Source organism: Henckelia pumila, chromosome 4 (genome assembly GCF_033568475.1).
Source record: "Henckelia pumila isolate YLH828 chromosome 4, ASM3356847v2, whole genome shotgun sequence".
Taxonomy (NCBI): Eukaryota; Viridiplantae; Streptophyta; class Magnoliopsida; order Lamiales; family Gesneriaceae; genus Henckelia; species Henckelia pumila.
The window spans coordinates 143230162-143374340 of record NC_133123.1 but is presented as its reverse complement, the minus strand read 5'-3'; the positions used below and the strand labels follow the sequence as shown (position 1 = coordinate 143374340).

At 34.1% G+C, this 144179-nt stretch overlaps 12 protein-coding genes, 2 long non-coding RNA genes and 2 pseudogenes across 14 annotated transcripts; 7 read left to right on the top strand and 9 right to left on the bottom strand.

The window, feature by feature from the left end:
• Positions 1–18966: 18966 nt before the first annotated feature.
• LOC140867793 (uncharacterized) lies at positions 18967–20775 on the bottom strand. The gene is made up of 3 exons (XR_012145267.1): positions 20370–20775; positions 19718–19784; positions 18967–19111 (listed from the first exon to the last, which is right to left on the bottom strand). It is a non-coding gene; the product is annotated as an uncharacterized lncRNA (long non-coding RNA).
• Positions 20776–21163: 388 nt separating this feature from the next.
• Positions 21164–22430, top strand: LOC140860311 (uncharacterized). The gene is made up of 3 exons (XR_012143675.1): positions 21164–21256; positions 21536–21684; positions 22346–22430. It is a non-coding gene; the product is annotated as an uncharacterized lncRNA (long non-coding RNA).
• A 1136-nt stretch (positions 22431–23566) lies between these two features.
• LOC140866137 (uncharacterized) lies at positions 23567–26137 on the bottom strand. Its single transcript, XM_073271043.1, has 3 exons — positions 25571–26137; positions 24585–24932; positions 23567–24372 (listed from the first exon to the last, which is right to left on the bottom strand). The coding sequence occupies exons 1-3, from the start codon at positions 25997–25999 to the stop codon at positions 23749–23751; spliced, it is 1401 nt and encodes a 466-aa protein (XP_073127144.1). The 5' UTR covers positions 26000–26137; the 3' UTR covers positions 23567–23748.
• Positions 26138–31112: 4975 nt separating this feature from the next.
• On the bottom strand, positions 31113–31830 carry LOC140894401 (uncharacterized). The gene is made up of 3 exons (XM_073302911.1): positions 31632–31830; positions 31430–31563; positions 31113–31364 (listed from the first exon to the last, which is right to left on the bottom strand). Exons 1-3 carry the CDS (start codon positions 31782–31784, stop codon positions 31247–31249), a joined length of 405 nt encoding a protein of 134 aa, XP_073159012.1. The 5' UTR covers positions 31785–31830; the 3' UTR covers positions 31113–31246.
• Positions 31831–32411: 581 nt separating this feature from the next.
• On the bottom strand, positions 32412–36815 carry LOC140866833 (pumilio homolog 15-like). The gene is made up of 5 exons (XM_073271887.1): positions 35828–36815; positions 35567–35729; positions 33893–34056; positions 33541–33799; positions 32412–32795 (listed from the first exon to the last, which is right to left on the bottom strand). Exons 1-5 carry the CDS (start codon positions 36790–36792, stop codon positions 32676–32678), a joined length of 1671 nt encoding a protein of 556 aa, XP_073127988.1. The 5' UTR covers positions 36793–36815; the 3' UTR covers positions 32412–32675.
• Positions 36816–39242: 2427 nt separating this feature from the next.
• On the bottom strand, positions 39243–41425 carry LOC140865972 (metal transporter Nramp2-like). Its single transcript, XM_073270823.1, has 4 exons — positions 40962–41425; positions 40577–40713; positions 39827–40482; positions 39243–39561 (listed from the first exon to the last, which is right to left on the bottom strand). Exons 1-4 carry the CDS (start codon positions 41300–41302, stop codon positions 39346–39348), a joined length of 1350 nt encoding a protein of 449 aa, XP_073126924.1. The 5' UTR covers positions 41303–41425; the 3' UTR covers positions 39243–39345.
• Positions 41426–43197: 1772 nt separating this feature from the next.
• Positions 43198–54438, bottom strand: LOC140861945 (uncharacterized; annotated as a pseudogene).
• Positions 54439–55059: 621 nt separating this feature from the next.
• Positions 55060–56280, bottom strand: LOC140861944 (glutathione S-transferase T2-like). Its single transcript, XM_073264943.1, has one exon. It carries the CDS (start codon positions 56278–56280, stop codon positions 55060–55062), a length of 1221 nt encoding a protein of 406 aa, XP_073121044.1.
• Positions 56281–60945: 4665 nt separating this feature from the next.
• Positions 60946–63291, top strand: LOC140865298 (putative cyclin-A3-1). Its single transcript, XM_073269894.1, has 7 exons — positions 60946–61542; positions 61985–62217; positions 62312–62464; positions 62560–62593; positions 62704–62853; positions 62946–63080; positions 63190–63291. The coding sequence occupies exons 1-7, from the start codon at positions 61189–61191 to the stop codon at positions 63262–63264; spliced, it is 1134 nt and encodes a 377-aa protein (XP_073125995.1). The 5' UTR covers positions 60946–61188; the 3' UTR covers positions 63265–63291.
• A 10340-nt stretch (positions 63292–73631) lies between these two features.
• On the top strand, positions 73632–74696 carry LOC140863132 (B3 domain-containing protein At3g06220-like). The gene is made up of 2 exons (XM_073266316.1): positions 73632–73728; positions 73867–74696. Exon 2 carries the CDS (start codon positions 73936–73938, stop codon positions 74638–74640), a length of 705 nt encoding a protein of 234 aa, XP_073122417.1. The 5' UTR covers positions 73632–73728; positions 73867–73935; the 3' UTR covers positions 74641–74696.
• Positions 74697–74868: 172 nt separating this feature from the next.
• LOC140863131 (WD40 repeat-containing protein HOS15) lies at positions 74869–81627 on the bottom strand. The gene is made up of 14 exons (XM_073266315.1): positions 81463–81627; positions 79650–79795; positions 79191–79560; positions 78916–79010; positions 78731–78777; positions 78467–78611; positions 78237–78300; positions 76727–76885; positions 76491–76612; positions 76265–76339; positions 76044–76097; positions 75886–75959; positions 75545–75619; positions 74869–75230 (listed from the first exon to the last, which is right to left on the bottom strand). The coding sequence occupies exons 1-14, from the start codon at positions 81521–81523 to the stop codon at positions 75011–75013; spliced, it is 1707 nt and encodes a 568-aa protein (XP_073122416.1). The 5' UTR covers positions 81524–81627; the 3' UTR covers positions 74869–75010.
• A 27884-nt stretch (positions 81628–109511) lies between these two features.
• Positions 109512–110195, top strand: LOC140866430 (MFP1 attachment factor 1-like). Its single transcript, XM_073271414.1, has one exon. It carries the CDS (start codon positions 109521–109523, stop codon positions 110052–110054), a length of 534 nt encoding a protein of 177 aa, XP_073127515.1. The 5' UTR covers positions 109512–109520; the 3' UTR covers positions 110055–110195.
• A 2912-nt stretch (positions 110196–113107) lies between these two features.
• On the top strand, positions 113108–117077 carry LOC140865396 (protein MRG1-like). Its single transcript, XM_073270029.1, has 10 exons — positions 113108–113322; positions 113539–113592; positions 113736–113749; positions 114172–114320; positions 114870–114910; positions 115191–115295; positions 115405–115484; positions 115746–115915; positions 116129–116213; positions 116828–117077. The coding sequence occupies exons 1-10, from the start codon at positions 113155–113157 to the stop codon at positions 116916–116918; spliced, it is 957 nt and encodes a 318-aa protein (XP_073126130.1). The 5' UTR covers positions 113108–113154; the 3' UTR covers positions 116919–117077.
• Positions 117078–117668: 591 nt separating this feature from the next.
• Positions 117669–118695, top strand: LOC140867442 (probable carbohydrate esterase At4g34215; annotated as a pseudogene).
• Positions 118696–120094: 1399 nt separating this feature from the next.
• On the top strand, positions 120095–120913 carry LOC140861943 (probable carbohydrate esterase At4g34215). The gene is made up of 2 exons (XM_073264942.1): positions 120095–120574; positions 120662–120913. Exons 1-2 carry the CDS (start codon positions 120095–120097, stop codon positions 120911–120913), a joined length of 732 nt encoding a protein of 243 aa, XP_073121043.1.
• Positions 120914–121350: 437 nt separating this feature from the next.
• On the bottom strand, positions 121351–123352 carry LOC140865420 (probable isoaspartyl peptidase/L-asparaginase 2). The gene is made up of 4 exons (XM_073270063.1): positions 123097–123352; positions 122772–123005; positions 122277–122363; positions 121351–121983 (listed from the first exon to the last, which is right to left on the bottom strand). Exons 1-4 carry the CDS (start codon positions 123256–123258, stop codon positions 121486–121488), a joined length of 981 nt encoding a protein of 326 aa, XP_073126164.1. The 5' UTR covers positions 123259–123352; the 3' UTR covers positions 121351–121485.
• Between the last annotated feature and the right edge of the window lie 20827 nt (positions 123353–144179).

Sequence of the window (144179 nt, the reverse complement as noted above, 5' to 3'; positions counted from 1 at the left end):
CATTTTTTGCCAAGTTGCAAATACATCTGCATTAGACTCATATCCTCCTCTATTGTAAAGATAAACAAATTCTTACTGTAAGAACAACTTCCTAGCACCATCATACCACCTTCACTATTGACTCCACTATCTTCAGACAAAAAAAAAAAAAAAAGTGTTATGTAAGCTCAACATTTGTCTAGTTTCAAACAAAATATTTACTTTGGGGATTTTCTCAAACCTACTGGAAAATGAAATTTACTTTGGGATTTTCTCAAACTTACTTGAAAATTAACAATGACAATCATCCATTTAATATAGTTTAAAATCGATAACATTACCAAATTCAAAACAGTAACGAACACAAGAATGAAAAATATACAAATAAAATCAAGATCAAAATAATGTAACACAAATTGCATTAAAAAATAGGACAAAGGCGACAAACAGAACAGAAAAGCCCACTTCCTCGTTTTCTTAAGTTCGGATCTCTTCTTCCTGTCGTCGCCCCTTGCAAAACTTTTCAATAGCTGTCGCAGGCCAGTGGTTCTTACGCCCCATGGGTTTTGCTATGGTTTCCTACATTGAGGAGAATAAATGGAAATATGTTGATAGAATCTGAGGAGAGAAAGAGAGAAAGATAGATGAGTTATTTGGTTATGGCTTCTCTTCCGTTGGTAGGCTTCAGCGATGAGATGGATGGATGAGTTTTCTGGTTAGGGCCCGATGTATTAGAGATTGGGGGAGGAAGATGACGAAGTGAGAGAGAGAGAATATAATATTTACATATAATAATGAATAAATAAAAAAAAGGGAACAAAAAGCTAAAAAAAGTCAATAGGGAGTTAGAAATAAATTTTGTAATGCATTAGGAAGTCAAAACTACATTTGTCTGACATTGGTACTGAATCAAAAATTAAGTTTTCGATTGGGGATTTAACTCCAAGTCCCCCAATAATAAATGTATAATAAAAATACACTTTAAAAATTAATACAAATAATTTTTAATATTAATATGATAATAATGATAATAATAATAATAAATTATTATTATTATTTTTTTATTATTATATTATTCATAGATATATTTATTTTTATTCCTATTCTTTATTATTTCATAGATATATTTATTTCTATATATTCCTATTCTTTATTATTATCAATTTATTTTCGAAATTCTTTTTAGCATTTATTAATATTATCAAAATATTTAATTTAATTATATTAGACTTATTTCTTCATTTTCTATTGTACTTACTATCGATAATATTAATATATTTAAAAAAAAATATCCAGTTATTTATTTCTTATTACTACTATTATTTTATTTCATATTATTTATTGTTTTGTTCATTATATTTAGACTAAGACCTAGGTAATTATTTACAATTCATGGGGATATTTTAGTCCTTTCATGGTAATACACAAAATTAATCCTTAATATTGTCATCATATCAAAAATCATGTATTTTATCCCATCATATTATTTATCCATATTTTTCATTTTTTAATCATTCTTATTATCAATCCTTTGTTTATCCCATCACACGTAACAAGCGGAGCCTTAATGGACAAAATTGGAAGTCATAGATTATGTTATGCAAATAACAATATTATATATCAATTTAAATAATTTGAAAACTCAAATATAATTTAGAAACCATATTATAATCCCGTACAATTTTTAGAGGACAAAATTGGAAGAGATAGATTGTAAATTATATATTATGAAAAATACACAATTATTCAACAAAATTTAAGCATATTTCAACACTTAATTCCTAAAAAATATATATATGTCGGTTTATATTTAATCAAATATATAATCAACAATCAATAAAAATAATTGAAATAGCTATACACACACACACACACACATATATATATATATATGAGTTTCTTTCAAGTGTCCACCTACCATGCCCATCAATGATGTGACACTATTCTATTGGACCTACAATTTATCGCATCTTTATCACATCTAATAGAATAGTGTCACATCATTGGAGAGCATGATAGGTGGGCACTTGAAAGAAACTATATATATATATATATATATATATATATATATATATATATATATATATATTTACTATATTATAAAGCTTTCATCCCTTTTAAAAACTTTCTTGGTCCAACATTGATGACATCATTATAAAATTACATTTATACCATAAAAAATATCTTTATCTTTTTATTTTTTTAACATCACCAATTTAAAAACTAAATCACACCACGTTGGCCTCTACCCTCCCTTAATCTTTTCTCCACCTCCTTACACACACATTTGCATTTTAAAATTTGAAATTTCAGTTTCCATTTCACTTGCAGAAAGCACGGCCTCCCATTTTTATTTCGGAAAATGAAAAAAAAATTCCTTAATAGTTCACATTTGAAATCGAATTTCCTTATTTGTGCTTTGATAATTTTTTAATGTTTATTTTTGCAGGTATTGAACTTCTTTTTTGTGTTCTTTTCGCAGGTTGACTCGATTTTTAAATTTGGGCCTTTCAAGTTTTTAATTCTTTGAGTTTTGTCCAAACTTTGTCTTCGACTAACTTTTGTTCTTTTATGAACGTCATGTTTTTTAAATGGATCCTCCGCAACAAAATTGTTTGTGCAGAACATGCATATGGGTTGGTCATGGTTAATGAAAAGGAGAGGATACTAAAGTGGAATAAACAGGAGAAAACCAAGGGTGGAGTCAGGTAGGTTACATCATTCATACGATTCATTTATAAATAAATATTGCATGCATATATTTTCATATATTAGATACATCATTTATTTCATAATTATAAAGTACTATACTACTAAATCTTATGTGATTTTATATAATTCGTAACTCAAAAACATACTTGAAAAAATAAAGTATATTACGTTACATACATTCATTTATAGTGCACACGTACGCAACGTGTGTGCCCAGTTGCTAGTATATATATATTGATCCGCTCGGATGTGTTATTTAAATGTAATACAATAATCCGAGTGATAAATGTTCGAATTCAACTATGCTCATATATATATATATATATATATAGTTTTGTTATGCTGCTCACCTCCATGTTCACCTATGAGGTGGCAATCATCCCATGAATGAGATGAATCATATACAAATGGTTCATCCAATGGATGAGTGTCACCTCATAGGTGGACACGAAGGTGGGCATCATAGCAAAACTCTCTCTATATATATATATATATATATATAGAGTTTTGCTATCCTGCCCACCCACCGTGCCCACCTAATGTGCCCACCATGAGGTGACACTCAACTATTGGACGCACAATTCATCACATCCAATAGTTGAGTGTCACATCATGGTGGGCACATTAGGTGGGCACGGTGGGTGGGCACGATAGCAAAATTGTATATATATATATTGATTAATGACATAAAGATAAGATTTTATCACAAAATTGACACGAGATAATTATGGACAAAATCACAGTTACTACAAGGAGATAGAGATAGAGGCATTAGAATGAAAGATCTTTTGTTTTGTTTTGTTTTCAACATTTATATTTTTATCCAGTGGAATATATATATATATATATATATATATATATATATATATATAGAATGAAAGATCTTTTGTTTTGTTTTGTTTTCAACATTTATATTTTTATCCAGTGGAATATATATATATATATATATATATATATAATATTTTAGGTATTATTTGTAAATACTTGACAAAATCAAAGAATCTTTTTTCTTTCCATCCATAAATTAATGAATGCGCAATAGTTGTAGTGTGTACTGCTCCTGCCTCCTGGTAATAATTATAATTGAGTTCTCAAAAACGGAAGTCATACATTGTACAAACATATATATATATATATATATATATATATATATATATATATATATATATATATATATATATATATATATATATATATATATATACATTTGGTAAGCCACAAACGCTAAGGGACTCACAGTTATTTATTAATTATTGCTTGCCTTCTCGTAAAATTAATAACAACGAACAAAACTAAATTCCCGTAATCATTTCATTTGTACAATTGATCAAATATAGTAATAATTGTTATTATTTTTATTTTTAAAAAAAAATCTACCAAGTAACTTTAGTTTAAAAATAATTGTTATCCAATCTATATATATATATATATAATAACTGAGTTTTTGCCAAATATAGTAAAATTCCACCAAAAACTTTAAACTAAAATAAGAAACAAACTTTATTTAATTCTATTTATATGTTTTATGCACCGAAATTTATTTTAAATATTACTTAAAAATAGTTGTCATTTTCATATATATCTATATATATAATGCACAAATATAATTAATTCAAATTAACTTACTTTATAATAATTTTATTTGCAAAAAACTTACGCTTAAATTGGTAGATATTAATTAATACTATAAATATAATAATAAATCAATTTTCAATTTAAAATTTGCTTAATCACTTTATAAAATATAATTAATTATTTAAGTCCATATATATTTCAAAATATCTTACAATACTATAAATAATAATGTACAAATGTATTATATAACAATTTATTTCATTTAGTATTTCAAATTTGCTTCATAAACAATTTTATACGAAACTAAATTCATCTGAAAACATGCTTCCAATGCCAACGAACAAACTTTTCAAACAATTATCATATATATGTGAAATCTTCAATAAATGCTATATATATATTATACAACAACAACAACAACAACAACAACAATAACAATAATAATAATAATAATAATAATAATAATAATAATACAACAAAATTTTGCAGACTTCCCAATTATATATAAAATTTTCAATAAATGATAAAATTTTTGTAATTTAGAATTAAAATTTATATGGGTCAAAATTCGTCTGAAAATTTGCTTCAAATCAAATTTTGAAACAAATTACCAAATCAAATTTTGAAACAAATTATCGCATATATGTGAAATTTTAATAAATTCTAAATTTCTATAATAATACAACAAATTTAGAATATTTCTCAATTACATATAAAATGTTCCATAAATAATACAATTTACCTAATTTAGAATTAAAATTTAGAAATTTTACAGAATTAAGGAGGTTCATATTTCTTTAAAAAAAAGTTTATGTTAGAATACAGAAGATAATATTATTCGCAGAAAAATTTGATTCGTTTTAAAATATTTACCATATTTATGAGAAATACTTATATCATTTGAGATAATCTTTAAATGGACATACCAATTTTGTGTGATTACATTAAATTCTTTATCTTGGTTAATATAACTCTTATTAATAAAAAGAATGTAAAAAGATATTATAAAAAATTATATATTATTTTTCTATCAGAATTTTTAAAAATAAATATTTTTCAAAAAATTCAAATTTTTTGTCGATTAATAAATTTGATTAAAAATGATAATTATTTTTTAGAATATGTTAAGTAAATTTATATCAAGGTTCTAATTAAGATACGTAATATAGATTTATGGAAAGTCAATATACCAAATATTCTAGATGACGCTCTTTTAAAAATTCTGAAAATGTAATATTTTATAAAACAAATGTTTTCGAAATAAAAAAAATCATAATTTTTCGTCAAATATATTTGAATTCAAGAAATTTAAATATTTGACGAACGCAGAAGTCATCGACGAATCAAAATTTTTTGTCATGTTTAATCTTGAAGTGTCGTGTAATTAAATGATCTTAGCATGCATTTATTATTATATTTTAATTTGTGTTAATTTATCACTTTATTTTTCTAGATGTGATTGGGGTAAATATTGTTATTTTAATATCTTATTTTTATGGTGATTATGAATTTGAATTCTTATATATTCCATATATATTCCATATATATTTATAATTTTTTAGGCACCACAAGTTAGCATGCACTTTGTGGGGAAATATCATGGATAAAATGATGATATTTTTTATTACAATTGGTGATGATCTTGTATTGAAAATAATTGGTGATCAATCACATAAATTTAAAAATATTTATATACACATAAAAAATATACGATGTAGATCATATATTGTAATTTAGCTTTTTTCAAAAAGAGAAGTCGCATGTTGTAATTTAGCTTTTAAAAAATATTTCATCAAATAATTTATTAAATTAAAAATATTTATATAACACACATAAATACATTTGTTTTCTTATTAGTTTTTTTATGGTAAAAGAAAATATTTTTAATTTTGTCTGCATTGAAAATAAAAATAATAGAAGAAAAAAACTTAAAAATAAATTTACATTATTTTTTATTATAATAGAAATAATATTTATCTGATTTTATGAGAGTATATACTTTTGAAAGATAACTACACAAAACACTAAAAAAAACAATAATAAAATATAGTCCATAATTTTTTACCATATATTTTTTTAACAAGATAATTATTTTTTTTAATTTTAATATTTATTATAAAAGTTTTCCCTATCAATTATCTAATTTCGCTCTTTAAGAAAACTAAAAACAAATATAATAAAAAATATTTGCAATTAAAAAAAATATAAAAGAAAAATATGATAGATTAAACAAAGATAATTTATTAATGAACATATTTTTGGTCTTTAAATTTGAAGAAAAGTATAATATTCTATCTTATTAGTTAAAATTTATAATTTTAAACCATTTATAAGTTTTAAACTCCGAACAAATTGTAAATTTTTTTTTTTTTTTTTGCAAAAAGGTTATTGTTAAAAAACTTTTATATTTGGTTTTTGTGTATATACACTTAACAATTTTTATAATCTTACCAAATTAAATAAATTTATCTATATGAAAATTTTACCCACTATATTAAATTAAAATAATAAAAAAATTTAAATATGATTTGTATATTGTTATTTTGGTCTATTAAAAAATAAATTTAAATAGTTTCCTTTTATACATTGTTAAAAATGGGTTAATTAAAGTATGAAACAATATTTTTTAGAATTATAAGATTTTGTGGGACATTACGTTTTAAAATCCTAAAGAGTTGTAGTATATAATAATACTAGAGAGAAATAGAAAATCCGAAATTATATTGAAGATACCATAATTTGGTCGCCAAAATGATCTATATATACTTAAGGACAACAAACCGTATCGTACCAAAAATATATGTCATATCGAAAAATATTGAATAAAAATTTTTTATACCGATACCGCACCAAAAATTTTGATATATACCGAAATCGGTGTACCGAAAATTTTGATACATATAATTATCATAACGATTATACCAAAATTTTACGATATACAGAGATTTCGATACGTATTGATCGGTATATATATTCAACTTTATACAAAAAAAAACTTTATATTTTTTAAAAGTTATAAATATATGATATTATTAAATTTTAAATATACTAGTATATATATAATATGAATGTTTACTCCATTCAATAATGGTGAAGTTTTTAACAAGTGACCAGACACTATTTGATTGAAGGAATTTAATATGCGATCGAGCTAAGAAAAAGTGAAAGAGAAGTTTATCGATAACCCAAAAAAGTATATACTAACACGAAATGAAAAAAACGAAAAGCCAGAGAAGTGAAGTTGATCAGGTTAATACGAAAACTTAAAAAAAATAAACAAAAATCCATATATATATATATATATATATATAGAGTTATTTGCACCAAACACCCATGTGAAATATTGAAAATGTACACTTCTCTCCTGTGAAATTTTAATATGCATCTTTTTAACCTTGACCTTTTAAAAAATTAGCACGCTCGCCCCTTCAAATAAGTGATTGTTGCGCACGCGCCCCTCATGCGACTGGGCAAAGATTTTGATATTGTTTTTGCACCAAATACCCCTGTGAAATATTAAAAATGCATATTTGACCCCTGCGAAAATAATTTTTAAATATATTCAACCCATAATACACAATTTTTATTAAAATCTAATTATAAAATATTTAGCAAACATTTTTTGTTTTATTAAATTTATTTTTAATTTTAATTTATTATGATTATATAATTGTTTTCTAAAAAATATTATTATTTTATCTTGTTATAATTATTTTATTAAACTTTCTTCTTGTTTCCAACTTCTCCATTAAAAATGCATTCATAAGCGAGATTTAAATACCTAAAAGTACCAAAATATTAAATCAAAATGATAAGTGCATGATAATTACCAAACGGTTTTAATTTTATTTGTTTTTATTTTTTATTTTAAATTTATAAATTTTAATTAATTTATTTCTAAAAAAAATTATTAATTTATTTCGTTATCATTATTTTATCAAATCACTTCGTGTTTTTAACTTCTTCATTAAACATGATTCATAAATAAGGATTTAAATATCTAAAAATACCAAAATATTGAACCAAATGATATGCTCATGAATGTTAATTTTTCACTTTAAAATTATATAAGCATGCTATTTTTTATTATTTATTACAAATTGTGCGATTTATATTCTCGAAAAATTTAAATTTTGGTTCATTAATATATAATTTTAAATCGAAAAAGCAATATGTTTGAAATTATCAGTTTAGTTCAATATTTTGGTACTTGAAATTATTAAAATACTTGTTTATGAATGCATGTTTAATGAAAAAAGTTGGAAATACGAAATGAGTTTAATAAAATAATGACAACGAGATAAAGTAATAATATTTTTTTGAAAATAAATAATTAATGATAATACATTTAAAATAAAAAAATAAAAATTAATAAAACAAAAAAATGTTTGCTAAATATTTATAATTGGATTTTATTAAAAATTATGTATTATGAATTGAATAGATTTTAAAAAAAATTTCACAGGGGTCAAATATGCATTTTTAATATTTCACAGGGATATTTGATGCAAAAAAAATATAAAAATCTTTGCCCAATCGCATGAGGGGCGCGTGCGCAACAATCACTCATCTGAAGGAACACATCGGGTTTGAGTTTCATCTCCATGTTAGGATGGCGACGCACTATGGACGCCGGCGGAACATTGATGGGAAAACTCTGTCCAAGACGGAAGCTACACAGAGGGGTGATGGACACGGCGGCGAGAGAGAGCATTTTTTTTTTACTGTGGTAGGTAGACGAGTTCTTCAGTTTTTGGTTTGTGATTTTCGAACACATATGTTCGGTCTTTTATTGTAATGTTAACATTTTTTTTTAAAAAAAAAAATTAAATGCATATACTTTTTTTTATCACATACATTAATACATACTATGCATGTCTACATTTAAATGTACAATATTATACTATATACATATAAAAAAATGCTAGATGTACATCTTGTAGTGTACACCTTGGTTTACACCCTTACTTAAAATTTTTTTAATTTCCCTTCTTAATTGATATATATATATATATATATATATATATAGTATAATCCCGTCGGGTCTGGAGAAGTGTCGGGACCCGAATATTCGGGATCCCGTCAGGTCGAAAGAGGATAATCCCGAACAATATTTTAAAAAAAAATTATGAAGAAAATCAAACAATTTCTTAGTACATTACAAATAAATTAAAATTTTTTTGTATATAACCATTAAAAAACTAAAACATCTTCTTAGTACATTACAAATAAATTAAAACAACTACTAGATTAATACCAAAAAACATATAATTATTCATAATAAAAAAAACAAAATAAAAATTTATAACTCAATGTTAATATTAAAAAAGATAAATATAAAAAAAATTATATGATAAATAATTATAAAACATTAATATTAAAACATAAAATTATAAAATATTATTTTTATATTCAGGTCGGGTCGGGAATCCCGTCGAGAAGTGTTCCCTATCCCGATCCCGATCCCGATCCCGAAATTGATCGGGTCGAGAAAAGTTCGGGACGGAAAAAATTCGGGATGAGAATGGGTTAGAAATCAGGAAGGGTCGGGATTTATGTAAAATTTTCCAGCCCTAGTAGTTACACAGTCTAATTTGTGAATTCGTAATATATTTCACTAACTGAAATAAATTTGGGACAATTTAATTTTTTTACAAAAATCCAAATGATACATGATTTCTCTAAAGGACAAGGATTAGGATACCCAATGCTACATAATTATGGTAACCTCAGAGTCACCTCTCTCCATCCCCATCACAGCAACTCTGCTAGATATAAATAAATCTCCAAAAAAACATAATTTAATCTATACGGAATTATTTTTTTGGCAAAGTCACAAATAAATAATTATGCAACATTGCATTGCATATCCTCTAAAGTCGTGTATATATGTTGTAAAATATTTGAACCTATTTCCAAACACATCAATTTCCCTTTTCTTTATAGTATATTTTAAATTTAGGCCGAATAACTTGAAATGAGCACTTTGGGAATTATACAAGTAATAAGCATTGACATGTATACATATGAAGATTGTCTTTATTTAGTTTCCAAATGCTTAAATTAAAATAGGAAACGGTCAAAATCTGGGCTTGCATGTAATCATTTTTTGTCACCATAAAGGTCACACAACATTTTAATCTAAACTGTTTGTGACATTTGATAGCAGTGGCCGGGTTGTATCTCATTAAATTAACTTTAACCAATCCTCCATTTTGTCGATGTATATGAACCTCTTATTTGAGTTTATAATTGTTTATTTTTTTCAGGCCACATTTTTTCATGGACAATTTAATTTAATGTAATTAACATCAAATAAGTTAGATTATGTCTATGTTTGCACAGGAGTTAATTATATATATTTGTTTGTGTGTTTTTGTTTTTGTTTTTGAAATTATTGCTAACACCTAACAATATAAGCCAGAACAATTCAAAATAGCGATCCCTTGGATTTTTTTTAAAAAATTATTTAACATAAATTTTTTTTGCATGTGGACGGTTGATGACATTCAATAATTTTTTATTGATTTAAAAAATATTTTTTTAAAATCAATAATAATTTTTTATTGATTTAAATCAATAATAATTTAAAAAATAACACCTAAAAATAATTTTTTATTGATTTAAAAAAAATTATTTAACATACATTTTTTTTGCATGTGAACGGTTGATGACATTCAATAATTTTTTATTGATTTAAAAAATAAAAAAAATTATTTTTTTAGTCATGTATATTTGTAATTTTGAGATTATGATTTTCTATATTATCAGATTTAGGTTTCAGTTCAATATCATTATTTTTTGGCAATTTAAGTCTTTTTGTATGATGTGACGCTGATGTAGTGTTTACGTGGAGCTGATGTATATAATATCACATAAGCAGTTTCGAATAAAAAGATTGAAATTGTCAAAAATCGAAATATATAGGACTAAAAATAAAATATAAAAATATAGATCATCCAAATAGCAAAGCATGACAAATACAAAAGATTAAAAATAAAATCTTTTCTTAAAAAAAATGTGACGGACGGACAATTTCTTTATGAGATTTTGATACCACACCGGCCTTCTCTCAAAGTTTTAGTTTGTCAATTCAAATTTAGTTAATAAGCTTATATATTGATAAAAATAATAGTTTCATTTGCATATAATATAATTCATAATCTGTGCGCTCCAATACAATTTGTACAATATAATATACACACATATTTTGACTACGTATAAACTATATATGGTAATGAACAAAAGTGGTCAACCTTCGAATTTATATATCTCAATCACAGTAGCTGGGGCTCTTTAGCATCTTTTATGCAAATAACATTCATATCTAAACATTCCCATTCTCTATATGCTATGTGGAAACGTGTAAGAGTATCAATGGAATGGTTGCGTGAGTTGCATATTATAAATCATATAACTATTGTACGTACGCAAAAGTGGCACTCATCATCTTTCATATTCATACACATCAATTACGTACAGTGAGATATTATTTTCTACAGTAATACATATTTCAAATAAAAAGTTTAAATGCTTATTAAATAATATCAAATAAGGAAATCAATTGAAGAATAATAATAATAGTGCAACTCATTGATTGATTTGCATATTTGACACTGGACTGTCACATAATATATAGGATGATGATATATGTAATGATAATAAATACGATTCACATGATCGATCTTCATTCTTAACAAAAATTTACATATGTATACCCCCATGTGTAATATAATTAATAAAAAATTTTATTTTTACGTTTCATAAAATATTATTATTTATATATATAAAAAAAGAAACATTTAGCTAGGCAGAATATCCAAACACACCATTGTACGCAAAGATCCTTTTTAGCCAAAAGGGTGCAAACTATTAATGAATGGATTATTATTTTGAGTGTATTTGTTGCTGCAGGCAGACCCCCTTTTTGGAGACCGTGTCGCGCTCTGCCAATATGATTTACCCTCGAGACAACGACATAATCGAGCAGTTTCGATGCAAGTGGATTAGGTCCAATCGATCCCAAGTGTGACGACAAATCATCTTGTTTGGCTCCTCGTATTTGAGTTCCAGAAAAATTAAAGTTTGCACAAACAATAACTAGTTAGGAAATGCGCTCTACTCTTTAATTATTTATTGGTGTTTACGATTTGGGTAACCGTACCAACTGAACAGAAATAAAAAATTCGATTTGAACCTAAAATTATCCGTTTCAGATTATCGATTTGATTCGGTTCGATTTTCTCCATGGTTAATCGAACGGAATAAAAAAACTATTTTTTAAACTTAAATTTTTTTATCAATCAATTAATTTTTGAAATGGATAAATGTTGCATTATATAGATATTCGTATTATATATTATATCATTTTATAAATTCAAAAATTCTTATTATTTAAATTTAAAATGTTAGCAGTTTTTTTAAAATTTATCTGAAAAAGGGACTTATTGGAAACTTGTATTTGGCTTTAGGTAGTTTAGAGTAATTTACCGAAACAATAAATCACAATATTTGATTGAGTCAATTGTTAATTTTTCCCCAAAAAAATTATTCACTAACAGAATAACAAAAGATATTTAGTTCTTAAACATACGAACTAATAAAATTTGAAAATAAGTTGATCAATAAACCTAAAATCATATATATTTCTGACATTTAAGTGCTTTTTTTAAAAATAAATTGTTTTGGGTAATTAAATAAAATATATATCCAATAATCCATTTTCATTCTTCTGACAAAGCACTTATTTCAAAATTAAAAAAAGCTTTTATCCAATAATATTAGCTTTTGTCTATATCCAAACAACTACATGGAAAAATTATGTGATTATGGGTACGCACTACCAAAAAAACTTTGAGTTTAACCACGGCCAAAACCGTGGTTAAAATCGTGGTTAAATTGATTTAACCACGGTTTTAGCCACGGTTTTTGAAACCGTGGTTAAATCCACCGTTGTTAAATTTAGTCACGGTAAAAAAAACCGTGGCTATTTTAACCATGGAGTAAAAAAACTGTGGCTAATTTAGCCACGGTTTTAATCAAACCGTGATTAATATTACCACGGTTTTATAGCCATGGAATTAAAAAAACCGTGGTTAATTTAACCACGGTTTTATGCAAAAACCGTGGTTAATTTAACCACGGTATTAAAAAAACTGTGGCTAAATTAGCCACGGTTTTAGGAAAAACCATGACTAATTTAGCCACGAAAGATTAAAAAATATAGAAACCAATAAAATTAATACCACAACAAACACTAAAACATATATAAGTTATATCATTTAACAATTAAAAATCCAAATACTAGCTAAAACAACATGAACATATTATACACTAACTCTTTCCAAAATTAAATAAAGAAACCCGTAAAAAGAATCTAAAGCTAGCTTCGTGAAATAACACCACAAATGCTCAGAAAATACTTACAACTCAAGTATGAGAATAGTTGTTGATCGTAAACTTGTTGTCGCTGCTCAATATAAAAAAAACATCAAACAATGAATCTCAAAATCAACAATTTACTCAACCAATAAGGCATATACCTCACCGCAGCTCACTTCAATCTCATAACACAAAAACAGAATACCCAAATTATTAAGCATATAATAAATACATGAACGTGCGAAGGAAGGCGGCATGGAGATCACAAATTCTTAAGGCCTAACCCAACATCGTCACAATAGAGATGATTGACAAGGACATTGCCATGAAAATTGAGGAAGTAAATAGATGAAGCTACTACAGGCATGACTACAGATCCGAAGAGCTTCGAATCCAACTCAGATATACAACGAACATATATGCTAGGTCACTGAGAACACAAAAAAAAATAAATAGAATTATCTTCAAATTGGCAAATGAATGACAATATAAATGAATTAAACTCAAGATTCAATAAAGAAAATAGAATACATAAAATCAAGAGAAACTCTGACAGATATCCTGGAACCAAAAGAAAAGAATACAACTTAAGCTCGAACTTGAAGTTCAAACCGAAAAACCATAAACAATAAACTCATAGGTGCATAGGGCCCATACCATCAAAACCATACATACCTTAAATAATCCAAAATACTCTGAAAATCCTAAGAGAATAACAGGCTGAAATCGAACGATGACGACCAAAAATTACAATTGCATTTGTAGCCAAATAAATATAATGAAATGAAACTCATGGACTCATGGTTAACTTCTCTTATTCCGAAATCGCTGAAAATACCTATCATTCAAAAAATAATTCATAAACATATTCAAAGCGTATTCATGAATCCAAAATGTTCAAACCACGGTTTTTAAAAAAAATCGGTCTTTGAACTCATATGAGTAAAGTCCATTGCCTACAGCCTTCTTCTTCAACAAGAACTCATCTACTATCCTCGCAGCCAAAGAAAAACTACATACTTACGAAATAAAGAAGCAAACTTAAGGGAAATATGCACAGAGCACAAAGGAAGACAATGTTCATGAATGCAAGAACAAAAGGAATATCGAGCATGGGAACCAAACATTCGAGGCATGGAAACTTTGGCTAGTTTACAAAAGAATTTCATTTGTCACATACTCTATTAATTAAAACCAATATTCCTAGGCGGCATACGCATACTCATAACCAGTCAAAATTTAATTCTAACTCATAAACAAAGAATTCAAACCAATAGACATAGTTTTAATGAGCAAAATATATAGAAATTAGTACTACTTTACAATAAATCTAAAATCTCCAATATTTCCATAAAACAACACAGGTAGTAACTTTTAAACCACTGGCATTAAGAATATAACCACAAATCCTACGTGAATTATTCTCCTCTGCAGCATCCAAAAAAAATGAATATAATCAGCAACTAAAATTCAAAAATCTCAATTCAAATATTCTGGAAATTCGAAATTACGCTCCGAAAAATTCTGAAAATATGAAATACCTTCAATCGAATACCCATTGAATGTCCCAGTCAATCTATATTAGAAAGTCAGTCAATGAGTTATTCAACCACGGTTAAAAACTCTGTGGCTACTTATAGCAACGGTTTTTAAAACCGTGTTAAATTAGCAACGATTTTTTAAAATCATGGTTAAGTAGCCACGGTTAAATAAAACCGTGGTTATATTAACAACGATTTTTTAAAACCGTGGTTAGCCACAGTTTTTTCAAACCGTGGTTATTTAGCTACGGTTTTTAAAAACCGTTGTTAATTTAACCACGGTTTTAAAAAATCGTTGCTAAATAACCACGGTTTTATTTAACCGTGGCTATTTACCCACGGTTTTAATAAAACCGTGGTTAAATAGGCAATTTTTTTGTAGTGACGTAATCGAGGATTATTGTTTTTTCCCTTAAAACTTAAAATTACCCAAGGGAACGGCGGCAGTCGAGGAATTCTTAATTTGCAACACAATTTTTTTTATCAACTTTGAAAATTCTCAGACTCAAAAGCTATTGATTGGTTGCTTAACATTATCATTTTGTGTCCTCTCCAAATAATTACCCATATTAATAACTACAAAGGGACATGATTCTCGTGTGTGATGTTATTATTGATCACTACAAGGACTTTCTTTGTATCATAAACAGTAATTCAAGTATGATCAAAATCATCACACAACAAAAAAAATTTGGATTTGCGATGGTTTTTCTGTCGCAAAAAGCATCACAAAGCTATATTTTTTTAAATTGATGGAACGTTTTATTAAAAAACGTCAACAAATTTTTTGTATATATATGATGTAAAATATTTGCAGCTATTTCCAAACTCCCTATTCTTTATAGTATATATTTTATTTAGGTCAAATAACCTAAAGGGGGCACTTTGAGAATTATACAGGTAATTAATAGGCGTTTTACAGGTATACATATCAAGTTAAAATTGTCTTTATTCAGTTTCCAAATGCTAATTAAACTGAAATAGGAAACAACCAAAACCTGGGCTTGCGTGCAGTCATTTTTGTCATCATAAAGGTTAGGTCGCACAACATTTTAATCTAATTACGGGAAACTGCTAGTGACATTTGATAGCAGCGACCGGGTCGTATTTCATTAAATTAACTTTGACAAATCCTCTATTTTGTATGTATAACAGTATAAGATCCTCTTATTTGAGTTCATTATTGTTATTTTTTTCAGGCCATATTATTATATGGACAATTTACTTCAATATAATATCAAATAAATTATGTCTATGTTGGCACAAGAATTAATTATATTATGTTTGTTTGTGTTTTTAAATTATTGCAAACAATATAAACAAAGCCACAACAATTTCAAAATAGTGATTTTTCGAATTTTTTAAAAACAATTATTTAACATAAAAATTTTAATTAATATTTATGTATGCAAATGTTTGGACGTATATATATATATGCATGCTTGCATACCAATAGTGTCATGTACACTCATGTTTGCATTTTTGCGTGTGAAAGTGAGTAAATAGATTAATTTATGGGGATTAATTTATGGGGATTAGTTCTTTTATGTTTAAATTATTATTTTGTATGATATAGATGCAAGGGGAACCAAAGGCAAATGTCAAAGTTCACAACCCTCTCAAAGTACAAAGTGCCAACGACGTCAAAATGCTACTGTCCCACCTTCACAAATCAATATTAATCATCCCTTTGATTTTGCATCAACTGGATCTCAATTTCATGTCAACCAAATATATCATTGGGTTGTTACTAACTTTTGCCTTGGGTTAATTGAACACCTAACTTTTTTTAAAGGATGGGGAAGCGCTTCTGCTGCGCATATGGAGTGCTGATGCGCTCTATCTAAAGCGCAACAGTGCTTCTGGTTCATTATGATGGGTGCTGCTGTGCTCTAATTCTCTCATCATCTTACATTTATTTGTGTATTTCAAATGCAGAAAAGTGATACAAACTTAAATTCACATGGCCAAATGAATTCATTCTCATATCAATTTGAGAATCTTCATTCATTCCAAGTAAGAAAAATTGCTAAAGAATATTTAAATTGTTTATAAATTTATCTCATTTTTTTAAAAAAATATTTTTAGGGACACAATGATAGTAATCATAATAGCTCGATATAAGAGCTGCGATGTCTCGACTTCTCAAGGTAATTTTTTTGCTTCTTTATTTTGTATTTAAGCTAAAATAATAAAGATGAGGTTGGTGTAAAAGATTTGTTTTTGCTGTGTTGGTATTTTCATAATTGTTTTCGTGAATTATGGTATTTTGCGCTAGAATGTATGCCGGTTTCGTGAACTCTGGTTTGATCTTGGTTTTGAACAAAGAATCAGTGGGCACATGATGATCCTGCATTTGTTGTCATATGTAATCTCCTTTTCTCAGTTGCTACTGCTGGTTATTGTGTTGCGTAAGTGCACTGTTTTCATGATCTTGGTTTTGAACAAATTTGTGCACCCGAGTTGAAATGTTCAACATAATATTCTTTTAAATGATTGCAATACATGTTTTTGTGGTTATTTCAGTATTGATTTTTCCATTTCCTTGTGACTTTGTTTCCTCGCTGGAATTAGTCGGTTTCATGAATTCTTGTTTTTTTGGGAGAAGAGATTTGAAACCAATTGTGTGACTTTGTTTCCTCTCATTTGAATTGATATCTCATTTGATGTGTTGGTCTTTTCAGAATTGTTATAGTCGCGAGAGTTTTTTGGGAACTAGTTGCTTTTGTGAATTCTGGTTTTTGGGAGAGAATGGAGATGTTGGCAGCTGGCAGGAGAGCTGGTAATAGATCAAGAAAGGAGAAAGAACAGCAGCTTACCCACTGTGGTGCTAAGCAGTCGTCTCGTCGCCAAGAACATCCTCTTGTTTAGCAAGAGCATTTTTGGATTCTTAATGGAGAAGTTGTCAAAAGTTGGTTAAGAAATAGTTGGAATTGTATTGGATTTATGTTCTGGAATCCAAATGTCTGTTTTGGAATTTACTTTTATAAATTAGTTGGAAGTGTATGGAATTTTTTTCACTCCAATTTCTGTTCTGGAATTTGCAATGAAACAGAGGCGTGCATTTTCCAATTTTTTTCAGTCCAAATGTATGTTCTGATGCTGTGTTGTATATAGGTAAAGAAATAGCAAGAACCCAACCCAAAACTTCTCAGCTCTCGAGTGAGAAAAGAAACTTTATTTAGCTTGAACCTTGACTTTCTTTTGTTGATTTTGGGTGAGGGAAATGGTTGGACAGCTTACTTTTTTTTCTTTCTGGTAACCACTATTGAATTCGAGCTTAATCGAAATGTTTAGACCATTTTAATTTTAAATTTGTGCGGCTTTGTCTTGTAGTCACAATGCTTTTCTGGATCAATTTTTGGTAACATCTTAAATACAAAATCATCGAACACAAGGGGAGCATTAATGAAGACATACAGAACCGATAATTATTTTCATTTTCCATACGGGCATACAATCCCAAAACTAATAAGGCCGCAACATTCTGCATAAAGAAACCATACAATTGCAGATCTTCAGTTGTTAAAGTACAAAGCACAGCTACTTAAGCTTCTGTAAGCATGAGAGAAGCAGCATTTGGCTTGGCTTTTGCTTCAGTTTTGCTCATTTTACAGAGCACAACTACTTACAAATATTAATTAATGAGTAGGACCGAATTTATGCATTGCAAAATTGATAAATAATTTTGGGATTTGAAATGAACCAATATGATCCAAGAATTCATTCAACAAAAATCCAATACACGGACGTGAATAAACGGCTAGCTAAAGAAAATAATATCAAAAGGGATCATATTTCTTGACAAACAAATTATATTACAAATCTCTCAGCTCTTCTCATTTTGAACTCCATTGGATGTATCTCATCATTGTCCTTCATTACCAACCGCTCCGGAGTATCCAGTCCTTGGAGATGCTTACCTTCAAACAGGAACAAAAAATATACTAAAAAAAGTGTCGCAGCAGAGTGGATAGGAAATCTGTATAGTTCCAGAGCAGTTTGGACACAAATTTTAAGATTAAAAAATAAATACAAGCGAAAAAATGAATATGTATATATATATATATATATATATATATATATATATATATATATATATATATAGCTTTGTGATTGGTAACCATCAAGGACAGAAAAAAGAAACATGATACACAATCTACTATCTAGATCCACAAAAAAGGAAACAAGATATACAATCACAGTGAAAAATCAACTCATATAAATTGGTAACCGTCAAGGCCAGAAACAAGATACCCAATCTACTATCTAAAGCATGAGTTGATACTGATCCAATTCGAATAAATAGAGCTTATGATTCAATCAAGCTAAACTTAAGAGAATAAAAGAAAAAAAAAACATTCTAAATGCTCAAGTCTCCTAGTTGTATTGATAAGTATTGTTACTATCTATTTGTTGAAAGGATGTTTTAAAAACATTGTATCATATTTCTTCAAATCAATATCATTTGGTTATATACTCCAAGAAAACTATGACAACGAAAAAAACATAGAAGCCCAGAGAACTACCAGCACGATTCAGGACCATCCGGCGTGATTCAGGTCTCTTTTCGTTTGATGGAAGGAATTTCGAAAACTGTCATTCCGGCACCAAAAACAAAACTTCAACTAAATACAAAATGTTTGATAATATATTAATAGTTAATATATGATATCTCAAATTAAGTTAATATATATATTGTAGACATCAATATATAACTATTTACAGGTAAGAATATGGAAAGAAAAATTAATATTGAGAAAATAAACTCACATTCATTATAAAACACAACCATTCTGTTTGGAAATGGAAATGCATCGAGTGATCTTTGAAAGAATTCTAATCCATCACAAATTTAGTCACAAAATTGGTGAAACTAATATAGAAAATAAATTATTTTCATTTAACCTATTCAATATTGTTCAACGAGAACTAATAAAATTACGATTTTTGTATGGATGTGTTGGATAAGGTCTACTTATCAACATATTAATTAATTTATTTAATGAATTTTGAGAAACAATAAAGACAACCATGTGTGGTAAAAAAAACCGACATTATAATGTGAAGTAAAAAACCAGGTGTGGAGATATTTCTTAATTTTCAAGTAAAATTAATACAAAATTTCATACATAATGAATTCAACTGATTAAAATGAGAGATATCTTTCACATAAAGTACCGATGGTGACAGGCGACGGTCGGTGGCGGTGAGACGATGGTGGGACGGTCGGTGGTTGGCCGCTGCTGTGGTAAAAAAAAGAGACTTTAAAAATGTGAAGTAAACATGCCTAGATCTAAATCTGAATGGAGGGATGAGGATCCGAGATATGACGAATCACATAATCAATTACCTGAGCTCAGATTTCTTCAGGGTTTCTTCCCTTCCGGCGTGGAAAAAGGGAAACGAACCAGGCTTTGAAGCGGCAACCGAATTCTGACCCGATTTCTCGATCATGGGCAACAAATGGGATGAGAAATCTGATTCGAGTGAAATGCATCATTAAAAGTGAATAAAGCTGTAAATGAACTTTGTTGTAATTCCATCGAAGGCATTATTCCAGAGCAAGATCCTGAAATTATTTTTGGGGAGGTGAAGCGGGAGGAGGGGAGATGAGAGCTGTGAGCGCTATAAATGAGAAATCAAAAGTTAGGTCTAACCCAAGCTAACCATGGTTAAGGAAATCTATTTATTTATTTAAAAAATATACACGATTTGCATTATAATTCATTTAAAAGGAGGTTGACATGTGTCGCACAGTGAATGGAAGAGGGCACAACCCTTTGGCCAGCTTAGACTTTCCCCTGTTGGAGGCGTTGTGACTTGCGTTGTTCGGAATGTTCCATGGGTAACCCTTTCATCCCCACCATATATCAACCACGCCAAGTGAATGTGAATGTGAATGGGTTAACATAATTTAGCTAAATAATTTTAGAATTTACGGCATATATGCTTGTCATTTCAGAGGTACGGATCTCTGTCCTTTCACGAAATTGGAGCAAAATTGGCTAAAGCGGTTATATCTTTACCTTCAACAACAGGTTTCGAGTTTGGCAGTGGATTCGGAGGTGCTCTGACCTGATGATACTAATTGTTTTCAAGAATGTTGTAAAATTAATGTTCGAGTACTTAGCAAAGAGCATGCATGCATGCATTTAAATTCTAATGTTCTTTCATTGAAACTCTACCAGGTACATTCAAAACTGGGAGCGAGTATAATGATTTCCATGCATTTAAATTCTAATGTTCTTTCATTGAAACTCTACCAGGTACATTCAAAACTGGGAGCGAGTATAATGATTTCCATGCATTTAAATTCTAATGTTCTTTCATTGAAACTCTACCAGGTACATTCAAAACTGGGAGCGAGTATAATGATTTCTTGGACGTGGATGACTCTGGCCAAGTTAAGACAAGGACAAACCAATCCGGTGGAATATCAAATGAAGAAACCATTAAAATGAGAATAGCTTTCAAGCCTTTACCCACAATCTCTGTATGTCATCTCTCTTTCTCTCTTACACCAACACCGTTAGCTCTAGCCCGCAGAAAGTCGACACGAAAAGATTAAGAGCTCTCGAACAGTTCATATCACTAGACTCTAGATATGCATTGCTTGGGTGAGTGACCCAAGTTGAAGTGAGCTTTTGTCTGCTCGAGCTAGCCTAAAAAATTTATTAGCAATCGGCAATATTAACTAATTTACCTAATGAGTCGGTCTCTTCTTCATCAAAAATCAAAAGACGGATCTTGAATTGCATAAACAGATATGAGAAAAAGGCTTGGTCAAGCTCCTATATATCATGTAAAAATTTTGTCATAAATATTTGGCTTTGCCATAGATAGTCACCATTACCATTGAAGCCAGGTGAATTGCATCTAATGAATATGCAATGTTGACCATATCGACATAATCTTATTTTATAATGAAAATGCCTTTATATTATGTCCCAAAAAAAATAAAATAAAATAAAATTGTGTCAAACAATCGATGAGGTTTCTATATCACCTACCTTGTGCAATTCTCTCGTCAATAAGCTAGCTTTTGCAAGTTTCTTGCATATTGTGGACTCTCGTTTTTTATGCAATTTTGAGGGTGTAATGCTTGAATATCAATTCCCTTTGATTGATATATATCTGGTGGCATGCCTACGCAGACCATGCAAAATCCCGTGAGTTTGGACAAAGACGAGAGGGAACTCGGACCACTAAGATACCATGCTTCTTGTGTTGTTCCTGGAGGTTAGTCATTAGCTATATATATATATGCTTCAAATTTTCTTTTCCGATCATTATTATTTTTTTTCTTTAAAAAAGTAAAAAACCAAGAAGCGGGTTCCCACTTAATTAGTTCCAACTTTGGTCGTCACAAAGATGATCATAAACTATATATTTCTGGCCTGATTCTCATAAATGTATTTGCTATGTATCCATAATGCAGCTGTCATTGTGGTGGAGGCAATGGTGGCACAAGTGCTTCTTGGTCAATTATTTAAAGAATTTTTACCGTGGTTGAAGTCTCAAATTAATGCTGTATTGGAGGAATCCCTCAAATCGACCAAGAGTGGAGAAACACATACAGATTCCCATTCAATAATTAATGCTGCATTGGAGGAATTCCTCAAATGGACCAAAAATGGAGAAACACGTACAGATGAATCCCTTGAATAATTAAACCGAAAACCCGAACCGAATTTAACGGTTCGATTCGGTTAAAACCGAAATTTTTTCGGTTTTTCGGTTCAGTTCAAATCGAATTTTCGATTTCAGCTCGGTGAACACCCTTACTTGAATAATTGCTACCAGTTAATTGGCTTTGCTCCGCTCAATCTGCCACCACCACACCTTTTAAGTCCTATACCGCTTTGCTCCTTTGTTTTGCTTCCGGCATGAGGACGACTTTAATTTATTTTTGGACGTTTTTTGGGCTCTTCTAATTTGCTATGTCATTTGTTCCAGATTTTCATGATTATATTCAGATTATATATATATATATATATAATAATTTTAAAAGTATGAATAGTGAATAAAATTTTTGCGTTGTATATTTATTATATCGTCCAATAATTATGAATAATAAGTATTAATGGCATGAACATTATGTGAAAAAATGGTGTAAAAATTAAGGTCAAATTTGGGATATTCAATTTGTGGAAAATCAATGTGTTTTTTATTCATTAAATTAATATATTTAATTTTTGAACATTGCATATAATATTTTAATAGATTTTCATCATATTCACGGAGTCATTTTTAAAAACACATGCCAAAAACCAATATGAATCAAATATTTTGAATGATATCGCAAATTCAAGAATATACAAGTTCATGTCTTTATTATTATGGAATTTTGTGCAGCTATGAAACAAAGTATATGATGATCCTTGTAAATTTATACTATAACATTCAAAAAGTTGATTCCCACCGAATAGAGACTTCGACTTGTTTCAAACTTATATACAGAACAAGATAAACTAATTTAGCTCAGTTTGTCAGTCTCTTTGTACCATGAAACTAGCATCTAAGTTTACCTTTCCCGGGAAGTTGGCTACCTCGTCGCTTATCGGTTCATCCTCACCGTAATGTTGTTGTCATTGCCATGACTCGATTTCCCCAATGCAGCAACTTTGGTTCGATAAGCTGCAGCTGCGAATGCAGTCTTCACTCTCTCCTCTTGAGGTAGTTCGCAAGTTTCACTCACAGAACTGAATCTTATCTCTGCAGGAGGGATGAAACAGTCCATGGATAGACCTGGCACGTTGAACGCGACTTCCTCGATGGTCCATGTTTCTTCCATTCTAGTCTTAGTGTGGCTCATTGCTGTCTCACCAAACCTGAAGAGGGTAACCACGGATCGACCAGAATGAGCAATCATGATTCCCTCGATGGGTCTATAGTCGTCAACAAATGAATTGATAGTAGTCTCCCAATACACAGCATCTCCTCCATTGGATTGGATGCGGGTCAAATGGGAGTCTTCTAAATGCACAAGGAGACCCGTCTTCTGGCTGAAGTAACCGAATAGAACATGTCTAATGATCTCTGCAGGTCCTTCGCTCCTAGATTTCAACGTATGAGGATCGGCACAGAGCTTGAGAATGAAGCAATCCTCTCCACCGATTTTCTTCTCTCCTGTGCACCTAGCACTAGCAAACATGTTCGCTGTCGTCCTTGGATCAAGACCCTAAGAGTAGAAAGCCATGAAACTCATTTAAGTCTGGCCCGCTGTTAAAGTTAAAATTCATTGTATCGCCACCTCCCATGGGCACAAGCTTTGGAGACAATTGATTTTTTAACACATGCCGCAATCAATGCTTACGTCAAGAAGTCAAAATCAACACACTTTACAGCTTGATTTCACAAATAGTCCATCATCAACAATTAAAAAAATCTTACCTGAAGGGCACGACGAAGTGGTCTAACAGGCCCTTTAGCAGCATGTGCACCAAGCCAAGGAGTATGCCGCCACACTAGCTTCCCATTGCAACCAGCATGAACCTTGCTGCATCCAAGTGCAAGCTCAACATACCACATGTCGGGATTCATCTGCCAGAGCACAAATCCACCTGTCTCTGCTGCTTTTGCGGAGTTCTTGCTCTTGATTATCTTTGTGGCGGTCTCTATATCAGATGCCGACATTTTGACCTTACCCATTGCATAAGCGTTCTGTATTGTGTTTTGAAGCTTCTGCCCTCCAGTTGCGGCTAGATATTGCTGCAATATGTACTGGGCAGAAGAAGTTTCCTGGATGGCATTTCCACAAGAATAGTTATCCATGTTAGGAACATTTAAACATTAAATACTGGCCAGAATCCCAACAAAGACCACCATGAGCCGTGCAAACTAATTATCATACTTTATTTCAACAGAATTGGAGATTAAATCAAACTTAAATAAATAAATAAAAACCAGCAAGATGGAATATTTTTCGGTATTTCCAGCAACGTCCTAACAGGTCACTCACGTACATACATTAGAACAATAAAAGGATAAAAATTCACCAATCTAATAGTATAATCTCAACGAAAAAGGATTTCAAGCAAGCTTGTAAATAGTTTAAGAATCCCATCCACAAATCTCTCTTGCTCCCGAACGTATCTAAATCATATGCAGAAAGAAAGAAACAGAACAAGATAAAAACATATTGGCTTTCCAAAAACAACAATAAAAAAACTTGCAAGACAACTTCTTTTTCGTTCATGAGGCACAGAAAAACAATTCTCTTCCAATCCAACCATTTCTCAGTCAATACAAATTTAATACAGCAAAGCAAGCGAGTGCCGAAAAAAAGGGATATAACCGAAAAAGAAAAAATAAATACAACTAAATAAATACGAAAAAAATGAAAAGAAACTGAAACCAAATAGAGAGAGATGACTAACAATGGGGGTGCCTTTAATACAGAGGTGAGGCAATGGGTCGTTATTGGTGACGTACACAGGGGCGAGCGGCGCACCCAGAACGCCGAGAAGCAGCCTCAGATCGGACCTCGAATAACCCGGCCCGGAAGTTGAGACCGGAGGAGCACGACAAAGCCAATGCGCCCAACTCTCGTTCCTCGGGTCCCCGGAATCCGACCCGTTTGGATCCGGCCCCTCCCTCAACGGCGAGAGCGTCTCAAGCCCGGACCTCATGCCTCCCGATCTCAATACCAACATTTCTGGCGGGCCCACACTACCGCCTCTACTTCTCCGCCTTAGCAGCCCCGAGCCCGAAGGTGAAATGCTCCGGCTCCTCCGCGACCGAGCCGGGGACAGCCCCCGGACCATTTCCTCCTTCAAAGCCGAGAAAAATCCTTGCTTTCTATCCATGGTCGCAGCAATCTTACAGAACGGGACCTTGTTTTCGAGTGAAAAAAATCAAAATGCAGAGTGAAAGTAGCAACTGGGAAGGAATACGTATAGTTGTACACTCACTCAGCAAAAAGAAAGTAAAGAGGAAAGGGAAAAAGCCAGCTGCTTACGTTTAGAAGAAGCAAAACATTTTCCTTTGTCCCCCAATTATATATATGCATTTATCAAAAAATAATAATACGTGTTATATACACACACTGAAGGTGTATTTCATTATAAAAACAGAAACTTAATCTTTGTTTTTTGTTTTTCTTTTTTTCTTTTTAAATAGAAGTTGAAGAATGTTATTTGTCCAAATTTTTCCAAGAATTTTCCGTAGACACTCCATAGATCATAGATAATCATAGTAGATTAATACGTCACAAACGAATTATTTACGTTACCAATTCATGAATTTATTCATATATAAACAACAATATATTAAAAATGAGAAGTACAAATTTTTCATAAATAAATAAAATAAATGATCATTTTTACTCACGAGACAGTATATAAGTCTGTGTGAACCCGAATTTTGGGATAAAGTAGTATTCTAAAGAAAGAAAAAAAAAGTATAGAGTCAAAGTAACTTTAGAATTTGACTTTATAAATGGAGTGTGGTTAGCCGAAATAGAATCGAGATTTAATTGTTTCCCCACTCGAGTAATTTATCACGTATAGCATGCCTGAGTACAACTAAAAATTATCGTAGGGTGAATTCATTTCATTTTGCTTATATTAGATTTTATTATTCTTTATATTTTTCTATTTGTGGAAAAAAATCCAAACGGTGCACTGTTTTTAATATTATGTCCCATTATTAACTATATTATTAACTATTATCTATTAATGTACGTATTTTTAAGAACAAAATCTTCGTTATTTTAATAAATAAACTATAAAATGATAATTATTTTGTATTTTAATAAATTTATTATTTAATTTTATAATTATCTCCTTTTAATTTTAAATATTTAAACTCAAAAATATGAAAATGTTTATTTATTTTTAAACGTAACATAAATTATTTATATGTGAATTTTAATTTTAATGTGCGCGGATTACTGGTTGTTATAATACAACACTACTTTATACTAAGTATATAAAGTTATGATGTAATTTTGAATTTTCCTTAGAACAACGTTCATCTTATCAAACTAACTAGATACTTTATTATATTATCATAGTATTTTTTATGTATTTATTTTTCTCTCCAAAATTTCAATTTTTAAAAAAATTATTTTACAATTGTTTTTTGAAAAAATAGTTCCTACTTTAATATGTACAACTATATTATTCGATCTTATACATGAAGCATGAGATCTGTGTTTATATTCTACACTAAGGGAAAATGCCTGTTTACTTGATCAATTTATTCAAATATAAAAAAGGTACCGTGACTTTATTTTTAGTGAAAATGACACTGGATTTGGAGCTAATAAGATGCACATATAGAATTGGTTGTTCCACGTTTTAGTAAAATTAAACATTTAATTATTGTTGTGGTGGTGGTGCTAGCTAGTGAGTGCGATTTTACTTGAATCCAACGAACTGTTAATTGTAATTAACTATCTATATACTTTTACATTCAATGCATACATACTTGATATCAAATTATTTAAATTTAATCCTGTAATTTAATTTAATTTTAAATTTTGAAATCAGAGGATATATACAGCTGGGTCACGGTTTAGATCAAGTTAAGCTTAAAAATGAATATTTATGATTGATATTAATGATTCCGATATATGAACAATCGATCTCATGAATGAGATCTCATTATTATTATTTTTCCAAATAAACTAATTAAACACAATGGGTTCCAAAAAATAATTGCAAGGACGATGCTAATTTATTAAAAACCAACTGAGATATCAAAATTAATATATATTCCAATGAACGATAATAATATTTAATATTTATATTTTGTTACTGGAAGGAAAATGGAGGCATGGAGCCATGTATTAATTCCTAATCTATACGAGGATTTGGATCCTCTATTTCGTTAAAAATGCATTATGTATTTAAGTAATGTTTGTAACTTCTATAATTATTTATTTATATTTAAAAGTTGTAAATACTATTTTATTTTTATGTATTTTTTATACAAGATGATTAGGTGTTCATTTTTTAGATCTCACGTGATATCTGATAAATTTGAAACGTTATTGAATAAATTGAGACGATTATCTCATCATCTTATAAAAAAAAAATGCACGACTTATGATAATGTATTTTCAGCCGAAAGAGCATCCAAATTCATCTAAACAATAAATAAATATATATGTATTTTTATATATATACATGAAGTACCTATCCAATTGTGGAACCCCATCTGGCAGGTGAAAGAGGGAGTCGCTGTTGTAACTTCAGTTTCAAAATGGTTTTTTCCTCTTTGACTCCAAAGGTTGTCAAATTTAATTACTTGGTAATTGGTATGGTGTAAAAATTGGATTTTATAAATTTAATAAAAACAAATTTACGAGGATTTATTTGTTCGTTCGTGAATAATCCTCTTTCATAGTCGAATTTATGGAATTATAATTACCTCACGAACTAAAATTATACTTAATAGAATAGAAAGTGATACACCATTTAAATATTGACAAACATTCTTATGAAACGGTCTCAAGGGTCATTTCTTTGAGACGGGTTTTTTGTATGGGTTATCCATTAAAAAGTATTACATTTTATTTCAAAAGTATTACTTATTATTATAAATATGGGTAGGATTGACCCGTCTCACGAATGAGACTATGTAACAAAAGTGTTACTCTTAAATATATATACATAATATTTTATGATGAATATGGTAAACTGAGAAACTTTTTACCATAAATGCTTTATTCAAAGTCAACGACGCAAGGATTGAGATAGAGAGAGTCCATAGAATCATATGGCACGTACAAAGCCAAATGAGTAAAAACAAGGTTCACATGCACTCTCTTTTCTTCATTATCCCCTTCTTATTAATTATTTCTACAAATGCTATTATGAACTTGGGATGATATACTTAAACATTTATAATTTTTTATACAAAAAATATCTATAGTTTTTTGTTGAATATATAATATAAAGGAATTCTGATATTAATTATATGGAGTCATAACGTATTTTTAGATTTATTAAAACAACATCTATTTCGTCGAACTAACAACACGGTTTTAGTATATATGTATATATATGTACATTTCTTTATATTTCATTTTTCACTCCTATCATTTCAATTTTAAAAATTATTAACTTTTTATTTTAATTTTTTTAAAAAATAATTCTATATTTTTTATGGAATATATGTATGACCCACAAGTACAACAATAATAAATTGAAAGTATGGATACTTGAATTATTTCTGACTCCAACAATTGTATAACTCAAGAATACTTGATGAAACAAAAATTTGAATTTCTATATTCTACACAGAGGAGGACTCGTAAAATATAAAAATGTAATAAAATTTTAAAATTCAGAAAAAAATATAGAAATGTGGGATACAGTAAAATATAAAACAGATTTCACGAGAAGACCAAGAAAAGATATATATATATATATATATATATATATATATATATATATATAAATATATGATTTTAATATAATTAATATTAATGATATATAATATTTATTTTACACTTACCTTAATATGTTATATATATATATATATATATGTGTGTGGGTTGTATATATATAAGAGCAAAAGTCAAAGTATTGAGATAAAAATAATAATATTAAATTTTTTTGAAAATATAATAGTAATAATAATAAGAGAAAGGTCAAGAAAAGATACCATTAGTCATGACTCTGGTGGCGCAAAGGGCGGGGGATAATTTGCAAAGTTGTTTGACCAAAGGCTTATAATCCAGTGATGGGAATTAATAGATTTGACAAAATTACGGTAATTGAAATAATTAAATGGTAAAGTCAATTTATATGACTGTCACAATAATTTGTTTTAGTGTGAAAACATATGTACATGTGTTTTTTAAGGAAAAAGGACGTAAAACATACTTTTTTCGATTCCAAAAACTAAATTTTGTTTATATTTTCTGGGAAAAAATAACTTTCTTTATTTCTTAGCTCAATAATATTGGTGGAAGGCTGTCGTCCACTGAATGGCTTTATGTCTAATTATCTTTTTTGAAGGATAAGCTAAGATTTGATATCAATTTAGTTCTTCAAGAAAATTTTATGATACATATGTGTGCATGTATGTAGGCACGTACGTTACGTACGTGTGTGTATAAGGATGAGTAAGGAAATTCAATTAATTAAAGCCAAAATGATTTTTATATGTCTACGACTGGCGCGGTGTACGTAAATTCATTTTTTTTAAAAAAATTATTATTGCAAATTTGGAGTATAACATGTTATAGATAAGATAAATCTGAAGGCAACGGATGCAAATACTAATCCTTCCATAACTCAATCATTGTGTGTCCACAAGCATGTAGAAATAATATATTTTCCTTTTCTTATTAGCTGCAAATTATTTTAAGGTTTTTTCATGTAAATCTCCCCTCATCAGCTAAGTTTCCGATTTTCCGCTCTATCAATTTTGGATAAAAATTAATAAAATGTGATTTTTTTTAAAAGGCGTATAAATAATGACCATCACCTAACCTATGAAGCCACACGTGTGTATTGGGCTCAACAAGCCCCATATCAATCAAATACCAAGGCTGGCCGAATTAAATTTAAAAAGCCCATAAATTGGTATCTTTTCGAGACATTCGGTCCTACTGCAAGATACTTTCATCTTTTTAATACGGCCCAGCCCAAATGTGTTCTGGTGGACGTTCGGAAAACACATGGGTGATTTTCGAACCAATTGCTTTTCACCTTTGGAAATTGGAACTAGACTAGTTTAAGACAACATTATAGAGGTTTGTTTTTTGTTTTTGTTTTTGTTTTTAAATTAAAAAAAAATCTGTGTGGGTTCCTAGGTGTTCTTTAAAATGGAAAAGTAGAATATTTTTTGTTTCTTGGGTTTTTTTCTCATGTGGAACACCACTAAAACAAACAGAGATTGATAAACAACATAGCTAAATCATTCGAAGGATACACATAGGACTTTTCGAATATTGGATCGGACTTCATGTTTATTACTTGTACACACAATTTAAACGAACAGAACCAACACCGAGTGACAATGAAAACATTAAAAAAGAACACATCAAAACATTAACTTTGATAACCAAAGTCCAATGTATCGAACATCATTTACAATCAGGCTGAAGCAGAGTTGTTGCGATGCAACAACTGAGGAAGATAACTAGTGCTGGACCGTATTCTCGGGTTTTCGATGACCGGTTCGTTTAGATATGCATACTTGCTCTTAGTCCACCTGCACATTCCCAAAATGTCATTTGTGAAACTTAAACTCAGAACATTATCTAAACTCTAACCTACCAGTCCTTTATTCCCACTCTTATGATCTCTTTATCTTTGTTCTCATATTTTTCACCCCAGATCTTCGTGTCCATCGCGATTTCGTGCTCCGTTTTCTCCTCCAAGGACTCTTCAAATCGCAGGTATTCATCACACTACACATTCATATGTAAAATTAAGTGAACTTGAAACTATATGTATGTATATTCAGATGATCATATACCGTGAGACTGCGAGTGCGTATACGAGCCGCAGCCTTCAAAGCAGCGTAGAGGTGATCTTCCTCTATCAATCTCCTCTGTTTCCAGAAATATTTGATCTCTCGATTGGTGATACTCAACTCGATCCTAGGATTAATCGAAACAACATCCTCCATTTCGAGTTTCTTTATTATTTAGTTACTTTCAATCAATATGCACAATTTCAACAGAATGTGATTGGATTAAGAATTAAATAGACGACTTGATTGTGACTAATTATTTATATCAACTATGGTTCCACCCAACCTAACTTTCAAATATTGGTAGTTGAATAAATATTAAAGAATAGAACTTGATGACGACTCAGGTAGCGTTCGGAAATGTTTTTTTAAAAAAAGTTTATATTAGTGTATTTGTTAAAGTAATCGCAATTAGCATATATTTGAAAAGCTCGTGGCATTTACTTCACCGATCAAATTATTAAATTTTAATTGCTAAATTTTACATATTGAGTTTTGTAATATAAAATATAGTCGAATGGTTTTATTAGATTCAAGTACTAATATTTATATTATGCATACGTATTGTACATGACAGCTTGTCCACGGACAAAGAATAGATGAGGCATTAGATGCAATAATGGTTCACTATATATCTCTTTTTTTCAATTTTGGAAAACCACAAAATAAAATAATAATAAAAGAAACATATACACAAACTAAAGATATGTTGGTTTCCTTCCATACGTTTGTGGAGTTAATTTTTCATTTCAATTAGAAATATAATATTTCGATTCCTTTGTTTGATATCCTGAGAAAGAATTCACAATTATGCAGGCAGCTTAATTCAGCCAGCAAATATACAACATCAAATAAACAACATCATTCTGTGTTTCTCTACCTTGCTACCTTCAGTAAACTCATAAATATGAGGTGACGAAAATCACATGAAACTGCTGGTAACCAACTCCTAATGCTTTTACCTACACAAAAACAATGCCAAAACGTTTTGGAACTAATGAAAATAAACAAATCCGAACGTGCCTCCACCTTTCATTTGCGCACGTACTATGCATTACGTTGCCTACTTTTTTCCAGATACTCAAGGATCTTTCTTCCATAGAGATTGCTTTGCATGGATGCTGTATTCACTTGGATCAAATTCCTCAGAGCATCATGGGCGTGTCCCTACTCTTGCACAATAAGAAGTAAGATAGAACATAAACTCAAAGCTCAAGCTAAATCTTCCTAGATCAAACAATGAAATGTGAATTGGATTGTGTGTTGAAGAGAACATGTTTTATGTACGATATCGAGAACAAAGGGAGTGCACTTCTTGAAAAGAGCATAAACCAGCCATAAGGGCAGTGAATGGATTCATCATTCACCCAAATCTGAAGCACCGCTAAATATGTCCTTAACATTTTGCTATCCTCAAGATTTCTTTTGTTCTAATGATGCATAAAGTTTTAACCCGGTGGCAATTTGTTGGTTGCCATCTGAATGAAATCTTCAGTTAAAGTAGCAGACACCATACTGGTAATAATAAACTGTTAAAACTAAAAATGAACCTCTGCAAGTTTTTGAAATATCATGAGCACAATTTTAATTTTATAAATGAACTATTTAATAGTAATAACATTAAATTGGTTATCATTATAAAAATTATTATGGTATCAAGCTCGTTTTCTCTGATTCAAGCATGACCCAGAGCCTTCGAAATGAGCTCGTAAAACATAAGCTAGAGCTTGTAAATTTTTATGGCATTGGCTCGAGCTTAACTAGACAATTTATAGTTGCACGATCAATGAAAAGAATTTCAACACTTAAACTTTGGGTAGCTGCTGTATTAAACTAAACATGGTCACACTACAAGAGATAAATCATTATGTTATGAAAAAATTGACAATTCAAGGAAAGTAGATCATCTGACCTTAGAATTTTTCAAGGCTGACTGAATGACGAAATTCCCAAAAGGATCCACTAAAAGCTTTGCAGCATAGGGACTCGTTAAAAGCTCCATTGTTATTGAAGCAGCAAACATTTCTCCAGAATGAAACAAAATTTTTTCCACAACATTACTAGCATACTTATTGCACGAGAGAGATGCAAAATATCCTTGGAATCGTTTATAAAGATCTGCTGCAACTTCGGGTATCCTCAATCCAAGAAGATGTTGCACCACATAGTTGCTAGACAAGATTAAATAATATAGTGTCAGACATTGCAACAAAATATAAAACTTGGCATACTTGGAATAATTAAAGGTGTTTTTGGCATCAAACCCGAAGGGATCTCCAGCCAGGTGCACGGCATTAGCTATTATCACACTTATTAATCGTTCTCTAGCTTCTCCGTGATGGTTTTCCACGCATGACTGAAGCACACAACACCCACTTCTGTTGGTTGCTAGTTTTAAGCAGTTATCTGCTATCTCATTCAAAAGATGCTGCCAAGTGAAATCCAATGTTCAATAGCTGATCCAGCTGATCAAAATAATTTATGCCAATACTAGTGGTTTTAAATTAATAAATCTCAGAAAGGAGAAAATTTAAGTAATTATATGGTCATCAAGCCATCAACAATGATTCCTGAGTACTTTGTGATATTTCGTGGACAGCTTTGTTTCCGTTATTGCACACTTATTAGTAAAAACATTTCAAACTTTTGAATGATCGTAGTTATATAGCAATATCTATTCAGCTCCTAAGGCCATGCAACCAACCTTTTTGTAGCAGCAAGAGGTCATGAGATAACAGTATTCCAAATCAAACATGTAAAGAAAATTTAGGAAGTTTGTATACTTTGAATAAGAAACAAAGATTTGCAGTTGTATATCATGGTAAAGTGTTACATGTGTGGGAGCCTGTTAACCAAGTATACATGAATGAGCCATTTTAAAATCGTGCTGCCAGTGAATTGGTCTTGGATGGTGTCACGGAAATGAATAAATGACCGATTTAAAAAATATTTCCGTGCAATTAAATATCCAAATTTCGTTACTATCTACAAAAATCTAGTCTCAGGCTACCATAGTGGGTCCAGACATATCAAATCCTATGGGCTGCAAAGCACGACAGCCATTTTTTCCTTCAACAGTTTTTATCAAGTTTTTTTTTTGGTGGAGGGAGCAGGTGAGGATTGAAGGAGGTATTACGAACTGGCTATGCTCCATTTGGAATGCATTTATCCTAATTTATTGGGATGTAAACAAGAGCCAGGAGAGTCTATGTTTATGCATGCATTAAGCTACATTCTTGGTATCACATAAAATTGTTTCTTAGTCGTAACCTGTTCATTTAATGAAAGTCTGTCAACTCCATTCATCTTTGTTTATGAATCAGAGGATGGAACCATAAGATTCTTGAATCGGTATCAACTTTTGAATACTTTTAAGACCAAAAAGTAAACCACAGATATAACGTGTTTTCCGATTGGACAAACTTCTATTTGCGAAGTACTTTACTTTCAATGGACGATCATTTTCACGAAATTGAAAAGCAATAAAAGTAAAACGATCATCAAACTTGACATTATCATCCATAAAGTCAAATAATTTAAAATCACCAAATATTCGCAACTGATGTCTCAAGGCGTGACAGATAGTAGGAAATTCCAAAAAAAAGAAGTTACACTATCCCATAACAACAAATATGGCTAGTAAATGAATCACATATAGTGATCTAAATATGCTACTGAATACCTGTGAAAAACAAAAGCGACTCCATGATTGAGCACCACCAATATTCACAACGAATTGATTAAGTTTTAACTACATGTCTATCTTCCATTCTTAAATTATATCGACTTTATAACAATTAGAAATCAAAGGCCCAACCAATGCCTTAACTAAGGATTGGCCAGTCAACAGATGAACCTTACTAATCTCATTTTAGAAAGGCAGCACTTATCATTCGCTTACTTACAAAGAATCAAATGCACATAAAATTGTTCATTACCTCATTATATTCTCCAGAGAAGTGTTTTACACAGTATATTAAAACATGCTGGCCACTGGGGTCATTAGCCAAAGCAATAGCAGCAGGGCTAAGGGCAGACATTACCAAAGAAATTTGCTGCGACGACGTTAGCTTCTCTAGCAGCGTGTTCATGGCTTTAGCCCTGAACAACAACCACATTCAATATAAAAATATAAACCACAATTGTATACGTAAAAACTTAACAAGTTAAAAAAAATTCGTGGATTCATAGTTTCATACCCATTTGAGTTGACGCAAACATTAATGAGCTTAAACGGGAATTTTGTGAGGGCAAAAATGATCCTAGTCCTTTGTTCTTCATTGCAGAACACAAACAGTTTCTCAAAAAATTGACTTCCAAACTGATTTTTCATCAGCTCATATAAAAATTCCATCACTTCAGATAAAACAGTCTCAATTTCCCGCTCATCCATTCCCTCCTCCAATTTCAACTTCAAAATATCACTCCATAGCTGATCTCTTGCTAATGGGACAATTTTACCCCTCAAGTTTTCCACAGTTAATTCTTGCTGCCATTGGCCCAAATGCTGTTTATTATACACACTAGCTCTGGGACTACAAAAGGTTCTTAATTGATGGCCCTCAAAACTACTAGGTAATGGAAAATTGCCTTGTTCTGGAGAGGGTGAAATTGGAAAACCGAAGTCGGCTTTTCTTGATAACAGTTGCTTGCCATGCAAGTAACGGAACTCGCAACCGCGAGGAGCAGCATCGGAAAAATCTCGTCTTTGATGATACATCGATTTCAGGGGATGGTCACCTGCAGCAAAAAACGGGCCACTACCATAAAATTCTGTTCTTTTCGGGCCCACATGGAGATCTTGGTGAGCCCCGAGAAATGAAGGCCCATTGGCCCCACCATTGTTACTACTGTGAGCCCAAGCCCGGAATGCAGGCTGCTGATTTTCTCCGAAAAACGTCGTAAAAGAATTTGAGTTAGGTGATGAAACGCCATCATGGGTAGGCGGAGGACCTAGAGACGACGGCATTTGACCATGAGATCGAAAATCTGGGGAGATGGTCAGGTTTGAAAAGGCTGATTCAATTGAAATATCGGAATTTTGGAACAAAGGATTGTGTGTGAAAGTTTCTGAGAGAAGGGGGTGCCTGTACGGGTGGGGGAGATGATGTTCCGGCGGCTGAGACGACGGAAGATAAAGGTTTTGAGGGATTTTTCGCTCCATCCCCGTTACGAACCCAACAAGCGCGTCTGTGATGCTCGGAATTAGGAAGGGTTTTATTTGGGGCTTTTCTTTAATAATATATATAAAAATTAAAAATTAAAAAAACTTGCGCTTAGTTTCATAGATATAAAAAACAAATATATATATATATATATATATATATATATATATATATATATATATATATATATATATTTTCAGCTACCTAACTAGGGCTGTAAACGAATCGAACCGTGCCAAATTATAGCAAAATTTTAGTGTTCGAGCTCGAGTTCGAATTGAGACATTCGAAGTTCGGCTCGAAGCTCGAAATTTTTTTATTTTCGGCTCGAGTTCGATTCGATATAGAGTTCGAGTTCGGTTCGAATATATTATATAATATTTATATAATATTATCTATATATAATATAATATATATAATATTATTTATAATATATATAATATTTTATATAATATATATTATATAAAATATTATATATATATTATATAAAGGTTCCCGAGCCGGCTCGCGAACATTCGAACAAAATATTTTAGGCTCGAGTTCGGCTCATATAATAGTTCGAGTTCGGCTAGAGTTCGAAAAATTCGAATCCGAATCGAATATTTTTTCGAGCCGGCTCGGCTCGTTTACAGCCCTATGCCCAACCAACGATGTTCAACTCGTCTCCGACCACTAAAACTCGGTACCGTGTTTTAGTTATGCGAAAAATAAAAAAAAAAACTAAAACCCGATACCGGGTTTTAGTGGTTGGAGACGATGTGGGAAATATTGTTGGGCAGCTGAAAAGTCATATATATATATATATATATATATATATATATATATATTTCAAAAAAAATTATATATATATAAATTAATACATGTATCGATGTCACGTAGTTCATCAAATGTCATATATTTGAGAGGAAATATGAATTCGAGACTCAATTACACTAACTAAAAACATTGAATAGAGATGTTGAAAATAATATTTTAAATTATCACAAAAAAATTTTAGAGACGTTACATTAAATGTTTAGTCATATAAATCGAGTCGACCATTCCCATAAAAAAAACATATTTTTTATTTTTTTAGTACAAATTTAATTATTTTTCCATGAAATAACTAGTCAGAACATTAATATATTAACTTCCAAAAATACATTAATACATAACAGTTTTTTATGCTTTATTCTGAAGTTTGAAATTTTTTTAAAAAGTGTTTTTCATTTTATATTCAACAATTTAAATCTAATGATTTTCAATACTCGTATTACTTTTTTATGTGACATATTTTCTGAATTAATAAAATTTGAGACAATTTTACGGGTCAATTTTATAAAACGAGTTTCTTATTTGAATCACCAATAAAAAAAAATATTTTTTACAATGGATTTGGGGAAATCTATCGAGACTATCTACGTACTTTAACTCATAATTAAAACTCTAAACTCAAGACTATTTCGATAAAACAGTTTTTTTATAATAAAAAATCGAATAAAAATCTTAAGAGAACCGAGATTTCTACGGGTAATTTACTGGGACAAAGTAGATATGAATAATTATTTCTATTTATTGGAAAGGATTATTATCAGTATATAATTAACCGATTACCATTAGGTGCATGGTGGAATAGTAGAAGAATATATTATATATTACAGCTCGTAAGAATCCCTTTCAATTATGGCATCAATTTACAATTTATGAGAAGCAATTTCCGCATTATAAAAAAAAATTAAAAATTAGCAACTATAAATATTTAATCCATATAATTTAAAAGATAAAACAATTTAATTTTATTTTTATTGATATTAGCGTTACTGCGTTAATATAAATGAATAATCTTATTTTAAACCAGATGTTCACTTATTTTATTTCTTCAAACATATTATAATTAATTTGCACTCGTCAAACTAATCTCCATATAATATAGATAGCAAATTTTTTTTCTACCATAATTCTATTTTACAGATGTTGTAACGAAATTTCATATATTTAAAAACGGACATGCAATAAAAGGGTCGTTGATTTGGTAAAGATCCTTAAAATTTTAATTTTGCAACCAAACTAAATCTTGGACCGATTGACTAATCGTACAAGATCGAGATGCAACTGATCATGAGACATACATTTCTAACGTGTAGGTAAATCAATATTTCTGTCTGCCTTTCACGCATAGCCTTCGATTTAACCTCCACATAAGCCAATAAACATCTTATTCATGTGAGTCAACATCTTTTAAAGTAAATCAATAGTTCTGAAATAATATTCATAAACATATATTATATTTGATTCGTCAACACCTAGCTAACTAGTAATAATCACCATCTAACATACGATTATTATACAACAAAGTTACACATTGTAGCCAAAAAAAAATCGAAACTATAGTATAACATTCCACCTCCATGTACACATTAAGTACAATAATGAGTAGTAGATACATGTCAAAAAAAGATATATTCTGGATTCTATCTATACTCTCATGGAAATTAATCCTACATGTATGTATTTATGGTGTAACTAACTGCATATGGCCACAATTCTTCACTGGTTTTTTGAATATGGCCTAGTTAAGTTGTTATAGTGTAAGCAAAACCATGGGAACCGAAGCAGGAAACGAGTTTGGTGCCGCGAAATAGAAGATACGCGATAAACGCCACGTACAAAGACGCCACCACGCACACTGCTATACCAAACAACAATCCATGAACCTCTGATATGAAGAAATCAACCAAAATGTATCCATTTATTGCTATTACCAGCGCAGCCACAACCCAAGCTGTCCTCTGAAAAAACAAGGTAATAATGAGTTTTGCTTCGTGTGGTATAAATTCTGTAGCATGTTGTTCTATCAAAATCTATATGTCGTGTTAGCATGCAATTACAAAATTTTAATAATGATAATGGTGACAAACTCAGCACGAGTCATTATCTATGCCTTCAAGTTCGAACATGATATATACTACTTGCGCTTGACTCGACTATGGATATATATGTCACGACCTTTTTAGCAGTAGATGGCAATAATATTAACCAAAAATTAAAGCATACCTCCAAACTAGTTCCGATCTTAAATCCACCCATAATCTGTTCATTTGACACCAAGTGGACAAGAGGTATAACTGCAAATGGTATTTGCATGGCCTGAAGCACATTAAGCCATTCATTCAAAACATCAAGCAACTCCTCCGAGCGATTGAAAACAACGGCCACAATAATCGTCGGCAAAATGGCACAACTTCTGGTGATCAATGATCTCAGCCATTTTTTCAGCTGCAGGTTCAGAAAGCCACCCATAATAAACTGACCAGCATATGTCCCCGTCATAGTGCTGCTTTGTCCAGCGGCCAGAAGACCGATGCCCCAAATGTAAAGAATCGCGAGATTGTCGCGGCCACCGTATCTTTCTTGAAGGTATTCTCCAGCATTTACCAAGCCTATCGTCCTAGCTTGTGACGTACCATAGAATCCCTTGGCAAACACTGTTGTGACAAACAAGTTTATGACAAAGGAGACAAATACCGCGACGTAGGACTCGCATGTGTAGTAGTTGAGGGCCTCTTGAACCCTCCCTTTCTTTTTGGAGTCCACCTTTCTAGACTGTACTAAAGCTGAATATAGGAAAACGTTATAAGGCGTTATGACACAACCTATGATCCCTACGGCTTGTTGAACTGTGTTGGAGCTGAGCCTGGGTATCAAAATTCCTACAACAGATCGTTAATTAACGACTTGTAAAATGAAGAGAATTTTACAAGAAATATTATATGATATATGGAAGATTGGAGGTGAAACAAATACCTTCTATAAGTTCTTGGCCACTTGGTTTTGTGTCGAAAAACATCCAGGCAAAAGATAATGCCATGCTTCCTATAAGCACAGCAAAAAAGGCTTCAAGCTTTCTGAATCCATAGTTTTCCAGAAAAAGGAAGATGAAACTGTACACGACACAGCAGCACATCCATTAGATATTAAACAAGAAAAAAGTTGAATTAAGCTAGGGACCATTAATTCATTAATTAAGCCCAGTACTTTATAAAGCTACTATATGGCCTCCCTACACGCATTTTCTTGAATATATATTTGATGTAGATTCGATATTATTCAAGAAACTAAATTATGTGTATCAATATTTCACCTAATAAAAACAGCATTAATAGATCGAAGGAAAAAAAAATAAGCTTACCAATCACATGCAGTAATGAGAACACCAGCCCAAAGAGGCAACACTCCATTGCTAAGTATCCTTATAGCAATCGCACTGCCGATCACCTCCTGGATATCCGCCCCGATCAAAGCCACCTCCGCCATGAACCACAGCATCAGCCCCGCCCAGAAAGGGTACTCTTCCCGACATATCTCGGCCAGATGCCTCCCCGTCGCCACCCCCAGCCTCAACGACAGTAACTGTATCAACAGCCCCATAACGGTAGCCCAAAACAGCAGCCACAGCAACGAATACCCCGCGATCGCGCCGGCCTGGAGATCACCCTCCAAATTCCCCGGATCAAGAAACGCGACGCTCATCAAGAACCCGGGCCCCGTGAATTTCCAAAGCTTCTGCCAAGAAAAGGGAGGCACGGACGTGCCGGGAGACTCATCGAGCGGCGCCTCGATTTCGATGGCGTGTAATAGGGTGTTTTCTTGGGATTCGTCGGCGTGGGCTGGCGAGCGTGGTGTCGACGGCGGCAATAGGGGGTTGGAGTCTGCATGACGGTGGTGGTGGTGGTGGAGGGTGGTGGAAGAAGATGGAGAAGAGGTCATTGGATGATTTGCATGGGATCGGAGTTTTGTATTGCTACTTTTTTTTTTTTTTGCTCGCAAGTGTTTGAAATGGTGCGGTGTCAAAGTGTGAGAATTTTTATTGGAATTTTTTGCTATTGGCTTAGTAATTAAGGGGAGCTAAGTGCGAGAAGGCATTTTTTTTTTTTTTTTTTTTTTGCAAATAAGTTTTAATTTACAGAACATTTTGTTAATTTGTATGTACATTTTATGGAAAAAATTTATAGGTACATAAGTTATAAAAACATTAACTAAACTTATCTGATAATAATAAATAATATTATATAAAGGGAAACTTGTTTTTTTGTCAAGTATGTTTGTTACTTTACGATTTTGGCCTTTTATATTTTTAAATTTTAATTTTAGTATGCTATCTTTATTTTTTGGCAATTTTAGACTTTTTTTCTGACGTGACACCAATACAATGCTGATGTGGAGACAACATGTCAAGTGTCACGTCAGCATTTTTGAATAAAAGAACTAAAATTATCAAAAATCAAAACATGCAGAACTAAAACTGAAATATGAGTAAATGGTCGTATCGCAAAGTGACCGAAACGCAAACTGACAAATATAAATGACGAAAATTATAGTTTCACTTAAATCAATATAGATATCTGATATCTATTTTTTTTAGAGAGAAAATTGAGTTCCGAGAATGACTCAAAACTCTTAGATATATATCTGATATCTTGATTTGGCTGACAAATGAATTAAATATATAAAAACATAAAAATATATATAATACGCAAAAATTTAGTAATGTTATAAAAATAACTTTGTTCAAACAATTTTTTTCATTTATGATCCTCTACAAAAAAAATTTGCAAAATGATTTTCAAACATATAAAAAATAAAAATATATTAAACAAATTTTAAGAATTGAGAGAGTAGATTTCAAATTTATAATAATCAAATAAAGGTCATTTAGTAAAATGATTCCAAAAAAAATTTTAATACAACAAAAAACATCCGATCATATATACATACAACATAAAAAAAAAATTCAAGCATACGTGTTCATGAAATTGAGTCAACAAAAATGGATTCTAATGGTGGACATATATTAGTTTATCGACATGATTCCTAAACTGTTGGGGTTGTAGGAAAATTATATTTTTGTTATTGTACATTGTATTTATTTTGAGTTATGTTAAAAGTGAATTTGTATTTTTAGTTCTATATATTTTTTATTTTAGTCATTTTCGTTTTTTTCATATAACTTATAAAAAAAAATTCATTTTTTCGGTTTTTTTAAATTGGTTTTTTTTTTCCCTTTCTGAACAGACAGTCACGATCCAATGATTTGACAAATAATGGTAAAAAAAAATGAATGAAACAAGAAAAAGCATACAAGTAATTACATGAAATAAAATAAAAGTTAACTACATTCTTGAAGACACCCTTCAAATATGGGTTAATTACTTAATTAGAAGTACATTATTTTTATGCTATAATCTTTCCTATCCGTATGTCTCATAGAAACGAAATAGGTGATCAAGATCTGTTATTGAGTTATTCCATGGTATTTACATGAGTTTGATTTTCTTCCTCCTGTTGCATTATTATTTTTTTTTTTTCTAATTTTTTCGTTTTTCTAAATAACTGATCTTAGAACATTTATTTACAACCCAAAAACTTTAATCAATCACGCACAAATTTCCATATTGAAGAAGGGTTTTTTCAGCACTGTGCAGCTTGCAGAGAGCATCTCTTATGCCGATCCGAAGCTCAGGAGCATCAGCAGTACAAGAAAGGCCAACCCCAAACACTCTGGCCATGCAATCTTCTTCTTCTTCTTCTAGCTTACCTCTGTATTCTCCCTCGTCTTCCCAATCCCAAATGCCATTCATTTCTTTAACTAAATTAGCGTCCAATACTTTCTCCACTTGGGTCGGAAACTCACTTTTCACCCAGCTCTTTAAAGTTAAACCTCCGGTGAATATCTCATCCGTAGGGCTCTTTACAGTGAAGAGCTCCAGCAGAAGAATGCCAAAGCTGTACACATCCCCAGCAGTCGATGGTTTTTCTCCATTTCCATATTCTGTGAAAATTAGTGCAAGAATTACAAACAATTGTGATCGATATTTATTGTGTTTCAACCCACAAAAACTTGCCTGGGGGTATGTAGCCGATGGAGCCTTTGAGGGTATGTGTAAAACTTAAAGAAGATTGATTTTCGTTCAACACTAGTAACTTGGCAAGGCCAAAATATGCAACCTTTGGAGTCATATCTGTGTCCATAAGAACATTGCATGGCTTCAAATCACAGTGCACAATGGGGACTTCGGTTTCATTGTGCATGTAATCGATGGCAGATGCGATTCCAATAGCACATCTCAGTCTTTCGAGCGCACTTAACCCAGCCCCGTTTGCATTCCTTCGCTTTCCTCTAATCCAATCATCCAAGCTCCCATTGCTCATGAATTGGAGCACCAGAGCAAGAAACTCCTCATTCTTGGTGTCTATGCTGGAGCATATAGTTACAAGTTTGACGAGATTTCGATGCCTCAAATGTTTTAAAGCGTCACATTCTGCTAGGAAGCACTTTCTTGATTCAGCAATTGTGATATCAAGAACCTTAACTGCCACAACTGCTCCTTCTAGAATTCCCCTGTAAACACATCCAAAACTCCCACTCCCAATCAGGTTTTCTCCACTGAAATCATCGGTGGCGAGGCGAAGTTTTCTGTAAGATATCATATCATGCTGTCCATTTAAGGATTCAAATGAGCCCTCGATTGTCATCTCACTCATCCCTTTGCCTTTTTGAAAGAAATAAAGCCAAACAAATGCAAAACAGAGAGATAATGCAATTGCAATGCTAGTTATTATGATATAGATCACAATGGTCAGTCGTCTTCCACGACCACGTGAAATCCTGCATGACAAATCTGAACAGAGGTTTCTGTTGCTTCCAAGTGAACTTTTGAGGGGTCTGCAAATATCCCACCGGCGGGGACTTGTCCTTCCAAGTTATTGAAAGAAAGATTCAAGAACTGTAAAGACAACAAATCTTGTAGCTCAAATGGTATCTCACCAGAGAGCTGGTTTGAAGAGAAATCAAGAGTTACCAACCCCTTGACATCACCCAACGAACCTGGAATTGGCCCTGAAATCGCGTTTCTGGCAAGCACTAACTTCTCCAAGCTCTTGCAGTTCCGAATTGACTCGGGAATGTTTCCTGTTGAAGTATGCTTCTATCATATTGAATGAGAATAGAGAAGAGATCGGATCGAATAGTACAGATCAGATGATCTCGGTGTTCAGATGAGTTCATGGCCCAGATCGTATACTGGGATCAGATCGATGTGATGGTCAGATGAATCTTCGGATGAGTTCATGCAGATAAATTGCTCGAGTATTGTGACTTGGTTAGAAGTCAGATGAAGTTTCCGTAAAGCTGGAAGCTTGCAGGCAGATCGATGCAGATCGAAATACGAGGGCAGATCAGACTGATGAATGAAGGCTTATCGGGTTGGACCAGGTTGACTTTATATTTGGGTCGTAAGTTACTGTTGACCTAAAGCCCAAGATGAAAGTCGGTCTAATTCTCTATATAAGCAGATGGAAGCTGGCCGCAACGAGAATAACAGAAAATCTAAATTCTTCAGAATATATTGAGAGAGAAGAAGAAGAGATTTCGGAGGAGAAAACTAAGCGTAGATTGTGACGGGAAGATTCAAGTATCAATAGCTTGAATCGTGTCTGTATCTAGCTTGATAGTTTGTCTGAGTCCATCTCTGTAATAAGCTCTGTTCTTGAGCTTGAGTTGTTTAGTTGGTGATTAATAAAAGTGTTGTGTTGCTCTCCCGTGGACGTAGGCAAATTCATTGTCGAACCACGTAAATACTTGTGTCGTTTAATCGCTTTCGCGTGAATTGGTTGATTGATCTGTGTGCGTTGGTTTTATCTGCTTTCTGAGATTATTGTTCTTATCTGTGTGTTTCGTTTGCTTGGTGAATTCTCGATAACCAAATTAAAGATTGATTCCTAACAAGTGGCGCCGTCTGTGGGAAACTAAACAAAGATGGTGGTATCAATGAAGTTTGATATTGAGAAGTTTACGGGCAAGAACGATTTCTCGCTCTGAAGAATTAAGATGTGTGCAATCCTGATACAACAAGGATTGGTAGAAGCTCTTAAGAAGGAGGAGGAGATGTCTGATGAGATAAAGAACAAGGATGAATTGCTCGAAAAAGTACACAGTGCAATTATTCTCTGTCTGGGTGATAGACCTCTTCGGGAGGTGGCCAAAGAAGAATCTGCAACGGCTGTGTGGCTTAAACTTGAGAATCTATACATGACGAAATCCCTGGCTAACCGTCTGTACATGAAATAGAGATTGTATTCCTTTGTGATCAAGGATGAGAAGAACCTTGAAGACCAGATCAAAGAATTCACCAAGATATTGGATGACTTGGAGAATATTTAAGTAAAGACTAAGGATGAAGCATATGACAAGTTTAGAGAATGGCTGCTGGCAGTTGAGAACAAGAGTGATCGAAGAGTTAAACACCTGAGAACAGATAATGGGCTGGGATACTTATCAAATAACTTTGTCAAGCTATGCAAGGAGAAAGGCATTACCAGACACATAACAGTGGCAGGAACGCCACAGCAAAATGGCCTGGCAGAGAGAATGAACAGAACTCTTCTGGAAAGGGTCAGATGTATGTTGATCAATGTTTCTCTTCCTAAGTCTTTCTGGAAGAAGCATTATCTACTGCGTGCTATTTGGTCAATAGGTGTCCATCCAGTGCGATTGGTTTCAAGACACCAATGGAAAAGTGGAATGGAACACCTGCAGACTACTCAAACTTGAGGGTATTCGGATGTCTTGCATATGCTCATCTGAAACATGACAAGTTGGAAGCAAGGGCAGTCAGATGTATATTCATTGGGTATCCGGATGGTGTGAAGGGTTATAAGGTTTGGAACCTGTAATCAAGAGGTCCAAAGTGCTTCAACACCAGGGATGTGAAGTTTGATGAATCCAAACTGGGATATAAAATGAATACAGATGGAAAGGACAATCAGATCAGTGTGAATGATAAACTACCGATTGAGGTGGAGTCTTCTGTGCCAGATGAAGGGTCAGAAGAGATGCAAGATGAGATTGTGACAGCAAGAGATCAAACAGAGGATTTGAGCACTTACAATCTTGCAAGGGACAGAACCAGAAGGGAGATCAGAGCTCCTAAGAGGTTTGGTGAAGCTGATCTGGCTTGGTATGCACTTAAAGTAGCTGAGGAGGTAGAGCATTCAGAGCCAAATACTTATGATGAAGCTATGGCGAGTAAACAGAAAAACAAGTGGATTGAAGCTATGAATGAAGAGATGAACTCACTTGAGAAGAATCAAACCTGGAAGCTAGTAGACAGACCGAAGCATCAAAAGACATTGGGATGCAAGTGAATCTATAAACAGAAGGAAGGAACTCCTGATACAGATCAGATCAAGTATAAAGCAAGATTGGTTGCAAAGGGTTTTGGTCAATTAGAAGGGATAGATTTTAATGAGGTCTATTCTCCAGTGGTCAAACATTGTTCCATCCGAATTATGTTAGCACTGGTGAACCAGCTCGATTTGGAGCTTGAGCAGATGGATGTGAAAACTGCATTTCTACACGGTGACCTGGAAGAAACCATTTATATGGAACAACCAAAGGGCTTCATACATCAGAAAACCCAGAACAAGGTCTGCTTATTGAGAAAATCATTGTATGGGCTGAAGCAGAGTCCGAGGCAGTGGAACAAGAGGTTTGATGAGTTCATGATTGATATTGGTTTTGTGAGAAGCCAATATGATAGATGTGTCTATCTAAAGAAGGATAAAAGGCAGGTTATCTTGTACCTACTGATTTACGTTGATGATATATTAATTGCAAGTAAAAGTAGGACAGAGATATCATCCTTGAAACAACAGCTCAACACAGAGTTTGAGATGAAAGCTCTGGGTGAGGCGAAGAGAATTCTGGGCATGGACATAGTGAGAAACAGGAAAAGGCAGGAGATTCTTCTAAGTCAGAAGAACTATTTGAAGAAGGTTGTTCTGCGGTATAACATGAATCAAGCAAAATCTGTCTTGACCCCTCTGGGACAGCATTTGAAGCTATCTGCGAATCAGTCACCTGAATGTGAGGAAGACAAGATGAAGATGGTTGGTATTCCATATGCTAGTGGAGTGGGGAGTCTCATATATGGAATGGTGTGCAGTAGGCCTGATCTGGCATACGCAATCAGTGTTGTGTCAAGATTTATGGCTAATCCGGGAACATATCATTGGGAAGATCTTAAGTGGATTCTCCGATATCTCATAAACTCAACTGGGTTGGGGTTGAAGTTTGAAAAACAGCAAGATGGGATTGATCCGGTAGTTGGATATGTGGATTCATATTTTGCTGGGAACTTAGACACGAGAAAGTCATTGACTGGTTATGTGTTCACCTTTTATGGCACAACGATCACCTGAAAGTCAAATTTACAGTCAGTGGTTGCCCTTTCTACCACTGAGGCAGAATTCATAGTTGTTACTGAGGTCATAAAAGAAGGATTGTGGTTAAAAGGAATGATAGCGGAGTTTGGTGTAAAACAAGATCAAGTTGTAGTACACTGTGACAATCAAAGTGCAATACACTTGATGAAACACCAAGTCTATTATGAACGATCGAAACACATAGATGTGAAGATGCATTTCGTGAGAGATGTCACTACAACAAAAATAGTCATTGACAACAGTTGAAAGACAACGCTTTTTACAAAAAAACGTTGTTAAAAAAGGAAATACAACGCTTTTATGAGAAAACGTTGTCTTTGTTTTTTTAAATTTAAGAAAGACAACATTTTTTTGTCAACCACAACGCTTTTTAAAAAGCGTTGTGGATGAGCGTTTTTTTTTTTGTTTTTTTTTTCTTTTACAACGCTTTATTTGACTTCTCTAAGCAATAGCTATAGCTTTGTTCAAAACCTAAATAAATAAATAAAATTAAATACAGTACAGACACTCTGAAAGAAATCGAGTGAACCCTCCATCCCCATCAAAGCTCTCACCGTCTTCGCCACATTCGCCGCCCTCGTCACATCCCAATCTTCAATTCGTCTACTGCTCGAAGAAAAATGGCCAGCAAATCATCAATTTACCTTCTGAAACTCTCCATGGTCGAGTTCCATCCGGAATGAGTCAAGAAGACGGCCACGATTATGAGTGCCGATTGCTTTTCGAGAATGGTTGGGGAAGTTTCGGCAGTTTCGACGGAGGTAAAAAATGTTCCCGAAAACGTTTATTATTCACCAACTTTTATTATTCACAACAACATGCGATTGCTTTGACTAGGGTGGGTTTTGATTTCCACTGCATCAGCTAGTTTTTCCATCTATTCTTGGGCTTAATCGTTGTGGGCTGCCATTTTGCAGGAGCACAAATCTGTGCAGGGCGTGATTTGTGTTGCTTTGTTTTTGCGATTTTCTTCTTGAGCGTGGGTTTTGGTGGTCTGTTAGAGTCTTGTGGGGGTGTTTTTACGATTGTTTACGGTAGATTTCTTCTTTACATTTCTGCTGCATGGGTCACTTACTTCTGCCAGCAAAGTGTTTGGTTTTATGCTTCTTACAGTGTACTCAACATCTCCATTGCTGCTTAGAGGTATTTTAGCTTGAAAATCTTCTGGTTTTAGGTGTTTTTGGTGATTGTGTGTCTGTCTTCTCCTTTGTGTGTTGGTTCTTGCGTTGGTTTGAAGGGGAGTGCTTGTTGGTTTTGGTGATTGTGTGTCTGTCGACTGCCTTTGTATGGAGTCAATTGCAGCAAAAAAATTTGATTGTCGGTAATAGAATAGAGAGTTGTTTAAAGAACGAAAATTCTCATAACTACTCTTTATACTTATTATTGCAAAACTTTAGTGTGTTTAATCTAAGCTTGACGTCTAATGGTGGCCAGTGCTTGGGACAAAACCATTAGGCCATTTCTTCTTTGCATTTTGATTTTGGTATTTTGTTTGTATTGTTTTTATTTATTCAATTGTTTTACTAAATCTCATATGTCCAACCTAATTAGCCGAGGGATGGAGTAACTGGTCTTTCAGGATTTAGACCGTAAGTTCTAGTCACACTCTAGTTCTTGAAAAACAAACAGAATCTTGTGTTATACTCTGTTCAATGAAAGATATAATTTTGAAATATGATTTTTTTAATTTTATTTTGAAGTGAGATCAGACTTTTTAGGACATTCTTTAAAGGGGAGGAATTTTAATTTATCCACTTTTACAGTGAATGGGTCTTAATTAAAGATGTAACCTTATTTTTTTAGTGTTTTTCATGAATCAATTTGAATTGATTTTTTAAACTTAAACTCTGTAGGATTTCATTATGCAATATCATTATTATTTATTTACTAAAAAAGCATCAAATGACATATCACGGTGGCATAAAACAATAAATTGAACTTTTAAACATGAAGTGGGATTCTTGCAATATTATTGTCCAAGAGAATTGATTCGATTAAACGGAATTATTAGGAAATTCAATTTGTTTAATTGAAAATTTTGGCTTTAATTTTGTAAAAAAATTATCGATTGAATGGATTTTGTTTTTTAAAAAAATATTAATATTTATATGGGCTGTGGGATTTTCTTTGGATTCGGCTATTTGTTTGTGTTTAGTGAATTTCTATATTTTTCATACAATCTTCACTTCTATCTATTCCATCAATACAGTAATATTTATTTTGATATTTTCTGGTGCTGCTGGGGGACATATTAATGAAGTTCTTAGTGTGGTATGTTCTATCCGACCTTTTGTCTTCCCTATATTGCCTTTTTGTAAGAAAATGCTCTGAATATCGTGTAGGACCTTCGGGTAGAACTTACTCTGAGCATCTATCCTTTCATTTGTTATGAATATTATAGGACCTCTACCCTTCGGACATGTATCGTATTGCAAGCTGTGGAATGGAAAATAATGTTAAAATCTGGTCATTGAAGGTAAGAGTAATTAAAATTTCTGCCAAGATGTAGAGAAATTTTTGCTAAAATTTCAAAATATCTTTGTGCATGTATCAAGCTCTCGAGCACTTAAATTTAAAAATAGAGGAATTTCATTTTAATTTATTTATATTTTATCATAGTTTTGATTTTCCATTTCATCAATAAAATTTATGCTTCTTCATTAATTCCAATAATTGGGATTTGTGTATAACAGTAACATGATTCTACCTGGACAGATGGTAGCTGACATAAATTGAATTTGATTCAGAATTTTGGACGAACGTAGAGAAATCATTTACTTGGATAGACCTACATTCCATGTTTCCCACTAAATATGTACAGTTCCTTGTAAGTAGTTTTTCTTCTCGTTCCTTTTCTCCTTTTTTTTACCTTGAATGTCAGGTAGCTGGAGTGAGTTATATTTCCCACTGATCCGAATCAAAATTTGTGTTTCAGATATTTATTGCATCAGTACACACTAATTATGTTGACTGCAATCGGTGGATTGATGAATTTATATTGTCCAAGGTGAAGGGCTTAATGTTGTTAATAAATTTTTTTATATATAAGAATTACATTCATCATGAGTCATGTACATATGTGGCATTTTGTAATTCGTAGTTCATTTGATAATTTCAATCGTTTAGTGATAATTTTGTCATTCGTAGTTCATGTTCTTTTACTGATAAATATGTGTTTAACTTTACTTTTCATTTTAAACTATTCATATTTGTTTAAGTTTGTTTTTATTTTTAATAATTTACAGTATGAAGATACAAATTAAAGTAAAAGAGATTGTTGCGACTTTTATGAAAGTTCGGGATGCTAACATGTGCTGAAGTGAGGAATCAAAGTTTTTCAAGATTAATGCATATTTTTTTCTTAGTGTTCATTAATTTTTAATTCGATTAATTTTTTATATTTGAATGATATATAATATTGGAAGATTGTATATTAAATTTTATTGTAGAAATTTTTGAATTTTGAGTAATTTATAATATTAAAAATTTGTGATTTAATTTTTTTTTGTTTTTTATTTAAAAAAAGACAACACTTTTTTATGTGTTGTCTTTACCAGGAACGACAACGTTTTTTATGAAATGACAACGCTTTTTATGCGTTGTCTTTACCAGGAACGACAACGTTTTTTACGCGTTGTATTTTTCAGAAACGACAACGCTTTTTATGCATTGTCTTTGCCCAAAACGACAACGCTTTTTCCGCGTTGTCTTTGAGCTTGGTCTTTTACAACACTGGCTACGACAACACTTTTTTGGTGACATTAACAACGCGGAAAAAGCGTTGTCTTTCACCTTTTTTTTCGTAGTGTGTGATTGAAAAAGGAGATGTGATCCTTGTGAAGATAGCATCAGAAGAAAACCCTGTAGATGCTATGACGAAGTCACTGCCGTATGCTAAGTTCAAGAAATGTTTGGACTTAGTTAATGCGGTGATTAGAAATTAGCCAAGGAGGCTAGGATGGAGAGCAGCATTCAACCTGAAAGAATCAAGGTGGAGATTGTTGAAGTATGCTTCTATCATATTGAATGAGAATAGAGAAGAGATCGGATCGAATAGTACAGATCAGATGAGCTCGGTGTTCAGATGAGTTCATGGCCCAGATCGTATACTAGGATCAGATCGATGTGATGGTCAGATGAGTCTTCGGATGAGTTCATGCAGATAGATTGCTCGAGTATTGTGACTTGGTTAGAAGTCAGATGAAGTTTCCGTAAAGCTAGAAGCTTGCAGGCAGATCGATGCAGATCGAAATACGAGGGCAGATCAGACTGATGAATGAAGGCTTATCGGCTGGACCAGGTTGACTTTATATTTGGGTCGTAAGTTACTGTTGACCTAAAGCCCAAGATGAAAGTCGGTCTAATTTTCTATATAAGTAGATGGAAGCTGGCCGCAACGAGAATAACAAAAAATCTAAATTCTTCAGAATATATTGAGAGAGAAGAAGAAGAGATTTTGGAGGAGAAAACTAAGCGTAGATTGTGACGGGAAGATTCAAGTATCAATAGCTTGAATCGTGTCTGTATCTAGCTTGATAGTTTGTCTGAGTCCATCTCTGTAATAAGCTCTGTTCTTGAGCTTGGATTGTTTTGTTGGTGATTAATAAAAGTGTTGTGTTGCTCTCCCGTGGACGTAGGCAAATTCATTATCGAACCACGTAAATATTTGCATCGTTTAATCGCTTTCGCGTGAGTTGGTTGATTGATCTTTGGTTTTATCTGCTTTCTGGGATTATTGTTCTTATATGTGTGTTTCGTTTGCTTGGTAAATTCTCGATAACCAACTTAAAGATTGATTCCTAACATTTCCAGACAAGTTATTTTCAGAAAATATGATTTCCATGATATTCTCAAGAGGCCCAATTTGTTCTGGTAGAGTACCAGTGAGTTGATTATCAGAAAGATTAAGAAAAATACTCAACTTGGAGAGACTAACAATATCTTTCGGTATGCTTCCATTGAGCTGATTATATGACAAGTCCATGGAAATTAAACTTTGGAGGTTCCCAAATGTGACTGGTATGCTTCCAATCAACTGATTCTTTGACAGATCAATCTCTGTTAACAGTCGGATATTGCCTATAGAATCTGGAATGCCTCCAGACAATCTATTTTCAGCTAATGTAAGTACTCTCAACTCCTTTAATTGCCCGATCACTTCTGGGATTTCACCGGAAACATGGTTGTTCATCAAACTTAGCAGTTCCAAGCCCGTCAAGTCACCAATGGAAGAGGGTATAGTGCCGTATATAGTATTTCCACCCATGTATAACTTTGTCAGAACCTTCGAAACATTACCGATGGACGTGGGAATCACGCCCTCCAGAAGATTGAAATCAAAGGCAAGGAAGTCCAGTTGGGTACTATTTGATAACAATTCAAGAAAACCAAGTCCCTCTTTGTTGGAATTGACAATGTTATTGAAGCCTATGTTGTACATTTTCAGCTTTTGGAGGTTTCCAAGTCCAGGGGGTATAGTCCCGTGCAAACGGTTGTCTGCCATACGAATGATCTGTATGTTTGTGAGGTTTTGCAGGGACCATGGAATGTTCCCTGTGAATTTATTGATGCAGAAATTGAAGTTTAAAAGGTTTGGCAATGTCTATCCAACGTCTCCAGGTAGATCTCCCCACAAATTGTTTGAAGCTAAAGCCAAATCTACAAGTGAAGAAATGTTGTATATGGAGGGAGGAACAGTGCCAGAGAGATTATTAATGGTGATATCAAGAACTTCCAAGTTCGCTAGACGTGACAAATCATTAGGTATCGGACCGTTGAATCTATTCGTGCCTAAGTTCAAAAACACAAGAGATGAAATGTTTGCTAAAGATGATGGAAGATAACCCGAAAGCTGGTTTCTTGCAAGATTCAGAACTTGCAGCTGCATGAGATTGCTGGTGTCTTCTGGAATCATTCTTGAGATTTGATTTCGAGTCAAATATATCACTCTTAGCTCTCTGCAAGTTTGAAGGCATGGCTCCTTCCAACCTGTTGAAACTCACGTTCAAAGTTCGAAAGCGAAACAGGTTGGCCACCTGATGAGGAAGTTTTCCTGTCAACTGGTTGTTTTGCAACTCAAGTGACCTTAGAAATGAGAGATTGCCGATGTAAGGGCTTATGGAGCCTGCCATTCCGAGGCCGGAAAGTTGAAGGCCAACGACGCGTTGGCTGAGTTTATTACAAGAAACACCGCTCCAGTTACAAGGGGACAGATCTTGTTCCCAAGTTGACAGAGGATTTGGTCGTTCGGGTTCTACAAGAACACTGAACTTGAAAGAAAGCAGGGCTTCTTTGTCTGTGATCAAGCTTGAAGGAGACGATTCTAACATGGTAGACGGACCAAGGACAAGTATAACGGCTAATGCAAGAGTGAAAATGGCCATTCTCTTGTCAAGTTTGATGTACGTGAGAGTTGGTTGATGTGGGGGACTCTCTTTATTGTTCAATGAAGGGAAACTAAGGCCTTATTTAGGGCATCCACAATGGTAACACCCCTATCACCACTCTTTTATGGTCCCCACTCCGTCACATCAAAAACCAAAAATCTCATTCAAATCTCCACTATAACAAAAAACTCAAACAACTTTTTTATGGACCCCACACTCAATTCAAATATATCAACAATCAATTTATTTTACATATTTATATATACATAATTTATATAAATAGTTTAATTTTATTAATGAACTTGTAAATTTTTTTATAGTTAAAGAAAATAAATATATTTTTTTTATAAATATTTAATAATTTAATTAATAAAAAAATAAATATAATTTAAATTCAATTTCAAAATTTTGTAACGTTACATACAGATTTTTATGTTAAAAAAATAACTAGCAATTTATTTTATATATTTATTTATTACAAATAGTTCATAATATTCCATATATGATAGTGAAAATATTCAACATTAATTAATAATTAAAATTTAGATTACATAATGCTTCAGTAGATAATAAGAGATACATAAATTAGAACCAAGATTAAAAATAACTAAAATACATCTACTCTATTTCATGCTTCCTTTTAAGCTTTGCGCATATTTTGAGATGTATGTTAAGTTGTTCCGGTGTCATGTCATTAGTATCTTTCATAAGGATTTCATAATCCTTATGAAGTGTCTCAGCCTCTCGAGTCGCCACTTTATTTTTTTGAAGTTCTATTTTCTCCATGTGAAGTTCTTCCAACTTTTGCCACCTAAGGTCCATTTTCTCTTCCCATTTTTCGGCATTTACAGCTTTCATTTTGCCCGTCCTTTTTGCAGCTTTCTGTCCCATTGGACGAAGACGAACTTCACAGTCATCTACGTCAACGCTCGTATCCGGATTGGATGAGGTTGTATGTCCCTCCGACTCAGAGGTTCGAGCCTTCTTATTAGCATGACGATGTTGTGGAGCATATTTTTCACACTCTCTAAGAATTCTCCATACATGTTCATATTTGAAAGGCTTACTGTTATGATTTGTCTTCCAAATTTCATGAGCTTTGACAAGTACATCCTCATCGCTCCATCCGCTCGGACGATTATTGTATAAATTATTGTATACACCAGAAAACTCATTCACCAAAGGATGAAATAAATAGAAATGTGATTTTACCTTCTTCCAGTCTCTCTCCTTAGATCCGGTAGCACGATGTTTGTTGTAGTAGTTTGTAATTCGTTTCCAGAATGCATGATCTTTCTGGTCATTACCGATAATTAGGTCGGTGCTAATAGTGACCCATGACCTTGCAAGGAGCATGTCTTCATCAACTGACCAAGGTGCTCGTTTTCCATCCATTTCATGTTCTTTATCGAAAACAATGTTGTCGAGTCCTAGTTGTGTTGAAAAAGTAGGAAATTGAGAACCTGGAATCGAGGATGGTGTTGCGGGTTCTTTGTATGCATCTGTATTCCTTGATTCATTCGAAGGTATGATCGGTGGTTGTTGTGGAGAAAATGAATAAGTAGGGGCTGACATTGCAAATTGACTACACATGGCTTGCCAATATTCAGGTGGACACGCATAAAATGGAGCTTGAGGGCGAACATTGCTCGGAAAAGTAGGCAAACTTTGAGAACTTTGAAAATTAAGTGGATATTGTGAAATATTTTGAATATTGTGAGGGTATTGTGATGGAGAAATAAATTGGCTATTAGGACGACTCTGATAATTTTCTGATGTATTTTTTTCGGCATCAGAATTCACAGAGTTTTCGAAAAATCCAAAAAAATTTGCATCCATTTCCGATAAATTGATGGAGTGATTCTAGTGATTTTGTGTGTTACAGAATTGTATGACAATGTTCTGTGTATTTATAGGAAAATTTTATCGACAAATCAAGTTTATATATTTTTTAACTATACATGTAGATAATAAAAACAAAAGAAACAAAATGTAGCACATGTGTCTGCATAACGTATATATATAATATTAAATAATATAAAATATATTATCTCAAAAAAAAAGTCACGGACACAATAATCGACACAAAAAAAGACAAAAACAAAAGAAGAAGAAAGAAACGGTGGGAAAGTGTATGTGCAATATATAATATATAATAACATATATTTAACGTTAATAATAATAATTAAAATTTCGTTTACATAATATACCAATAGATACTACGACATGTGAAAATTAAAGAAATATTAAAAACAACCAAAACATACATAATATATGCTTGTTTTACGGATTGATATCGTGGTGTGCCCAGATATGCTCAACCAAGTCCGCTCGAAGTTGATGATGCACTTGGATATCACGTAACTCGCTATTTCTTCGAAGGTATTCTTGAAATTCTTGGGTAGATCCTTGAAATATTTGTGCTGGTGGATTTTCTTCATCGTCTAACCAATTGAGTGTTGCATCTCCTTCATCTTTAATAATCATATTGTGCAATATAATGCATGTATATATTATATCTCTCAAGTTATTCTTGTACCAAAATCCTCCCGGACCTCTGATCATTGCCCAACGAGATTGGAGCACTCCAAATGCTCGTTCAATATCTTTTCTTGCAGATTCCTGTCTTTCTTTGAACATCTTTCTTTTGGGATCCTCAGGACATGAAAAACTCTTGACAAAAGTTGCCCATTCGGGATAAATCCCATCGGTTAGATAGTATCCTTTTGTATATTGTGACCCATTCACCATGAAATTTACATGTGGTGCATTTCCCTGTAAGACAGTATTGAACAAAGGTGATTCATTAAGCACATTGATATCATTACGCGAACCTGCGATCCCAAAAAATGCATGCCATATCCACAAGTCCGCCGATGCAACCGCTTCAAGCACAATTGTTGGAACGCCATGATCGCCTCGAGTAAACTGGCCTTTCCACGCCACTGGACAATTTCTCCATTCCCAATGCATACAATCAAGACTACCCAACATTCCAGGGAAACCATGTCTTTGTTCGTGCATTTCAAACAAACGTTGGATATCACTATTGTTGGGTCTTCTCAAATATGTGTCCCCAAATACTTCAATCACACATCGACAGAAGTTGAACAAACATTCTATGACAGTTGTTTCGGCAACCCGTAGATACTCATCATAATGATCGGCAGGGGCTCCATAGGCCAATTGACGGATAGCTGTGGTACATTTTTGAAGTGGCGACAAACCTTTTCTTCCTGTTGCATCTCTCCTCAATTGAAAATATTCTGAATGATTTTGCAAAGCATTAACTATGCGAAGAAATAATTCTCTTCGCATTCGGAATCTGCATCGAAATATATCATCGGGATATACTGGCTCATCAGAGAAGTAATCATGGAAGAGGCGATCGTGTCCGCTTTCACGTTCTCGGTTGAAATACCTTCTCCTTTGTGTTCCACTGGAAGAACTTTCATGTAGCTGAAGCATCATTTCTTCATGCTCGAGTAGCATCAATGTCATTTGATCTAATTCATCTTTCTCATTTACTTGTAATTCATTTTTCCAGAAACTATGCAAAATAGATCTCCTAGAGGAATTTGGATTTTGAGACATTCTAAATAAATGTAAATACAAAAAATAATTATAAGATGAGTGAGAATTAGAAGACTTCATGTGTATTTATAGGAAATACTTCAACGACTAATTTAATTAAAATATTATAAAAAATTAACAAAAATTCAACAATAAAAACAAAAAAACAACGGTCTAAAAATTTAAAAAAAAGACAAGACAAACAAACAAATAAATAAATATATGTATATGTATATACATATTAACGGTAATAATATATATTATTAAATAATTAATAAAAAAAAAGTAAAATGCAAAGGGCGCTCGGAACAGTCAGAACGCCCTTTGTGGGAGAAGCTTTTTCAATTGCTCCACGTGGGATAGTGGGAGCTCGAAAGAGCTCCCACTGTGGATGCCCTTATGGCACGAAGTGATTGATGATTGCTACTATAAGTCTAATCAACGGGGAGAAATTCAAGAATTTAATTAATGGGGAGAAAAACAGGTAGAAAAACTAATGTAATTCAGACGGACTTAAATCCTCTACAGTGGGGCTACCACAGCACCATATGCTGTGGTATAGTAATTTTGGTAACAAAATTAATTTATGGCAAATGTTTAAAATTTGGTTTTATTAACATTTTTTATGTTTCCACATCTGATAATTTAAATGATTTATTATTCAAATTTTTAATTTAGTATATGGAGATTAGTAACAAAAATTATATTACTAAGTTGATAGAATATTACAATTGATAAATTAAGGATTAGCATGACATTAAAAAATTAATTTACGGGTAAATTTAATATTAATTTTTTTAAAATTTATTTTATATGAACTAATATATATTTATATTAATATATATAATTTATTTCTATTAAGTTAAATTAATGATTTAAAATTTAAATATTGTAAGCTTTAATTTGATCCTCAAAAAATTTATTATTTAACAATTTCTAATTATTTTGACTTAAAAAAATTAAATAAATAAAAAATAGTTGAAGGACAAATTTTTGAGATATTGAATTTCGGTTAAATTTATAAAATTATTGTTATAAGTTTTTTTCCCACAAGTACACGTTTTTTAGTTTTCAATTTCATCAAATCACTATTATTTTACATTAGCAAAAAAATAATAATACTACTTTTTATTTGTAATTTTATCATCATTAATTATTATTCTAAGAAATAAAAATTAAGTATCAATCTACATAATAATACAAAGTAATAAAGTAAAACAAATTTTAAATTTAGAAAAACAAATCATTAAAATTTTCAAACGTGGGAACATAAAAAAAATGATCAAAACCAAATCTCAAACAATTACCACAAATTAATTTTGTTACCAAAATTAATACCACAGCATATGGTGATGTGGGAGTCCCCACTGCAGAGGATCCAATTCCAATTTGGACATGGGCCAAGTTTTAAAGATAAATCGAAACATTTTTTTATTCATAAAATCATAATTAAAATTTGGCAATTTCACAATATTGACCGGGTATTATTCTTTAAAACAATTCGTTTATTGATCGGGTCCGCGGTCGATTCACTTGAGTAGCATTCACTAGAAAAACCGGGGAGGTTACTTGATTTGGATAAATATTTTAAAAATATTTTTAGTGTTTTATAAATGCAAAAAATTAAAATATGTGTTTGAAAAAGATTTTCGTAAAACTCTTTTGAAAAATATTCTTCAAATAAAATTTTTAAAAAATAGTTGATATGTGTTTTTTGATATTAATAAAAAATTAAAAGCAAACGGTGGTAGGTGGAAACATGTTACTTATTAAATATAAAATATGTTTATAAAATAGTTACTTAAACATATATTTATCATTCACAACAACAAAATTCTTTTTTATCATTCCAAAAAAAAATCTACATAAAAAAAGAGAAGGATGATGAGATTCAGAAGATCTAAGAACTTATAAATTCAACGAGTTAATTATTATATGACACAATAACACATGCACGTCGTCTACTCGTATTATTGTATATATATATACATACATCTATACAATATTATAATGCAATAGGATGTTAGAGTAACCTTTTTTTTGTTATTTTAATGGTTAGACCAAATTACCCCTACTAATATTCACTAAAAATAACATATCATTAGAAGCAATGATTAAGTGAGAAGGCTTTACAGAAATTGTTTGGTCTCTTGGTATGACCACACAAAATTAATAATAATTTTTATTTATTTATCTATTTTCAAATTTTAAATTATTTGAAAAATTTAATGGAGCGAGAAATATCTACTAGAAGCAATGATGCTTTAACTACTTCTTATGGTTACCATTCTTAACCCAAAAAAATTTATTTTTTTTACTATAAATTTATTAGATTTTTTATTGAAATTAAGTATAATAAGAAAATAATTTTTCGTCACACACATCGTGTGTACAAATATGCTAGTATAAGATAAGATGAGAGGGTTTTATTATTTTATATAATTAGTAATAAAAAATAAATTTTGGGCCAAAAATGAGGTTAGGCCATTTAGTCGTATAAAGCATCATTCTGAGGCCCAACTAAACACAACATACGGATCTAGTTACGACTCTCTATGATCTCTATAAGCCCAACGAAGTTCTTCATTTTTTGGATCCAGCCCATTCCCATTCCCACAACCCGAAAGTTGCTTAAAATTAGATAGCAATTATTGTATTTACATGCATTTGTTTGTAAAATCTAAAATGTATAACTATCGTTATCTGTCTCAGAAGCACATATCTCGCCTATAAATGAAAATTTATCATTCAAAGATATAATTTAAAAAATATATTTTTAATTAATTTATTATAATTGAATCTCGAATGCTGACAAACAATCGGATATAATACCATATTTTACCATACTTCACTCTGTTTTTTTTTTTTTAAATAAAATAAATCATTATGTATTTCTGTTAATTTCTAAGCTGAAATGTGAACCGGGAAACTCATCCCCAAATCCTCCAACTTCAAAATTTTTTACACAAACTGAAAAATGGTACCTTAATCAAATCGAAAAAAACCTCGTTCAGTTTAATTTGGAACCGCGCTCACTCGAATAATTTTCAAAACACCATCGAATGGCGGTTCTAATTATAACAATTACAGCTTATATACTCAAACCCTCAAGCTGAACTCGCCATTTTAATATCCCGGCCATTATCTTGAATTCCCCATTTTAAGGATTCTGAAATGGCTGACCAAGAAAACTGCGTCAGGGTCACGCGCTTGGCGGCGAAGAATAGAGCCGCGCCGGAGTCTGCGCCGGAGCAGAACAAGAAGAGGAGGGTGGTTTTGGGTGAGATTCAGAATATTGTCTCCTCTCAGGATGTGGGTTTGGGCAAAAAAGTGAAGCGCGATGCTGCAAAGAAAAAGAAGGAAGTTAAGCCTAAAAGGGATGCGAAGAGTAGTAAATCGAGTGCGAAGGAGACGTTAGATGTGAAGGAAGATTATGGTTCTGGGATTGATGTGGTTGCTGAATGTGATGACCCGCAGATGTGTGGAGCCTATGTTTCTGATATATATGGTTATCTTCAAAATATGGAGGTGAGCCTGATTTTTGTTTATTTGTGTGCTTGCTTTTATTCGGGATTTAGTGAGTTCATTTCCTTGTTTTGTTGAACGCAGTTGCTAATTTGAGTTACTTTAGTTTATCTTATTTGATAAATGTATTGGGTTTGTTTTGATGATGAGGTTTTTTGAGTCTGTAAGTGAACGAATGGGCTAAGCCTAAATGTGGAGAGCCGGTTTTAGGTCTTTAGCTATCCTTTTTCTGCTCAAATTGCGCTGTCGATTATATTTGTTCTTAATTTTGATAAAGCTGGAATCTTGCTTTAATTGTTGTAGATGAGTGCCCTCAGTATTTCTATAATTATTGATATAGACATCGGTTGTTGGATCTTGTATTAATTATTTGTGTTCATTCTTCACCTTATCACCTGAAATTTGTGGTTTGGACATTAAATTGGAATGGTGTTTTTTGATCTAGATGGAGGTCAAGAGAAGGCCACTCGCAGATTACTTGGAAAAGATTCAGAAGGATGTAACGGCAAACATGAGAGGGATTTTAATAGATTGGTTAGTGGAGGTTGCGGAAGAGTTCAAGCTTGTTCCGGATTCGTTGTATCTAACAGTTTCCTACATCGACAAATTCTTGTCTACTAAAGCTATTAACAGACAAAAGCTTCAGCTTCTTGGTGTTTCTTCAATGCTCATAGCTGCGTAAGAACCTCATGATTGGCACCAAATATTTTCTTCAAGAATACCAGTGTCCAAGTTTCACTTGCAAGTTTTTGTATTTTGTGGTGATCTATAGGAAATACGAAGAGATTAGTCCTCCGCATGTGGAACGTTTTTGTTACATAACTGATAACACGTACTCCAAAGAAGAGGTAGTGAAGATGGAGGCCGATGTACTCAAATCACTTAAATTTGAAATGGGCAACCCTACCGTTAAGACATTTCTCAGGTAGAAGTTGATAAGCGTTTACTGTATGCAGTTTTCTCGACATTTTCTTGATTCATTTGGCTGAAGATTGTTTCCTTTTCTAATTGGTGTTTCAGAAGATTCACCAGGATTGCTCAAGAGGATTACAAGGTAAATTTCCATTAACATCTGAATCACTACATGCTAGGTGCCTAGGTATTTTGCGATAACTTTCCAGTAGTTGATATATATAATTCTCACTTATACACCGCCTTGTGCAGGATTCCAGTCTGCAAGTGGAGTTCTTGGGTTACTACCTTGCAGAGTTAAGTTTGCTGGATTACGAATGTATTAAATTCTTGCCCTCTTTGGTAGCTGCATCAGTCATTTTCCTGACAAGATTTACGCTTCAACCAAATCAACATCCTTGGGTAAATTCCATATAAAGCTTTGAACTGGTTTTAGTTAATTGTCTTGTGTGTTTACTTTCTAATAACCTTAACCTTCGATTAATTTTCTTCAGAATTCGGCTCTGCAATGCCGTTCGAGATACAAGGCTATGGATTTAAAAGAATGTGTACGTATCCTTCATGACTTGCAACTGAGTAAAAAGGGGATTTCTTTGGTTGCAATTAGGGAGAAATACAATCAACACAAGGTTAATACTAAACACTCATTCATGTTTTCTAGGTTCTGATTTCATGTATATTATTCAAAGTTCAAATCCTGGATGATAATGTTTGAAAAATCTTTTCATTCTGCAACAGTTCAAGTGCGTCTCAACATTATCTTCGCCTTTAGAGATACCGGAGTCGTTCTTTGAAGGCGTCAACATCGACTGAAGAAGTATATTTTCTAAACTCTAGGAATCCAGCAAGTTGTACATAAAAACCTTGAAGATTGCCAATTTGTTTGGTTACATTTTTCCGAGCTGGGCTTAAAGCGTATAGCCAGACCACAACTTCGGACTCGGATTTTTGTTCTGAATTTTGATGTTGCAAATGTTAACCAAAACAAGATTACAGATATTTTTTTGTATAACAAAGATCATGTTATGAGGGTGTACTTCGAATTCTGAAAACGTGTACAACAATAGCAGCAACGACAACAACTAGTCGAGGCGAGAGATTCTCTCTATTTGCAAGACGAAATTGTCCGTTAACAGTGTTCAACGGTGACGGCAATCGTCTCTAAGATACAACGACTAACGATCGTGATATAGCAGCACTATAAATATCACGAACTTCAAAAATCTGACATACCTACTGTCTCGCTCAAACTATGGTGCGCTCGGTCGGTTAAATTTAGCGGACCGAGCGCCCAACTTTTATGAAACATTTTGTCTCGGCAGAGGAGGGCCGCGCTCGGTCGGTTGTTTTTAACCGATCGATCGCACTCAGAAAAATAATAAAATATTATTTTTGAACCAAATTTTATCCAAAAAGGATAATCGAATCAGAAGACCTCGTCGAGCCGAGTCGGGCCGGCCGGCCGCGCGCGTGTGCTAGTTGCATCAATTAGCGTTTTGCCCCTTTACAAAACATCGGTACTCTAAGGGCCCAATCCCATAGTCCAAAGTTGGACTATATAATGTGAACAATACATTGGAAATTTTCTAATGTGGGATATTGTTTCTCTCCAAATTATTCACCACAATTCAAATTTTTGGGACAAGCAATTCAAACTTTTGAGACAAGCTTTCAAGCTCATTTCTCATTTCTTACAAACTTTTGGTACAAGGCTTTCAAGCCCATTTATTCATTCAATAATTTCTAACAATCCCCCACATGAATGAATTTCACGTACATTATCATTCTCACTAGAAAGTCTTTATGAGATATTGTTACATCAGGATAGGTAGCTAGTGGCTTTGAACCTACCTTAGTAAAATAATATCGGATTTACTAGTTGCATAGCGACGCGATGTCTTGAACTAGTCAACCGTTTATGTAAACCAAGACAATAGTACTTACATAACAATACTCTTACTTATTTTGTTCTCACGTTGTGTTCATTTCGGCCCTGGACCGTATCTTAGATTCATAAGTGTTGCAATCAAAGCGGCCAATACTTTGCACTTATATAGGTAATCTCCTATCAAGAGTATCATGCGTTACTCCACCACATAGGTATATGAATCATTAAAAGAAAACTTAACCTCACCACATTTTGCAGGTCATTTATACTTGGATATTACAGGAATGAGTGAGTAATTATTCCAAGTACTCAAACTAACATTTATAACTTAGTTGTCCCATTGAACCAAGGTCTTGGGATCTCCAATTCTCAAGGTTGGGTTACCGCTATAAATATTTTAATTTGTGAATTTTAAACTCATTCCTCCAAGTAGTTTGTACATTTGATCTCTATTTATACTTTTTGTAAGCGGATCCGCAAGGTTTTCCTTTGACTTCACATAGTCAACCGAAATAACCCCATTCGAGATCAATTGTCTTATGGTATTATGTCTCCGACGAATATGTCGAGATTTACCATTGTACATACTACTTTGTGCTCTTCCTATTGCTGACTGACTGTCACAATGAATCGTAATGGAAGACACCGATTTATTCCAACATGGAATATCTTCTAGAAAGTTACGAAGTCATTCGGCTTCTTCTCCAGCTTTATCTAGAGCAATGAACTCGGACTCCATAGTCGACCGAGCTCTACAAGTTTGTTTAGAGGATCTCCATGACACCGCTCCTCCACCGATTGTGAACACGTATCCACTCGTAGAATTGAAGTCTTTCGTGTCAGAAATCCAATTTGCATCACAATATCTTTCTAGGACTGCAGGATATTTTGTATACACTATTCCATAACTCGAAATGTATTTCAAATATCCAAGCACTCTCATTAATGCTTTCCAATGATCCTCACTTGGATTACTTGTGAACCGACTAGTTTGTTTACAGTATATGCAAGATCAGGACGTGTACAGTTAGTTAAGTACATTAAACTTCCTATCACCCTTGCATATTCCACTTGTGAAACAAGTTCTCCTCTATTTTTGGCTAAATGTGTACCCAATTCCATAGGTGTTCTAGCCGGAGGACGATTTGTGGTATTAAATCGTTCAAGAACCTTTTCTACATAATGAGTTTGGGATAACATAATTCTAGCAGGAAGTCTAGAGACTTTAATCCCTAGAATTATATCACACAATCCCAAATCCTTCATATCAAAATGTTGTCTCAACATTTTCTTAGTTTTCACAATCAATTCATGGTTACTACCAATGATTAACATGTCATCGACATAAAGGCAAACAATTACATATGCATTTGTAGTACCTTTAATATAGACACATTTGTCACATTCATTTATTGTGAAACCATTTGACAACATTGCAGTGTCAAACTTTTGATGTCACTGTTTAGGTGCTTGTTTGAATCCATACAACGACTTGACAAGTTTACACATCTTTCCTTATTTTTCGGGTACAATAAACCCTTTTGGTTGTTATATATATATTTCTTCATCCAACTCTTCATTCAAAAACGTTGTTTTAACATCCATTTGATGTATCTCAAGATCATGCAAAGCTGCAATAGCTATGAGAACACGAATGGATGTTATTCTAGAAACCGGAGAGTAGGTATCGAAGAAATCATATCCCTCCTTTTGTCTAAAACCTTGAACCACGAGTCGAGCTTTATATTTATCTATAGATCCATCTTCTTTATATTTCCTTTTAAGAATCCACTTGGATCCTAAATATTTACATCCCGGAGGGAGATCAACCAACTCCCACGTATGATTATGCATGATAAAATCTATTTCATTTTGTATGGCTTCTTTTCAAAAAGGAGCCTCAGGATTTGATAAAGCCTCTTGAAGAGTTCTTGGTTCATTATCTAACATGTATGTTAGAAAATCAGGACCAAACGATTTTTTAACTCTTACACGCTTGCTACGTCATGGTTCCTCGTTGTTTTGTGGAGTTTCAGTTGTGTTTTCATGAGTTCACTTGTTCGAACTACTTTCTTTCCTTTCTTTACATGGAAAGATATTTTCAAAGAATACAGCATTCCTTGACTCCATAATTGTGCCTTCATGTACATCAGGAATCGTTGACTTATGTACTAAAAATCGATATGCATTACTATTGTATGCATAACCAATAAATATACAGTCAACCGTTTTAGGCCCAATTTTTATTTGTTTTGGCTTAGGTACTTCTACTTTAGCCAAACACCCCCACACTTTGAGGTATTGGTAAGAAGGTTTACGACCTTTCCACTGTTCATATGGTGTTTCATCTTTTCCTTTGATTGAAATCCGATTTAGAATGTGAGTTGCTGAGAGAATCGCTTCACCCCACATATTTTGAGGTAAGCCAGAATTTATTAACAACGCATTCATCATTTTCTTTAATGTTCGATTTTTGCGTTCTGCAACGCCATTGTATTGAGGTGAGTAAGGGGATGTCGTTTGATGAATGATGCCCGAAGTTGAGCAAAATTCTTCAAAAGGAGCTACATACTCTCCACCTCGATCACTTCGAATCATTTTAATCTTTGAACTTCGTTGATTTTCAATCTCAGTCTTATATTTCTTGAAAGCTTCAATTGCTTCATCTTTACTTTTCAATAAATATACGTAACAAAATCTGGTGCAATCATCAATGAATGTTATAAAGTACTTATTTCCACCTCGTGTTTGTACCATTTTTAAATCACATACATCAGTATGTATTAATTCAAGTGGCGTAGTACTTTTCGTGACATTATGAAATGGAACTTTAACCATTTTCGCTTCAACACAAATCTCACACTTGTTTTGTGGGTTTCTTTTAAACGTATGTATTACTTTTAAATTTGCAAGTCGTTGCAACGTATTGAAGTTAACATGTAGTGACCCTTATCCGGATTACCTACTAAACAGAACTTAGGCATGCAATTTACTTAATTAAACAGATATCAGAATAAACTGCGGAAACATTACAAATACTACAATCCCAAGGCAAGGAATCTGTAAAAATCCAATTAGATTATACAACCATATCGAAAAGCTGTATCAATCCGATAACAACAGAAATAAAAACCTAAGCGAAGCTCCAGCTGACCAATCGCTGCCTAGCCCCTCCTGGAACCACCCGCCTCGTCCAATCGCAAACCTGCCCCATGGAATAGGGTGTCGAGAAATACAAAGTACGAGACGTGAGCATAAAACGCTCAGTACGAGAGTATGAGTATACATGCATGCAAAGTGAACTCCCTATAGCTCGAGGTCAAAGATCAGATAACAGAGACAGACCGGACCCTGGTATGTAGCACGATGTGTCATCGCTGCAGGAGGTGGCTCCCATACCAATATACCAGTGGATATGCCGGACCCAAATCGATGGAAGTCCATCCACTAACAGGATAGGGTACAACCCTACTAATATACATCTCGAAGGAGATAGCTCAATATGCAGATGAATGCAGCATAAATCAATGACATATAAATCATGCAGTCACATAATACATGCATACTCAGTCAGGATATCTCGAACAGTACTATCGTACCTAACACCGAAGTCTGAACTAAGCTGGAAGAAGACAACCCCTAGCTGCCTTAGGTTCAAGTCCCGACCCGACCTGGTCTCAAGACTGACCCGACCTGACCTCTCCCTTCAAGCCCGACCTGAACTGCTCCTGGTCAAGCCCGACCTGAACTGCTCCTGGTCAAGCCCCGAGCTACTCCTTCCCAAACTCCCGAGCTACTCTTTCCCGAGCTCCCGAGCTACTCCTTGGTCCGAGTAGAACTAAGAAGTGAGATGAATACCATGTGTTCTTCCCATGACCGAATACTACCCTGGCCTTGCACATCACTATCTTGAGCACCCTAAGCCCCGACCCGAGCCAAGCACTAACACATTCCCGAGCCCTAGCTCCAAGCCCTAGCTCTAGCTCAATGCCCGAGCTCTTGCTCAATGCCCGAGCTATTGTTGAACAACCATGACCGACCCGAGCTACTCATGTCATGTGTTCTTGATCTTAACTTGTGCTTTTGTTAATAAAATATAATTAACCAATTAATCTTGTAAATTGGAACTGGGCTACTACATAACATGTCCTAATCGTTCATGCCATAATTCATAACTTTCAGTCAAGTAAGCAAAACTAATAACTTTATTCTTCGCCTCAAAGCGGAAAACATTCATTACATTCAATTTAAAGAGACCACTATCTTGGTATCCTTTGCCAACAAATACACCAGATTTAGTTAATACAAATTTATCAGATTCAAATACCATTTTAAATCCAATCTTGCTCAAAAGAGAACCCAAAACTAAGTTCTTCCGAATGTCTGGCACATGCAGCACATTCTTGAGCGTCACCTCTTTGCCCGAGGTCATCTTCAACACCACGTTTCCTACTCCCACAACTTCAGATGTTGCGGAGTTTCCCATGAACAACTTTCGATCCCCAACGGTGGCATAGGTGGAATACATATCTTTATCGGCACAAATGTGACTCGTAGAGCCGGTATCAATCCATCATCCTCTCGGATCATCCATCATATTGGTCTCACAAATAACGGCACTTAAATCAATATCAGAAATTGCTAAAGGTACATACCTTTGTTCAACCAAGTTTGATTGATTTCGTTTCTGATTTGTGTTGTTTTTCTTTGGAATTCGGCAATCCCTTGCCATGTGATTTGGTTTGCCACAGTTGTAGCAACTTCCTTGGAATTTCTTCGCCTTCCTCTTTTGCTTCCCATCATGGGGGCACTTCCTCTTTTGACTCGTACTAGACTCCGCCAGATTTGCTTTGGCCTCGGTTTCCATCTTTTTATGTGACTTGGCCTCGGTATTTCTGTTGTCCTCCTCAATGCGAAGTCGCACTATAAGATCTTCAAGTTTCAACTCCTTACGTTTGTGCTTAAGGTAGTTTTTGAAGTCTTTCCACATTGGAGACAACTTCTCAATGATAGACGCGACTTGGAATGGTTCATTGATTTCCATCCCTTCGGCCAATAAGTCATGCAAGATGATTTGTATCTCTTGCACTTGACTCATTACAGTTTTTGATTCTATCATCTTGAAGTCCAGAAATTTGCCAACCATGAACTTCTTTATACCTGCGTCTTCCGTTTTGTATTTTTTCTCCAAGGAATCCCAGAGTTCCTTGGCCGTCTTGACAGAGGAGTGGACACTATAGAGAGTGTCATTAAGGCCATTCAGAATATAGTTTCTGCACAGAAAATCGTTGTGATTCCATGCATCAACTGCGGTCCTCCTTTGGGTGTCAGAATCGTCATCAATGACGACAGGGGGATCCTCCTTCAAGAATCTAGACAAATTGAGTGTTGTCAGATAGAACAGCATTTTCTGCTGCCAAAGTTTGAAGTCGGAACCAGAAAACTTAGGTGGCTTTTCTCCATGTGCGGGGGTAGCAGCGAGCAGAGTGAATGAAACGGTAGACATCTTCAGAATCCGAGAAATACAAAAATTTCTTCTTGCGATTGTTATGAGGGTGTACTTCGAATTCTGAAAACGTGTACAACAACAAGAACAACGACAACAACAACTAGTCGAGGCGAGAGAATCTCTCTATCCGCAAGACGAAATTGCCCGTTAACAGTGCTCAATGTTGGCGGCAATCGTCTCTGAGATACAACGACTAACGATCGTGATATAGCAGCACTACAAATATCACGAACTTCAGCGAACGAAAATAAGTTTTTCAACTTTTCTTTGAGAAAGTGAGGGAGAGATATTTCAGAAATCAGAAATCTGATGTATACGTTATCAGATGTTTTCTGTATGTATTTTTTGTGTTATAATTATCGTATATATAGGTTTATACACAACTATAGAAGGCGCGCTCGATCGGATATTTTTGACCGATCGAGCGCCCCTCTTCTGACATACCTACTGTCTCGCTCAAACTATGGTGCGCTCGGTCGGTTGTTTTTAACCGATCGATCGCACTAACAAAAATAATACAATATTATTCTTGAACCAAATTTTATCCAAAAAAAAAATCGAATCAGAAGACCTCGCCTCGCCGAGCCGACCGGCCGCGCGCGTGTGTTAGTTGCATCAATTAGCGTCTTGCCCCTTTATAAAATATCGGTGCCCTAAGTGCCCAATCCCATAGTCCAAAGTTGGACTATATAATGTGAACAATACATTGGAAATCTTCCAATGTGAGATATTGTTTCCCTCCAAATTACTCCTCCAAATTATTCACCACAATTCAAATTTTTGGGACAAGCAATTCAAACTTTTGAGACAAGCTTTCAAGCTTATTTCTCATTTTTTACAAACTTTTGGTACAAGGCTTTCAAGCTCATTTATTCATTCAATAATTTCCAACAGATCATACTATTGTTACTCCAACATATTACTTCAGAACCCACGAAAGCCTAATATTATATTCTGAAAAACATATTAGAGAAAACATTACAGCAATAAATAGTGGATTACAGAAGAATATTAAATATTTAATACACGGTAAAAGATAAATCCACAAAAGTCTTATATTCTGAGAAAACGTATTACAGAAAAAAATTACGACAATAAATATGGGTGAATTGGTGTTGAGTTTCTGCACCCAAACATAAATACATGATCAGTTCGCGTAAAAAAAATACTTGTTTAAATTCTTTGAGCACACATGTTTTTTTTTTTTTTGGACTAAAGTTGGTACAAAACATTGAAAATATGGTACAAATACATGATATTCGAGCACTAATTATTCAAGAGCTGGTACAAAAAATAAGATTTGAGTATTAAATCTGAACATCTTTTTTAATATGAACTTATAACATATGTTTGAGTACCCAAAATCATATATTGTATCGGACAGTGGCGTACCCAGGATTTTTAACCAGGAGGGGCGAATTCAACGAATTTAAAAAATTAATACAACGCAAAATATATAACAAATGTCATATATAATTAACTTCATATGTTTTTACAATAACACTTACCAAGATTTTATAATCTGAAAATAATGAATAATACTCAATAAAAAAAATGATGAATAATTCATATATTATCAACTGTCTCAAACACACATCGTTCAATATATGGTATCAAACAATCATTTAACAACATATCATCTCCCAACCTATTACGAAGTGATGTTTTTATGATTTTCATTGCTGATAGCACTATCTTTACAGTTGCAATAATAATAATAATGCTAAATTTAAAAGTAAATATGTGTACCAAATGATATAATTGATATTTTTATTGAACCATTTTTTTAGCAAGTTCGCTAATCTCAACAACTTCAGATAACTAATTGTTATTTTCAAATGTAAAAAAATAAAGTTATCAAGTTGGTACTAAAATATGTTTAACTTGATGAAATCAGATGGCTAATTAAAATAAATTTCCCTTATCACATTCAAGTCAAAAAGACTTTTCGTTTTCGATCTTTAAAAAGATATGGGACAATAAAAAGTATAATGCCAAATTTATTATATCCCAAAATAAATTTATTCTTATCTTATTTATCAAAGACTTTTTAATCAATATAAAATTATATTAATATTTTAGATATATATATATACATATATATATATACATAGTACTAAGTTTTTATTAAAAATAATTTCAAAGAGGCAGTTACAATTAAATTTATATTTAATAATGATATTATGTATATAGTATTAAATTTTTTTTAAATTTCAGGGGGGGCGATCGCACCCTTTCGGGACCATGTAGGTCCGCCGCTGGTATCAGATCTAACACATTTGGTACTTAAATATCATATATTAGAACTATATTTTCAATATTGTGTACCGATTTTAATCCAAATAAGATAAATGTGTCATTAATATCAATATATTTTTCGTACTCAAACATCATATATTTGTATCAGATCTAACACATTTTATACTCAAATATTATATATTACTACCGTGGTTCTAATATTGTGTACTGATTTTCATTCAAAAAATATAAATGTGTTATTAATATCAATTTTTTACTTATATATTTGAGTACTTAAATATCATAGATTAGTATCAGATTTGAAACAATTGATAATAATGTACGATATTTTCAATGTTTTGTACCGACTTTCATCCGAAAAAAATATGTTGATCCATGGAATTTAAATAATTTTTTCCTAACAAGAACTGATTATGTATTTATATATGTTTGAGTGCCGGGAGTCAACACCAAATTACTGAATAAATATTATCAACAAATTAGACATTTAATATGTTGGGGTTTTTTTCTTCCATGGGTTAATTAATGGAAGGCTCATACTTAGTGGAAGAATAGGGGATATAGATTTGTTTTGTTTTTAATTCAATATATAGATATTTGAGAAAAAAAAATTATATTATTCATCGTTTAAAATATTAGATAGTGTATAGATATGTGTTTTTTCTCTTTTCTCCTTCCACATCCGAACATTTTTTCTTTCCTTTTTTTTTTTTCTTTTCATCATATTTCTGTATTTTTTCTTAACATTGCTCTACGCATTTTTCAATTTTTTGTTGAATAGTTTGAAGCTAAATAATGAATAAACTAATCATCATGGATTTTCGGTTCATATGAAATTATTCTCATTCGTATAAACTGATTTTCAAATATTTTTTGATCACGTGGGCTGATTTTCGACTGGTTTTGATCGTGTTCAGTTTGACTGATTTTGAAAAAATCTCAACCGATCGCTCTTGGTTTTCAACTTATGTCGACTAAGTGACTGATCTACGGTAAGAAAAAACTACGTCAGCTGGTTAAGTTAATTAATGTTGTAGTAGTGAGGCGTCGGTACGGAGTTGCGTCAGCTGTGGATATAGACTAGGCTAAGTGACGGACTTCATCTCTTCTATTCTCTTCACTTATACCTTACACTTCAGCTGAGTCTAACGAGGCTCAGGTGCGGAGCCTTACACTGTGGACCGAGACTACGCAAAGGTAGAACACCATAGAAACTTCGCTGACTTAATCATAAACCTTGATTTCGCTACGCTCAATAAGAACCCGGAATAGCGTAAATCGGTTCGTGTTCCGCTTCCAAAAAGTAAGTCGTCTTTGCCCAAGTTTGAACTGCAGACCACTTTTACGTTTGCAGCTTTCTGTTAGTTTGTTTTTTAAAAAAAAGGCTTTCTGTTTAAGCGTCCTCGAGCATGGGTCCGTACGAAACTCATGGAGAGAGATTGTTCCCAAAAAAAACAAAGAGTACATTTGGCAGATTTGAACAGTCCAAATTACGAAAACAGGCACAGGCTTTTTAGAGGCAGCAGAAAAGAAAGTCGAGATCGCTTGATTAATATAGCCAAAGCTTTCACTGCGTCTTTCCCTTTGTTCTTGTTCCGTGTAGCAACAAGCTAAGCTTCTGGTAAATTTGGCCTTGGCATTTCTCTTCTTGTAGGAAACTCTAGCTCTCAAGGGAGTCACATCTTAGGAGTTTTGCTTACTTTCTTGAATGTTCTCCGGTAGGTGTTGATATACTTACTAACATCGTCTTCTTTGAAAGGTACTTGAAGATCTTTGAAGCCCTCTTTGGACCTCTCATCCTCTGCTTCATTCGCACCCACTTTCAGTAATGTCTCTATTTCTCATGGGACCTGGCAGCTCGCAACCCTCCAAGCCCTCTTTTTTCAAGGTGTTGATCGACCAAGACTTCACTCGCCAACTCCGGTTGCCCACTGTTTTCGTTCGGGAACATAAGGAAAGTTTGGCAGAAAAGGCCGTCATTAGAGCCAGTTCTGGGGAATCTTGGGTGGTGAAACTGGAGCATACTGACGATGGGAAATACTTTACCCGGGGCTGGTCGAAATTTGCTGAGGATATGAGGCTCGAAATGGGGGAGTTTCTTGTGTTCTGGTTTGCTGGAAACTCCACATTTGATGTTTTGGTGTACAGGATCAGCGGCTGCTGCCGGAGAGTTGTTTCAAGCGGTGAAAAAGCTGATGTGAGTAACAAGCGAGTGAAGATCACTGGCAGCTTGGAGAAAGATGGAAGCCCACTCTACTTCGAAATAGTTTTGGGGAAGCATCATTTATCAAGGGTGTGTCTGAGTGTGACCTTCGTAAAGATGTCTGGTTTGATCAAACGAAAGAGGGTGTTGCTGGAGTACGTGCCGAAGCAACATTTTGCTTCTGCGGCGGTGCGGCTGAGGCCAAAGTCTAGGGTGGAATTGGCTTGGCCAGGATTCGTGCAAGAAAATCACCTGGTATATGGAAGTACCTACTATTTTGAATTCGATCCTGAGAAAAAAGTGATCAAGATTGATGAGATCAAGAAGTAAATGGCGCAGCGCCATTGAATAGAAGTTAGATATATATTTCTATTGCGAGGCCCCTTGTGTTCCGTGCATATGTTAGCTTGCGTTTTGGCCTTGTCTTTTGGTTCTAACTTGCTATAAATACGTGTTTCAATGTTTGTTTTGTTTTGTTTTTTTACCTTTAACACGTATCAATTTCCAATGTGAAAAAAGGACTTTTAAATGACATTTAAGAGAGAAATTTACAACCCCCAAACTAATTTCTCATACAACTAAACTAGTTCAAGAATCTTCAACATTCTAAAGGGTATCAAAGATTAAGCCTACATCACGTTAGTGCCACCAAAACCTAGCTCATGCATCTTAAAAACATTGCAAAATAATCTTCTAATTTCTACATTCGGAAATCCAAGACACAAACCACATTGTTTGCAAAACAAGCTGCAATCTTATCACCCTCCTTGTTCCAGCAAACTTCAAAGATCCCTCCATTTCCAGTGAACGTTTTCACTATCTTGGCTTCCTTCACAGACCATATGTGCAAGCATTTATCCAATGATCCACTGGCCAGATACTCGCCATTCGGGCTAAATGCAACGGAATAAACAGGATCCCTGCAATCGGATTGGTGGACATTATAGTGAGTAGAACTAAACACTAGCTCTATTCAATGAAGTCGAGAACACCAGGAGCTCTGTAACGAGTGTTTTCTTTTTGGGTTTTTCGGTTTGTCATCAGGTTCAAAGTTTTAATTATCCCACCAAACTGAGTAAAAGCAAAGTCATGGTTCGAATGTGAGTAGATTATCTCTTTGTCAAAGCCTTTTCTTGTTTTATAAGATCATTACGCACGAGACAACACTTCTATGGTTTTAGGTAAAATTCAGACACACTTCCATGGTTCTATAAAATTTATCTAGGCACCATACCTGTGGCCATTTAAGCTGTGGAGAAGACGCCCAACATCCACTTCCCAGAGCTTTATTGTTGAATCAAAGGAGGCACTGCAGATTGATTATAACGCGTGAAGTTAACTAAAAGATGTACGAACTAGTCATAACTCATATTTTGCAGATTGATTAACATGGCATAAAAATCGCCATTAGTTTGGCTAAATATTGAAGAATGAGCCAACAATCCTATAGAATCAAAGAGGTCTGCGACCATGGTTGAATAGGTTCGACAAAATCTTCATATTGTATAAACTATACAACCTCACTACTAAATAACATCGTGTAATCACTCGATCATCAGAGGCAAGAATATTGACCTGGCTAGCACTAATTGCCGATTAGGGTGGTTGGTCCCAGCTCCTGTCGGACTCCATCGGACAGTGTATATCTCCTGTGAAAATAATATTTACACGTCCATTACGCAGATGTACAGAATACAGAACAAAGAAAACAATGGACGAACTTCATGTCATACCTTGGCATGTTCCTTCAAATCAAGCAAGCAGGAGTCCTGTTTCATGGTCCATATCTGCATAATAATCAGCCAGTTGTCACCCCATTGTTTGCTAGCGTTAAGATGGAATGAACAGGATGAAGAACACGTGCTTAGTAAGATACAGTCCCTACAGTCCTTTTTTTGGCAATTATGAGGAACAATGCATAACAAATCACACTAAAAACATAAAGTGGTCTGACCTTTGCCGTAGAATCATCAGAGCATGAAGCCAGTAGCGAGCCTGTGGGGTCCCACTTGATAGCATTCACTTCACCCTAAAAAAGAACATGTGAATATTGAAGTAAAGTATCTTTACACAAGGTTTACAGATTAGCATTGTTCGCTACAAAGCTGGCAACCTTTTTTGTGCAGATTCAGGTACATTATTGTGGGAAAATATTGAAATAATGTAGAAACAAAATAAACCTGATGGCCAGAGAAAGTTTTGATTGGTCGGTTCTCTCCAACTTTGCAAACATATATCATGCTATCAGTGGAGCAGGTTGCAAAAGAAGTGTTGTTTCGCCAATCAACATCAAGGGCAGGAGCTACAACATTAAACACATGTAACAGCTGTATAAAGTAACCAGAGACAGAAACATAGAAAAATCAACATGCATAAAAAAAAACCTTTAAATACGAAGGAGCAAAGAGTTACAAACCTGAGTGAAATTCGAACTGTTGTTTCCATTCCCCGGTTTTGACATCCCATACAATTGCAGTTTTATCAACGCTTCCACTGAGAAGATAATCCCCTTTCTTGTTCCACTTTAAGGAGAAAATGGGCCCTTTATGTTTATTTAATGTACTTATCAACTCCCCTAGACACAAACCATGCAAGTGTATTATGCACATTTAGAGATAAATGTGGACCCTAAGAAACCCACAATGTAAAGAGCAATTTAGATGAATACATATAACTAGGTAATAATTTGTTATTGCACTCTTGATTTGTAACTTGCTCAAGTTGAAATTGGAAATTAACAGGAAAAAAAAAACCCACTCCCAAAATAGCCCCATATCATTGTTTGATGTCTTCCAATTTTCCCAAGTGAGTTATGGGTAGGTACTTTTTATCCTACTTCCTCACTTTGACAATGAAATTCAAACCCACCAGTACAGTTGCTTTGTTTCCTCAGAAGTAGCAAAACATTCCCATCATGTTGCTAACCACCACCAACTTTTTTCTTGTGGTGGTGGTGGTGGTGGTATGAATGGGGGGCATCGGGATGCTATGACCTATGTTGAACCCAAGACCTCTCCCAAAGGAGAGAATGGATTATTGGATTATCATTAAACGAAATATTTAATATCTTACCACCAGCAGCTTATTTTAAACTATAGATTTTGATTCAATATCATTCACCAGCTTTTCACCAACAAGAAAGAGTCAAGTCAAAAGTCCAAGAACTTAGTTGTAAACAAATGAGCTGGAAACAGGATGGTAGCATGATATGGACTCCAATTTACTCATCTTGAAGAGTCCAACATATCAGAAGTACCTCACACTTTCAAGGCATTATCCTATCACTTTGAATATGAAGAGCAATATAAGAGTTTTGTTTATCTTTATGGTTGCTGCCAGTAAAATTCCTTCTTTGTTGCTTCTGAGCTGACGGGATACGAAGCAGTTCGAGTCAAACTGTCAAAATCCCATTACCTTTATGGAAAACTGTTTCTTCAAACTTTTATTCAGCTTTCACATATGTTGCATTGATTACCATTTTGTTCAAGTAGTCCTGTTATACTTGCAACCAATTTTGAAATACTCTTCTAGCAATATATCTATAGACTAAGAGCATCAGATTTCTTTTATTACTTCAAATAAGAAAAGCAATTGTACTGAGATGGCAGATGCTAAATAATTCTACAAGTACAGAGCTCCACAGGTTCTCCCACATTCATCACGAACCACATAAATCATCATAAGGTGCTTGGTAATTGCAAAACCACGGGAAATTTTTTAACTAGTTTCAACTTATAAAGGATGTGCCTTTTCTACATCTTGAAGCATGAACAAGAATTTGAAGCCCTGACATGATCCTAAATTATGATTATGATTTGACTGATTCAAAAACTCTTATCATTTCCAGAGATACCCGAGTTTCATTTGCCACATGACAAGCTTCACAGAGGCACAAGTATTAGATCAGCTGTATAAATTACGCTTACCATCTCTACTCCATATTCTTGCTTGACCATCGTATGAGCCAGTAGCAAGTAGCGTACCGTCAACCTATATAAGAACAAGTCAACAAAGTGGAAGGAACTAAATAAACATGTAACACTAAAAACATATATGGCACGCCATGCAATTGCCTGAGTTACCATACAAATGAAGGAACAAAAACATTTTTTACAATGAGAAAACATAGAGAAATATCCAAAATATAATAACTCACATTCCAATCAAGTGTGGTCACATCCTTGCTTTTCTCGTTTGTTCTACCCTTGAAATGCCTCAGTACAACATTATGAGGCCCATTTTGCATATTGGAGCTAGATGGCCCATCAATGGTCCAAATTCTAGCTGTCGAATCTCCAGACCTATACCAAAAGTAATGATAATAATAAAGGTCTTGGATTGACAGGAAATGGCTTCATAAAAAAACACAAGTTATGCATAATTATTCTTCAAATAAGTAATACTTAGGTGTCTTGCTCACCCTGAAGCAAGAAATGACCCAGCTGGGTTCCATGCACACGCAAAAACCTGTGAAACAAACAAGTGCATTAGCAACACATTGCGCGCATGGCATAGGAAAAACAAGATACTCCATTAAAATTCCCCTGTAATCAACTGCAGGCCATAATATTAATCGATGATTGATGAGATTTATGATATATGAACCTCGGAAGTATGGCCCTGCAGAACGGTAACATCACTGCTTGATATTTCGTAGGACAAGGAATCTACCCTCGTGCAAATATCCATAGGTTCCGAACCTATCTTACCATCAATGAACACAGGGTAAGTCTATTTCAACAAATCGTGATGAACAGCAAGAGAAATAGCATTATAAGATGAACATGCAATCTTTCCAGTTTATCATGAAGATTATAGAGCCATCTCAGCATAAATGAGCACATATGCAGCAAGTAAAACAAAATCTGACCACATATTACCTATATCAGTTGCAATCTCCTCAAGTCTGCCATTAACCTCATCTCCAGAATGATTTGCAACACCGGCACCTTCCAATGACTTTTCCTTCTCTTTACCTGTTGCTTTCTCCTTTTCTCTCTCTATCTTCTCTTTCTCCCTCGGGTGTTTTTCATTATCCTTTTCTTTAGCAATCTCCTTTTCTTTTTCCATTGGAATCGCATGGCCATGCTCCTGCCCATTTTCAATATTATCTTTCTCCTTTCCCTTGGACTTTTCTTTCCGTTTAGCTTCTTTCTTCTCTTTCACGATCTTTTGAAGTTCATGTACATCTTTGGTTATAAGATCTAGGGGGTTTAGGAACTGAAAATCTTCATCTGTATCTAAATCATCCTGGGGTGCATCAACTATCTATCAGTTAAACATTTTCAAAAGTACAAAACAAAGTGCTCTAAAGCGCAAACTCAATTTAGAATGCTTACATTACTAAAGTTTGCTTCTAGTTCAAGATATTGGATTCCTTTCTGAATAAATGTAACAAGTGCACCGGGTGGAACAAGATTTCCATCAATAGTACTCTTATTGATCCCTGCCTCATATCCTAAAGCAAAAGCAGAATGGGCAAACCCTGACAAATAGGACAAGCATAATACATCACCAACTTGTAGCCTGTAGGAACTTGGTGGCCATCTGAATTTGAGCATGGCGGAAGATGGTAAAATCTATTAAAAAAATTAATAAGTGGCCAAATGCATTTAGCCTCCAATTTTCTAAACTGTTAGGCATGTCATAACTCATTTAAGAGTACTGTGCGATTCCATTAAAGTCAGGTGACCAATGATTTCTTGGATCAATAACCAAGTCTATAACTTGCAATCTTGCATATATGTGAGGACCTCCAACCACTAGCTACATGCTATATAATTGATTCGCCTAATTATCGGTCTCTGTGGCCTTGTACAGAAGGGAATGAAGGAAGAGAAGAGGAGTTGCCAAATTCTTCTATTTATTCTGTTTCTTTCCTTCCCCAACAATTCTCGAATTTCTAGGCTTTAGCTAGCTCGGAATTGGTGATATTGGAATAATCTCTACATTATCAAAATAGGAGCTTTTGGTGTTTTTTTAGAGGGTCAATATAGCATATCCCCCAAAGCATTAATAATATTAGTAATCTACAATTGACAAAAGATTATTTATATTTAGTGGGCACCAACTATTTCCTCCAAATCTAGCAAAAAAAAACTTTTACCTTCCATTATGTAACTCTTGCCAAAACTCCAGCGTTCTATACAAACATTGATGATTACAAATAAACAAATTATCCGGGTGTCTCTACTCTCTAGATAAACACGTGACCTTCGTGATATATCACAGAAAATCATTCTTCTTCAACCATTTTCGGGTAGCAGATAGATGAGAACTGTTAGATGCTTGTCCCAAAAGCAGGAGCACAAGGACACAACAGAATCAATAGTTCCGTATTTTAAGATAGTCCTACATCTGTTGACCGAAAATCAAATGTCATGTGCCTAGAATTAATAACCAACCCGTGCATCTACAAGCTGGTTTGGCATTAAGCAACAAAAGGCCACCCAAGACCAACTTTAAGAAATATACACGAGTTTTGCACCTATGGTTTTCGAATTTGTGAACCCTGGCTGTGAGGTCGTATCGAAAGAAACACCTTGTACTAAAAGCTCAAACTTATAGGAGACGGTAGGATTATCAGTTGATTATTTAAAAAGGATTAACCAAACTCTACGTCGCCCTACAATATTCCGTTAATACCTTTTCTTATATCATTCAATTTACTTTCTTCTTCAAGAGCTAGTAGTAATTCTAAAGAATCAATCTTGACAACAATGAAAATTTTCAACAAGGAACTAATTTGCATCAATTCCGGCAAGAGAAACATGAAATCTCCAACATTAGCGGGAATGACAATTAACAAGTGCATAACAAACGATTGACTCGCGGGAGGGCCAGGTAAATTCGATCGATTTAAACTCCGACACTTGAATTTTCTCAAAAAAGTTTGGATTTATTAAAATTCAAGCGGAAACACTAGGCCAATCTCACTCGCGTTATACTCATAATCAAAAGTTAAAACCGGAATATTTCGTCATTTCTTCAAATTCAGTAAACAATTGAACCAAAAATCTAAAACCCAGTACCCTCTCCTACTTAGAAACAACAGAAAGCAAATGAATTTAGGTGGAAAAAAGATTCAAACCACAGATAAACAAGAGCCCAAGATACAAGTACAAAATACATTAAGTGAGGGGAGAAAAATACCTGATTCGTTAAGGTAACGGAAGATGAGGTAATTCAGCTCGGCCGAGGTCAAGGAGATCATTTTCCCGGATTCGCCGTCCGCATGAAAGAATTCCCCTCCGGCGAGTGCAATGTGAGAAAGGGGCCTTTGAGATTTCGGAAGGGATTTTTACGGACTCACTGAGGCATATTATTAGGAGAAGATAGTTAAAAGGTGTCAAAATGGGTAACCTATCATTGAACGGAGCGGGTGGGCCGACCCACCAACCTTTTAGATGGGTTGATAAAACATCAATACAATTTTAACCCTCTTATTTTATGTGGTGGGACGGGCTAATCCGACGAGTTTATGTGTAAATTGACGAATTTTTGCGGACCAATTCGTAACCCATCACAACCACCATTAAGCTGGGTGGGCGGGCCGGCCCACCTTTTAGGCAGGTTGTGATATTTCCAACCCAACTCATCAATTTTGTATGGCGGAACGGGCCAATCGGACGGACTTAACTCATCTCAACAATTCTAAAGATAGTTGGAATGTATTAGGATCAAATTACTGAAATGTCCTTAGCAGGAATATTAAATAACAATTTGTTTTTGTAACAAGATTATAATTTTATATTTATAATCTTAAAATATAATGTATGGAGTAGCTTCGAATTATTGAATAAATAGATCGATATTAATTATAATTTAAAAAAAAGTATGGAGTAATAATAATGTTATTAAGAATATGCTTTAAATTTTGATGTAATATATATTTCGTGTTTAGAAATGTTTCAAATTATGGACTCTTCTTTTAAAAAAAAGTTTGAAAAAAAATAAAAATAAAATCAAAAATTTTGGAATATTTGTTTCCCAATCTTTTTTTAACAATTTCAAACATTTCCATAGATTTTACTTGATTAATAATTTAAAAAATACTTTAATAAATCACGATATATAAATAGCGTAATAAAAAAAATTACTTGATCAAACAGTACTATAAACATTGTTTGGTTTGATGTATTATTAATCTATGTATAACTTAATTTCGTCATATTTTCGTCATATTATTTATCTATTTATTAATTAATAATTTTACATCAATTAAATCAAATAAATTATAATCTATCCATCAAATCAAATAATGTATTAACTATTTTTTCTTATTTATTTTTAATTTACATTATATTACTTATATATGGATTATTTATCCTATCACTTAAATCAAACGGTCAACAAAAAAGGATTGTCACGTGGTAATTAAAGAAGAACAAAACAAAACACTCCGTATAAACATTTAATTTGCATAATAACATGATAAAACGCCGACTCCAAATTAATTACATTTGGACAAATATTTATAAAAAGTGTTTTTCAAATACAGTTTTTAGAACTGTTTTAGAAGTTGTTTTATTAATAATACATATGAGTTTGAAAAACTATTATAAAAAACTATCTTTTGATTTCCATCATTGCACATTCAATTCTTCACAAAATACATTCAATTGTTATTTAAAAAGTATATTTGAAGAATATATTTTTAATTTTTTTTTTTCAATTTTTTTTACAAAATCTTGTGCGAAGGCGTACATATTTTAAATTTTTTAACTTACAAAATATTAAAAACATTTTAAAAATATTTGCCCAAACCAACCCTTTAAGTTTAGTAATATTTACTATTTAATTAATTTTCTTTTTCCACTCACAGTAAGATCAATGGAATTGAAGTAAGAAAATGACTAATGTGATGACAGTAATTGCTATATATCGCATAGAAAATCTCATTCTCCAAGTCAGCAACCTTCAATGCACTGGAGCAAACCAGAGGCTTCTTCTCTTAAATGTAATGTTGACGCTGCAATTTTTCATGATCCACCTCGTATGGGTTTCGGATGTATACTTCGAGATTCTTTAGGTTCGGTCATCGGAGTAATTCATGGCAGTATTTTGGGCATCAAAGATCCTTCTTTAGCTGAAGCTTTGGGAATTAGGGAAGCTCTGAGTTGGCTCAAAGACATGAATTTTCAGAATATTATTATTGAGTCTGATGCCAAGATCGTTATTGATACTATTTCTGGTTCGGTGTTGGATACTTCTTGCTTAGGTTTGATCGCTTGACGATTGCAAATTCCTAGCTTTAGAATTTCAATCTTGCGACTTTGTTTTTGTTTTTAGGTCAGTGAATCAAGCTGTTCATGCTCTAGCCAGAGCAGTAAGTTCTATGTCTGATCGGAACGATTTTCTCCTTCTTCTTTTTTAAATTTTTGATGTAATTCTAGTTGATTCTGTTCAATGAATATTTTTTTGTTAAAAAAAAAAATGAGTGCAACATTTGCTTTTTTTAATGTCAGAGAAGTAACGATAAATAAAAGCAAAAATGCAGCGAGAAAAGAACAAAAGTACTGCGACGAAGAAAAAAAACCCCTAAATTTGGTGTTGGAGTGACCGTATATTGTGGAATGAAAGCGAGATGAAAAGATTTAAATTGTTCAAAAGTATAAAAGGTCTCGTGAACCACAAACATTACATATTACATATATATATTATTATATATCTGGTGCGTTGTTTGCAGGGCGTGCAACTCTACGTAACTTATCCGTCACTATAAATTGGTATTTTAACAAAAAAAAGAAATATTTTATCAAAAGTTTCGCACCCCAAAAAATTTAATTAAAGCATTTTTGTAGCGTAGGAGGCCCGTTCCTATATATGGTCTAGAGCTTGACATGCCTTGTATTCAATCCTCCCTCTATCAAACTAGCTAATACGTTAATAACCAAAGCTTTGTCTTCTATAACCTTTTCGGCCTTTCCCACTCCCACAATTTCAGCTTCCCTAATAAACTCGATCCATACAAAAAGAGCCTTTTTTTTTTTCTTTCCATCACCTTAATATAATTTATTTCTAGCTAGTGAAATACAATGCAAGTGAACGGTTTGTATCAGAAATCTACCCTCTTCTTGCTTTTGATTGCCTTGTTAACTTCAGTCACCGCTGATCAGAACAACGAAACATTAATGATCGCCGGATACAAGAAAAATTCAACAACAGAAGAGCAACAACAACATCAGATTCAAGTGCAGCAGTATCATGTAAAGCACGCTTTCGACGATTTCTTGTGGAGCAAGAGGAGAGTCCCCAATGCATCAGACCCTCTTCATAATCGCTGAAGCTTTGAAGAAACAGAAACTGATCTAGCTAGCAGAACACGCGAGGCAAGTGATTAAAGTAGCTAGACAGAGTCTAAATTAATTCCTATGAAATTTTGTTGTCCGTACGTATAACTTGTAAAATACATGATATAATATATATGTGGACATGCAGTGGATTGATCAAGTTCAGTTTTACAAAAAAATCTGTATATTCACATTGGTTGCGAAATGTAGTATATATATAGTATATGTGTTTTAATTAATATATGGATGAGACTTTTGGGTTGTCGGGTTTAATTATGTTGTGTTTTGTCTCCACGTTCTAGTCTTTTTGTCTTACCTTGAGTTCAACTTTCCGCCCATTGCATGCATTTCAAAGTCTTACCTAATTTTTTTAGCATGCCTCGTTTTCAAATTTTTCGCGAGGGGTTCATTTGTTCTTTATATTTGTCTTCAAACATTAATATATAGTAAAATTAAATATCATTGATTAAAACACACGCTGGCCTATTTCGTGTGTACGTATATTTGTAGTAGTATACAATTAAAGATTGTTAAAACAATTGTTTACTATATAAATTTTTATTTAAATCATTTGAAAATTAAAGGGACTAATACAATACTTTAAAATTAATTATTTTTTACATATTGGAAGGTTTTTCGTACAATTATTTATTTGGATCTTTTTACATACAATTGAGTTGAAGGTGCTTTTTTTATAATTTATATTTGGCAGTTCCAAGCTTAATTTTATGAAATTTTTATATTTTTTTAAAACTCTTGCTGGTGCGTATTTTTGTGTCCGTAAGTGCACGGTATCAAGTTTTACTATATGATGAGTAGAGTATCGTTCCCACGAGGATTGAAAACTTATATTCACACCAAATCCTGTAATTAAAATAATCTCAACTTTGTATAGAAAATCAAAGTTTAAAATTTAATAAACTAAAATAAAATAAAATAAAGAATCCATAATTTGAAGGATGGCTTTGGGTACACGATCTGAGACGGGTTCTAGATACAAGATATCACTCGATTTTCATTCATGCAAATCATATCAATTGATTATATCATCTATTCTAATTTATAGGCCAAGAACCCTTAATTGTCATTTACTGCCTCTCTCAAGTGTCGAGTAAATGTTATTATTCTAATGCTAATTTCGATATACCTATCAGAAATCAAACAACCAAACAATTTAATCAAGTTCTATGGTTCTCTTTCAATGACCTCAAAGGAACTTGTAAGCCTCTCGAACTCTACAAAAATCCTAGGTTGTGTTTTCCTATGATCCTATTCAAAATCGCCTCTCTCGAGTGCTAGATTTCAAATAAATATAACAATTCAATTATTGATCAAGTAATTGAAAGACAATCAAAGCAGGAATACACAAATAAATTGTTAAGAACAAATAATAGTAGGCAAAATAATAGTCAAAACATGAAACTCCAATCAAGATCCGTCAATCTCTAGAAATAACTAATAAGTTTATAATGAAATAGTTAAACACCTAGACATATTCAAAAATCTCATAATAAATCAAGGCAGATAATAAAAATCACAGTCCGTCCCCAGACGAATTTTCTCTGTCGTGTGATTCGATTATCCCTTGTCGTTCGCTCCCACGTCTCAAATCCGTGTCCCAAGCCTACTTGAGTGCGTAGTTGTGTGTGGTTCTCTTGTTTGGGTGCCGCTTCTTCTCCTCTCGATTCTCTCCAAAACGTGCGGTTGATTTGTGCGGCTCCTCCTCGTTGTGTGCGTGTGTTCTCCCTTTTTATTGCTCCTCGAAGCCCGTCAAATAAAGCCCGTGAAATCGCGACTTTTAAGATTTCAAAATTTTGTTGGTTTTTCGTACAGACGGCGCTGGAGCGCTAGTATCTGGCGCTGGGGCCCTGATCGGCATAAAAAATTCTTGGAAAAAAAATTCGGGCGCTGGAGCGCTGGTTTTATGTCGCTGGGGCGCTGCAGCTTGTGTCCAGCGCGCAGCATTCTTGAAAAAATCATATCCGAAGTTCTAGCCGTCGGATCGAGCTAAAATTTTGGAAGAACCTTCAAAACATCCTAAAATGTATTATGAACGGTGAAGATTGGATTTGAATGTTTATAGCATCCCCAGTAATTTTCTAAACTTTTCTGTCTATAATTCGTCTTTCCGCTTCTTCTTGCTACTTTTCTTCAAATCCTTGCAACTCACAAAAATAACCACAAATACGCATAATATCCACTCGATATATAACAAAATTCAAGTCAAATCATATATAAATTAAGTGCATAAAATGCACTTATCACTTGTCATTTGAGACGGACTTGTAGCTCAATTGGTTTCACTCCACCAATTGGCCGAGACTCGAGTTCGAATCTCCCCCTCTCCCTATGTATCCAAAAAACTCTTGTTATCTCTTAACTATTCTATTAAAGATGATAGATATGTAAAAACTATTTGGTAAGTGTCACGCCCCGAGACCAAGAAGTGTCATCGGCGTTGTTTCAAATTCACACAAATTATAAAACAACAAGCCTCGTAGTATAATATATGCAAAGCAGTCTTTTCTCATAAATAAAAGCTCCAAAAATATTGTCTTTACAACTCGATAATCCAAAACTAATAAATAATTGCGGAAGCGACTATAAACTTAAATAACAAAATATTAATGTACCAAACCCAAAATAAAAATAACAAAATAAACTCTTAAAATGTTCTTCTATCACCATCCCCAAAACATATCTTGCTCTTGTTCCTCAACATCATCATCTTCACCATCTGGGAGGGAAAAAGTAAGGGGTTGAGTGTTTTGGAAAATACTCAGCAAGTGGGGGCCGATCGATCATATCAAATATATACATATATATATTTATCTCAAAACGCGTAATATATTCCATAACAAAAACATTTTTTTCATATCCCAACAAAGCATAACATCATCACCATAACAAAATAGATATGATTTACATATTTTGGCCAGACACTGAAATTCTTCTCATTAATCATGGCTAACTGATCAGTCCCCTATATGTAATCCCTCTAAGGGGTGAGGTCATGGAACGATTATTATTACCCACCGCATCAAGGCCATATCAAAACATGGTTCGGAAATTCCCTTTCCACTCTTAATTCGAGTCATAACAGTGTCAAAACATACTTATAACAAATTCATCAAGAATAACAATTACATAGCAAAATTCGAAAGAATATCATGAACGATCGAAATTTTAAATCATACATAATATTTTAAAACATAAGCCCACTTACAGCAGATGTGTACAGAAATCAATAACCTTGCAAAGCCTGGACCGAAACTTAAGAATCAAAACTCTCGAAATTCAGATTCTACTTTTTGAAAATTGGCAGATTGTTGGATTGACCTTCAAACACTATCACTTCACGATTCCCAATACAAATCCACGTGTAATGAAGAAAGGTAAGACTCAAAATAAATTCCTTGACTTTCAAACTATATAGGTAAAGGTGGACAAAATATTGACTCAAGGTGGCACCTTTTACTCTCAAAAACAAGAAAAGAAGATGGGTAGATTTCTAAGCAAATTTTCAGCCTTGCTTCGAAAACATGGAGAGAAAAATAGCAGATTTCTGAACGTAAAAATTATGAAACTCGGGTCTGTATTTATAGGCACTCAAAAGAGTTAATGATAGACTAAGATACTGATAATCAGAGTTTGAATGGAAATTATATCTCCCAAGATTTTATTTCATATATATCTTGATTACTTATCTTAATTTTGTAAACTAAATATCTCACAAAATTAATAAATAAAAATCTGAATATACATTCTATTTCCAATATTATCTCGATATGCAAACCTGAAAAAATCAAATATTCTTGATATTAATTTATCATAGTACAATCACCTTCAAGATTTAATATCTTGTACCCCTTAAAAATCCGGGTTTCACATCCCTCCCACCTTATTGAAAGTTTTGTCCTCGAAACTTGATTTAATTAGTTTTATAACAAAATATGACTAAACTATTTCACCAATAATGTTCAAACCTAAATTCCAAAAATCATAACTTGTCAAACGTAAATCTAAAAATCATAACTTAATCTACAAGCCCAAATATAAAACTTATATCTCAAAATCATGTCTTAAATAATTTTATCTATGATGTACTCTATCCCAAAATCAATCTAACTTAAACCAATAATTTATCAACAAAATCAATCTAACTTAAAGTCACGAATTTATTTCCAAAATTTATCAAACTTAAAGGCCAAGAAATCAATCTCAAATATTATATTGCATATGCAATATAAGTATTAATCCCAAGTAGTTTCTAATTCTTCCCATCAAGATCATATATTCTAAATTCTAATATCCCATCACGACCATGAACCTGGCTCTGATACCACTTTAATGTCACGCCCCGAGACCGAGACGTGTCACCGGCGTTGTTTCAAATTCACACAAATTATAAAATAACAAGCCTCGTAGTATAGTATATGCAAACCAGTCTTTTCTCATAAATAAAAGCTCCAAAAATATTGTCTTTACAACTCGATAATCCAAAACTAATAAATAATTGCGGAAGCGACTATAAACTTAAATAACAAAATATTAATATACCAAACCCAAAATAAAAATAACAAAATAAACTCTTAAAATGTTCTTCTATCACCATCCCCAAAACATATCTTGCTCTTGTTCCTCAACATCATCATCTTCACCATCTGGGAGGGAAAAAGTAAGGGGGTGAGAGTTTTGGGAAACACTCAGTAAGTGGGGGCCGATCGATCATATCAAATATATACATATATATATTTATCTCAAAACGCGTAATATATTCCATAACAAAAACATTTCTTTCATGTCCCAACAAAGCATAACAAAGTATAACATCATCACCATAACAAAATAGACATGATTTACATATTTTGGCCAGACACTGAAATTCTTCTCATTAATCGTGGCTAACTGATCAGTCTCCTATATGTAATCCCTCTAAGGCGTGAGGTCATGGAACGGTTATTATTACCCACCGCATCAGGGCCATATCAAAACGTGGTTCGGAAATTCCCTTTCCACTCTTAATTTGAGTCATAACAGTGCCAAAACATACTTATAACAAATTCATCAAGAATAACAATTACATAGCAAAATTCGAAAGAATATCATGAACGATCGAAATTTTAAATCATACATAATATTTTTAAACATAAGCCCACTTACAGCTAGACCTGGCCACGGTACGGGTCCGGTCCGGTCCGGGTCCGGTTTGGCATTTAGCCAACCCTTAACCGGCCCGCCAATGGCCGGTTCCGGTCCGGGTCGGTGAACCGGTGGTTTCGATTCGGGTCGGTGAACCGGCGGTTCCGGTCCGGGTCCGGTTAACCGCCGGTTCAGGGTCCGGGCTAAACCGTCCCATTTAAAAAAATAATAATAATTCAGCGCCCCAGCGCTGCATTGGCGGCGCTGGGGCGCTATACCTTCGAATTTAATTCAAAGGGGCAGCGCCCCAACGCTTCATTTTAAGCGCTGGGGCGCTATACCTTCGAATTCAATTCGAAGGGGCCGCGCCCCAGCGCTTCATTTTCAGCGCTGGCAGTGCTGGGGCACTGAACCTTCTAAATTTTATTTTTTTAAAATTTTTAAACAAATTTTTAATAAAACATATTTTTTAAATAACCTCAATCAAATATTTCATATATCCATAATAAAAATCTATTACATTTATTAAATAAACAATATATTAGAATTTCAACATCTTAATATCTTATGACTTAATATTACAAATCTATTAAATTTTATTCTATTTCACTCGTATTTCCTCCCGTCGTAGTTCCGGATGTTCCTTCGGTATCATCTTGGTCTTCTTCATCACTTTGAATATGTTGTGTTCGAGTAGCGGCTTTTGACCAATCATTGAGCAAACATTGGGCTTCCAAGTTTTCCGGCCTTAAGCTAGAACGTCTTTCGTCCAATATATTTCCTCCAATACTAAATGTTTGCTCCACTGCAACTGTTGAAACTGGACAAGCTAGAATTTCTTTTGCCATTATAGCCAAAATTGGATATATTTGTGTTTTTTGCGACCACCATCTCAAAATGTCGAAGTTTTCCTCGTCTGTATCACTAAAATCAAAAGTAGTGGTAAAATAATTCTCAAGTTCCTGACTGGAACTTGAGGATCCTCGTGGACGTTTCGTCCGTTCCTTTAATAAAAGTTGCGCTTTAGTAAGTTTAGAAGAAACATTACGAGTTGCAGTGGATTGTGTTTCATGTGAAACAATTTGTCCACCATATTTGATGTTATATTCATTATAAATATCAAGTAAATGAGTTTTAATATTAAACAAAATCAATGAGATAGAAGGAATCGCTTCCGCAATAGGTTCCAAAGATTCATAATATAATGTTAACATGTCGTTTAAGCCATCTAATTTAAGTCTAGGATCTAAAACAAAAGCACATAAAAAAATTTCAGGAATGAGCAAAAAATATTTTTTCCATTTTGCTTTCATGACAAGAATACATTGAGCTAAAGCACTATCATTAGAATTAACATGTTCATGAAAAATACAAGCAATGTTGCAACAATGTGTTAAAACTAAATGTGAAGTAGGGTAATAAACACCGGATAATTGGTCACTAGCATCATTAAAAACTTTTAAAATTTCACAAATACTAGTGCATATGTTCCATTGATTTGAAAACAAATAAATATCACGAGCTTGAACAAATTGATGAAAAAATGTACATAATAAATCTTTATATTCAAAAGAGGATAATAACAATTTATATGTTGAATTCCAACGAGTTGGAACATCTCGTGCAAACCGCTTAGGCTTCATACCATTTACTCTACAAAATTTTTCCCATTGCTTCATAACTTGAGGATGCGTCCATAAATAATGAATAGTGTTCCTAATTGGTTGAATATATATGCCTAAACTTTTTAGTCCATCTTGAACACACAAATTTAAAATATGACATGTGCATCTAATATGAAAAAATTTACCACCTAGTGATGGTTTACATATTTCAATAAGCTCACTAATACTAGAAGTATTTGCACTAGCATTATCAAAAGACATTGAAAAAACTTTGGTAGTTAGACCATATTCTTCTAAAATAACAAATATAAGTTGCGAAATATTTTGTGCCGTGTGTGATTCGTTGAAACATCTATATGCAAGCAACCTTTTTTGAATGTTCCAATTATTATCAATCCAATGACATGTAATACCCATATATGAACAACTTTGCCAATGATCACTCCAAATATCGGAACACAAAGAAACTTTATCATTCAAACTATAAAATTCCTTAATTAATTCTTTTTTTTGATCAACAACTAACTTTTTCATTGTGCGTTTGAGACTATTTCTTGTATACGTCTAATAGAAGAATTTGCACTTGTAGAAAGCCAATTTTCAAAAGATAATTTATCGCTAAAACTAAAAGAAAATTGTTCAACCGCACAAAATTTAGCCGTTTCTTCTCTAAATCTAGCTTCGTTATATTTAAATAGTTGAGATTCATTACCCGATTGAGAAGAGAATGCCGGAATTTGAGTTTGAGCACGATCAATCCCAATTTCCATCGGATGATTTTTCTCGATATGTCGCGTCAAAGTTCCATATCCACCTCCTTGTTTAAATTTGTAACATTTTGAACAATATTTGCATTTGGCTTGCAAATCACCGGAGGGAAGCATCATCTTCTCAAAGTGTTTGGTGAAGATATCGGATGTCGGGCGAGGCACCGCTCGAGTTTGTCTTTGAGAGGCCTCCGGATCGTTCATACTTTCTTGACTTGCATGATGACGTGGTGGTGGTTGTTGTTGTTCAACTTGTTGTCTTTGTTGCGCCTCTTGTCGAATTTCTTGAATTTCATCATCGGAATATTCAAGATCAAATCCATCGACATTGAATTGAGGATACTCGACCTCGGGTGGTATGATGCTCTTTTCCTTTCCTTTTCCTTTGTCACCCCTACGACTTGATCCCGCTCCGGACATTTGTAATTGTATAAATATGAAAATAAATTAACAATTGACAATATACCAATAATCGAAACTTGATATTTTTGATAATTCAAGAAATTGAAATGAATTGAGAATAGAGAGAATGAAGAGTAAATTGTGTAAACAAAATGAAAGGGGGTTGGGGGGTATTTATAGATAAAGAATAAAAAATAGATTTTTTTTTTTTAAAAAAAAAAAAACCGGCCGACCCGGCGGGTCGAGCGGGTCGACCCGCCTGGTCGGCCGGGTCTACAACGGCCATGAAATCGTGGCCGTTGATCTCAACGGCCACAAAATCCTAGCCGTTGAATGATCCAACGGCCACTTGGTAGTGGCCGTTGGATCATGTGGCACCCGAATGGGCGCCACGTGTCCAACCCGGCGGGTCGGACCCGTTCAACCCGGCGGGATGGACCGCCGGGTTCCCGGTTTTCCTAAGAGAAAGCCGGAACCGGACCGCCTATGGGCCGGTCCGGTTTCGGGTCAGGCCCGTTGAACCGGTTAACCGGCCCGTTGACCACGGGCCGGTTCCGGTCCGGGTCCGGGCCCAACCCGGCCTTTGGCCAGGTCTACTTACAGCAGATGTGTACAGAAATCAATAACCTTGCAAAGCCTGGACCGAAACTTAAGAAGCAAAACTCTCGAAATTCAGATTCTACTTTTCGAAAATTGGCAGATTGTTGGATTGACCTTCAAACACTATCACTTCACGATTCCCAATACAGATCCACGTGTAATGAAGAAAGGTAAGACTCAAAATAAATTCCTTGACTTTCAAACTATATAGGTAAAGGTGGACAAAATATTGACTCAAGGTGGCAGCTTTTACTCTCGAAAACAAGGAAAGAAGATTGGTAGATTTCTAAGCAAATTTTCAGTCTTGCTTCGAAAACATGGAGAGAAAAATAGCAGATTTCTGAACGTAAAAATTATTAAACTCGAGTCTGTATTTATAGGCACTCAAAAGAGTTAATGATAGACTAAGATACTGATAATCAAAGTTTGAATGGAAATTATATCTCCCAAGATTTTATTTCATATATATCTTGATTACTTATCTTAATTTTGTAAACTAAATATCTCACAAAATTAATAAATAAAAATCTGAATATACATTCTATTTCCAATATTATCTCGATATGCAAACCTGAAAAAATCAAATATTCTTGATATTAATTTATCTTAGTACAATCACCTTCAAGATTTTAATATCTTGTACCCCTTAAAAATCCGGGTTTCACATCCCTCCCACCTTATTGAAAGTTTTGTCCTCGAAACTTGATTTAACTTAGTTTTATAACAAAATATGACTAAACTATTTCACCAATAATGTTCAAACCTAAATTCCAAAAATCATAACTTGTCAAACGTAAATCTAAAAATCATAACTTAATCTACAAGCCCAAATATAAAACTTATATCTCAAAATCATGTCTTAAATAATTTTATCTATGATGTACTCTATCCCAAAATCAATCTAACTTAAACCAATAATTTATCAACAAAATCAATCTAACTTAAAGTCACGAATTTATTTCCAAAATTTATCAAATTTAAAGGCCAAAAATCAATCTCAAATATTATATTGCATATGCAATATAATTATTAATCCCAACTAGTTTCTAATTCTTCCCATCAAGATCATATATTCCAAATTCTAATATCCCATCACGACCATGAACCTGGCTCTGATACCACTTTAATGTCACGCCACAAGACCGAGACGTGCCACCGGCGTTGTTTCAAATTCACACGAATTATAAAACAACAAGCCTCGTAGTATAGTATATGCAAACCAGTCTTTTCTCATAAATAAAAGCTCCAAAAATATTGTATTTACAACTCGATAATCCAAAACTAATAAATAGTTGCGGAAGCGACTATAAACTTAAATAACAAATATTAATGTACCAAACCCAAAATAAAAATAACAAAATAAACTCTTAAAATGTTCTTCTATCACCATCCCCAAAACATATCTTGCTCTCGTTCCTCAACATCATCATCTTCACCATCTGGGAGGGAAAAAGTAAGGGGTTGAGTGTTTTGGGAAACACTCAACAAGTGGGGGCCGATCGATCATATCAAATATATACATATATATATTTATCTCAAAACGCGTAATATATTCCATAAAAAAACATTTTTTTCATGTCCCAACAAAGCATAACATCATCACCATAACAAAATAGACATGATTTACATATTTTGGCCAGACACTGAAATTCTTCTCATTAATCGTGGCTAACTGATCAGTCCCCTATATGTAATCTCGCTAAGGCGTGGGGTCATGGAACGGTTATTATTACCCACCGCATCAGGGCCATATCAAAACTTGGTTCAAAAATTCCCTTTCCACTCTTAATTCGAGTCATAACAGTGCCAAAACATACTTATAACAAATTTATCAAGAATAACAATTACATAGCAAAATTCGAAAGAATATCATGAACGATCAAAATTTTAAATCATACATAATATTTTAAAACATAAGCCCACTTACAGCAGATGTGTACAGAAATCAATAATCTTGCAAAGCCTGGACCGAAACTTAAGAAGCAAAACTCTCGAAATTCAGATTCTACTTTTCGAAAATTGGCAGATTGTTGGATTGACCTTTAAACACTATCACTTCACGATTCCCAATACAAATCCACGTGTAATGAAGAAAGATAAGACTCAAAATATATTCCTTGACTTTCAAACTATATAGGTAAAGGTGGACAAAATATTGACTCAAGGTGGCAGCTTTTACTCTCGAATACAAGGAAAGAAGATGGGTAGATTTCTAAGCAAATTTTCAGCCTTGCTTCGAAAACATGGAGAGAAAAATAGCAGATTTCTGAACGTAAAAATTATGAAACTCGAGTCTGTATTTATAGGCACTCAAAAGAGTTAATGATAGACTAAGATACTGATAATCAAAGTTTAAATGGAAATTATATCTCCCAAAATTTTATTTCATATATATCTTGATTACTTATCTTAATTTTGTAAACTAAATATCTCACAAAATTAATAAATAAAAATCTGAATATACATTCTATTTCCAATATTATCTCGATATGCAAACATGTAAAAATCAAATATTCTTGATATTAATTTATCTTAGTACAATCACCTTCAAGATTTTAATATCTTGTACCCCTTAAAATTCGGGTTTCACATCCCTCCCACCTTATTGGAAGTTTTGTCCTCGAAACTTGATTTAACTTAGTTTTATAACAAAATATGACTAAACTATTTCACCAATAATGTTCAAACCTAAATTCCAAAAATCATAACTTGTCAAACGTAAATCTAAAAATCATAACTTAATCTACAAACCCAAATATCAAACTTATATCTCAAAATCATGTCTTAAATAATTTTATCTATGATGTACTCTATCCCAAAATCAATCTAACTTAAACCAATAATTTATCAACAAAATCAATCTAACTTAAAGTCATGAATTTATTTCCAAAATTTATCAAACTTAAATGCCAAGAAATCAATCTTAAATATTATATTGCATATGCAATATAAGTATTAATCCCAAGTAGTTTCTAATTCTTCCCATCAAGATCATATATTCTAAATTCTAATATCCCATCACGACCATGAATCTGGCTCTGATACCACTTTAATGTCACGCCCCGAGATCGAGACGTGTCACCGACGTTGTTTCAAATTCACACAAATTATAAAACAATAATCCTCGTAGTATAGTATATGCAAACCAGTATTTTCTCATAAATAAAAGCTGCAAAAATATTGTTTTTACAACTCGATAATCCAAAACTAATAAATAATTGCGGAAGCGACTATAAACATAAATAACAAAATATTAATGTACCAAACCCAAAATAAAAATAACAAAATAAACTCTTAAAATGTTCTTATATCACCATCCCCAAAACATATCTTGCTCTCGTTCCTCAACATCTTCATCTTCACCATCTGGGAGGGAAAAAGTAAGGGGGTTAGTGTTTTGGGAAACACTCAGCAAGTGGGGCCGATCGATCATATCAAATATATACATATATATATTTATCTCAAAACGCGTAATATATTCCATAACAAAATCATTTCTTTCATTTCCCAACAAAGCATAACATCATCACCATAACAAAATAGACATGATTTACATATTTTGGCCAGACACTGAAATTTTTCTCATTAATCGTGGCTAACTGATCAGTCCCCTATATTTAATCCCTCTAAGGCGTGAGGTCATGGAACGGTTATTATTACCCACCGCATCAGGGCCATATCAAAATGTGGTTCGGAAATTCCCTTTCCACTCTTAATTCGAGTCATAACAGTGTCAAAACATACTTATAACAAATTCATCAAGAATAACAATTACATAGCAAAATTCGAAAGAATATCATGAACGATCAAAATTTTAAATCATACATAATATTTTAAAACATAAGCCCACTTACAGCAGATGTGTACAGAAATCAATAACCTTGCAAAGCCTGGACCGAAACTTAAGAAGCAAAACTCTCGAAATTCAGATTCTACTTTGCGAAAATTGGCAGATTGTTGGATTGACCTTCAAACACTATCACTTCATGATTTCCAATACAAATCCACGTGTAATGAAGAAAGGTAAGACTCAAAATAAATTTCTTGACTTTCAAACTATATAGGTAAAGGTGGACAAAATATTGACTCAAGGTGGCAGGTTTTACTCTCGAAAACAAGAAAAAAAGATGGGTAGATTTCTAAGCAAATTTTCAGCCTTGCTTCGAAATCATGGAGAGAAAAATAGCAGATTTTTGAACGTAAAAATTATGAAACTCGAGTCAGTATTTATAAGCACTCAAAAGAGTTAATGATAGACTAAGATACTGATAATCAAAGTTTGAATGAAAATTATATCTCCCAAGATTTTATTTCATATATATCTTGATTACTTATCTTAATTTTGTAAACTAAATATCTCACAAAATTAATAAATAAAAATCTGAATATACATTCTATTTCCAATATTATCTTGATATGCAAACCTAAAAAAATCAAATATTCTTGATATTAATTTATCTTAGTACAATCACCTTCAAGATTTTAATATCTTGTACCCCTTAAAAATTCGGGTTTCACATCCCTCCCACCTTATTGGAAGTTTTGTCCTCGAAACTTGATTTAACTTAGTTTTATAACAAAATATGACTAAACTATTTCACCAATAATGTTCAAACCTAAATTCCAAAAATCATAACTTGTCAAACGTAAATCTAAAAATCATAACTTAATCTACAAGCCCAAATATAAAACTTATATCTCAAAATCATGTCTTAAATAATTTTATCTATGATGTACTCTATCCCAAAATCAATCTAACTTAAACCAATAATTTATCAACAAAATCAATCTAACTTAAAGTCACGAATTTATTTCCAAAATTTATCAAACTTAAAGGCCAAGAAATCAATCTCAAATATTATATTGCATATGCAATATAAGTATTAATCCCAAGTAGTTTCTAATTCTTCCCATCAAGATCATATATTATAAATTCTAATATCCCATCACGACCATGAACCTAGCTCTGATATCACTTTAATGTCACGCCCCGAGACCGAGACGTTCCACCGACGTTGTTTCAAATTCACACAAATTATAAAACAACAAGCCTTGTAGTAAAGTATATGCAAACCAGTCTTTTCTCATAAATAAAAGCTCCAAAAATATTGTCTTTACAACTCGATAATCCAAAACTAATAAATAATTGCGGAAGCGACTATAAACTTAAATAACAAAATATTAATGTACCAAACCCAAAATAAAAATAACAAAATAAACTCTTAAAATGTTCTTCTATCACCATCCACAAAACATATCTTGCTCTTGTTCCTCAACATCATCATCTTCACCATCTGGGAGGGAAAAAGTAAGGGGTTGAGTTTTTTGGAAAACACTCAGCAAGTGGGGGCCGATCGATCATATCAAATATATACATATATATATATATTTATCTCAAAACGCGTAATATATTCCATAACAAAAACATTTCTTTCATGTCCCAACAAAGCATAACAAAGCATAACATCATAACCATAACAAAATACACATGATTTCCATATTTTGGCCAGACACTGAAATTCTTCTCATTAATCGTGGCTAACTGATCAGTCCCATATATGTAATCCCTCTAAGGCATGAGCTCATGGAACTGTTATTATTACCCACCGCATTAGGGCCATATCAAAACGTGGTTCGGAAATTCCCTTTCCACTCTTAATTCGAGTCATAACAGTGCCTAAACATACTTATAACAAATTCATCAAGAATAACAATTACATAGCAAAATTCGAAAGAATATCATGAACGATCGAAATTTTAAATCATACATAATATTTTTAAACATAAGCCCACTTACAGCAGATGTGTACAAAAATCAATAACCTTGCAAAGCCTGAACCGAAACTTATAAAGCAAAATTCTCGAAATTCAGATTCTACTTTTCAAAAATTGGCAGATTGTTGGATTGACCTTCAAACACTATCACTTCACGATTCCCAATACAAATCCACGTGAAATGAAGAAAAGTAAGACTCAAAATAAATTCCTTGACTTTCAAACTATATAGGTAAAAGTGGACAAAATATTGACTCAAGGTGGCAGCTTTTACTCTCGAAAACAAGGAAAGAAGATGGGTAGATTTCTAAGCAAATTTTCAGCCTTGCTTCGAAAACATGGAGAGAAAAATAGCAGATTTTTGAACGTAAAAATTATGAAACTCGAGTCTGTATTTATAGGCACTCAAAAGAGTTAATGATATACTAAGATACTGATAATCAAAATTTGAATGGAAATTATATCTCCCAAGATTTTATTTCATATATATCTTGATTACTTATCTTAATTTTGTAAACTAAATATCTCACAAAATTAATAAATAAAAATCTGAATATACATTCTATTTCCAATATTATCTCGATATGCAAACCTAAAAAAATCAAATATTCTTGATATTAATTTATCTTAGTACAATCACCTTCAAGATTTTAATATCTTGTACTCCTTAAAAATCCGGGTTTCACATCCCTCCCACCTTATTCGAAGTTTTGTCCTCGAAACTTGATTTAACTTAGTTTTATAACAAAATATGACTAAACTATTTCACCAATAATGTACAAACCTAAATTCCAAAAATCATAACTTGTCAAACGTAAATCTAAAAATCATAACTTAATCTTCAAGCCCAAATATCAAACTTATATCTCAAAATCATATCTTAAATAATTTTATCTATGATGTACTCTATCCCAAAATCAATCTAACTTAACCAATAATTTATCAACAAAATCAACCTAACTTAAAGTCACGAATTTACTTCCAAAATTTATCAAACTTAAATTCCAAGAAATCAATATCAAATATTATATTGCATATGCAATATAAGTATTAATCCCAAGTAGTTTCTAATTCTTTCCATCAAGATCATATATTCTAAATTCTAATATCCCATCACGACCATGAACCTGGCTCTGATACCACTTTAATGTCATGCCCCGAGACCGAGTCGTATCACCGGCGTTGTTTCAAATTCACACAAATTATAAAACAACAAGTCTCTTAGTATAGTATATACAAACCAGTTTTTTCTCATAAATAAAAGCTCCAAAAATATTGTCTTTATAACTCGATAATCCAAAACTAATAAATAATTGTGGAAGCGACTATAAACTTAAATAACAAAATATTAATTTACCAAACCCAATATAAAAAATAACAAAATAAACTCTTAAAATGTTCTTCTATCACCATCCCCAAAACATATCTTGCTCTCGTTCCTCAACATCATCATCTTCACCATCTGGGAGGGAAAAAGTAAGGGAGTGAGTGTTTTGGAAAACACTCAACAAGTGGGGGCCGATCGATCATATCAAATATATACATATATATATTTATCTCAAAACACGTAATATATTCCATAACAAAAACATTTCTTTCATGTCCCAACAAAGCATAACAAAGCATAACATCATCACCATAACAAAATAGACATGATTTACATATTTTGGCCAGACACTGAAATTCATCTCATTAATCGTGGCTAACTTATCAGTCCCCTATATGTAATCCCTTTAAGGGGTGAGGTCATGGAACGGCTATTATTACCCACCGCATCAGGGTCATATCAAAACATGGTTCGTAAATTCCCTTTCCACTCTTAATTTGAGTCATAACAGTGCCAAAACATACTTATAACAAATTCATCAAGAATAACAATTACAAAGCAAAATTCGAAAGAATATCATGAACGATCGAAATTTTAAATCATACATAATATTTTAAAATATAAGCCCACTTACAGTAGATGTGTACAGAAATCAATAACCTTGCAAAGCCTGGACCGAAACTTTAGAAGCAAAACTCTCGAAATTCAGATTCTACTTTTCGAAAATTGGCAGATTGTTGGATTGACCTTCAAACACTATCACTTCACGATTTCCAATACAAATCCACGTGTAATGAAGAAAGGTAAGACTCAAAATAAATTCCTTGACTTTCAAACTATATAGGTAAAGGTGGACAAAATATTGACTCAAGGTGGCAGCTTTTACTCTCGAAAACAAGGAAAGAAGATGGGTAGATTTCTAAGCAATTTTTCAGCCTTGCTTCGAAAACATGGAGAGAAAAATAGCAGATTTTTGAACGTAAAAATTATGAAACTCGAGTCTGTATTTATAGGCACTCAAAAGAGTTAATGATAAACTAAGATACTGATAATCAAAGTTTGAATGAAAATTATATCTCCCAAGATTTTATTTCATATATATCTTGATTACTTATCTTAATTTTGTAAACTAAATATCTCACAAAATTAATAAATAAAAATCTGAATATATATTCTATTTCCAATATTATCTCGATATGCAAACCTGAAAAAATCAAATATTCTTGATATTAATTTATCTTAGTACAATCACCTTCAAGATTTTAATATCTTGTACCCCTTAAAAATCCGGGTTTCACATCCCTCCCACCTTATTGGAAGTTTTGTCCTCGAAACATGATTTAACTTAGTTTTATAACAAAATATGACTAAACTATTTCACCAATAATGTTCAAACCTAAATTCCAAAAATCATAACTTGTCAAACGTAAATCTAAAAATCATAACTTAATCTACAATCCCAAATATAAAACTTATATCTCAAAATCATGTCTTAAATAATTTTATCTATGATGTACTCTATCCCAAAATCAATCTAACTTAAACCAATAATTTATCAACAAAATCAATCTAACTTAAAGTCACGAATTTATTTCCAAAATTTATCAAACTTAAAGGCCAAGAAATCAATCTCAAATATTATATTGCATATGCAATATAAGTATTAATCCCAAGTAGTTTCTAATTCTTCCCATCAAGATCATATATTCTAAATTCTAATATCCCATCACGACCATGAACCTGGCTCTGATACCACTTTAATGTCACGCCCCGAGACCGAGACGTGCCACCAGCGTTGTTTCAAATTCACACAAATTATAAAACAACAAGCCTCGTAGTATAGTATATGCAAACCAGTCTTTTTTCATAAATAAAAGCTCCAAAAATATTGTCTTTACAACTCGATAATCCAAAACTAATAAATAATTGCGGAAGCGACTATAAACTTAAATAACAAAATATTAATGTACCAAACCCAAAATAAAAATAACAAAATAAACTCTTAAAATGTTCTTCTATCACCATCCCCAAAACATATCTTGCTCTCGTTCCTCAACATCATCATCTTCACCATCTGGGAGGGAAAGAGTAAAGGGGTGAGTGTTTTGAAAAACACTCAGCAAGTGGGGGCCGATCGATCATATCAAATATATACATATATATATTTATCTCAAAACGCGTAATATATTCCATAACAAAAACATTTCTTTCATGTCCCAACAAAGCATAACAAAGCATAACATCATCACCATAACAAAATAGACATGATTTACATATTTTGGCCAGACACTGAAATTCTTCTCATTAATCATGGCTAACTTATCAGTCCCCTATACGTAATCCCTCTAAGGGGTGATGTCATGGAACGGTTATTATTACCCACCGCATCAGGGCCATATCAAAACATGGTTCGAAAATTCTCTTTCCACTCTTAATTCGAGTCATAACAGTGTCAAAACACTTATAACAAATTCATCAAGAATAACAATTACATAGCAAAATTCGAAAGAATATCATGAACGATCGAAATTTTAAATCATACATAATATTTTAAAACATAAGCCCACTTACAGCAGATGTGTACAGAAATCAATAACCTTGCAAAGCCTGGACCGAAACTTAAGAAGCAAAACTCTCGAAATTCAGATTCTACTTTTCAAAAATTGGTAGATTGTTGGATTGACCTTCAAACACTATCACTTCACGATTCCCAATACAAATCCACGTGTAATGAAGAAATGTAAGACTCAAAATAAATTTCTTGACTTTCAAACTATATAGGTAAAGGTGGACAAAATATTGACTCAAGGTGGCAACTTTTATTCTCGAAAACAAGGAAAGAAGATGGGTAGATTTCTAAGCAATTTTTCAGCCTTGCTTCGAAAACATGGAGAGAAAAATAGCAAAATTCTGAACGTAAAAATTATGAAACTCAAGTCTGTATTTATAGACACTCAAAAGAGTTAATGATAGACTAAGATACTGATAATCAAAGTTTGAATGGAAATTATATCTCCTAAGATTTTATTTCATATATATCTTGATTACTTATCTTAATTTTGTAAACTAAATATCTCACAAAATTAATAAATAAAAATCTGAATATACATTCTATTTCCAATATTATCTCGATATGCAAACCTGAAAAAATCAAATATTCTTGATATTAATTTATCTTAGTACAATCACCTTCAAGATTTTAATATCTTGTACCCCTTAAAAATCCGGGTTTCACATTCCTCCCACCTTATTGGAAGTTTTGTCCTCGAAACTTGATTTAACTTAGTTTTATAACAAAATATGGCTAAACTATTTCACCAATAATGTTCAAACCTAAATTCCAAAAATCATAACTTGTCAAACGTAAATCTAAAAATCATAACTTAAACTACAAGCCCAAATATCAAACTTATATCTCAAAATAATGTCTTAAATAATTTTATCTATGATGTACTCTATCCCAAAATCAATCTAACTTAAACCAATAATTTATCAACAAAATCAATCTAACTTAAAGTCACGAATTTATTTCCAAAATTTATCAAACTTAAAAGCCAAGAAATCAATCTCAAATATTATATTGCATATGCAATATAAGTATTAATCCCAAGTAGTTTCTAATTCTTTCCATCAAGATCATATATTCTAAATTCTAATATCCCATCACGACCATGAACCTGGCTCTGATACCACTTTAATGTCATGCCCCGAGACCGAGGCGTGCCACTGGCGTTGTTTCAAATTCACACAAATTATAAAACAACAAGCCTCGTAGTATAGTATATGCAAACCAGTCTTTTCTCATAAATAAAATCACCAAAAATATTGTCTTTACAACTCGATAATCCAAAACTAATAAATAATTGCGGAAGCGACTATAAACTTAAATAACAAAATATTAATGTACCAAACCCAAAATAAAAATAACAAAATAAACTCTTAAAATGTTCTTCTATCACCATCCCCAAAACATATCTTGCTCTCGTTCCTCAACATCATCATCTTCACCATCTGGGAGGGAAAAAGTAAGGGGGTGAGTGTTTTGGGAAACACTCAGCAAGTGGGGGCCGATCGATCATATCAAATATATACATATATATATATATTTATCTCAAAACGCGTAATATATTCCATAACAAAAACATTTTTTTCATGTCCCAACAAAGCATAACATCATCACCATAACAAAATAGACATGATTTACATATTTTGGCCAGACACTGAAATTCTTCTCATTAATCGTGGCTAACTGATCAGTCCCATATATGTAATCCCTCTAAGGGGTGAGGTCATGGAACGGTTATTATTACCCACCGCATCAGGGCCATATCAAAACATGGTTCGGAAATTCCCTTTCCACTCTTAATTCGAGTCATAACAGTGCCAAAACATACTTATAACAAATTCATCAAGAATAACAATTACATGGCAAAATTCGAAAGAATATCATGAACGATCGAAATTTTAAATCATATATAATATTTTTAGACATAAGCCCACTTACAGCAGATGTGTACAGAAATCAATAACCTTGCTAAGCCTGGACCGAAACTTTAGAAGCAAAACTCTCGAAATTCAGATTCTACTTTTCGAAAATTGGTAGATTGTTGGATTGACCTTCAAACACTATCACTTCACGATTCCCAATACAAATCCACGTGTAATGAAGAAAGGTAAGACTCAAAATAAATTCCTTGATTTTCAAACTATATAGGTAAAGGTGGACAAAATACTGACTCAAGGTGGCAGCTTTTACTCTCAAAAACAAGGAAAGAAGATGGTTAGATTTCTAAGCAAATTATCAGCCTTGCTTCGAAAACATGGAGAGAAAAATAGCAGAATTCTGAACGTAAAAATTATGAAACTCGAGTCTGTATTTATAGGCACTTAAAAGAGTTAATGATAGACTAAGATATTGATAATCAAAGTTTGAATGGAAATTATATCTCCCAAGATTTTATTTCATATATATCTTGATTACTTATCTTAATTTTGTAAACTAAATATCTCACAAAATTAATAAATAAAAATCTGAATATACATTCTATTTCCAATATTATCTCGATATGCAAACCTGAAAAAATCAAATATTCTTGATATTAATTTATCTTAGTACAATCACCTTCAAGATTTTAATATCTTGTACCCCTTAAAAATCCGGGTTTCACATTCCTTCCACCTTATTGGAAATTTTGTCCTCGAAACTTGATTTAACTTAGTTTTATAACAAAATATGGCTAAACTATTTCACCAATAATGTTCAAACCTAAATTCCAAAAATCATAACTTGTCAAACGTAAATCTAAAAATCATAACTTAATCTACAAGCCCAAATATCAAACTTATATCTCAAAATAATGTCTTAAATAATTTAATCTAACTTAAACCAATAATTTATCAACAAAATCAATCTAACTTAAAGTCACGAATTTATTTCTAAAATTTTTCAAACTTAAAGGCCAAGAAATCAATCTCAAATATTATATTGCATATGCAATATAAGTATTAATCCCAAGTAGTTTCTAATTCTTCCCATCAAGATTATATATTCTAAATTCTAATATCCCATCACGACCATGAACCTGACTCTGATACCACTTTAATGTCACACCCCGAGACCGAGGCGTGCCACCGGCGTTGTTTCAAATTCACGCAAATTATAAAACAACAAGTCTCGTAGTATAGTATATGCAAACCAGTCTTTTCTCATAATTAAAAGCTCCAAAAATATTGTCTTTACAACTCGATAATCCAAAACTAATAAATAATTGCGGAAGTGACTATAAACTTAAATAACAAAATATTAATGTACCAAACCCAAAATAAAAATAAATAAATAAACTCTTAAAATGTTCTTCTATCACCATCCCCAAAACATATCTTGCTCTCGTTCCTCAACATCATCATCTTCACCATCTGGGAGGGAAAAAGTAAGGGGGTAAGTGTTTTGGGAAACACACAGCAAGTGGTGGCCGATCGATCATATCAAATATATACATATATATATATATTTATCTCAAAACGCGTAATATATTCCATAACAAAAACATTTTTTTCATGTCCCAACAAAGCATAACAAAGCATAACATCATCACCATAACAAAATAGACATGATTTACATATTTTGGCCAGACACTGAAATTCTTCTCATTAATCGTGGCTAACTGATCAGTCCCATATATGTAATCCCTCTAAGGGGTGAGGTCATGGAACGGTTATTATTACCCACCGCATCAGGGCCATATCAAAACATGATTCGGAAATTCCCTTTCCACTCTTAATTCGAGTCATAACAGTGCCAAAACATACTTATAACAAATTCATCAAGAATAACAATTACATGGCAAAATTCGAAAGAATATCATGAACGATCGAAATTTTAAATCATATATAATATTTTTAAACATAAGCCCACTTACAGCAGATGTGTACAAAAATCAATAACCTTGCTAAGCCTGGACCGAAACTTTAGAAGCAAAACTCTCGAAATTCAGATTCTACTTTTCAAAAATTGGTAGATTGTTGGATTGACCTTCAAACACTATCACTTCACGATTTTCAATACAAATCCACGTGTAATGAAGAAAGGTAAGACTCAAAAAAATTTTTTTGACTTTCAAACTATATAGGTAAAGGTGGATAAAGTACTGACTCAAGGTGGCAGCTTTTACTCTCGAAAACAAGGAAAGAAGATGGGTAGATGTCTAAGCAAATTTTCAGTCTTGCTTCGAAAACATGGAGAGAAAAATAGCATATTTTTGAACGTAAAAATTATGAAACTCGATTCTGTATTTATAGGCACTCAAAAGAGTTAATGATAGACTAAGATACTGATAATCAAAGTTTGAATGGAAATTATATCTCCCAAGATTTTATTTCATATATATCTTGATTACTTATCTTAATTTTGTAAACTAAATATCTCACAAAATTAATAAATAAAAATCTGAATATACATTCTATTTCCAATATTATCTCGATACCTGAAAAAATCAAATATTATTGATATTAATTTATCTTAACACAATCACCTTCAAGATTTTAATATCTTGTACCCCTTAAAAATCCGGGTTTCACAGTAAGTGGCGTGTAAACAAAATAAATTACAAAAATCACCCCGTCTCATTTCGATTTCAAGTGGCCGGAAAATTTAGGAAATAATTGTTTGTTCAGTTTTTTTGCCTAAACAATTATTCTTTAATTTTATAACACCTTCGTGATTTCTGATTCATTGTATGCGTTTGTGCTTCATCCTTGGTGATTCAGATAATTCAATACCTTCTTCATATGGGATAACACCCAAAATTTCACTCATTTAATTTTATAATTGCCAACATAAAATTTTGCAGAATATTAATGACAGTTCAATTGGCCACGAATAGTTGCACCAGGTTTTCTCAATTTTATTATATTCAGAAAAAACAACATTAGGCTTTTTTCTTTAAAAAAACATTATTCTTTTATGGGTTTTATGTGGCATTTAAAATTTTATATATGTGTTATATAACTGGTCTAATTTTGCAGCATTTTATGTATAAATTTTGTCACGTTTCTTCACGTCCGATGTCCCATTATTATCATAAACAAATAATTGTTGATTTTTTTTAAAAGTTGTGTTATGTTTTATTGATTTGTCGTCAAAGCCGAACACAAAAACCTATATCTATAACATCACATTGCTTCTGATTAATAATTGCACGATGATATGGTTTTTCAATGCACTATGAATGATGACCGTATAACATATGTTGACATATAATATATTATATTTTTCGCGTGTGCAACATCACCAGTAATAATAAGGGTATAAAATATATTTGGTCTCTATAATCATTAATTTATATATATATTTTTTAAAATTGAGATGGAGGTTAGGTTTTCGTGTGCATTTTAAAACGAAACTTTGTCGCCTAACTTTTACAAAGTACGTAAAATGTTTTTTCTTCCTTAGTAATTGGTTAATATTATAATTAAGCACAAAATAAGTTATAAAAAAGTATTATATATATATTAAATTAAAAAAATTAAAAGCATAACAACCTACCAAAAATCAAGAGTTGAAGAATCGACCGACAGTTTTGATCAAAAATGGAAACATCTATGTGTTTGGTATAATACCAACAAAAAAAAATTGAATGCAATTAATGTATTTAAAAATTATATATTCAATCACTTTTATTATTAATTAATGCATGCGTTTCGTTCACCTCCCACATTTGATCAATCACTGTTTCGCCCTTGTGAGATTATATTGTTTCAGTTAATGATTTGTTCATTGCACACTGCGTGCAAAATTGTTTAGGCAGCAAGTTATTACATGGAAATAATTAAACAGTTCATTATTAGCTCAACGTACACATAATTGTTGGCAAGTGTCCAAATAATAAATGATTTTGTTTTTTTTTTAAAAAAAAGCTTAAAATGAATGGTAACATGGATCGGGAAGAAAACCAAATGACTTTCGTGTTCGTTGACTCCTTTTTTATCACTGAAAAGAGATATATTGTACGAAACTCACCTGTTAAGATTAGAGATTCCTCTGTGAGATTCCATGGTGTCATGAAAAACCAAATTGTCATTCCATGTGCATTTCAGACATATGCAGCATGCAAATGGGAATAAAGTGCATGCCATTCTTCTTTCTCCATTATTATCATTGTTTATCTCAACACAAACCTATTTTTTAACGACAAAAACTCTCGACGATCGATTTTGTGATATGGATCTCCTATTTGGTTCGCCCATGAAAAAATATAAATTTTTATGGTAAATATGAGCAGTGTTGATCCGTCTCATGGATAACTCAAAATTAAAGAGACTACTCTTTTTTATTAAAATGTACATATTATTTTTATATTTAAAAAAGTCAACTTTTTTGATAAAAAAAAGAAAAGAAAAGAAGAAGTCATGCAATTCGTTTACTTGCTTTATGTAGTACTAATTAAATAGCAAGCAAAAAAAAAAAAATTAAACAGATCAAAATGAAGGAAACTTGAAATTCTAAAATGAGCACCCCCTTTTTATGGGCTCTGAACTTGGGCAGGGCCCAGCTTGATTCTTAAATAAATAATTAAGCATAAGGCTACAATGTTGTTAATTGTATTGAATTTCTTCGCTTTGACTCTGTTTTGTCTTCTTAGGAAATTGAGGCCCAAAGCCCAAATATTTCAATATATTAATAATCAGCCCATCTACCAACAGACATTATACAGCTGAATGTTTTCGTAATATTATTTTTTATATTCACTGCGCCATAAAAAATAAATAAAATATTACAAAAATGTCAGGAACCCCGAATCCAATTCTCCGAACCCAAGTTCTAGAGTTGCCCCAAACTCCTCCACCCTCCGCCGCCACAATGACCGAAATTGAGCCTCAATCCGACACCACCACAACCTCCGGCATGAAGTACAACAATGCGTCCTTCAGCATTTGGCCACCGACTGAGCGCACTCGCGTCGCCGTGAGGAACCGCCTGATCGAGACCCTGACGAACCCCTCCATCCTTTTCAAGCGCTACGGCACCATTCCACTCGATGAGGCAGTTGAGGTAGCAAAGCGCCTCGAGGAGGAGGCGTTCGAGACTGTGGGGGCAGAGACGACCGCGGACAACGACGGCATCGAGATTCTTCAGGTTTATTCTAAGGAGATCAGTAAGAGAATGCTGGAAACTGTGAAGGAAAGATCTGGTGAATCAGAGGTTTCGGCGACTCCGCCAGAGAATGAGGCGCCGGTAAAGGTGGTGGAGGAGGATGCTGGCTCCACGACTCCGCCTCGGAGTGAAAAAACCGAGTCTGTTGCTGATGATGACTGAACACGTTCGTCCTATTGGAAAACCAAAAAAAAAAAAAAAACACTAATCTTGTAAGTGAATGAAATCTGCACTGGATGATTTTTCTATGTGGAGTTCTACTCTGCACTACTGTTACGTGGGTCCTTGGTTGCCATTATATTAGTATTGCTACGTCTTGTGGCATTGGCTTCAGCATTTGTTTATTCAAGCTTTCGACTTTTTTTTTTTGGGTTTTGCCTTGCCATGCTAGTATGCTACTAATTTGGTTTGGGTTTGTGAGTTTCTGTGTTCCTGCAATAATAAAGTGTAAAGAGACTTATGCTGCTGGGAAGCATAAGTTATAGAGACATGATAGTTTGCAATTGCACCACCACCATGTGCAACTATTGTATTTTTGTTGTGTTATGGAATCGATGCTGATCATTCAGCTACATCCAACACTTCCCGTGTATTTGTATTAGATATTCGGACGAATATCTTGAAACTTGGTATGGGTCCGACACGCTATATATTTTCACTACAAAAAACATAGAATCACCCCTCCTTAGTGGCTTTTGCTGTAGTGAGCTTAGGTTGTTTTTGGAGCTGGTTTGCATCAGGTCACTGGCCTGGACTGCCTAACCCAAAGCATGTCCAGTTCACAACCACTTCATCTCGTGGACTTGCAAGCTGCAACTTTCCCGAACCTCGTGAGAGTGACCAACATGGTTTTACTCAGTGGATGAGCCTTACCGACATCGAGCTCAACTCTGTTCACATTATTTGCAGTCTAACTGTCCAGAGCTTTCATTTAGGGATTTGATCAAAGTTTGGAGCAAAATGAAAACTTGCAACCTGGAAAGACTCATGTTTAACTTCATTTCTCGGGATACATTTTACCTGTTACTCATGTTTCTACCAATTCTTTGATACGTGAATTTCCTTATTAATATTGTTGATTGTAGTTTTCCTTGAAAAAAGGTCGACCTTCTAGGCTGTTGCAAAAGCCAGTCTTGTGCTTGCGCTCCTCTCCAACTCAGAATCAGGATTGGTGTTCATTTTTACTTGGAAATTGTTATTTTTAATATATGTATATTCTTGAATATCTCGCTGATGAATCGACTACCAGTTTTTCGGGTGTTTTTATTTAAATATTACGAAACTAGATAAATCTACCGAAACATCAAATGATATTTTTTTTTTTGAATAATCATTTGTAATAATATGGGTCTGCTTCTGTTCTAAATATCTTTCCATCTTTTGTATTTCCATTATGACAAAATTTCAAACTTCTTTATACTTTGATAATGATAAATATATTGTTTTAAGTAAAATTTATTACTTCGTGATTTTGAATGTAAATTAAGGTTTAGTAGTAGTGAGTTCAAATGTTCAATATGAAAAGCTGCCGCTAACGTAATCAGAATGTATTTTTTGACCATAAAGTGGCTTCAATTTTGTCTTTTTTTGGAAGCATTAAAATATTGGCATATATAGTTACTCGTTATTTTTCTTTCCAAAAAAAGACAGATCAAATGGTGTTCCTTTGGTTATTCGTCTGTGGTTGGTTAGCATGGCAGTTGAATGGAAAAAAGTGAACGAGGAAAAATGAAAAATCGCTGAAGGTTCTCACTTTATGGCACAATTTTTTATAAGAGTTCAATTTAGAATTTTTGTTAACTTTCAAAATTGTCTTCTGCTTTCTATATGGCCGCGACCATTTTATAAGTAGTTGAAGTAAATTAAGGTTTTCTTGAAATGAATTTTGATTAATATTAGATCAACTAGATGTCTAATTGGATACGAAGGCATTCACATAAAAAAAATATTTAATTACTTACCCTGGTTGTTTAAGAATTAAAAAAATACTAATTTTAATATGTTGAACACAGCATAGGTCCGTGGCCATTTCTTGATTAACTAATACCCTTTTGTCCCCTTAATCGTTGTCAAGTTTTATAATCTTCCATAAGTCAATGCGTGGCGGCACCTAATTTAACCACATGATCCCTTTTCGGATTTGACATTTATTTTAATCAGTCAAATTTTCAATTGTATCACATTCTATATAAACCCAAGCACCACTCTCCGGTATTCTCATCCCGCAAGTCTCATCTCCTTGTTATATATATTTTCACCACACCTCAACTGAAAATCTCCAAGAATTTACAATAAATGGCCAAATCAGGTTTAAAAACTCTCATATTACTCACTTTTCTTATATTAATGATTTCCATATTATCGGTTAATCATGTCGAAGCACGTAATCCAAAAAATTTGATGCATCTAAGCTCCATTGATCCAGAAGTCACGAGGATTTTAGGTGAATTATATGTCGAAGCGATAAAAGCAGGAGGGCCAAGCCATGGCGGAGACGGACATGCTTTCACTCATTCATTAACTTCAGATGGAATCAAGAATTCTGGTCCCAACGCATGAGTTCTTGCCAAGAAACTTAGCTATATAGCTAGCTGGTGCATGCACAATTTTTATTTAGATAATTTTTACGAATGTTTAAAATATCGATTTATGTATACTTAATTCATGTTTTTTACATTGTATGTATATGTATTGTTTGATTCATTATTCTTTGATCGAGGTTGTATCAGTTTAAAAATAAACAATGTCCAATTTATTTAATTATTTGCTTTATCCTTCCTCTTCAAAGTTTGAATAATATTATTTAATTAATTTTTGTTCATTTATAGAGCTTATTATCATTTGTACTCGACAAAAAAACGGAAACAATAAGAAGCAGATTGTTAGGGAACAGTTTGTGCTGAATTAAAATTAAAATGACATTAATTTTATATAATTTAATTGTGCATTTCGATAGTGCTTGTGCCTTTATCAAATTTTATTTATAAATTTTTTACTGATATGTTATTATTCTGAAAATAAATTAATATTGGTTTGTTTATTTACTTTAATACTTGACATAAAATTTATTTGTTTATTCTGGAAAACGTGGTCTATTCAAGTTTAATGTAGCAGATATTGTTCATCGTGCATAATAAATACCAAACTTTAATACAGATTTTTTTTTTTATTTTTTTAAAGAGTAAAAACACTTCATATAAATTAAAGGTCTATTCAAAATCCCGTAAAAACTATTTTGATCACCGTAAGAAAAATAAAAAAAATGACGTCAAGTGATCCCAATACAAGAACTGTTCCCGCCGTCGCCGCCGCTGCCGCCGTCAAAGCGGCCAAGAAGAAGCCCGCTAAGGCCGTAGCCGCTGATTCAAGCCCTTTTCTGGTTGGTGAAAAAGTCCTTGGTTTTCATGGCTCCTGCCTATACGACGCCAAGGTACGATTAACTCTCGTCACTGTCTGACTGAAAACCTACTTCTATTTCAATGTCAAGACTCTATTTTTAAGTGCATTTCCTATTGTACGCGCTTCCGGTGATTATTTTGATGGGAAATTATAATTTATCGCGGTTATTTTTGAAATTATTGATGCATTAATTCCTTAGTACAGCTATGAGATCACCTTTAATTTTGGTTTTGTTTGTGGAGGCAAGATCGAAAAGGTTGAGATGAATAAAGATGGATGGATGCACCTTGTTCATTATCGAGTAAGTACAGCTATTATCTAATGCACTCTTGCCTATAGTGACCGTTGGTGTTGCATTCTGACTATGGGGTGTTATTAGTTATCAATAGCTTGTATTATTGTTTCCTGATGGCTTTTGTTTTTGTTTTTTTTAAATTTTTGCAGGGGTGGAATAAAACGTGAGTGCATAACATCTTCTCTGAAAATCATATACCTTGAATTTTTTTTCTGGCCTAAGAATTTAGGGATTTTTAATTTTCAACAGGTAATTTTTTGGATTATGTTTCAACTTAAAGATTCATTCAAACTTTGGAGGGTTCTAATTATTAGTTATTCATGAGAAGAAAACAGACCCTCCTACATTTCCTGTTATGATATATATGCTTCGACAAATTATCTCATTTTTCTAGATTCTGTTTGAGCTAGTATTCTCCTTTCCTTGAAGATATGTCAATTGTTAAGGGGATGGAAATATGGGTATCTTGATTTGCTAGATAAGAACTATGGGAAGAATGGAAATTCTGTTTGAGTTAGTATTCTCTTAGTTTGATTTGGTGATAAGAACTATGGGAAGCACTATTTCTGATTTGCCTTTGAACAGGTGGGATGAATGGTTGGGCATTGATCGCCTGTTGAAACTTACAGATGAGAATGTTCAAAGGCAAAAGGAGCTTAAAGAGAAGCTTGTTGCTGGAGAGAAGAATGCGAAGCTTGGGAACCCATCACGTGATAACCCTAGACGTTCCACGGGTTAGAGTTTTTACATCTCGATTTCATGATTATTAATTTTTTCTTAGCAGTTTGCAATTTTCATCAGCATCATACAAGACCATGGCCAAAACTTGGTTGGGTAAACTCATGGATATTTCATATTTGGTGTGCCCTGACTTTGAATCTAGCTCACATTTATGTACCTTGAATACCTATATCTTCTGAATGTATTTTCTTTCATGGCCGATGGTGCACCACCTTGTCCATCCTGCAAGGACAGTGGAAAGTGCTCTGGTTGAAAGGTCCCTTTCACTTCTCCCAATCCTTTTCTCCTGGAAGTAACAGATGCGCCTCTCATGATAAATTTATAAATTTTACCCTGCGAAAGATTTCCTACCTCTCTCTATGCACTGCTCTAGACATTCTTGCCAGTTGCCAAATACAGAATCACGCCAAGCCCGGCCTCATGTTTCGAGATTTTTCCCCTAATTCACAGTGGATTTTCATGGTTAAAATTCAATTCCTTATGTTCTGCATATTTCAAGAAATCACTGCTGAACTGGAATCTGGACTGCAATGTCAACACAGGTGTGAGATGCAAGAAACGGAAGCGTGAATCCATTGATGAGGTATATCTCTTGGGCAGTAGTTTTTTCAAAGTTTGGCCAATATGTAGGTTTCAACTTTTGTTTTTTTACCATTAGTATTCATTGTAGGAGATTCCATGTAATTAGTGGTAGGAGCCTTACAATTTTTGAAATGGATATTGCTTCATTCCTGCCTTGTTTCTTTGCTTGCTCTCCCTGCTCGACAAATTATGTTTGCTTCCTTTATACTTTCTCGAATGAATTTCTCGTCTGTGAGTTAAGGCCATGGACTTCTATAGTTCTATGCTACAATTTCTTGCAGGATGATAGAGTTGTCCGTTCGGAAAAGGTTGTGAACATCCAAATTCCTCTGCCATTAAGGAAACAACTCGTAAATGACAATGAATGCATAACTCAGCTCAACCAGGTAAGCCATGAACGAGAAAGTTCAACTTGAGGACATCATTTCTCATTGGTAGGCATGAAAAATCATTGATGATTAATTGAAATATCATCCCCTAACATTTTCCATGCAGCTTGTTAAACTTCCTCGGTCTCCTAATGTACACGAGATATTGAACAAGTATCATGACTGCGAGGTTAAAAAGGAGTGCAAGTAAGTCTATTTTATGTAGTTATTTTCCTTCTTTTTTTTCTGTTGATTTTTCGTTCATGTATATTTTTGTCTTTAGCTCCTTTTCAGATTCCTATAGGAAGCTGGTTGGTAAGTTGTATCTTTGCCTCAATTCTAGAATCAATTTCATGAGTAGGTGTTTGGAAAATTGGAATGTTTATTAAAACATATAAGTTTGGTATGTAATTCAACTCAGTGCATGTAATTCTTAATGGTTACTTTTATTATTTTTGGTGAGTGAAGGACAGTTGATACAGTTGCAGAGATTGTCAAGGGGCTGCGTGACTACTTTGACAAAGCTTTGCCGAGTGTGCTTCTCTATAAAAATGAACGCCAACAATACAAAGAAGTGATTGTGGATAATATCTCTCCTTCGAGTGTGTATGGAGCCGAACATTTATTAAGACTCTTTGGTACAACAAAGCTTATATCTGTCGAAAATTATGAATTTTCCTACTGCTATGACATGATGACCTTATCTTATCGATACCAAAAACACATGATTTCTAGTCATTGGTATAGATTCGGTTTTGTTCATTATTCAGAACTTGAAATGTATCTAAATTTGGGGACTATGCTTCAAATGATATCGATATTTAAGCTCTTTTTTTTCCCCTTCAATCCAGTTAAATTGCCAGAGATGCTCACCGACCTTCGTATTCAAATGGAGACGCTGACTCAACTACGTCAAATATCACAGGACTTACTCAGGTGTTGTAATTTCTTTTTCTTGTATTGTATGGTATCATTTATGTACACTGTGCATAGGACTCGTTAATCCCCATTTGATAGCAGTTACAGTGAGATTGGTACTATATTGTGAATGATAAACGACCCTGATAATTTTAACCACGTAGGGACTGTTGAATGGTATTTTTTGTGTACTGTTACATGTTGCTCATGTCAAGTGTCCTGTGTCCATTAGAAGCTTGACCGACGCATGGGCGAGACCTTAGATTAACAACAAGGGTTGTTTGAAGAAAGATTTATAAGCGCCTCAAGCTGGAGAAATTTTTATTTCCATTAGATCACATTTGTATGGAATGATTTGTACTTGAGAGAATGAATTGGTAGATAATGACAAATGCCTCTATTTTGGAAGGATTGGAAAATTCTATGCCATGCTTGATATATTATAAACAATAAAATGGTGGAATTTGAAATTCGTTGAAATCAAAAGTATCCAAACCAGCTAATTGGTTTTAGAGCATCTGTTTGGAATTATTTGATCTTTAGTGCTTCAATCCAAATTCGAAAATGGGTAATATATGATAATCCTTTTACACAATTTTATTTTCATCAGTTGTAATTATGTTGAAATGCAGGTTTCTCCAGATGAACCAAGCTACATTTTTCCTCTCGAATTACCAGAAATCCGAGGGCTTAGCCCCCACAGTTAAGGACGAAGATAACTAGGAAACGCTAGCGACCTCAATTTAGGCTAGTAAGGATGAATGCTGCTGAATGCATTGTATTTTTATCTGAAATCCTATGGTTTTTCTTTTCGCAAGTAGAAAAGATTTCACTATCACTCCATTGGCTTGCAAGATATTCAACATAAAATGAAAATATGGAGTTGCTTTACACATGTTAAGCAAATAATGCTGGTTACATTACTATATTCAATATATGTTGGCTGCATAATGCATACAAATAACCATGCAATGGTTTATGCTACGCATAGGCTATTCCAGGATAGATAAAATTTAAATTTTAGAGGATGATGTATTTAATTCAAATATAATAATATATCCGTACAATATTTTTGGCATGAAAAATTATTATAGTTAAATTTAATGATTTTATTGAAAGTACACAAAATCATACACAAAAATAGATTTATCGGAATAAGTAGATTATATCTGCTTAATTAATTTATTCAAATCGTAATTTCTCAAGCTCCGGTAACTAATTTTGATTTATTTCCATTTTATTAATTATAATGTTTTGTTTAGGTCGATTTCTTTTTTCTTTTTTAACAAAACATGCCATATGAAATCTATACTTATGCAGTTATGCATCGTTTTCAATTTTGTTTTACGCTCGCATATATCGAGTGGAATATTAATGAATATAATAGTTGTTGCAATTGCTTTGCTTCCAAACATTTTTTAAATCCCATGGACAAGTAAATATAATTGGACTAGGAATTATAATACAAACAATATGTTCTGCCAGCTTATTTTATCGTTACTTTTATCTTACTCTAGTTCGGCAACAACCGAAAATGAAAACACTTCTTCATCATCTAAGAGCATTTTCATATTAGCCGGACAAAGCAACATGTCCGGTAGAGGAGTTGTGATCAATGGCACCTGGGACAGATTCGTTTTTCAGCATAAAATTTTGAAATTTCGTGCATTTATTTTAATTTAACAAAAATATTAGACTTTAAAATAACGTAGGTAAATGGTAAAATTGACTTTATAAATTGATTATGTATCAATTAAACCATTTTCAATAGTTTAAAAATCAATGTTATCCCAATCCATCCATCCTACTGCTCGACGCAGGCCTGGAATGGGAAGAAGCCATAGAGCCACTCCATTATGATATAGATGTCACCAAGGTTTGCGGGATAGGGCCTGGAATGGCATTTGCCAACTCGATCTTGGAGAGGGATTCGAGCATGGGGACGATAGGTCTGGTCCCTTGTGCAGTCGGGGGCACGAATGGAGCCGTGGAAGCGGACATGGTCAGACGGGCTGAGGCGGCAGGAAAGGATTTGGGGATTCTATGGTACCAAGGTGAGAGTGATACTTTTGAGTAAAGAAGATGCTATGCTGTATAAGACCAGGTTGGAAAAGTTTTTTACCGATGTGCGGTCTGATTTGCAGTCACCTAGTCTGCCAATAGTACAGGTATCATATTCATTCTAATTACACATTTATCTTGGGCCGAGATAATGTTTGCAAAAGCTTTTAAGAGGTAACTCTCAGCTTTTTTTTAATAAGATTTCACGTAAATAATTTGGATACTTTTGAATATAGGTAGCGATTGCATCAGGGATGGGACAATACGTAGATATAATAAGAAAAGCTCAGTTAGAGAACACACTCCCGAGCGTAGCAAGCGTGGATGCCAAGGGATTGAAGCTGGAACCCGACGGGCTGCATCTCAGTACATCCGCGCAAGTTCAACTCCGAGAAATGAGCATTTTTACGGATCGTCGGATCTCCTCCTGCCCATAGCAGTTCCCGTGAGAAATCTCCTAATTTCTTTTTCAGATGAATCATTTTTCTTTATAAAATTTTGAAATTTAATGAATTTTATTTAAGGTGAAGACTAGAGAGAGAGGAAACCATTATAGATTTTGCGTCAATTATTAATCTGTCGTTGTTATTATTTTTTTTAAAAAATATTTATATAATTCATAACAGAATATTCAAATCTCATCGGTTATAAAGCTAGTTAGCTTAATCTAGCTAATTACGAGTCTATGCAATTAGTTAAGGGTACTTAACCAAGTTTAGCTAGCCTTAGGCCCTTAGCTCGGTTGCATGTGAGATTATGATTATTTTATCTGCCTTACATGGGAATATAGTGGGGGAAAAGTACCAATTGCTACAGAAATTCCAATCATTGAGAAATATTTTAATGTTTGATTAAAATACCATAAAATAATAATGGTTCGGCGGGAGTTGGAAAATTTAACTTCGGCAGGTAAATGTACTTACTTCATTGATAATTCCCACGAAGTAAAGAGACAAACATTGTGGGCCATAACCTGCTGCTCCCTGGATTCAGCATAACTATATCAAATATTATGATTAAGTCATATAAAAAAATCGGAACAAAATAAAGAGAGAGAATTCCTTTTTCAATGTTTTGTTTAGTATGCTTGGAACGAAAGCAAAGCTAATTCCGCAAAATCTTCAAATTTAATTTAGGCCAACGCTGCTAGTATTGGCTTTTCTCTTCTGGCTTTGTGGATTTTAAAAATAACATTTTGGAATTTATAAACTAATAGTTAAATTAATGAACCAAAATATAATATGAATATAGCTTTAAGCTAAGGATGCTAGCTAATTATTCAAGTTACAAGTTACACTTTATATAGTGGAATGATATGATCCGTTTACTAAAGATTATAAGTAATCCATTTTAATTCTGTCTTTTTAAAAATAAAAAAAAAATCCGTCTTTTAATTCGGCCCCGATCTCGACACGACAACAAATTGATCACATTTTTCATCACTTCCATATACTAGATTTACTTAGTAAGAAATGCTTGCATTAACTATACTTTAATTTCCATGTATTACTCTCGATAAGACAATAGCACTTTACTATAGGTGAAAAATATAATGTAAAAAACGTGCAGTTCGTTGTTATAAGTGAGACAGAATGTTCATATTCGTTAGTGTCATAATTCTTGTCACAAAAAAAATGATGAAATGTTCATTCAACAGGATCTTGCTTCTAGTAATGCTGCTAATTCTTGTGGGAGGTTACCTCCAATTCACCAATTTTTTCGAAGGAAAACTCTACCTTCAAATAGCCATGAATATTCAATTTGTTAGGGAAAAATTGTACCCCAAAAACATAGATTATAATGAAAAGAACATATTCATATTAGCGGGCCAAAGCAATATGGTGGGTCGAGGCGGTGTTTCCGAGAAAGGTTGGGATAGATATATCCCACTGGAATGCCAACCAAACCGGAAAATTCTCCGCTTAAACGCGAGAAACGAGTTGGAAGTGGCCAAGGATCCTCTTCACCAAGGACTCGACAATAAAATATGTGGGGTTGGTCCAGGGATGGCGTTTGCTAATAGAATCCTGGAGGTGGACCCGAATTTCGGCACCATTATTTTGGTCCCTTGTGCTCTAGGAGGGACCAAGATTACGGATTGGTCGAGCTTTAACAGCACGTTAAGGCAACGCTTGGTGTCGAGGACTAATGAAGCTGTTAGGTTTGGTGGAAAACTTAGGGCGATTTTGTGGTACCAAGGGGAGTCCGAAACGAGACATATTCACGATGCCACGTTTACTTTTCCACGGGAGTCCAAGAGATTTCTATCCCAATTGTACGAGGATTTGAACGATCCAGATGATGTTCCTTTCATTCAGGTACATGTTCATTGATTGGCAAATATGCCCTAAATAAATATCTTCATTTTTTTTTTTTTTTTCGTGATATTATATATTGGTTTGAAGGTTGCATTAGCATCGGGGCAAGGTGAGAAGGAATTCATTGAGAAGGTTAGAGCAACACAATTAGCAATGGAGGATGTGATCACTGTTGATGCCATGGGGCTTCCCCTAGGCCTAGCCGGAATTCACCTAACGACCCCGGCTCAAGTTCGTCTCGGAAATATGATGGCCGATGCATTCCTTGAGGCTCGAAACACTCGATTCCGATCAAAACGTTTTAAGATAAAAGATGACAATAATCAAATGAAAAGATAGTACAAAAGCATTTTACGTGCGTTCTATTCTGTGAATAACTTTTAATGTTCCTTTTGTTATCTAGAAAAATATTATTGTGATTTAATACTATCCAAATATATTCTTATAGTTATAGATTAGTACTTTATTGGACAATTATTATGTTCTCCCTAAAATATTTGGCATAATATTTATCACATTTTTAATGACAAATTAGCTTGCTAGCTATAATTAATCTTATAAGATGTGGGACACATTACTCTAGTTCATGTTATTAATTAAACGCAAGATTTTGGCAAAAAAAAAAAAGAAAGAAAAGAGAAAGAAAATTACTTAAAAAGCAAGATTTGATAATAAATGTAAAGTCAAATTTTAAAAAGTAACCACAAGATATATAGTAAACGTAGTGCTATTGTAAATGGACATGGTAAAGAGAAGCGGAATATAAAATCACCAAATTTTCCATCATCAATATATTTATTGATGCTAATATAATGTAAGTAATCCACAAACACCATTATATTATGACAATATTATATAGTAGCCACTAAAAAAGCAAACCCCAACATTAATACATGCATATATCTACTAGCCTACCAAATACCAACTTCCATGAACCCATTTTCAGTGGCGAATCCCCTAAACATCCCCACCGAATTAAACCCACAAGCAACTTCCCCGTTACTAGACACCGCAATCAGACCAGCCTTTCCCTCGTCTAGCCTCTTCTTTATAACATAATCCACCGCCTCCTGGAGGCTCAGCTCCTTATACTCCATCAGCGCCGCCACGTCACGAGCCAGGGTACCACGAATGATCGCCTCACCTTCACCCGTGCACGAGACGCCGCACAGCTCACATGCATAGGTGCCCGCCCCGATCAAGGGCGAATCACCAATCCGGCCGGACATTTTGTTCATCAGTCCACCCGTGGAGGTGGCAGCCGCGCACCCGCCTTGGCAATCCACCACAACACATCCGACCGTCTCGGGGGCGTATATGCTGATCGGAAGTCCGTTCATTGTTAGGGGCGGATTGTCCACCACGGCCCTGCAGGATTCCGACCCAATTGTGGGAATCCTATAATCGAACTGTCACACGAATATAATAGCATTAGCTAGCTACTTGATGAAATCAAATCAATCAACACGTACAAGAATTGAATTTTCTTGTTTCGACATATGTTCGTTAAGGGAAAAAGAATGGTATGATTAATTATTTGTTGTGTTGGTGTGACATGACCGATTTAGGTAAAGATAAATCGCTAAGTGTTTAGATATTAAAAAAAAATGGTAGACCTTACTTAATTCATCTAGGGTATTTGTTGCTGATTTTTATTCTTATTTGTAATCTTTGGACACACACGTACGATGTTACTACTTACCATGATTGTGTTGGCTTCTTTTGCCAATTTGAGCATGCCAACGTTGTCTTCCGTGATAAAGTAGTCATTGTCCAACATTTCCACACCCTACCAAAAACAATAAAATATATCGATTAAAAGAAAAAGCAATAAATATATATATATATATATATATATATATATATATATATATATTTATTAACATTCCACACGTGTTGGAGATAGTCATCGGTGGCTGCTGGGTCTTTATGAATCTTTTACACGTCTAGCGCATGAATTCTGGTCTCAAAAATCAATACCCAAAGTATGTGCCGATTTTGATATGGCATTTTCATTTTTTACAGAAACATAATTGAATTGTATGCTTGAATGAATGAAAAAAGGAGATTAAATTCTGTTTCTGACTTTATATTGTATAATAGAATGTGAAATGAATAAATTTTGGAGGTAAAATGACGGTTATTTTTTTTAGTAACTTGCAGAAATCTCTTGGAAATTAAATTATATTTTAATTACCTGTTGTTTGGCGAAATGTTCAGCGCCAGAGAAAGCAAGATAAGAATGGGGTGACTTGTCCATGACAAGTCGAGCGAGGGAGATGGGATTCTTCACAGTGGTGACGCCCGAAACGGCGCCGCATCGCCTCCCGGACCCGTCCATGATGCTGGCTTCCATCTCCACCGTCCCTTTCTCCGTCAGCGCAGATCCACGGCCCGAGTTGAATAGGGGATCGCTTTCCAGTTCTCGTACCTATTGCACAATTAACACACATGTTATATAAATAAATACTAATACTATCGTACGTGAATCTCCCAAAAGTAATATGTATGTAAAAACTGACGACGAGTTCGACGACATCGATGGCAGGGAGAGAGGAGCGTAGAGCGGAGATTCCGAGATTCAGGCAACGAGTGAGCAGTAGTTTGGCCTGTTCCTGCCGTTCAACGGGGAGATTTGGATCGACACCAGCGCCGCCGTGCACCGCTATAGCCCAACCGCCCATTCTCCCTTCGCCGCCGCTCGCTCTCCACTGCCGTTTGTTTTCTTTTGTTTATGGAAGGCGAGGGTTGGGTTCAAGTGGGATTCTCACTCTGAATATTTATAGGCCGCTTGGAGTTGGAGCCCAACTCCCAACTTTATTCAATTATAATATATAATGTAATTTGAGTTTTATTCTATTTCATTTTAGGCCTTTAATTAATTTGTATTCGCATGAAAATAAATTAATTAATAAAAAAACATTTTTGATCTTTAACTTTAAACAGGTTATTCTGAACACTACTTACTAAAATTCTTATATGCTAATTATTATTATATATTCTCGAGGGTACATGTTAATTTAAAGTTTCGAGTCCATGCCTATTCAAGTTTCGTCGGTTCTGCCAGCAATTTTATTATATTAGTGTAATTTTGTACTTTACTTTAAAAAAATATTTATGACACGTGCATGTGATCAGTAAAAAAAATGATTTTTAAAATTTTAAATTAAATTTATCAATGATAGGAGATAAGAGATATAATGAGAAAAATGTGAAATTTGAGTTGCTAAACAACATGAAAAACTTTACAACATATTTCCCTCAAAAAAAAAAAACTTTACAACATATCAAAAATAAAAAAAATTGGTTAATGTAAAATATTTAAATAATAGTATAGATATTAACGTATTGTTTGGTTCGATGATAAGATTAATAGTATTTGGATAAGTAATATAATGTAATATAAAATAAATAAAAAATAATAGTTAATATAGTATTTGATTTGATTGATAAATTATAGTTTATGTGATTTGATTGATTGAATTTTATATAAAAATGATAAATTACCATTTTGCCATTTTAAAAATAAATAAAATATGAATAATATTATTTATAAAAGTAATATATTAATTTAAATTCAATGATTTGATTGATATAAAATAAATAATTAATAGATAAATAAATAGTATGACGGAAAAAATGAAATATCAGATAGTACAATTTTACAAGTAATATTTTTACTTGTACCAAACAAGTCGAATTTGGAGTCTTGGACATCTTGTTGATCTTGAAATTTTGGAAACTCACACACAATAATATGTGAATGAAATAATTAGTAAATGATGATAATTAGAGTAGGTGGCAGTGGTCCCAGGAATAAAGTAAGTTTAGCGTATGTCTACGTGTGAGGCACAAAATTTCTCGAATAGATCCTCACGGGAATCTGGAGCGGAATCTTTGCTCCGAAAGTGACGGCCCCAAATTCCAATGGGTTCAGCGGGTCCCACTTTAAGTATTTTCGTAATTTCATTCTAATTAAAAACCTTATAGAGTTTTTAGATGTTTAAAAAATAAAAGGAAAAATACTTTTTTTAGTCCAATAACTTTACACATTTTGGGTTTTAATCCATCAACCAATCTATTAAGGATTTCGATCCACTATCTTTTACTTTTCTTTTGTTTTGGTCCATTTTCTATTTTACGGTCACTTTCCGCCGAAAAAATCCTAGTAGGCGGTGGCTGGAGCTTATGTGGCATTAAATTTGGATGACACACTTAAATTTTGGCCACTACATTTCCTAATCATATTTCCCATATTTTTTATTGTATACACGTGCAATTTACCTTCCCTTCAACTCCGATCCCTAACACTTCCCTTCAATATTTGTACCCTAACTTCTCCCCCCTTTTCAACATTGGTAAAGATTCTTACACCAGAAATGAAACTTCGAGACCTACGAGACGTGAATCATCCTCCACCAGATTACGGTATGATGTCATTCTCAGATTTTGTTTTCATCCCCACTAAATCTCATTCATTTAGGGACCACAATGTGGATGATACACTTTTTCAATACCTTTTTATGTAATGGGTTTTCTAAGTACGCTTAATTGCTATTGTGATGCAGACATTAAAAGCAAGGATTTTACCTTGAGTCTTCACTATGGAGGAAAGTTCAACATCGGTGACCAACATCTGTACGTAGGTGGTGCGGTTATTAAATATGATTTTTTTAAATTTGATATGCTCTCTTTAGATCAGTTTAAGAAGGTAGCTGAACATAAAGGTGTTAAGAAACCTACGAGGGCTTTTACAGATGTCGAACATGATGGTTTTAAGTGGATTGAGAATGACACGGGTTTGATTAAGATCTGTGAGGAGAAGATAAAATTTACAAGAGAAATTTATATATACCTTGAGGAGGAGCGCTTATTTTGTCCATATTTACCCATTCAACATTTCCAAGAGAAATGTAAGGAGAAATTTAAGGATGAAATTGGGTTAAATTTGGTAGTAGAGGGTAAGAGTGATAGGTTAGTTAATGATGGTTTGACAGAGGAGTCACAAAAAGATGGTAATGATGATATTTTTACTGATGAATCCAGTGATGAAGACAGTGATTTTAGTGAGAGTTCTGTTGGTGATGATTCAGAAAAAGATGATACACTTTTTGCACAAAATGTGGATGATGGAACTGAGTGGCTTAGAAATGAGTTTGAGTCCGAAAAAATGGGGAAAGAAAAATCTATTGAGAATAATTTGGTTGATAGTGATGATGATGTGACAAATACCAATTTAATGGTTGTCAAAGCTGATACTGACAACTACTCTATTTTCAATCCAATTGAGATATTTGATCCAACATTTGAGTTAGGCTTGTTGTTTGGCACAAAAAAGGAGTTAAGACTTGCAATTCACTCCCATGCAATTAGAACTAAAATAAATTTAAAAATAACTAAAAATGAGAAGACGAGACTAAATGCTAAGTGTGCAAGTCAAGGTTGCGGGTGGAAGCTTCATGCAGTGAAGTTGCATGATGAGTACACCTTTCAGATTATGGTGTACGATCCAGAGCATAGTTGTGCCCCGATTTTTTGTGTGAAAAATTTGAAGTCCACCTGGTTGTCGAAGAAATATGCCAACAAATTCAGATCCGACCCTGAGAGAAAGGCGAGTGGGTTTAAGATTGATGTCATGGAGGAACTACGATGCAAAGTTTCAGATTACCAAGCTTATTTTGCTAAGAAGAAAGTGTTAGAGTAGGTGCCCGTCGAGCCAAATGTGTTGGCCGATGGTCCTTGAGAGAACTCTTTTATGACAATCTTTATTTTAATAATATTTTACATTATTTAATTTGGCACATCTTTATCTTTATACTCATGCTAGCTGCATAGATAAATCCCTTGAATATACAAATATTAGAAAGAATATGAGATGTTCATGTGATGACTATCATGAAACTCATATTTGGAATACTGTATATTCTAAACTGTTCCTAGTCGATTCAGCTGCCATAAAGAAGGATAAAGGTCGCTCGAGCTTGAGACTAGTATTTGCGATGTGAGTACCATGTTTCATTGGTAGGGGACATGGAGATGTCCAAGCATGCAAATAGGTGCTCCTTGTAGAGTGCACTGAACAACCCTCCCTAAAGGACTTTCCAAGTGGTTCTCACTTATCGAGTGGAGAAGTCCTAGTTTATGGTTGTACATCACTAGTCCTTATGACCTGGGACAACATGGAGACTCTATATGCTAGTGCTTCACTTTGACTTGTTTACCGACTCATCTGGGGTCATCATGTGGCAATGTTGGGTGTTGTGACGAAACATATAGGAGTCAATGCATTGTAGTCGGGGATTCACCGCTTACCTACGGGTATGGATATCCTATGTGTTCTCATGCATGCGTAGCTTGAAATATCTGATCAGAGTAGGTGGTAATTAAGAAAGGGGTTTCTTGAATTACACCTTCGATGCAACTACGACATGATACATAGTTATCGATTCAATGACAACTCTCGATAAACCAATGGTTGTCGAATCGGTCGGGATATATGAGTTGAAGGGACCGTACTGTACGCTAACTATAATTGATTGGTTCTTGCAGGCACTATCATTTGATACCTAGGGAGTCATGTAAGCGATGCTGCTAGACGTTTACATGACTGGTTGGGTACTATCAGACTTGAGTTTTCTGACGTTCTTATTATCAATGTGTTGATCAATAAGAATGGAGCTATATAGGATATGCTCATATAAGGGACTTGTTGATCCCGAATCACATGGAGATGTGAACCCACTGCTAGTTGTATCAATGAATCATTGAGGGTCACACAAGTACTAGCTTTCTAGATCCCGTTGAGATTGAAATAAGTTCAATGTGTTGAACTGAAAGAGTGGGTGCCCGGTTAGCCAACTTGTGGCTAAGGGCTTTTATGACTCTATGTAAAACAATCTTTTGTTTAATATAATTTACACTTTTATAATGGCATTGACTTTATCTTTCTTCATAATGTTATATTATGATATACTATTGTTGTTTTGATAAAGACCTTGAATATACTATAGTGTATGTAAGATGTGGTAGCACATGGGGATGACTATCATGAAACACATCTTATAGTCACTGTATATTCTAAACTGTTCTTAGTCAATTGAGCCGTCCGCAAATAAGGATAAGGATCGCTCGAGATTGAGACTAGCATTTGCGATGCCGAGTACCACGTTTCATTGGTATGGAACATAGAGATGTTCAAAGCATGCAAATGGATATTCATATGATGAATGATCGAACTACCCTATTCGGACTTTCCAAGTGGTTATCACTTATCGAGTGGATAAAGTCCGCGGTTTTGGTTGTACACCATTAGTCCTTATTACTTGAAACATCATTGAGACTCTATATGCTAGTACTGTACTTTGACTCGTTTATCGACTCTATTGGGATCATCAGGTGTCGGGATTGGGTACAGTTACGACACATATAGGAGTCGATGCTTTGTTGTCAAGGATTCACCACATACTTGCGAGTGTGGATATCCTATGCGATCTGAGGAGATATTAGTGTGACGAATCTCTGGCCAGAGTACATGATGTGTTTTAGGTTAATGGGTTATCCTAGTAACACATGCGATGTCACTATTTGATCTCCAAGATGTTATGCATAGTTATCGAATCTCGAACGACTCTCGATATACCAATGGTTGTTGATTCGATCGGGATATATGGATGAAGGGACCGTACTGTACGCTAACCAAAATCTACTGGTTCTTGCAGGCACTATCAGTAATACCTAGGGAATCATGGGGCGATGTTGCTAGGCGCTCTTACCATGATTCGATGGGTAAGTCGGAAATTGTTGTTCCGAGTCACAAGGAGTTGTGAGCCCACAGCTAGCTGTATTCCTGAACCATTGAGGGTTACACAAGTAATGGATTACTAAAACCCCGTAGAGATAGTTAAATTTAAAGAGTTAAATTTAATGAAAGAGAAGTTGGACTTCTTAACTAAAGGGAGTGGGATTTCCTAAAATGACATAGGGATGGGCATTTTTGGAAATCACTGAATTCGGATTCAGAAAAATTATCTTGACTCTAAAAGATGCAGAAATGGTTTCTGTGCACATTGGTGAAATCAGTTTATCAATCGGAGTCATGATGAATTTTATATTAATTTCTATAACAACAGGCTTGGCTTGTTGGGCTTAAGTTATGGATTGTGGGCTTTAAGGAGTTAGAGTCCTGATACAATTATAACTAGAAATTATCTATAAATAGGACTGCAGTGTTCGAAAATTTGGTGTGATATTCAGTCTTGAATTTTCGAAAATCAGTCTAGATTATTCAAGAGGATTTTCGAAATCCTCTGTTCCTTTCGGAGAAAATTCGGCTTGTGATTTTTATGAAAAATTACAATCTGAATTAACAGATCATATCTGTTTATTCTCTACGCAAACTTCTGATTGATTTCTAGTGCAGTCAATCAGAGGGTTTTGTTTTCTGTTCGTGGACCTGATTGAAGAAACGTTCGTTCATCAGTTCCAGGGATATACAACAAGAGCAGATTAAATTCTGTTGGTGTCCATAATCTCGCTTCGAGATTTTAAGGTAAAATATTTAATTGTGATTATTTATTTTACTTACATAAATTTAATCGTAAAAGTTTTGATACCCAGATATGGAATCGTTCCATATTAATAAAAATAAATTTTTAAACTTTCGCTGCATCGGGTATCAATTCTAATTGATCTGAACACAGTTTTCCAACATGAACAACTTATAAAGGAGTTCATAAGTAAAATAAATTAGAATTTTGACTTCTAAATTGGAGAATGAATGGAATAAGTAACTTTTAATTTGTGAATGTGTTCCAAGATTAAAAGTTGACTTAAAATAATTAGTTTATGAAAATGATGATTTTCTAAACTATTATTTTGAACTTAGTTAATTAATTCAAATGTTGAATTAATTTAACACTAGTAGACATTTTAATGTACAAATAATTAAACACTATTGAGTCTTGTAGAGCTCAAATAAAATAGTGTTATATAATTATTGTTACTAGTGTACTTGAATGAGTTCAAGTTGAATTTAATTAATTGATTAAACTTAAATGAGTTTAGGTTTAATAATTTAATTAAAATAAGTTCAAATACCATTTAAATATATATATTTATATATGTATATATAAACGTGTATATATATATATGATAAATATATGTGTGTTTGTGATGGAATTTGAAGGGTTGGAAGATGGTTTACAATTTTCCATGCAAGTCTTGAATTTTTCCATGCATGTTTTAATTGTATCCATTAATCTTTGACCATTAATATACTATTATGAATAATATATACACACACAATTCATTCCATTTTGGCATAGTGGTGGCCGAACACTCTCAAGTGTTTTTCCTCCAATTTTTCTTTCATTTTTGTGGAAGAAGAAAAGGAAAATCTCAATGCAAAAATTCTCTAAATATTCTAGTGCATATTTAGAGTGGATCTAGATCGTCTAGTCGTGGACCTAATTCGAACTCTTGAAGTGTTGAATCCATTTTGAGCAAGGTGTGCTCTTGGAAGCTTGTAGATAGTATTTACCGTTTCAAGAGCCTAGTTGATTATCAACTTGGTTGAAGCCATAAATCAATCTTTGAGATTGATAGGTAAAATTCTAAATACCCTATGGTTGTTTGATTTTTGAATACTACACAAGTGCTCGGATCTCTTTTTGTTAAATTTTTAAAATATCCGCTGCGTTTCCGGGCACGAGTTAACCGATCAATTTCAGTGGTATCAGAGCCTAGGTTACTCTTTTGTGTAGTATTTGATGGATATTATATTGAGGTTAATTTCTAACCACATGAGAAAATCAAGATCTATCAATTTTGGGGCTGTTTTTATAAAAAAAAAAATTTCTTTTGATTTTGGGCAGCCTATGGGCTGCCCGAAGGGGTCCTAAGGGCAACCGTGGGCTGCCCCATATTTTATTAAAGAAAAAAAAAATTGGCCGGAATCCGGCGACGGAGTTTCGGTGACGACTATGACTACTTGAGTTTTTCAAAAGGTGTTTTGGAATATCATGTGTCATAGGCCCAAAATTTATAAATATATTATAGTTGATTTTTATGAAAAATTTAAACTTTATAATATGTGATTTTTCTCATAAAATAAATAGTTAAAGTGTGACTTTGATTATTTATAGTAAATTGTGATTTACAAGAAATTCAATTATAAATAAATTAATTTGAAAGTAAACAAAGGTGTTTGTTTATTTTGTTAATTTATTTTATAATTGTGATGGTTAGTGATTGGACCAAGATATATAATATTTGATCAATTGATTATTGAGATAATTAATTGATGGTGTATGATATGAGATATTATGCATGAAGGATGATCAAAAGCCCAAGACCAATTTGTTAGGTGTATGCTAGGATATTTTTGTGTTGAATGGTTGTAATAATTATCAAATTATAAAGTGGGCTTGGTTTATGGCCCGTTCCCACCCCATGAAATGTATTCCTATTTGCCATGGATATTTTAATGTAAAATATTTGATAGCGGAAGTTCAAGATTGGAAGATGGTGGGCCATGATGAATTATGAAGAACCAAGACATGTAAATATTGGAAGCTTATGTAATTGTTGCATTTGCATCCCATGCATTCCCTAGGATTGGACTTAGGCCCGTGTTTGACTCACACGGGCCGAATAGTTTTGGGGCGATTGATCATCCTTGTTGATTTAATATTTGTAATATATGCTTGATATATTATAAATAATGAGTATGTACGTTATTATTTTATAATAACAAATTTGCATGAATCCGGCATACATACGATTAACATGGCGAGTTTTTAAAATTAATTAACGATGAGACCATTTCAAAATTAAAAACCCTTATTTTGAATTAGATTCAAAATTTATATCAAGCCCGAAAAGGGGAATTATAAATTTGTTTATAATTTCCATGTCTTCCATCGACAATGGATGCATGATGAACGCTACCCGTATTCAATGCTCGGCTCATATTATTGGGGGGCTTGAATGCCGGAAAGCTGTGACATCCATTGACATGGTGATGTGAACTACGTGAAACTCCCGTGACTTCGGCTCATATTATTGGGGGAACTCATGGCAACCGTCCATTAAGGTTCGATATCGATGGGTAAGGCTTGACACGTAAAGATGAACGACGTCATATTATTAGGTCCTAATCAAGCGTGAGACAAAAGTTTACGTAAGGGTTGCATGGAGATGCAATTGGAAACTACCTTTTAGGAATTGTGATTGGCTGATTTTATTCGGGATCATGATTGGCTAAATGGACCTTATGTACCTACTGAGAAAAAGAGTTTTCCGTTTTCACTAGAGGGTAGTGATAATGTCAAAACAGTGGGAGTAAAAATTTATAAAGTTAAAGTCCATACTTTATATCTTATTAAATATTTTAAAATAGTCATTGACATTTATCTGTTATTATTTTTCAGTACAAACTTTTTGACAATGTCATCAATTCGCAATCCGCTATCTACAATACTCGACAAACATTTACTGACCGGTCCAAATTACCTTGATTGGCTAAGAAATCTGAAAATCGTCTTGAACTCGGAGAGGATTGCATATACACTTAATGAGTCGCCCCCTGATAAGGCTCCGACTGATTGTAGCCCTGAAGAGCTACAGACTTACAAGGATTGGTGTGACCATGACTTGAAAGCCAAGTGTTATATGCAGGCTTCTATGAATGATGAGCTTCAGCGACGTTTTGAGAGTGCAAAGCATGCTGCTGACATTCATTTGCATCTTAAAGAACTCTTTGGTGAACAAACACGCCCACTTCGACATGCGATTGTCAAGGAGCTAATCACTTTGCGCATGCGAGATGGGGCTTCGGTCCATGAGCATGGCCTGAAGTTGATTGGGCTCGTGGAGAAACTCGTTAGCATGGATCTTGTGCTACCAACTGAGTTGACCACAGACGTGTTGCTCTTGTCACTGCCTAGCTCATTTGATCCTTTTGTGGTGAATTTCAACATGAACAAGTTAGATCCAACCCTTGAGGAGTTGGTTAACATGCTTGTTACGTTTGAATCCACAATCAAGAAAGAGAAGCCGGTTCTTTATGTGGGATCTTCATCTGGTTCAAAGAATAGACCATGTGGGAAGGAAAAGAAGCGTTCTTTCCATGCTCCCAAAAAAGAATGTGCCCTTGAAGAGGCAAGCTCCGAGTCCCGTTGTGGTAGCCACACCAGTTAAGGCTAACAAGACTAATAACGTCTGTCATCATTGCAAGAAACCTGGACATTGGAAGAGTAATTGCAAAGAATATCTTGAACAAAATAGTTCTGGAAAAGGTATGTTCTACATTGAAGTAAACATTTCACTTAACTCTTTTTCTTGGGTATTAGATACCGGATGTGGCTCACATCTCTGTAATGATTTGCAGGTGATGGCAAGAAGTAGGAGACTTAGGGATGGTGAGACCTTCTTGAGGATGGGCAATGGGGCAAGAGTTGCTGCCAAAGCTATTGGAGATGTTTACTTATTGTTGGACAATGATTTTAAGTTATGTTTGAGAGATGTTTTGTTTGTACCAGATTTGGTAAAAAATATTGTTTCCATTTCTATGCTTGATAAAGATGGATATTCTTGTTTATTTGGCAAAGGTGTTTGCAATATTTACCAGAATGAATGTTTAATTGGTACAGGACAATTGGAAAACGATCTCTATAATTTAAAATTGAAGATATTCCTATGTATAATGTCCAAGAGATATCAACAACATCCAAAAGAAAACAAGATACTCTAAATCCAGCACACTTGTGGCATGCTCGATTAGGTCATATATCTTTTAGAAGAATGAACATGCTAGTGGGAGAAGACATGTTTGATATGTCTGATATTAATTCTCTTACTACATGTGAACCCTGTCTAAAAGGAAAGATGACCAAAATTTCCTTTAAGGGCCATGTGGATCGAGCCAAGGGACTGTTGGATTTGATCCATACAGATGTGTGTGGTCCACTTAGCATCACCACTAAGCACGAACATTCTTACTTCATTACCTTTACCGATGACTTCTCTAGGTACGGGTATGTGTATTTTATGAAATACAAATATGAAGCTTTTGAAATATTAAAAGAATTCAGAAATGAAGTGGAAAAACAATTGGGACGAAGCATCAAGGCACTTCGATCGGATCGAGGTGGTGAGTACTTGAGTGGTGAATTCCAAGAGTATCTTAAGGAGAATGTGATTTTCTCGCAGTGGACTCCTCCTGATACACCTCAGTTGAATGGTGTTTCGGAATGTCGTAACCGGACTTTAATGGACATGGTTCAGTCTATGATGGGGTTCACGGAGTTGCCGCCATCCTTTTGGGGATATGCGCTTGATACAGCGGCACTGTTGTTGAACAATGTCCATTCAAAGGCAGTTGATAAGACACCATATGAGATATGGATGGGAAAGCCTCCTAAGTATTCTTATATTAGAATATGGGGGTGCCCTGCTTATGTGAAGCAGACAGTGGGAGATAAATTGGATGCTCGATCCATTTTATGCTACTTCGTGGGATATCCAAGGAATTCGGTTGGATATTATTTCTATCATCCCAAAGAAACGAAGGTGTTTGTATCTAGGAATGCGACCTTCTTGGAAAAGAAATTTCTATTGAATAGAAAATGGGAGATGATAGAACTCGAGGAAGTTCGAGAAACACCCACGATTGTAGAGCCCACACCCGAACAGTCAAGAGAGGAGATACAAGTTCCTAGAAGATCCGAGAGGATCTCGAGACCACCTATGAGGTATGGTCTGCTTCTTGAAGAGAGCTAAGATGAGCCTAACCATGGATGTGATCCAAAGACCTTCAAGGAAGCATTGTCTGATGCCGATTCATCCAAGTAGCTTGAAGCAATGGAATCTGAGATGAATTCCATGTATTCGAACCAAGTGTGGAATCTTGTGGATCCACCTGAAGGAATTGTTCCTATAGGGTTTAAATGGATTTACAAGAGGAAGCTTGGGACGGATGGGAAGGTGGTGAACTTCAAGGCTCGATTGGTAGCAAAAGGTTATACTCAAAGACAATGAGTTGACTTTGAAGAAACTTTTTCTCTAGTCGCAATGTTCAAGTCTATTAGGATAATGCTTGCCATTGCCGCATGGTATGACTATGAAATATGGCAGATGGATGTGAAGACAGCTTTTCTTAATGGGGATATTAAGGAAGAAATTTATATGTCTCAACCTGAAGGGTTAACATCTATCGGAAGTGAGCATAAAGTATGCAAACTTCAGAGATCTATTTATGGTCTCAAACAGGCATCTAGGAGTTGGAACCTCAGATTTGATGGTACAATCAAAGATTTTGGGTTTACTAAGAATCCTGAGGAACTATGTGTGTAGAAGAAGGTCAGTGGGAGTGCTGTGACATTCCTGGTACTTTATGTTGATGACTTTCTACTCATTGGGAATGATATAGGAATGTTGCAATCAACTAAATTATGGTTATCGAGTAAGTTCTCTGAAACGACCCTAACTCTAAGAAAAAATGCATTCTTTAAAATAATTAAACATCTGAGTCAACCCTAGAATTAAAAATATACTGCATAAATAAAATAATTAAAATATGTGCATGCACTAAAACATTTAATAAAATATTCCCATAAACCTCAACCACTAAAAATATAATAAAATGTTTCACATGACATCATGCACGGTGGCTCAGAAGCTGTCACGGTCACGGGGCTACTGCAGCGCTGCTCATACGTCCTCACCACCGGTAGGAGTAACCTGCTCCTCTACGTACTCACCTGCACCATATCAGTGTAGTGAGCCTAGAGGCCCAACATGCATACTAACAAGGGTTCAAAATAATTTAAAACAATTTAATACTAATACATACATATACATGAATGAGCATGCTTAAAAATTTCATAACATAACTTACTTAAATAAACATAAATACATAATACATAACATACATACTTGAGTTGTTGAGCATTTATTTTCTTAACATCGAATGGTCCTATCCGTAAGTGTGACCCATAGTGCGACTGATCAGTCTAAGAAACCATCGTACGAGGCTGGTGGCGAACCACCCATACATAAATGGCAGAAAACTGCCCATACATAAATGGCAGAAACTGCCCATACATAAATGGCCACACTACTTCAATTTCCACCTAAAATATTTTATTTGCTCAACCATAGAAATTAAATCATAGCATAAAAATTGATTTCATGAATGCATGTACTTAAATAAATTGTGTGTCCTTCATATATATTTAATTTAATTTTCTTACTAACATATAAATATTAAAATAACTTAAATGCATAAAAATAATTAAATATATAATCAGGACACATGCAATTTTCTCATGGATGATTCTGGACTGCTGGCCCTACACTCAAGCCCATTAACTTAAATCTGGCCCATTAACATACTTAAGCCCAGTAACTTAAACTTTAAGCCCAATTAATTAATCTAAACCCAATTAAATTAATTAAGCCCATTAAAATTACACTAAGCCCAATAACACTTAAACTGACCCATTGGGCCCAAAAACCCAAAGACTGGCCCATTAACTTTTATGGGCCCAAAAGCCCATAAAATTAATGGACTAACTTAATTAAAATTTTAAAAGTTCAAATAAAATTATTTGGGAGTCCAAATAATTTTATTTTAATTTAGTTGACTCAATAACCCATTAATTCATAAAATATTTTAAAAATAAAAAGACTCGAGCCCGGCCCACCAAACCCAGACCCGGACCCACTTAACCCGACCCACTAACTTACTGACCCGACCCGAGCCCCTGACCCGACCCGGAACATGCCAAAACCCTAGCCCGATCCCCCCTTCCCAAAACTGTTCGGCCACAGTGAGCAGCCACCGAAAATCCCGGCGGCCGCCTTGCTCCGACCATCCACCGGACGGAGGGCCACCCCTAGGACTTAGCTCACATCCAGACCTTTCCAACAAGCCAAGAACCAGCCCAAACCGTCGACTATGGAGTGAGAACGAAGCTCTGCAACCCGGCCCTTCTGCACTGTCGCGCAGACCCGAGCAGCTGCGGGAAAACCATTCGTCCTCGAAGCTCCGACCACGAAAGCCCATGAAACCTTCTGCAAAAACTTAGAAAACTCAAAGGGGGTTCTAACCCAACCGACCTTACCCAAAATAGTGGCCTGAGGAAAAAGATCTCAGCCTTCTTCCCCAGAACCCTAAACCTGCGCGACAGAAGCTTCAGAAAGGAAAGGCTTCGTTTCCTTTCTTCCTTAGCCTCAAGCCCCGACCTGACTCGACCCAAGGGACCTTGATACATGTATCCAACTAAGGAGCAGCAGCCATGATCCATCCATGCAAGAAAACGTGAGTATGAAACCCAAAACAATGCAAGAACAAGGTGCAACATTCAAAATTGAAACTTTCTGAAAAATATTCTTGGAAAATCTGATGTATACACGACCACACATGCATATACTAATATGGAGAAGAAAAGAGAATGAAGAATCATGCCTTTCACCGTAAATATGGATTTAACACGCGTAGGAAGGACTTCAGGACGACGGGGCGACCTTGGGTTGCTTGGAACCTTGAAACCGACCTTCTATGGAGTTCCTAGGGTTGAAGATCGATGAAGAAGAAGATGGGATGAAAGTGACGGCTGATGGGGGAGAAAACAATCGGCTAGAAGGGTTTGGTAGATTAGGGTTGATTTATTTTTGTGTTAAATAGAATATAGGTTAAATAATTAAATAAAAAGGTTTTAAATAATTAATATACGACTTAAACTCTTAATTAAACTTTAGAAATCTGATAACATAAAATAAATCTCGAAATAATAATTTAGGGGAATTTTAAAAATACTAAAAAGTCAATATTTTGACTAATTTTTTGGATAAAAATGACCCCTAAAATTAAATAAAATTAAATACTTAAAATTTTGAGATAATAAAACTCAAAATAATATTTTAAGGCTCCAAAAAGGCTCATAAAATAATTTGGCTAGAAAGTTGTCATCTCGTCCGTCCACGGTCCCGTCTACGCGATTAAATAATAAAAATACTAAAAATCATAAAAATCACTAATTATGGGTTAAATGCTTAGAAATAAATTAAATCATGCATAAATAATTCACATAATTATTTAACCCATAAATCATAAATTTAATTAATTAAATATCCTAATTATGCAGGCGGATTTATGTAATTAAAAATACCGGGTGTTACAATTCTCCCCCCCTTAAATTGAATTTCGTCCTCGAAATTAAAGTACTTACCCGAACAACTCCGGGTAGCGAGTCCTCATATCCTCCTCGGTCTCCCAAGTAGCTTCCTCCTCCGAGTGATTCAGCCACTGGACTCTGACCATCGGTATGACCCGCGTCCTAAGCCTCCGCTCCTCTCTAGCCAAGATCAGCACTGGTCTCTCCTCGTAAACAAGATCTGGTGGCAACTGTAAGGGCTCGAAATCCAATACATGCGACGGATTGGAGACATATCTCCGAAGCATGGATACATGGAAAACGTTGTGCACTGCCGCTAGCCCTAGTGGTAGAGCTAAACGATAGGCCAACGTGCCCACTCGCTCCAAGATCTCGAATGACCCTATGTATCTCGGATTAAGCTTGCCTCTCCGCCCAAAACGCGCTACTCCCTTCATAGGTGACACCTTCAAGAATACGTGATCACCTACCGCGAACTCCAAATCGCGTCGTCTGGCATCCGCATAACTCTTCTGCCGACTCTGCGCTGTCCTCATCCTGTCTCGAATCTGCGTCACAATGTCAGCTGTCTGCTGCACAATCTCTGGACCCAACAAAATCCGCTCACCAACCTCATCCCAATGCACCGGAGATCTGCATCTCCTCCCATACAGTGCTGCATATGGAGCCATACCTATAGACGACTGAAAGCTGTTGTTATAGGTAAACTCCACTAATGGCAGTCTAGTCTCCCAAGATCCTCGAAAATCGATGATACAAGCTCTCAAAAGATCCTCGAGAACCTGGATCACTCTCTCGGACTGACCATCTGTCTGTGGATGAAAAGCTGTACTGAACAAGAGTCTAGTCCCCAAAGCTGTGTGCAGACTCTTCCAAAACGTTGAGGTGAACCTCGGATCTCTGTCTGATACAATAGACACTGGTATGCCATGCAGTCTAACAATCTCTCTGATGTAAAGCTCTGCATACTGTGTCAAAGTGTAAGTAGTCCTTACCGGCAAGAAATGAACTGACTTGGTGAGTCTATCCACAATCACCCAAATCGCTGTACACCCTCTGGTACTCCTCGGTAAGCCAACCACAAAGTCCATCGTAATATTCTCCCACTTCCATTCCGGAATAGGGAGAGGTCTAAGAAGTCCTGCTGGACGCTGATGCTCTGCTTTGACTTGCTGACAAGTCAAGCACTCTGACACCACTCTCCCGATGTCGCTCTTCATCCCAGGCCACCAATACAATAACTGTAAGTCTCGGTACATCTTCGTACTTCCGGGGTGAATGGAGTACGGAGATGCATGAGCCTCTGCTAGAATCTCGGCTCTCAACTGATCAACGTTCGGTACCCACATCCTCCCACGGTACTGAACGATGCCATCCTCCACTGTATACAAGAGACTACTCTGGCCTCATCTCTCTGTCTCCATCGCTGTAGCTCCTCATCAGTGGACTGTCCCTCTCTAATCCGATCTCTCAAAACGGGCTGCACCGTTAACACTGACAAGCTCGGTGCATGGCCGCTCGGATAGCACTCCAACCCAAACCTCTGAATCTCGGTCTGTAGTGGTAACTGTACAGTCAAACATGATACCACTGACGACTTTCGACTCAAAGCATCTGCCACTACATTAGCCTTACCCGGATGGTAGCTAATGTCACAGTCATAGTCCTTAACAAGCTCAAGCCATCTGCGCTGCCTCATGTTCAACTCTTTCTGGGTGAAGAAGTACTTGAGGCTCTTGTGGTCGGTGAAAATCTTGCACTTCTCGCCGTAAAGATAGTGCCTCCAGATTTTCAACGCAAAAACCACTGCTGCAAGCTCCAAATCATGCGTCGGATAGTTCTGCTCATGAATCTTCAACTGTCGCGACGCATAAGCAATGACTCTGCCACTCTGCATAAGTACTGCGCCCAAACCAAACTTAGACGCGTCAGTGTACACCACTAACTCCTCATGTGGCACTGTCATAGCTAACACCGGTGCTGAAGTAAGTGCATCCTTCAGCTGATCAAAGCTCCTCTGACAATCTGGACTCCAACTATACTTCGCGTTCTTCTTGGTCAAGGAAGTCAAGGGTACTGCAATAGAGGAAAAACCCTTGATGAACTTCCTATAGTATCCTGCTAAACCCAAGAAGCTACGAATCTCCGAAGCATTCTTTGGAATCCCCCAATCCCTCACTGCCTGCACCTTGGACTGATCCACTGCAATCCCATCCCTAGAAATAATGTGGCCTAGAAACGCCACCTGCTCCAACCAAAACTCACACTTACTGAACTTTGCAAACAGTCGATGCTCCCTCAAAGTCTGCAAGGCTGTATGCAAATGCTGTGTATGCTCCTCAATGCTTCTCGAGTAGATCAATATGTCATCAATGAATACAATGACAAACTGATCTAGATACGGCTGGAAGACACGATGCATGAGATCCATAAAAACTGCTGGAGCATTGGTCAACCCAAAGGGCATCACCAAGAACTCATAGTGCCCATATCGTGTCCTAAAGGCAGTCTTAGACACGTCTGAATCTCTGACTCTCAGTTGATGGTAACCAGATCGCAGATCGATCTTGGAGAATACCGAAGCTCCCTGCAACTGATCGAATAAATCCTCTATCCTCGGTAGCGGATACTTATTCTTCACTGTGACTCTGTTGAGCTCTCGGTAGTCAATGCACAATCTCATGCTGCCGTCCTTCTTCTTCACAAACAACACTGGAGCTCCCCATGGAGAAAAGCTAGGACGAACAAAGCCCTTCTCCAACAGCTCCTGAATCTGCTCCTTCAACTCTCTCATCTCTGTAGGAGCAAGTCGATACGGTGCCTTAGAGATAGGCACAGTATCCGGCAACAACTCAATACTGAACTCCACCTCCCTCACTGGTGGAACTCCTGCAACATCGTCAGGAAAAACATCTGGATAGTCACGTACCACCTCTATATCTGATAAAGATCTGCTAGAAACGTCTGAGGTAGTGACCACACTAGCAAGAAAACCCTGACATCCATTGCGCAACAGTTTCCTCGCACGAACAAGTGATATCATCTGAGGAATACTGCTAGACTGAGATGCAAAGAAAGTAAACATCTCACCTCCTGCTGGCTTCACTGACACTGTCCTACGTCGGAAATCAATCGAAGCTCCATTAACTGATAGCCAGTCCATACCCAAAATCAAGTCAAACCCAGTCAATGGAAGAACCACTAGATCTGCTCGAATGGAGTGTCCCTGCAACTCCAATGCCAGATCCTTGATGACACTAGTGGTAGTGATAATCTGTCCAGATGGCATGGTAACATCGTAACCACTGTCTACAACCTCCGGTGAAATGCCTATCCGTCTGATAAAATCTCGGGAGATAAACGAATGCGTGGCTCCTGAATCTAGCAACGCAAACGTGGAGTTGCCTCCAACTAGAATTCTCCCTGCACGCAGAAGATTCCCAACAATTCATACCACTATGCTCCCAAGGTTAAAACACTAAAATCCTTAATTCTAATCACAAAGAAACAAAATTCTTATTCTAGCATGCTGATAATTAAACTCATGTAACAGGCATTCAGATATAATCGCAATTAAACAAAAGCAAAGAATTGAAAAAGTTCTAGGGGTTAGGTATACCGGTGATCAAGGAGGTATCTGGGTCTGCCTCCTCAGCCTGCATCACATAAACTCGCCCACTGACATTCTGCCTCTGCGGGCAGTTGGCAATCTGATGCCCTGGCTCCTTGCAACGATAGCAGACTCCTGCTCCCAATAGACACTGCCCGGAATGCATCTTCTGGCACTTCGGACACACTGGATATCTCCCTGGAGTAGGGGCCTCGCCCCTAGTCTGCTGCTGTGGCTTCCCCTGAGGCCTCTGCTGATTCGGGCCCTTAGATGGCCCTGTAGACTGTTTCTTCGCAGGTGGCTGCGAAGATGGTCGCTGATACCCTGTCTGCACAAACTGCCTCTTACCCTGCTGCTCTCTCTGTATCTCCCTCCGTCCCTCCTCGGAACGCAAGGCCCTGCTGACTGCAGACTCATATGTAAAGACGTCTGCCATACGTACGTCATGCCTGATCTCAGCCCTCAAGCCCTCAACAAACTGTCGCAGCTTCTCCTGCGGACTATCAGCAATCATGGGCACAAAATGACAGCCCCTCTCATACTGGCTCACGTACTCCACCACAGATCTGTCCCCCTGACGGAGACTCATGAACTCTCGGATCATGCGACTGCGCACATCCTCAGTGAAATATTTGGCGTAGAAGATACGCCTGAACTCAGCCCACGTCAGTGTAGGTAGATGGACTCCTCTGACTGCACCCTCCCACCAAAGGGCTGCATCGCCTCGCATCATATACGTAGCACAGCTCACCCTGTCGGCGTCTGTGATCCCCATATAGTCGAAAATGGACTCAAGAGAGCGAATCCATCCCTCAGCCACCAACGGATCGGTGGTCCCCACAAACTCCTTAGGCCCCTTCTTCTGGAACCTCTCTGCGACGTCCTCCTCGTGGGACAGTCTGGGACGGGCAGCCTGCTGCTCCAGCAAGGCAGTAATACCCGCCATCATCGTGGCACTGGCCTGCTCCAGTGCTGTCATGGGGTGCTGCTGAGGTGGCGGTGGAGGTGGAGGTGGATGTGGAGGTCTCCCACGTCGATTCACCTGTCTGGGAGGCATTCTGCACCACCACATATTTATTTACGTAAATCGCCTTGCATAACTAAGTGTTTAAAATTTAAGGCTAACTTAAATTATAGAAATTAAATCATACTATAAACATTTAAAACTTACAGACCGGTAGCGTGGATTTCTGAGCTCGCAAAGCAGTAGTGACCCCTCCAAGGACCGTGCTCTGATACCAACTGAAACGACCCTAACTCTATGATAAATAAATATGCGGAAATTTTTTTTTTTTTTTTATATACTACTAAATAAAATATGTACATATATGCCCATACATATATGCACAGGATAAAATATTTAAAATAAATACATGACTAAATAAATAAACAATTAAATACTTAAGAAAAAATGCATTCTTTAAAATAATTAAACATCTGAGTCAACCCTAGAATTAAAAATATACTGCATAAATAAAATAATTAAAATATGTGCATGCACTAAAACATTTAATAAAATATTCCCATAAACCTCAACCACTAAAAATATAATAAAATGTTTCACATGACATCATGCACGGTGACTCAGAAGCTGTCACGGTCACGGGGCTACTGCAGCGCTGCTCATACGTCCTCACCACCGGTAGGAGTAACCTGCTCCTCTACGTACTCACCTGCACCATATCAGTGTAGTGAGCCTAGAGGCCCAACATGCATACTAACAAGGGTTCAAAATAATTTAAAACAATTTAATACTAATACATACATATACATGAATGAGCATGCTTAAAAATTTCATAACATAACTTACTTAAATAAACATAAATACATAATACATAACATACATACTTGAGTTGTTGAGCATTTATTTTCTTAACATCGAATGGTCCTATCCGTAAGTGTGACCCATAGTGCGACTGATCAGTCTAAGAAACCATCGTACGAGGCTGGTGGCGAACCACCCATACATAAATGGCAGAAAAATGCCCATACATAAATGGCAGAAACTGCCCATACATAAATGGCCACACTACTTCAATTTCCACCTAAAATATTTTATTTGCTCAACCATAGAAATTAAATCATAGCATAAAAATTGATTTCATGAATGCATGTACTTAAATAAATTGTGTGTCCTTCATATATATTTAATTTAATTTTCTTACTAACATATAAATATTAAAATAACTTAAATGCATAAAAATAATTAAATATATAATCAGGACACATGCAATTTTCTCATGGATGGTTCTGGACTGCTGGCCCTACACTCAAGCCCATTAACTTAAATCTGGCCCATTAACATACTTAAGCCCAGTAACTTAAACTTTAAGCCCAATTAATTAATCTAAACCCAATTAAATTAATTAAGCCCATTAAAATTACACTAAGCCCAATAACACTTAAACTGGCCCATTGGGCCCAAAAACCCAAAGACTGGCCCATTAAATTTTATGGGCCCAAAAGCCCATAAAATTAATGGACTAACTTAATTAAAATTTTAAAAGTTCAAATAAAATTATTTGGGAGTCCAAATAATTTTATTTTAATTTAGTTGACTCAATAACCCATTAATTCATAAAATATTTTAAAAATAAAAAGACTCGAGCCCGGCCCACCAAACCCGGACCCCGACCCACTAACTTACTGACCCGACCCGAGCCCCTGACCCGACCCGGAACATGCCAAAACCCTAGCCCGATCCCCCCTTCCCAAAACTGTTCGGCCACAGTGAGCAGCCACCGAAAATCCCGGCGGCCGCCTTGCTCCGACCACCCACCGGACGGAGGGCCACCCCTAGGACTTAGCTCACATCCAG

Coding starts and splice junctions, on each gene's coding strand:
- LOC140863131 (XM_073266315.1), bottom strand. CDS start 81,523: ATGATCTCCTTGACCTCGGCCGAGCTGAATTACCTCATCTTCCGTTAC. Junction 78,301..78,466: donor TGACCACACTTGATTGGAAT/GTGAGTTATTAT, acceptor GTTCTTATATAG/GTTGACGGTACGCTACTTGC. Junction 76,340..76,490: donor AAACTTTCTCTGGCCATCAG/GTTTATTTTGTT, acceptor GTTCTTTTTTAG/GGTGAAGTGAATGCTATCAA.
- LOC140866430 (XM_073271414.1), top strand. CDS start 109,521: ATGTCAGGAACCCCGAATCCAATTCTCCGAACCCAAGTTCTAGAGTTG.
- LOC140866833 (XM_073271887.1), bottom strand. CDS start 36,792: ATGGAGCGAAAAATCCCTCAAAACCTTTATCTTCCGTCGTCTCAGCCG. Junction 34,057..35,566: donor TCTCTGGAGAATATAATGAG/GTAATGAACAAT, acceptor TTCACTTGGCAG/CATCTTTTGAATGAGATAGC. Junction 33,800..33,892: donor CTGGCTGGAGATCCCTTCGG/GTTTGATGCCAA, acceptor AATCTTGTCTAG/CAACTATGTGGTGCAACATC.
- LOC140863132 (XM_073266316.1), top strand. CDS start 73,936: ATGTCTCTATTTCTCATGGGACCTGGCAGCTCGCAACCCTCCAAGCCC.
- LOC140861943 (XM_073264942.1), top strand. CDS start 120,095: ATGGTGGGTCGAGGCGGTGTTTCCGAGAAAGGTTGGGATAGATATATC. Junction 120,575..120,661: donor ATGATGTTCCTTTCATTCAG/GTACATGTTCAT, acceptor ATTGGTTTGAAG/GTTGCATTAGCATCGGGGCA.
- LOC140865972 (XM_073270823.1), bottom strand. CDS start 41,302: ATGAGCGTCGCGTTTCTTGATCCGGGGAATTTGGAGGGTGATCTCCAG. Junction 40,714..40,961: donor CTCATTACTGCATGTGATTG/GTAAGCTTATTT, acceptor TGTCGTGTACAG/TTTCATCTTCCTTTTTCTGG. Junction 40,483..40,576: donor TGGCCAAGAACTTATAGAAG/GTATTTGTTTCA, acceptor GATCTGTTGTAG/GAATTTTGATACCCAGGCTC.
- LOC140866137 (XM_073271043.1), bottom strand. CDS start 25,999: ATGGATAGAAAGCAAGGATTTTTCTCGGCTTTGAAGGAGGAAATGGTC. Junction 24,933..25,570: donor GTATTAAAGGCACCCCCATT/GTTAGTCATCTC, acceptor AATGCCATCCAG/GAAACTTCTTCTGCCCAGTA. Junction 24,373..24,584: donor CACTTCGTCGTGCCCTTCAG/GTAAGATTTTTT, acceptor TTCTACTCTTAG/GGTCTTGATCCAAGGACGAC.
- LOC140865420 (XM_073270063.1), bottom strand. CDS start 123,258: ATGGGCGGTTGGGCTATAGCGGTGCACGGCGGCGCTGGTGTCGATCCA. Junction 123,006..123,096: donor TCGATGTCGTCGAACTCGTC/GTCAGTTTTTAC, acceptor ATTGTGCAATAG/GTACGAGAACTGGAAAGCGA. Junction 122,364..122,771: donor AACATTTCGCCAAACAACAG/GTAATTAAAATA, acceptor TGTTTTTGGTAG/GGTGTGGAAATGTTGGACAA.
- LOC140865298 (XM_073269894.1), top strand. CDS start 61,189: ATGGCTGACCAAGAAAACTGCGTCAGGGTCACGCGCTTGGCGGCGAAG. Junction 61,543..61,984: donor GTTATCTTCAAAATATGGAG/GTGAGCCTGATT, acceptor TTTTTGATCTAG/ATGGAGGTCAAGAGAAGGCC. Junction 62,594..62,703: donor TTGCTCAAGAGGATTACAAG/GTAAATTTCCAT, acceptor CGCCTTGTGCAG/GATTCCAGTCTGCAAGTGGA.
- LOC140865396 (XM_073270029.1), top strand. CDS start 113,155: ATGACGTCAAGTGATCCCAATACAAGAACTGTTCCCGCCGTCGCCGCC. Junction 115,485..115,745: donor GAGGTTAAAAAGGAGTGCAA/GTAAGTCTATTT, acceptor TGGTGAGTGAAG/GACAGTTGATACAGTTGCAG. Junction 115,916..116,128: donor ACATTTATTAAGACTCTTTG/GTACAACAAAGC, acceptor CCTTCAATCCAG/TTAAATTGCCAGAGATGCTC.
- LOC140861944 (XM_073264943.1), bottom strand. CDS start 56,280: ATGGATGCAAATTTTTTTGGATTTTTCGAAAACTCTGTGAATTCTGAT.
- LOC140894401 (XM_073302911.1), bottom strand. CDS start 31,784: ATGGAGGATGTTGTTTCGATTAATCCTAGGATCGAGTTGAGTATCACC. Junction 31,564..31,631: donor TACGCACTCGCAGTCTCACG/GTATATGATCAT, acceptor ATGAATGTGTAG/TGTGATGAATACCTGCGATT. Junction 31,365..31,429: donor AGAGTGGGAATAAAGGACTG/GTAGGTTAGAGT, acceptor GGGAATGTGCAG/GTGGACTAAGAGCAAGTATG.